At 43.5% G+C, this 144,179-nt stretch overlaps 4 protein-coding genes across 5 annotated transcripts; 1 reads left to right on the forward strand and 3 right to left on the reverse strand.

The window, feature by feature from the left end:
* The first annotated feature begins 1,061 nt into the window (after positions 1 to 1,061).
* On the forward strand, positions 1,062 to 22,655 carry LOC121552112 (basic proline-rich protein-like). Its single transcript, XM_041864844.2, has 12 exons — positions 1,062 to 1,150; positions 2,274 to 2,284; positions 2,592 to 3,227; positions 3,388 to 3,476; positions 3,782 to 3,953; positions 4,099 to 4,256; positions 5,052 to 5,068; positions 19,886 to 19,896; positions 20,129 to 20,809; positions 20,935 to 21,023; positions 21,464 to 21,635; positions 22,015 to 22,655. The coding sequence occupies exons 2-12, from the start codon at positions 2,279 to 2,281 to the stop codon at positions 22,171 to 22,173; spliced, it is 2,190 nt and encodes a 729-aa protein (XP_041720778.2). The 5' UTR covers positions 1,062 to 1,150; positions 2,274 to 2,278; the 3' UTR covers positions 22,174 to 22,655.
* Positions 22,656 to 22,784: 129 nt separating this feature from the next.
* Positions 22,785 to 57,167, reverse strand: LOC121552769 (mitogen-activated protein kinase-binding protein 1). Of its 2 annotated transcripts, none has more exons than XM_041865801.2 (31): positions 56,891 to 57,167; positions 50,385 to 50,476; positions 48,735 to 48,797; positions 48,530 to 48,587; positions 47,404 to 47,574; positions 47,013 to 47,150; positions 46,619 to 46,801; positions 44,303 to 44,463; positions 43,870 to 44,059; positions 43,580 to 43,708; positions 43,132 to 43,316; positions 42,820 to 43,037; positions 42,561 to 42,631; positions 41,671 to 41,868; positions 41,013 to 41,124; positions 40,842 to 40,905; positions 40,666 to 40,767; positions 39,235 to 39,389; positions 39,103 to 39,140; positions 36,620 to 36,832; positions 34,513 to 34,679; positions 34,117 to 34,256; positions 33,815 to 34,021; positions 33,632 to 33,695; positions 29,769 to 29,915; positions 29,427 to 29,602; positions 28,118 to 28,288; positions 27,812 to 27,935; positions 27,522 to 27,607; positions 27,016 to 27,101; positions 22,785 to 23,816 (listed from the first exon to the last, which is right to left on the reverse strand). In XM_041865801.2, exons 1-31 carry the CDS (start codon positions 56,972 to 56,974, stop codon positions 23,577 to 23,579), a joined length of 4,233 nt encoding a protein of 1,410 aa, XP_041721735.2. In that variant the 5' UTR covers positions 56,975 to 57,167; the 3' UTR covers positions 22,785 to 23,576. The 2 variants fall into 2 exon arrangements, with proteins under 2 accessions (XP_041721735.2, XP_041721734.2); XM_041865800.2 differs by having other exon boundaries at positions 33,632 to 33,698.
* A 912-nt stretch (positions 57,168 to 58,079) lies between these two features.
* Positions 58,080 to 105,389, reverse strand: LOC121552707 (MAX gene-associated protein-like). Its single transcript, XM_045211179.1, has 18 exons — positions 104,689 to 105,389; positions 104,241 to 104,466; positions 103,919 to 104,147; positions 103,554 to 103,744; positions 103,126 to 103,287; positions 79,102 to 79,141; positions 70,600 to 70,841; positions 70,139 to 70,366; positions 69,652 to 69,919; positions 69,151 to 69,471; positions 68,128 to 69,044; positions 67,902 to 67,996; positions 67,697 to 67,736; positions 67,318 to 67,500; positions 66,976 to 67,087; positions 66,593 to 66,745; positions 61,561 to 61,683; positions 58,080 to 61,141 (listed from the first exon to the last, which is right to left on the reverse strand). Exons 1-18 carry the CDS (start codon positions 105,387 to 105,389, stop codon positions 60,534 to 60,536), a joined length of 4,839 nt encoding a protein of 1,612 aa, XP_045067114.1. The 3' UTR covers positions 58,080 to 60,533.
* Positions 105,390 to 106,236: 847 nt separating this feature from the next.
* Positions 106,237 to 116,104, reverse strand: LOC121552848 (T-box transcription factor TBX6-like). Its single transcript, XM_041865918.2, has 5 exons — positions 116,020 to 116,104; positions 112,836 to 114,168; positions 107,103 to 107,520; positions 106,857 to 106,935; positions 106,237 to 106,358 (listed from the first exon to the last, which is right to left on the reverse strand). The coding sequence occupies exons 2-5, from the start codon at positions 114,083 to 114,085 to the stop codon at positions 106,237 to 106,239; spliced, it is 1,869 nt and encodes a 622-aa protein (XP_041721852.2). The 5' UTR covers positions 114,086 to 114,168; positions 116,020 to 116,104.
* Between the last annotated feature and the right edge of the window lie 28,075 nt (positions 116,105 to 144,179).

A 144,179-nucleotide genomic window follows, 5' to 3' on the forward strand; every position in this document is an offset into this window, starting at 1 on the left:
CTGTCTGTTGTAATGCCATTACTGTCCCTGGCACAGAGACCATGTCAGGGCATGTCAGGGAGTTAGTGTCTGTGAGACATAGTCTCATGACTGGCTGCTGAGCAATGAAGTCAACCATGTTAACCACAGCAGACTCAGAGCCCATCAGTGTGTGTTTGTGAGGTTAGGATTAGAGTTGGGTAGGAGACACCTTGGACTTGTCTTGGAAATGAGAGTTAGGTTCCCCCGATTACCACTTCTCACTTCTAACACCCACACACTCAGGCATGCACTTGCCAGCACACACTGACACACACACACACACACACATACATACATACATACGTATGTACACATTACAGAACGATACATGGGCAAAATGTATTGGTTTCTAAGGCAACATTTAAACCTTGTGTGGTGTTGTTTGCACTCTCCCTCTCTAAATGTGTTCTGGTGTCTCTGTTGATTGTTTCATTCCAGCCACCCCATAATTCGTTCAATTATGTCAATTTCCATTTCAATTTATTCATCAACCAACAGTTCAACAAAAGTACATCAGTCCGCTGCACTACAACATTATTTAGCAAAAGCACATTTCCAAAACGTAGTCACCGGTCTTGCCTTATATCCTACATTGATGGATTTTCATGAGACCCGAGCATTTTTGCTAATCTGTTTTTGCAGCACTTAGAAAAGTATCTCTAGCTCTGGCTCAGAATGTTTGTTTCTCAATAAATAAATAAATGGACATAATTATAACATCTTAGAAAAGACAGGACACACAACAACTGCCACGAAGAGATACGTCTGGGTCTATGGAAATTAACTATGTAGTGTTTGACATGAGTTTAGGACCTGTTGCATTTTTACAACCGGGGGTCTCACGGGGTTATGACAGCCTACTTGATAATAAAGAAATGTATCGATATACTCTTGATATTGAGTACCATAGTTTGATAAGGGGAATGTTGTCACAGGGAATATTTTCCCCTGGGCGTGGTTCTCCCAGAAGAGTTGGGAATGAAGGAGTGGCCAAATGAAAAAGGGAAGGTATAAAGGAGTTTCTAAATGTGTGTGTAGATTCCTGCTATAGCTGTCTAGCTGTCACCTCAACAACACAGCAACAACTTGGTTCTACAGTGTTACACCTGAGAAGCGCAGCGAATAACAGGTAACATAAGATTTGACTAATTTATGTATAAAAAAAAAAATCCAGGTTAGTCCCTTTGAGATTGAGATCCAGAAAATCTGTATTGCCCCATTGGTGAGTTAGACATCTGACCAGGGAGCTCTTACCTTATTTTATTGATTTAGTATTAAGTGTGACGCAATTTTAAATAACGTTTATTTGATTTGATTTACTTATTCAAACTCAAGCTGTGTGAAATCCTATTTGATAAGACATAGAATATTCAAATGAAGTGATGGCTGACATCTGTGAAGGGCTTGTCCCCCCCAAAAGTTGGTGATAACGTTTATATTTCATTTGACAAAGAAATCTACAGAGCCAAAGACTTAGCTACTGAGAAAAGGTAATCAACTTATTTGGGCATGACTGCAATTATGGTTTGGAGGCCTATTATAGAATGGTAGCCTATCTTATACTACTCATCCATATCATAATTGCAGTCATGTTATAGTCTATAAGACAAAGACAATGCACAGCAAATACAAGACTAGTCCGAGGGCAGGTAATCAGGTAATGATGTAACTGGTGAGTAGCTATGTGTGGAATCTGCTGTGCTAAGAGGGTAGGACAACACCAGGCTTGTGTGACTGTTGCAGAATGATTACAGACAACATTTCCACTGTTTCATACACATTCCTTACTGAGGACTTTTATGGTGCATCATGTGCCAAATGATGATTTGCTCCAAGTGTTATAAAGTACTTCATACTCAGTGTATGAGTAGTGTGGGACTTGGTGTTCAATATACCAGAGACATTGAGTTTATGAGAGTATTTGAATTTACTCAGGAATGTTTCCAAAACTCCTGCACATTTTTGCTGTCAGTTGGTACTTTAGAGACTGGTGACTGGGGCCATCTAGTGGTCATATATAGAATAGCTGTCCCTCTATCTAATGTCAATTATTGATCAGGTTTGAAACTGTGGGAAATGTGTAAGATCTCAGGTGTGAGTTTTGTCATGTCAATACCTTATTGGAACTTAATGACTGGTGATCCGACAGTGGTGAGTTCCTAATGATTATGTTCAATTATAGCCTTGACTGATGCTTCCATTACTGATGAAGATGAAAAATGGTAGTGATGTTGTTCTCTCTGTACTTACAGATACTATGGAAGTAAGTACCTCACCTCCTCCAACCTCTGCACTGACAACTAACGACTGAGAACACAGCTCTCACTGTCTCAGTATTCTTGAAGTATTTAACCGTTATTATTCAAGTATTCTGGAATATTTCTTGAATTCTTGAATGTCATGTCTGAATAGGCCACTATGTGTGCGCACTATATGTGTGCATGAGTGTGTGTGTGTGCCTGTGTGTGTGCATGCATGAGGATTTCAGCGTGCATGTGTGCATGTCTGCATGTCTGCATGTGTGTGTGTCTCTGACTGTGTATGTGTGTGTACCCTTCTTGTCCCCACAGCTCTCTGATGCTCTGTGTGGTTGTCCGTCCTCTGGTTCTACCCCCCAGGGAAGCAACAGCATCGGGCCCAGTCAGAACCAACCAGGGGGTCCTGCCTGGCCGACACAGCCCGGCCAACAGCCCACCCATCCCCCATCCTGCTGGCCAGGGCAACCCAACACCCCCTGCTGGCCTGGGCCACAACCATCCCAACCAGACCCAGCCTCAGCCCAAAACTGGCCTGGTCCCCAACCACAACCACCCCAACCAGCCCCATCCCATCCCTGCCAGTCATGCTGGCCTGGACCTCCCCAATTCCAGCCCCAGCCTTCCCAACCCCAGCCCCAGCCTCAACCTGCACTCCAGCCTTCTCAACCTCTAGCCCCAGCCCCTGCCCCCCAAGTCCCCAGCCAGCCTAGTGCCCCAAGGTGGCCGGTTACCCAAGGCCTTAACCCAGGCATTAACCCAGGGTCTGGATGGCCTTTCAGCCCTGGTAAGTCTGGTTGGCCTGGTCAGAACCCAGGCCTTAACCCAGGCGGATCTGGATGGCCATTCAGCCCTGGTCAGGATCCAGGTAGCCAGTCTGGTTGGCCTGGTCAGAACCCAGGTGGCTTCACACCTGCTCCACAGTGGACTCCAACACCAGCTGGACATCTGGTGAGAGACAAGGAGTAGGGTCTAGAGAAGCTGTAGTGTAGCTTTAGCGGAGGGACGGAGAGAGAGAGGGAGGGAGGGAGGGAGGGAATTGGCAAAAACATTGTGTTGGTGTGAAAACAGAACCATATCCTAAATGTCAGTGTGTTGTGTTGGTGTATAGAATGTGCCCCACAACCTGAACCTACAAAGAGGCATCTACGACAAGATGATGATGACCATCATGGGCCAGGTCAAACCAAATGCTAAGCAGTGAGTTCACACTTTACAATCATCTATAATGGTTCCTGTTGTTTACTGTGATTATTAATAAGATCCCTGACTTACCCCTTAGAGGTACACATTACCAGTATGTTATTTGAACACGACTGATGGAATAAGTCAATCTGTAAAGTTGACGGTTCCGAACATGTCAGCTGCCTTCAGTACATCACAGTCCTGGAAGAGTGGGCCTATCCACCTGATGACTGTGGCTTGTTTTCACTATCTAATGTCTTGGCTTGTGCTTTTATCAATCTGATCAATAAAACTGTTTTAATTTATCGTATCCCCTCCAGGTTCACTGTCAACTTCCTGCGAGGTAATGACATCGCCTTCCACCTCAACCCTCGATTCAGCGACGGGGGCAAGCAGGCAGTGGTGAGGAACACCAAGGTGGGAGAGTGCTGGGGCAAGGAGGAGAGGCACACACAGGGAGGCTTCCCCTTCATGGCTGGACAGTCCTTCGAGGTCAGTGGGAACTTCCATTGAGGCAGTGCTACTGTAGCCTGTACTGTACTGACTAACAAATCAACTGAGTTCCACTTTCGATAATGTTTGCGGCTAAATTATACTTGATTTAATTCCTCTCTCCCTTTCTCCACCTGTGTTTCAGATGAAGATTCTGATTACGTTTGAGGAGTTTAAGGTGGCTGTAAACGGAGCTCAGCTGTTTGAGTTTAAACACCGCGTCAGAGAACTCAACCAGATCGATCGCGTCAACATCCTCCATGATGTCATCCTCACCTACGTCAACGTAGACACGATACCATAGCACCCACACCCATGACATCACTATTCATTATACAACACTCAGCTAATGCTAAATACATACAATGAATTATTTGCACCTGTTTCATGAAGATGATGATGATGATGATGATAAGGATGATGATGATGAAGATGAAGATGATGATGAGGATGAGGATGAGGATGAGGATGATGATGATGATGATGATGATGATGATGATGATGATGATGATGATGATGATGAGCTGTACTCATTCTGTGGTGAACAAACAGTACTACGTTAATGCCCACTTACTCAGTCCATGTGCAAATATATTACTGCACAAAATTGTAAATGGCTCTATCAGTGCCAAATCATGCATAATATAAGGAAAGAGCTAAGCAATGGGGACTGTCTATTTTAAAATGTTTTTTTAACTCATCATCTCCAATATTGTGAGCATCCATTAGAGAGCTTTGCTTTGGTGTAGGTTGAGGCCTGTCCATTCATATTGGTTGTGTTCTTCCACTGAATTCCCCTTTCCTGATTTCTATTGGGGATTCTTTCTCTACTTGCCAATGCAAAGTCTACAAACCTACAGTGTAACATCAGACCGACCTACGTATTGAACTACATGGAATTGGATTGTGATTAACAATATTTGATTTGATGTGTATGAAAATGATTGGAGAAATATGCATAAAAGGTGAGTAATTGCCCATAATTTGTCACCTTTTGATAGTTGCTTTTCCAATTTTGATAGTTTAGTGACCGCAAAGACATTAATCGATTGATTAAATAGGATTTTTTTCAAGACAGACAAACTTTCTGTTTGTCAGCATGACTCAAGAGGAATGTATGTATGGTGGTGTTCATCTTTATGCAGCCAGTTATGTTCTTTTGATTTATTTGATGTTTTGAGAAGGCAACTACATTTTGAAAATGCATTACTGTTTTGAAAAAGGTCTTGTGTACACTGAATATTTTACCTATTAAATACAGCTGGCAATATATCGTTTTTCTCAATTTCTGGAACAATGTTGTCAATTTTCAAAACAATATAATGTAGATGAAAATATATGGCCATACATAAAAATGACATTTAATTGATAAGCAATTTCAGTCACTTATTTTGTACACATTTTGTACTTCAGTGACTTTTTCACTTTGAACGTCTCTTCTCTGTGTCATATTTGGAATTATTTTCAATATTACTGGATGTTGCTTTTGCAGAGAGGCCCAATCATACTTTAGGAGGGCTTTGACAGCCAAGTCTAGTATTGCAGACAGTATACAATAGGCCTTACAATCTATACTTGGTTTGTAATATCATAACTACCTGCTTGGTTCTGTGTACTTTTGATTGACTTGATTTGATTTAATTGATGCTGAATTATAAACATTTAAAAACAACATTACAATATACAGCATGGAGCATGTTAGCAATTCCAAACCGTATCAAATTTAGTTTTTTACACCTCCCTGCTTTAGCATTTGATCCTAATTACGAGAAAAAGAATAGCTCACTTCTATAAAATGTATGATTACCATCTCATACCATTTACTATTTTTCATAGAAAAGGATGGTCTATTTAAGCAATAAGGCCTGAGGTGGTGTGGTATATGGCCAATATACCACGGCTAAGGGCTGTTCTTAGCACAATGTAATGCGGAGTGCCTGGACACAGCCCTTAGCCGTAGTATATTGGCCATATACCACAAACCCCCAAGGTGCCTTATTGATATTATAAACTGGTTACCAACATAATTAGAGCAGTAAAAGCTGAGATATGGAATTGTTTTAAGATGATCATACTATGGATTATGTAGCTACAGTGGGGGGGAAAAGTATTTAGTCAGCCACCAATTGTGCAAGTTCTCCCACTTAAAAAGATGAGAGAGGCCTGTAATTTTCATCATAGGTACACGTCAACTATGACAGACAAATTGAGGAAAAAAAACGCAAGATCTCACCCCGTCGGGTCAAAATGATCACAAGAACGGTGAGCAAAAATCCCAGAACCACACGGGGGGACCTAGTGAATAACCTGCAGAGAGCTGGGACCAAAGTAACAAAGCCTACCATCAGTAACACACTACGCCGCCAGGGACTCAAATCCTGCAGTGCCAGACGTGTCCCCCTGCTTAAGCCAGTACATGTCCAGGCCCGTCTGAAGTTTGTTAGAGTGCATTTGGATGATCCAGAAGAGGATTGGGAGAATGTCATATGGTCAGATGAAACCAAAATATAACTTTTTGGTAAAAACTCAACTCGTCGTGTTTGGAGGACAAAGAATGCTGAGTTGCATCCAAAGAACACCATACCTACTGTGAAGCATGTGGGTGGAAACATCATGCTTTGGGGCTGTTTTTCTGCAAAGGGACCAGGACGACTGATCCGTGTAAAGGAAAGAATTAATGGGGCCATGTATTGTGAGATTTTGAGTGAAAACCTCCTTCCATCAGCAAGGGCATTGAAGATGAAACATGGCTGGGTCTTTCAGCATGACAATGATCCCAAACACACCGCCCGGGCAACGAAGGAGTGGCTTCGTAGAAGCATTTCAAGGTCCTGGAGTGGCCTAGCCAGTCTCCAGATCTCAACCCCATAGAACATCTTTGGAGGGAGTTGAAAGTCCGTGTTGCCCAGCGACAGCCCCAAAACATCACTGCTCTAGAGGAGATCTGCATGGAAGAATGGGCCAAAATACCAGCAACAGTGTGTGAAAACCTTGTGAAGACTTACAGAAAACGTTTGACCTGTGTCATTGCCAACAAAGGGTATATAACAAAGTATTGAGAAACTTTTGTTATTGACCAAATACTTATTTTCCACCATAATTTGCAAATAAATTCATAAAAAATCCTACAATGTGATTTTCTGGATTTTTTTCTTCTCATTTTGTGTGTCATAGTTGACGTGTACCTATGATGAAAATGACAGGCCTCTCTCATCTTTTTAAGTGGGAGAACTTGCACAATTGGTGGCTGACTAAATACTTTTTTTCCCCACTGTATTTGATTTGGAATTTTAGGACCCTTTTAGGTGTCAAATATTTGTATTTATTTTATATTTATTTAAAATGATTTGATAAAATATTGACTTTGGCCTTTACTACTAAAGCCCATAGAAACACTTTGAATAACACATTCATAAATGACAAAAGAGACAGTCAAATTAATCATAAGAAACAAGGTTTTGAAGTGTCTGTCCTAAATGCAGGAGATCTTTTTTTGTTACTCAGGAAATATTTTGTTTGTTTTTTTTACACACATTTAACTCCTTTTTTTGGGTAGGCACAAAACTACCTTCATACTTCCATTAGTTTTTTAAAACCAGTACAGGTTACCTTCAGATGAGTCCTGTGAAACTTGTGGGGGATGTAGAGCAAAATGGCGAACACCATCTGTTAGTGAGAATCTCCCCTTTCCACAGGGGGTCCCATTAGTTTGCAGCACAAATTATTCGGACGCTATCAAACAGAAGTTGGTACATCAACGGTACTGACTTCAGACAAGTCTCTTGACACTTATGGGGGTCATAGAGCAAAACGTAGAACACCATCGTGTTCGTGAGTGTCTCCCCTTTCCATAGAGTGGTCATAATAATTTGGATGCTACAGACGTTTTCATTTGAATACCTATTTTCGGGATGTCTCATGGTCTGACAAACACCGCTCTAGCTCTGCCACCTTTCACCGCAGATGTGGAAGTGCGACACTGGCGGATGCGATGGATTGAGATGCATCCAATGCAAAAAAAACGGATATCTCTAGCTTAAACTGATGGATTTTCACAGGGAATTTTTTGTTATGTAACTTAGATTGACGCACCGGTGCGTCAATCGACTCTAGGGCCCAATCCCAAGAACTGTCCACATTAAGTTTTTGTCAGCCAACAAGATGAGTAGGCCTAAGGAACAACAAAAGCACTAGCCTATGTCAATCTACTATCCCGCAGAGTACAAAAGTCAACCTATTCTATTCTGTGCAATAAATAAATATTCCAAACTATCGTTTTGGCAAGTCGGTTAGGACATCTAACTTTGTGCATGACACAAGTAATTTTTCCAACAATTGTTTACAGACAGATCATTTCACTTATATGTCACTGTATCACAATTCCAGTGGGTCAGAAGTTTACATGCACTAAGTTGACTGTGCCTTTAAACAGATTGGAAAATTCCAGAAAATGATGTCATGGCTTTAGAAGCTTCTGATAGGCTAACTGACATAATTTGAGTCAATTGGAGGTGTACCTGTGGATGTATTACAAGGCCTGCCTTCAAAATCAGTACCTCTTTGCTTGACATCATGGGAAAATCAAAAGAAATCAGCCAACACCTCAGAAAACAATTGTAGACCTCCACAAGTCTAGTTCATCCTTGGGAGCAATTTCCAAACGCCTGAAGGTACCACGTTCATCTGTACAAACAATAGTACGCAAGTATAAACACCATGGGACCACGCAGCCGTCATACCGCTCAGGAAGGAGACGCGTTCTTTCTCATAGAGATGAACGTACTTTGGTGCGAAAAGTGCAAATCAATCCCAAAACAACAGCAAAGGACCGTGTGAAGATGCTGGAGGAAACAGGTACAAAAGTATCTATATCCACAGTAAAACGAGTCCTATATCGACATAACCTGAAAGGCCGCTCAGCAAGGAAGAAGCCACTGCTCCAAAACCGGCATAAAAAAGCCAGACTACGGTTTGCAACTGCACATGGGGACAAATATCGTACTTTTTGGAGAAATGTGCTCTGGTCTGATGAAACAAAAATAGAACTGTTTGGCCCTAATGACCATCGTTATGTTTAGAGGAAAAAGGGGGTCGCTTGCAAGCCGAAGAACACCATCCCAACCGTGAAGCACGGGGTGGCAGCATCATGCTGTGGGGATGCTTTGCTGCAGGAGGGACTGGTGCACTTCACAAAATAGATGGCATCATGAGGAAGGAAATTATGTGGATATATTGAAGCAACATCTCAAGACATCAGTGAGGAAGTTAAAGCTTGGTCGCAAATGGGTCTTCCAAATGGACAATGACCCCAAGCATACTTCCAACGTTGTGGCAAAATGGCTTAAGGACAACAAAGTCAAGGTATTGGAGTGGCCATCACAAAGCCCTGACCTCAATCCTATAGAACATTTGTGGGCAGAACTGAAAAAAGCGTAGTGCGAGCAAGGAGGCCTACAAACCTGACTCAGTTACACCAGCTCTGTCAGGAGGAATGGGCCAAAATTCACCCAACTTATTGTGGGAAGGTTACCCGAAACGTTTGACCCAAGTTAAACAATTTAAAGGCAATGCTACCAAATACTAATTGAGTGTATGTAAACTTCTGACCCACTGGGAATGTGATGAAAGAAATAAAAACTGAAATAAATCATTCTCGCTACTATTATTCTGACATTTCACATTCTTAAAATAAAGTGGTGATCCTAACTGACCAAAGACAGGGAATTTTTACTAGGATTAAATGTCAGGACTTGTGAAAAACTGAGTTTAAATGTATTTGGCTAAGGTGTACGTAAACTTCCGACTTCAACTGTAATTCACAAGAGATGGGCTAATATTGTCACCCATCAGACTATTCTTGATTTAATCTTGTCTTTACATATACTAAATAATATATGTGTGAAATTTGTTTTGATTTAGAATGGACCATTATCATGCACCTGTCTCGAAACAGGTGTCATAGTTGACGTGTACCTATGATGAAAATGACAGGCCTCTCTCATCTTTTTAAGTGGGAGAACTTGCACAATTGGTGGCTGACTAAATACTTTTTTTCCCCACTGTATTTGATTTGGAATTTTAGGACCCTTTTAGGTGTCAAATATTTGTATTTATTTTATATTTATTTAAAATGATTTGATAAAATATTGACTTTGGCCTTTACTACTAAAGCCCATAGAAACACTTTGAATAACACATTCATAAATGACAAAAGAGACAGTCAAATTAATCATAAGAAACAAGGTTTTGAAGTGTCTGTCCTAAATGCAGGAGATCTTTTTTTGTTACTCAGGAAATATATATATATTTTTTTTTACACACATTTAACTCCTTTTTTTGGGTAGGCACAAAACTACCTTCATACTTCCATTAGTTTTTTAAAACCAGTACAGGTTACCTTCCGATGAGTCCTGTGAAACTTGTGGGGGATGTAGAGCAAAATGGCGAACACCATCTGTTAGTGAGAATCTCCCCTTTCCACAGGGGGTCCCATTAGTTTGCAGCACAAATTATTCGGACGCTATCAAACAGAAGTTGGTACATCAACGGTACTGACTTCAGACAAGTCTCTTGACACTTATGGGGGTCATAGAGCAAAACGTAGAACACCATCGTGTTCGTGAGTGTCTCCCCTTTCCATAGAGTGGTCATAATAATTCGGATGCTACAGACGTTTTCATTTGAATACCTATTTTCGGGATGTCTCATGGTCTGACAAACACCGCTCTAGCTCTGCCACCTTTCACCGCAGATGTGGAAGTGCGACACTGGCGGATGCGATGGATTGAGATGCATCCAATGCAAAAAAAACGGATATCTCTAGCTTAAACTGATGGATTTTCACAGGGAATTTTTTGTTATGTAACTTAGATTGACGCACCGGTGTGTCAATCGACTCTAGGGCCCAATCCCAAATCGACCCCTAGATCATATGCCCTATGTACTTGTGGAGGTCTGAGAGGATTTGACTGGTTTTACCATATTGGTAATACCAATCAAATAGTCACAGATGTCCCCAAGCGCATAGGGCATAGGGTCTAGTGGTAGGTTCGGGTTTGTGCCGTCATTGTATTTTACTGATGGTCTCCTTATGAGGGGATTCAGCGCCCTCCAAGGGTAGTCTTAAGAATATAACCAGGTTGGTTAACTTTCAACACTGTAAATAAGTATAACGTGTGCATGTAGGGATTTTTTGTTTTGTTGTTGTTACCGCGGACACCGTTAATTTAGCTGAGAGCTAGTTTGACCATGACTCTCCACCTCACCAGCACCATATGATCTACAGGAATTAGGGATAAAATTGGATTAGAGAAACAAATATTAGCATTACAGATTAGGGCTGTGGCGGTCACAAAATGTTGTCAGCCCGTGATTGTCAAGCAAATAACTGTCTGTCTCACTGTAATTTACCATTGATTAACATAAACACATTTAGCATCTCCTGGCTTCCACACATAGCCTACAAGCCACTGATGCAGACCTTTGGAAAATCTACATTTAAAAAAGTCTAATAAATCCATGTAATATAGCCTACACCTTCACAACAAATCCATTATTTATTTTAAACAGGTCTAAAGAAGTATGGTATGAAGAAAATGTAGTCTATTTCAGAAGAACAGAATAGCATACTCTGAGTTGTCCTTATGTTAGGTCCTGATCTGGCTATGCCAAATGGCTGTGGGCTACACTAGTTCATTTAGCAGACAAGATTTGCTTATAATTCCGTGGCATTATTTTATATTATTTTATAGTATGAAGAATACAATTGAACAAAGCTGAATAAAATATAAATATTTTCTCCAAACAATTTGAGGGAGTGCGCACATTAAGCTATTCTGTGTTGAGCAGTTAACAAAGAAATAGGTACTCCTATATGCTTAATTTAGAGTTATTAATGTAACTTTAGTTGTTCTACAAACATTGGGCTATATGTTTTGATTTTTAATACATTTTAAGGCTGCATGATGGGACTCTAATAATGATTTTAAAAAAAGTCGCTTGAAAGGCATGACCTGCTTAGTTTTTTTGCCTAGGCTGTACACACTTAATTAGCCTTTCATTCACAATTTGACAAGCACTTGATAATGCCTCAAATTTCACGGCAGCATCCCCTTTGAGGCCGTAATGCACCCTAAATAATCCATGGCCTTTGCGGCCAGTGGCCGTTGTGCCCTTGGCCCAGAGTGATGTGCGCTCCTAAGCACCTCTCACTCACATGGCTCTCCATCACGTGATCGGGTCTTTCTCACAGGCTACAAGTGAAGAAAGACACATCGGGGACGCAATTGCGCGCGTCCTTATCCAATTCCGAGGTGCATATTGAAGATATTGGAAGAACTGTCCACATAATTTTTTTGTCAGCCAACAAGATGAGTAGGCCTAAGGAACAACAAAAGCACTAGCCTATGTCAATCTACTATCCCGCAGAGCACAAAAGTCAACCTATTCTATTCTGTGCAAGAAATAAATATTCCAAACTATCGTTTTGGCAAGTCGGTTAGGACATCTAACTTTGTGCATGACACAAGTAATTTTTCCAACAATTGTTTACAGACAGATCATTTCACTTATATGTCACTGTATCACAATTCCAGTGGGTCAGAAGTTTACATACACTAAGTTGACTGTGCCTTTAAACAGATTGGAAAATTCCAGAAAATGATGTTATGGCTTTAGAAGCTTCTGATAGGCTAACTGACATAATTTGAGTCAATTGGAGGTGTACCTGTGGATGTATTACAAGGCCTGCCTTCAAAATCAGTACCTCTTTGCTTGACATCATGGGAAAATCAAAAGAAATCAGCCAACACCTCAGAAAACAATTGTAGACCTCCACAAGTCTAGTTCATCCTTGGGAGCAATTTCCAAACACCTGAAGGTACCACGTTCATCTGTACAAACAATAGTACGCAAGTATAAACACCATGGGACCACGCAGCCGTCATACCGCTCAGGAAGGAGACGCGTTCTTTCTCATAGAGATGAACGTACTTTGGTGCGAAAAGTGCAAATCAATCCCAGAAATGTGAAGATGCTGGAGGAAACAGGTACAAAAGTATCTATATCCACAGTAAAACGAGTCCTATATCGATATAACCTGAAAGGCCGCTCAGCAAGGAAGAAGCCACTGCTCCAAAACCGCCATAAAAAAGCCAGACTACGGTTTGCAACTGCACATGGGGACAAATATCGTACTTTTTGGAGAAATGTGCTCTGGTCTGATGAAACAAAAATAGAACTGTTTGGCCATAATGACCATCGTTATGTTTAGAGGAAAAAGGGGGTCGCTTGCAAGCCGAAGAACACCATCCCAACCGTGAAGCACGGGGGTGGCAGCATCATGCTGTGGGGATGCTTTGCTGCAGGAGGGACTGGTGCACTTCACAAAATAGATGGCATCATGAGGAAGGAAATTATGTGGATATATTGAAGCAACATTTCAAGACATCAGTGAGGAAGTTAAAGCTTGGTCGCAAATGGGTCTTCCAAATGGACAATGACCCCAAGCATACTTCCAACGTTGTGGCAAAATGGCTTAAGGACAACAAAGTCAAGGTATTGGAGTGGCCATCACAAAGCCCTGACCTCAATCCTATAGAACATTTGTGGGCAGAACTGAAAAAGCGTGTGCGAGCAAGGAGGCCTACAAACCTGACTCAGTTACACCAGCTCTGTCAGGAGGAATGGGCCAAAATTCACCCAACTTATTGTGGGAAGGTTACCCGAAACGTTTGACCCAAGTTAAACAATTTAAAGGCAATGCTACCAAATACTAATTGAGTGTATGTAAACTTCTGACCCACTGGGAATGTGATGAAAGAAATAAAAACTGAAATAAATCATTCTCGCTACTATTATTCTGACATTTCACATTCTTAAAATAAAGTGGTGATCCTAACTGACCAAAGACAGGGAATTTTTACTAGGATTAAATGTCAGGAATTGTGAAAAACTGAGTTTAAATGTATTTGGCTAAGGTGTACGTAAACTTCCGACTTCAACTGTAATTCACAAGAGATGGGCTAATATTGTCACCCATCAGACTATTCTTGATTTAATCTTGTCTTCACATATACTAAATAATATATGTGTGAAATTTGTTTTGATTTAGAATGGACCATTATCATGCACCTGTCTCGAAACAGGGGCAGCGGGAATAAATACATGTCATCTATGCACTTAAATTGCGAATGGACAACGCTTTTCCTGTGGTTCATTTTCGTGCCAGCCAGGTAGGCTATACTCCTGTTGTAAAGATAAACAATGTGCTTAATATTAGGAAAGTTGAGAAATAAATATAGTAGACCTAGCCTATAGAAAGCTGATGGGATCCTCCTCTTTTTAGTAGAGGCCATCACTCTGTTTTCTCGCGCAATTATATAGCCTATAGAAATAATGCGCAATATGAGCACATGGGCTCTCATGAAGTGTTTGATTAGATTTTCGAACACATTTGCATTGATGTCAGAGTGATTAGAGGGACAATAGAGTGCTGAGTACCAGGCAGTTAGCAAGTTTGGTAGGCTACTAATGACCATCAGCAGCATCAGAGTTGGGAAAAGCCTAATTACCAGTGACTAAATTGACTGCCTTCATGACTCGTGACTGCCGGTGTGGCGGTAATACGGTCACCACAACAGCCCTACTACAGATTCTGCGATAGAAATGTAAAGGTAATTTCTGATTGAGCCGACATGTGCAGCGTTTAAAGTGAATGCAGTCTCGCTAAAGCGGAAACATTGCCTTTAAATTTCAATCACGCTGTGAAGCTGAACTTCCGTGATGTGGATTGAATAGATGCTTAGTCGGCAGAAGTTAGGTGCAGGGGATTCCCATTAGCCTGATCCCAGATCTGTTTGCAATGTCTTGCCAACACTTATGGTCATTGTTTGGCGTGACAACATATAAGTGGCAAGACAGCACAAAAAGCTCTGTTACCAGGCTAGATTTCCATACCTACAGATAGAGGTTACAGCTAGGGGTCAGAGGTTATAGGTGCAAGGGGTTTCAATATCTACAGATAATCTGATCATGGATGGAGAGAAGGATTAGGATTGACAACTGGGACCAAACTCAATCTGAGAGATTATAAAAATCATTCAACATTGTTTATATTTTTTTGCTATCGATTTCATTCAGGTATTAAAATAAACATCTCCAGCTTTATTGTGGGAGGGTTAACCCTGTCATAACACTGTCATAACAATGACATAACGATAAGATAACTTTTACTTTGAGAGACGGATCTACAGAGTTGATTATGTTCATCACCGTTACCAGGAGAACTGTTAGACTGGCCCCTCTTATGGTGTGTTACAGACTCAATGTAATGATACAGACTTTTCACCCTAACTGCATAGGGAACCAACCCCAGCTCTGACACAGTGGAGGTATCTGTCTGTTGTAATGACATTACTGTCCCTGGCACAGTGACCATGTCAGGGCATGTCAGGGAGTTAGTTAGTGTCTGTGAGACACAGTCTCATGACTGGCTGCTGAGCAATGAAGTCAACCATGTTAACCACAGCAGACTCAGAGCCCATCCCTGTGTTCGTTGCGTTTGGAAACGGGGAATGCACTAAAACGGGCGCTGTCGTACTAATTAAATGAAAACCAGTGTCTTGAGAGACACTTTGGACTTGACAGTTAGGTTACCCCTGGTTACCACTTCTCACTGCTAACACCAACACACGCACGCGTGCGCACACATACACACACACACACACACACACACATACACACACACATACTCACACACACGTAGACGCACGCACGCACGTACGCACGCACACAAGCACACACATACACACACACACAACACATACAACAGAACCATACACAGACAAAATTCCCTGGTTTCTATGGCAACATTTAAATATTGTGTCAGTGTTGCACTCAGTCTCTCTCTCTCTCTCTCGAAAAAGGGTCGTTGCATTCCAGCTACACCCATGACAATTTGAGAGCATCAACACCAGGGAAGTGAAGTGCTTTTTGATATTATAGGGATATTTTTATATAACCTATTTTGTTGATGTAGTGGGGACAGTAACATTAGAACTTTCAAAAAAGTATACTTTAAGGAAATCGTTTTTACATATTATATATTTTTTCATTTGCATGTTTAGCTCACTTAATATAATTTAAAAGTATGCATTAGGTGTCTGTAATAGTGTAAACATGGCAAAAACAAAGGTAGACATTAATAAATGCATTTCTATAGCTTCCCAAATATTTTTTTTCATTGGTGGGGGACTGCCAAGATTGAGGCACGGTGGCTTCGATTTGTTGTGTTACAAAGTGGTATGAATAAAATAGATTTCATTGCCATTTTTTGTCAACGATCTACACAAAATACTCTGTCATGTCAAAGTGGAAGAAAAATTCGAACATTTGTAAAAGAGTTATGAAAAATAAAACACTAATATATCCTGATTAGATAAGTATTAAACCCCCTGAGTCAACACATGTTAGAATCATCTCTGGCAGCGATTACAGCTGTGAGTCTTTCTAGGTAAGTCTGTATGAGGGTTGCACACCTGGATTATCCAATATTTGCACATTCTTCTTTAAAAATTCTTCAAGCTCTGTCAAGTTGGTTGTTGATCATTGCTAGAAAGCCATTTTCAAGTCTTGCCAAAGATTTTCAAGCCGATTTAAGTCAAAACTGTAACTAGGCCACTCAGGAACATTCAATGTCGTCTTGGTAAGCAACTCCAGTGTATATTTGGCCTTGTGTTTTAGATTACTGTCCTGCTGAAAGGTGAATTTGTCACCCAGTGTCTGTTGGAAAGCAGAACCGGGTTTTCCTTTAGGATTTTGCCTGTGCTTAGCTCTATTCCATTTCTTTTTATAGTAAAAAACGTTAAAGTCCTTGCTGAAGACAAGTGTAGACATAACATGATGCAGCCACCACCATGCTTGAAAATATGAATAGTGATACTCAGTGATGTGTCGTGATGGATTTGCCCCAAACGCTTTGTATTCAGGACATAAAGTTAATTTAATTGCCAATTTTTTGAGCAGTTTTACTTTAGTGCCTTATTGCAAACAGGATGCATGTTTTGGAATATTTTTATTCTGTACAGGCTTCCTTCTTTTCACTCTGTCAATTAGGTTAGTATTGTGGAGTAACTACAATGTTGTTGATCCATCTTCAGTTTTCTCCTATCACAACCATTAGACTCTCTAACTGTTTTAAAGTCACCATTGGCCTCATGGTGAAATCACTGAATGGTTTCCTTCCTCTCCGGCAACTGAGTTAAGAAGGACGCCTGTATTTTTTGTAGTGACTGGGTGTATTGATACACCATCCAAAGTGTAATTAATAACTTCACCATGCTCAAAGGAATATTCAATGTCTGCTTTTTTTTTTTTTTTTTACCCATCTACCAAAAGGTGCCCTTCTTTGCAAGGCATTGGAAAACCTCCTTGGTCTTTGTGGTTGAATCTGTGTTTGAAATTCCCTGCTCGACTGAGGGATCTTACAGATAATTGTATGTGTAGGGTAAAGAGATGAGGTAGTTACACAAAAATCATGTTAAACACTATTATTGCACACAGAGTGAGTCCATACAACTTATTATGTGACTTATTAAGCACATTTTTACTACTGAAGCTATTTAGGCTTGCCATAACACACGGGTTGAATACTTATTGACTCAAGACATTTCAGATTTTCATTTTTAATTGTTTTGTACAAAATGTGGGATATTGTGTGTAGGTCAGTGACAAAACATCTCAGTTTAATCCATTTTAAATGCAGGCTTTAACACAACAAAATGTGGGAAAAGTCAAGGGGTGTGAATGCTTTCTGAAGGCACTAAATTATTAATTATATCCTACATCCAATTGATAGATTTTCATTTAAGACAGCCTACGTGATATTAAAGAAATATATTGGCCCACTGTTTTTTTATAATTAACATTTTTATATAGGTAAGATTGAAGATCATAGTTTGATAAGGGAAATGTTATGACAGGGAATCTTTCCCCCGGGGCGTGGTTCTTCCAGAAGAGTTGGGAATAAAGGACTGGCCAAATGAAAAAGGGAAGGAAGGTATAAAGGAGTTTATAAATGTGTGTGTAGATTCCTGCTATAGCTGTCTAGCTGTCACCTCAACAACACAGCAACAACTTGGTTCTACAGTGTTACACCTGAGAAGCGCAGCGAATAACAGGTAACATAAGATACATTTATGTATTGAGACTGAGTTTGAGATTGTTTTGTCCCATTGGTAAGATAGACATTTTTTTGACATGGGAGCTCTTATCGTATTTTATTGTACAGTGTGTTGCAATTTTAAACAAAGTTTTGCTCCAGCTGTGTAGAATCATATTTCATGATAGATTGAAGGGGAAACTTGGTCAGTTGCACAACTGAACGCATTAATCTATTTTCCACATTTATCACAACCCCTCTGAATCAGAGAAGCGCGGGGGAGCTGCCGTAATCGACATGCATGTCATCGTCGCCCAGGGAGCAGTTGATGTTGGGGGTTAACTACCTTACTCAAGGGTAGAAGGGCAGATTTTTCCAGTATGCCGGCTCGGGGATCCGACCCAGCGACCTTTGAGTTACTGGCCCAATGCGCTTAACCGCTAGGCTAGTGAGAGAATATTCCAAATAAATATTGGCTGATCTCTGACATAGGTTTCCCCCCCCCCAAAAAAAAAAAGTTGGTGCATGCTCTGCTCTGCAGCCGTCCCAATTTAGTCCTGGACTAATGTTGGTGTTATCCGACTTTAGCGTGTGCAAGTGTGAAATGGCGCTCAGCCCTATGCTGCAGTCCAAAAGTTCTCCTTTGGTAAACCAACTTTTCGCAGTATGAAAAGACCTTACTGAATAGAAAAATGAATTGGACAATGACGCACAGACATTTTCTACGAGACAGATTAGACTTGTTCAGCATACTGTTTGAAAACATTTAAAAATGATTGTAAAGAAACATTTGTGCTGATCTATGGAATGTTCAAAAGTAGCTACTGAGCGAAATAAGACTAAGAACTCTAGGACATTATGGCTTGAATGTCCCATTCTGAATGACAAAGAAATATACAAACCAAATATATTAGACTGAATTGTTGCTTCTTATAGTAGCTACTGAGAAAAGGTAATCAACTTATTTGGGCATGAGAATGGTAGCCTATCTTATACTATGCATCCATATCATAATTGCAGTCATGTTATAGTCTATAAGACAAAGACAATGCACAGCAAATACAAGACTAGTCCGAGGGCAGGTAATCAGGTAATGATGTAATTGGTGAGTAGATATCTGTGGAATCTGATGTGCCTGGAGGAGAGGACAGTCACTTGTGTGACTGTGGCATAATGATTACAGACAACAGATTCACAGTTCCATACACATTCCTTACTAAGGGCTTGATTATGCATTAGGTGCCATATTATGTCAATTTCCTCCAAGTGTTACAATGGTCTTTACTGAAGAGTTTAATGGTCTTTAATTAAGTGTTACAATGGTCTTTACTGAAGTGTTACAATGGTCTTTACTGAAGTGTTACAATGGTCTTTACTCAGGTGTTACAATGGTCTTTAGGGGAGCCTTCTACCATCATACGCTGTCTATGAGTAGTGTGGGACTTGGTCTACAATAATACAGGGATGTTGTGAGCCGATTTTAATTCACTGAGGAATGTTTCCAAACTCCTGCTTATTTTTGCTGAGCTGTCAGTTGGTACTTTAGAGCTTGGGGACTGGGACTGTCCCGCTCTAATGTCCCTTAGTATAAGCTGGTATAATCAGGGAAGAAACTGTGGAAAACAATTAACTTGAACTGAATGCCCGATGATCTGACAGTGGTGAGTTGCTAGAGTGATTCTTTTTTGATGTTAGGGGAACATGGCTGCAACACTGCTTCCGTTTCTGATGAAGATAAAAAATCGTAGTGATGCTGTTCTCTCTTTACTTACAGATACTATGGAAGTAAGTACCTCACCTCCTCCAACCTCTACACTGACAACTAACAACTGAGAACTATCCCTGAAAGGAACTGTCTCAGTATTCTTGAAGTATTTTGTGGAAGTAGTCTTTCTGTGTTTGTGTCTGTGTGTCTGTGTCTGTATGTATGGGAGTGTGTGCATGAGTGTCGGTGCCAGTGTGGATGTGTGTATCTTTGACTGTGTGTGTGTGTGTATTCATCTTGACCCCACCCCAGCTCTCTGACGCTCTGTGTGGCTGTCCATCCTCTGGTTCTACCCCCCAGGGAAGCAATGGTATCTGGCCCAGTCAGAAGCAACCAGGGGGTCCTGTCTGGCCGACACAGCCCGGCCAACAGCCCACCCAACCCCAGGCCATGCCCTGCTTTCCTGGGCAGCCCAGCACCCCCTGCTGGCCTGGTCCACAACCATCCCAACCAGCCCCAGCTCCGGCTCAACCTCAGCCAATGCCTTGTTTTCCTGGGCAGCCCAACACCCCCTGCTGGCCTGGGCAACAGCCATCCCAACCAGCCCCAGCTCAAAACTGGCCTGGGCCACAGCCATCACAACCAGTCCCAGCTCCAACCCAAAACTGGAACTGGCCTGGTCCGCAACCATCCCAACCAGCCCCAGCTCCATCCCAAAACTGGCCTGGTCCCCAACCACAACCACCCCAACCAGCCCATCCCTGCCAGCCATGCTGGCCTGGACCCCACCCCCAGCCTCAGACTGCACCCCAGCATTTTCAACCTCAAGGCCCAGCTCTGATTCAAGCCCAGGCCCAGGGCCCCAGCCAGCCTAGTGTCCCAGGGTGGCCAGTCCCAGGCCTTGACCCAGGGTCTGGATGGCCATTAGGCCCTGGTCAGGATCCAAGTGGCTTCACACCTGCTCCACAGTGGAATCCGACACCAGCTGTACTGGTGAGAGACAAGGAGGGAGGGAAGGATGTTTCTTCAGTGGATGGAAGGAGGAAATTTGCAATAAATTGTGTTGGTGTGAAGATAGTGCCATATCCTAAATGTCTGTGTGTTGTGTTGAGTTATAGAATGTGCCCTACAACCTGAACCTGCAAAGAGGCATCTACGACAAGATGATGATCACCATCATGGGCCAGGTCAAACCAAATGCTAAGCAGTGAGTTCATCAATTACCATAGTCTACTACGGCCTTTGTTGTTTACTGGGATTAATAAGATCCCTGAGAGACCCAGTGGAAGCATTGGACGCTCTACACATCACCAGTATGTTACATGAACAACTGTTAACATACGTGTCATTTTGTAAAGGTGATTGTTCTGAACATGTCAGCTGCCTTCATCTGATGACAGTGGCTTGTTTTCACTATAATAATAATAATATGCCATTTAGCAGACGCTTTTATCCAAAGCGACTTACAGTCATGCATGCATACATTTTTGTGTATGGGTGGTCCCGGGGCTCGAACCCACTACCTTGGCGTTTCAAGCGCCGTGCTCTACCAGTTGAGCTACAGAGGACCACACTACCTAATGTCTTGACCAATCTGATCAATTAAACATCCCTTTTGATTAGTTTTTTTGGTCGTATCCCCTCCAGGTTCACAGTCAACTTTCTACGAGGTAACGACATCGCCTTCCACCTCAACTCTCGGTTCAATGAGGGGGGCAAGCAGGCAGTGGTGAGGAACACCAAGGTGGGAGAGCACTGGGGGAAGGAGGAGAGGCACACACGAGGAAGCTTCCCCTTCATGGCAGGACAGTCCTTCGAGGTCAGTTGGAATATTCATTACAGCAGTGCAACTGTAGCCCATACTGTACTGCCTATTAAATTAGATGCACTGGTGGTCAGTGGCACCTTAATTGGGGAGAACGGCTCATAGTAATGAATGGAACAGAATAAATGGAACACATCAAACACTTGGTTTTCATGTGTTTGATACCATTCCATTAGCTCCATTCCAGCCATTATTATGAGCCGTGCTCCTCTCAGCAGCCTCCTGTGTTAAGATGGTACAATGAGTCTCTACACTATACTTGCTTGTTTTGTCACATAAACTGAAATGAGAACTATTAGAATTTTAGCAACCAGGAAATGGCAGAGTGATTTCTGCATAGTGCATCTTTAAGAGTGTTTGTCTTTCCTTTCAGATGAAGATTCTGGTTACATCTGGGGAGTTTAAGGTGGCTGTGAACGGAGCTCAGCTGTTTGAGTTTAAACACCGCGTCAAAGAACTCAACCAGATCGATCGCATCAACATCCTCTATGATGTCATCCTCACCTCCATCAACGTAGACACAATACCATGACATCACTATATAGTATATAACACCCAGCATAGGCTACATGCATAACATGGCATCAATCTGCATTTGCACCTGTTTTATGATGATGATGATGAGCTGTACACTTAATACCACATTAATTCCCACTAACTCTACAAACAACCACTCCATGTGCGAATGTGTGTAATGTTATGAAGGCCTAAGAATTCAACAATGCCATTTAATTGTAATTCTTATATTTGCTATAACTATTTTCTGTTGAATGTCTATGTAAGTAAACATACTTTATGCCTATGAACTGACTAAAGATATCAGTAGTTACAGTGCATTACACTAATTCAATGAACGTCTCTATATGAGAGGATTCAGCATCCTCCAGGGGTAGTTTTTAGAATCTAACCAGCTGGGTTAACTTTTGCCACTGTAAATAAGAAAATAAGTTGGTAGAGCATGGCGCTTGCAATGCCAGGGTTGTGGGTTCAATTCCCACTGGGGAACAGTATGGTAAGAAAGTATGAAAATGTATGCACTCACTACTGTAAGTCGCTCTGGATAAGAACGCCTGCTAAATGACTAAAATGTAAATGTAAAATTGTATGAAATAAAACCATTAAATTTAATGAAGTTCTGTTTTAAATACTTTATTGAATCCGACCTCTCACACAACTGCAATATCAAGACAGGCTTGACAGTCAACTCAATGCACACAAACAAATCACATCCACACATAACACTCTCAGTAAAATCAGGGGAAATAGAGACATTAAGCATAGATTCCAAAACATGCAGAGTAAGACAAACAGTACGATCATTGAGAAAAGTCACAGTACCATCGCACAATTACAGTGAATGTAAACATGTCTACCCTTGCTGTGCAAGCTAAAAAACATTTGGAGAATTCACAGTTAAAAGGATAAAACAGGCATAAAGGATTTATTGTCACTCCATTTTCTTCAACAGTGGATAGTACATCACATTTGCCCACAGTGCAGTCCCAGCATTCATTCATTTTTCCTACCTTCATTACTCCCTCCATCCATTCAAAATCAAATCAAAATCAAATCAGAGTTTATTTGTCAAGTGCACAGGATAAAGCAGGTGTAAAAAGTTCAGTGAAACGATTGCTTACAAGCTCTTCCTCAACATTGCAGTAATACTGAGTCATATAAAAGAAATACACAGGAGAAATTTAAAAAAGCACACGAGAATCTTAAATGTAATTAATTCTTAATTAATTTGTCCGTCTTCACTCTATTTATTAATTTTTTGCAATTGTATTAACTTTTCTATGAGGAAGTGTCTGGTTCTCATAGTTACGATTTGTTGATTATTGTGCGCTTCCTGTCTGTGTGTATTTTAATATGTGTAATATGCATTTCATTCATATGCATGTCTGGTTGTATGCGTCTTCTGTGTATGTATCCTTTTTAGATCTTGTTGTCCAGTCTCTTCTCCACTGACTTTAATATGAGCTCAGAATACTGCCGCAGGAGAGCCAATGTCCTGTCCCCCTCACCTTTGACCCCTACCTCCCCCCTGAGCCCTTCGCTTCTATGTACAGGGTGAGGTAGGGAGTCTAGTTCAGTCTTCAGTGTTCCCAGAGCATCAGCCAGAACCGTCTCCATCTCCTGCTGCTCTGCATTGAGCTCTGACCCACAGCTCAGCACCTGGAGAGAAACATGACATACTTTATCGTAAATACACAAGGTATAAACACACACACACACACACACACACACACACACACACAGAGATGCAGTAGCAGCAGTGTAAAAAGATGGGGTGGGGGTGCAAATAGTCTGGGTAGCCATGATTAGCTGTTCAGGAGTCTTATGGCTTGGGGGTAGAAGCTGTTAAAAAGCCTTTTGGACCTAGACTTGGCACTCCGGTACCGCTTGCCGTGCGGTAGCAGAGAGAACAGCCTATGACTAGGGTGGCTGGAGTCTTTGGCAATTTTTAGGGCCTAACTCTGACACCGCCTGGTATAGAGGTCCTGGATGGCAGGAAGCTTGGCACCAGTGATGTACTGAGCCGTACGCATTACCCTCTGTAGCGCCTTGCGGTCGGATGCCGAGCAGTTGCCATACCAGGCGGTGATACAACCAGTAAGGATGCTCTCAATGGTGCAGCTGTATAACTTTTTGAGGATCTGAGGACCCATGCCAAATCTTTTCAGTCTCCTGTGGGGGAATAGGCATTGTCGTGCCCTCTTCACGACTGTCTTGGTGTGTTTGGACCATGATAGCTTGTTGGTGATGTGGACACCAAGGAACTTGAAGCTCTCAACTTGCTCCACTACAGCCCTGTCGATGAGAATGGGGGCGTGCTCGGCCCTCCTTTTCCTGTAATCCACGATCATCTCCTTTGTCTTCATCACGTTGAGAAAGAGGTTGTTGTCCTGGCACCACACCTCCAGGTCTCTGACCTCCTCCCTTTAGGCTGTCTCATCATTGTCGGTGATCAGGCCTACCACCGTTGTGTCGTCTGAAAACTTAATGATGGTGTTGGGAGTCATGCTTGGCCACGCAGTCATGGGTGAACAGGGAGTACAGGAGTGGACTAAGCACGCACCCCATGAGGGGTCCCCGTGTTGAGGATCAGCGTGGCGGATGTGTTGTTGCCTACCTTTACCACCTGGGAACGGCCCATCAGGAAGTCCAGGATCCAGTTGCAGAGGGAGGCGTTTAGTCCCAGGGTCCTTAGCTTAGTATTGAGATTCGATGGCACTATGGTGTTGAACACTGAGCCGTAGTCAATGAACAACATTCTCACATAGGTGTTCCTTTTGTCCAGGTGGGAAAGGGCAGTGTTGAGTGCAATAGAGATTGCGTCATCTGTGGATCTGTTGGGGCGGTATGCAATGTTGATGTGAGCCATGACCAGCCTTTCAAAGCACTTCATGGCTACAGACGTGAGTGCTATGGGTCGGTAGTCATTTAGGCAGGTTACCTTGGTGTTCTTGGGCACAGGGACTATGGTGGTCTGCTTGAAACATGTAGGTATTACAGACTCGGCCAGGGACAGGTTGGAAATGTCAGTGAAGACACTTGCCAGTTGGTCAGAGAATGCTCGGAGTACACGTCCTGGTAATCCGTCTGGCCCTGCGGCCTTGTGAATGTTGACCTATTTAAAGGTCTTACTCACATCAGCTATGACGAGCGTGATCACACAGTCGTCCGGAACAGCTGGTGCTCTCATGCATAATTCACTGTTGCTTGCCTCGAAGCGCGCATAGAAGTCATTTAGCTCGTCTGGTAGGCTTGTGTCACAGGGCAGCTCGCAGCTGCCACAACTGACGAGCTTCATAGCCGGTGTAGTAGGATTCAATCTTAGTCCTGTATTGACGGTTCGTCTGAGGGCATAGCGGGATTTCTGATAAGTGTCCAGGTTAGAGTCCCGCTCCTTGAAAGCGGCAGCTCTACCCTTTAGCTCAGTGCGGATGTTGCCTGTAATCCATGGCTTCTGGTAGGTGTATGTACATAAGGTCACTGTGGGGACAACGTCATCGATGCACTTATTGATGAAGCCGGTGACTGATGTGTTATAGTCCTCAATGCCATCGGATGAGTCCCGGAATATATTCCAGTCTGTGCTAGCAAAACAGTCCTGTAACTTAGCATCTGCGTCATCTGACCACTTCTGTATTGAGCGAGTCACTGGTACTTCCTGCTTTACTTGTAAGCAGGAATCAGGAGGATAGAATTATGGTCAGATATGCCAAATGGAGGGTGAGCTTTGTACGCGTCTCTGTGTGTGGAGTAAATGTGGTCTAGAGTTTTTTTTCCCTCTTATTGCACATGTAACATGCTGGTTTCCCTACATTAACGTCCCCGGCCACTTGGAGTGCTGCCTCTGGATGAGCATTTTCTTGTTTGCTTATGGCCTTATACAGCTCATTGAGTGCGGTCTTAGCGCCAGCATCGGTTTGTGGTGGTAAATAGACAACTACGAAAAATATAGATAAAAACACTCTTGGTAAATAGTGTGGTCTACAGGTTCTCATGAGATACTCTACCTCAGGCGAGCAAAACCTAGAGACTTCCTTAATATTTGATTTCACGCTGTTATTGACAAATAGACACAGACCGCCACCCCTTGTCTTACCGGAGGCAGCTGTTCCGTCTTGCCGATGCACGGGAAAACCAGCCAACTGTATATTATCCATGTCGTCGTTCAGCCACGACTCGGTGAAACATAAGATATTACAGTTTTTAAATGTCCCGTTGGTAGGATAGTCTTGAACGGAGCTCATCCAGTTCATTCTACAATGATTGCACGTTGGCCAATAGGACGGATGGTAGAGTCGGGTTACCCACTCGCCGGCAAATTCTCACAAGGCACCCGGACCTACCCGGACCTACGTCTCCTGTATCGGTGTCTTCTCTTCATGTGAATGACAGGGATTTGGGCCTGGGCCTGGGCCTGGTCGGGAATATGGAGTAAATCCTTCGCGTCCGACTCGTTAAAGAAAAAATCTTTGTCCAGTTTGAGGTGAGTAATCCCTGTTCTGATATCCAGAAGCTCTTTTCGGTCATAACAGGCGGTGGCAGAAACATTATGTACAAAATAAGTTACAAACAATGCGAAAAAACACACAAAATAGCACAATTGGTTAGAAACCCGCAAAATGGCAGCCATCTCCTCCGGCGCCATATACTGTCCTTGTGCGGACCACACAATTGATTCCTATTCAAAATCCCATTTTCCCTAACCCCTAACCTAACCCTAAACTTAACCCTAACCGTAACCCCAAACCCTAACACTAAATCTAACTCTTCCTCCTAATTGTAACCCTAACCCTAAAATAGCATTTATCCTTGTCAGAATTTTGGTCCCCACAAACACACACACACACACCAGACTGACCGTAGTATAGAGCTGGGTGGCTCTCCTCACACTGTTGTGCAGCTCTGTTATAGCCTGTCTACAGGTTTCCACAGTGACAGGGGGCTCTGTGGGAGAAAACACACATTCTAGTGTCTCATAATCATTCAGGAGCTGAGAGTAGTAAACAAACAAAAACCTGCTACAGTACAACACACACATAATGGATAGATACAGAGCTAATACAACACACACGTTATGGATGCATTGGTATACGCTTTAAGCAGGCGAACAATGCGAGTTAGTAAATAAGAGAAAAGCACATTCAAATAGGCAAAGGGAAGGTTTGAAAGCAGAAAGGAATGAAGCTGACTCACCTTTCAGGCAGCAGTGGTGACAGTAGGGAGGGACAGAAACAGATGGACAGACCTGCCAGAAAGCACACGGACACTTATGATGAAGAGAAGGATGAAGCGGTAGAGAGATGGAGTGATGGAGAGGAAGAGTGGCGGTGAGGATGATAGAGGAGCGTCTGCGTTGATTCAGACCTGGCTGGGGGTCGGAGGTCAAGGTGTTGGCCTGGACAGACACTAGAAGGGGCTCTCTACACACCGCCTCCTCCAAATCTGGAGCACTGAGAACGGAAAGGAAAGGAAAGGTTTCATGGGGAAACTTTGAGTGTTTGGAATGTATTGTTGTATTAGGGGGCTCTGTCTCAAACGACACCATAGTCACCAAATATTTTACTACTTTGTTTTCTAGCCAAACATACTGCACTATGGAGAATTTATAAGGGTGCCATTTGAGATGTATCCTAAGTAAACAGACTACAGTTTACCTCTCTGAGTTCACGGTTCCTTCCTGCTTTACAGGAAGTGAGGTAGGTGAGATGGACAGCAGCTGGACGTTACCCAGAAGCCCTTGCATCTGGGCCGTAGTCAGGGAGAGGCGTTTGCTGAAGGCTGCAGAGACAGACAGACCCAGGTTGATTTGCCTTTACATTAAGTTTACTAAATATTCCTTTAATCAACACTTTTCTGTATCTATAACATCCACAACACGTAAAAAACATCACATTTCATACTTGCTTTGCGATGATGTCCTCTAATAAACTTTAAACTTTACAAAAATAATTCTGGCTTACTTTGGTGTTGTTTCCTGAGGGCAAGGTCTCCTGTAGAGGAAACAGACCAATCAGGTTGAGGTTTGGTCTCCGGGCAGAGGCTGCACCGAGGGCTGAGTGGCTGTTTGATGGGCAGGGGAATGCGGGAGGGCTGGACGCTCAGGGGCAACGCCAAGCTGGGATTGGGCGAGACTGTCGCACGTGGTGGAAAAGGGGAGGGACCAGGGAGAGGACAGGGAGGAGAAGGGGGAGAGAGAGAAGAGGAGCGGGAACAGAGAGAGGAGGAAGTGAGGAGGGGTGGTTCAGCCTCCAGTAGCCCCCCAAAAGGCTTCCTGCTCTTGGGGCTGTTAGGTGTGTTTCCACTCCCTCCACTACCATCCTCCAGGCCTTGTGGTGTTACGGAATCATGGCAGGACAGTAAGCCCAGATGGAAGCCCTCTGCCAGGGATGCAGAGCGGCTGGTCTTGGCCACGGAGCTGGTGGTGGGACTCATGTAGGTGCGGGGGGATCTGAGCTTGGGGCTTTCCGAGGGCACAGGGGAGACAAGGGAGGAGAGAGGAGAGGTAGAAGGGAGGCAGGAGTTGGCTTTGGAAGGGTGTATATCGAAGGGGAGGTGCTGGGGGCGAGGGCACATCTCTCCTCTACCACTGGAGGGGTTGGGGGAGCGGGGAACTATGGGGTGGGGGGGGAGCAGGGGGAGAGTCATGGGAAGGGTCATGAGACAGTAGAGAGACAGTGACTGGATATACTTTATTTTTTTATGCTGCTTACTGTCAATTAGACAACCAATGTAATGTAAACTACACTGCTCAAAAAAACAAAGGGAACACCTCATCAGGAGCATGCCCAGGCGTTGTAGGGAGGTCATACAGGCACGTGGAGGCCACACACACTACTGAGCCTCATTTTGACTTGTTTTAAGGACATTACATCAAAGTTAGATCAGCCTGTAGTGTGGTTTTCCACTTTAATTTTGAGGGTGACTCCAAATCCAGACCTCCATGGGTTGATAAATTTGATTTCCATTGATCATTTTTGTGTGATTTTGTTGTCAGCACATTCAACTATGTAAAGAAAAAAGTATTTAATAAGATTATTTCATTCATTCAGATCTAGGATGTGTTGTTTAAGTGTTCCCTTTATTTTTTTGATCAGTGTATTTTTAAATGTCACATGTATATATTTAGACAGTTGTTTACTGATAAACCCTCAATCTTGTTTTGAGATCATGTGGCTTGTGCTGTACTCCCCCTCTGAGGTTAGGTTATTAATATGTACAGTGTTATAATGTATGTGCTGTACTGAACATCAGTGGTCCTGCGCAGCTCACCCTCTGTCGCCAGGTTCTGTACAGACTGGGACTTCTGTAGTCCAGCTGCTCTGTCCAGCAGGGCTGGAGCTCTGGCCAGGGGGCTTGACATCCTCCACAGATGAGCCCCAAGAGGCCTCTTCTTCTGGGGGTGGGAACGCAGCACGGTGCCCCTCTCTGGAGCACACACCTCCAGCCTGACACAAGGAGGGAAGCTTCATCAATCAATCAATCAACCAATCAATCGAATTTCCTTTGTATCATTATTTTTACAAATATCTGATACCATTTTTACTTACAAATAATTATCACACAAAAAACGACCTGTTTAAAGAGTCTTACATCCTCTCTAAAGCTACTCACTTTGTCCCCTCCTGCCCTCTCCCAGGGGTCATGGGCCTCTCCCTGTCTTCGTGGCCCTTTCCCTGGCTCTCCTCCATCAGGGGCCTCACCTTGGACACCAAGGGCCCCTGCTCCCTCTCATGAGCTTTGGAAAACAGAGGGATTCTCCTGTAGAGAGGACATCTCCTGGTTACAGTGAAGTTTTGAGAATGACACAAGTATTGGTCTTCACAAAGTTTGCTGCTTCAGTGTTCTTAGATATTTTTTTCAGATGTTACTATGGTATACTGAAGTATAATTACAAGCATTCCATAAGTGTCAAAGGCTTTTATTGACAATTACATTTAGTTTATGCAAAGAGTCGATATTTGCAGTGTTGACCCTTCTTTTTCAAGACCTCTGCAATCCACCCTGGCATGCTGTCAATTAACTTCTGGGCCACATCCTGACTGATGGCAGCCCATTCTTGCATAATCAATGCTTGGAGTTTGTCAGAATTTGTGGGGTTTTGTTTGTCCACCCGCCTCTTGAGGATTGACCACAAGTTCTCAATGGGATTAATGTCTGGGGAGTTTCCTGGCCATGGACCCAGAATTTCGATGTTTTGTTCTCCGAGCCACTTAGTTATCACTTTTGCCTTATGGCAAGGTGCTCCATCATGCTGGAAAAGGCATTGTTCGTCACCAAACTGTTCTTGGATGGTTGGGAGAAGTTGCTCTCGGAGGATGTGTTGGTACCATTCTTTATTCATGGCTGTGTTCTTAGGCAAAATTGTGAGTGAGCTCACTCCCTTGGCTGAGAAGCAACCCCACACATGAATGGTCTCAGGATACTTTAATGTTGGCACAGGACTGATGGCAGCGCTCACTTTGTCTTCTCCGGACAAGCTTTTTTCCGGATGCCCCAAACAATCGGAAAGGGGATTCATCAGAGAAAATGACTTTACCCCAGTCCTCAGCAGTCCAATCCCTGTACCTTTTGCAGAATATCAGTCTGTCCCTGATGTTTTTCCTGGAGAGAATTGGCTTCCTCGCTGCCCTTCTTGACACCAGGCCATCCTCCAATAGTCTTCGCCTCACTGTGCGTGCAAATGCACTCACACCTGCCTGCTGCCATTCCTGAGCAAGCTCTGCACTGGTGGTGCCCCGATCCCGCAGCTTAATCAACTTTAGGAGACGGTCCTGGCCCTTGCTGGACTTTCTTGGGCGCCCTGAAGCCTTCTTCACAACAATTGAACCTCTCTCCTTGAAGTTCTTGATGATCCAATAAATTGTTGATTTATGTGCAATCTTACTAGCAGCAATATCCTTGCCTGTGAAGCCCTTTTTGTGCAAAGCAATGATGACGGCATGTGTTTCCTTGCAGGTAACCATGGTTGACAGAGGAAGAACAATGAGGAAGAGACTTTGAACAGAGGAAGAACCACCCTCCTTTTAAAGCTTCCAGTCTGTTATTCTAACTCAATCAGCATGACAGAGTCATCTCCAGCCTTGTCCTCGTCAACAATCTCACCTGTGTTAACGAGAGAATCACTGACATGATGTCAGCTGGTCCTTTTGTGGCAGGGCTGAAATGCAGTGGAAATGTTTTTTTTGGATTAAGTTCATTTTCATGGCAAAGAGGGACTTTGCAATTAATTGCAATTCATCTGATCACTCTTCATAACGTTCTGGAGTATATGCAAATTGCCATCATAAAAACTGAGGCAGCAGACTTTGTGAAAATTTATATTTGTGTCATTCTCAAAACTTTTGACCACGACTGTCCTGTACTAGGCAGGGTGAAAGCAAATGTAGACAATGAAAAAAAGCTTTGTTGGTGTTGCGTACATGTGAAAGTATAAATGGGCTTCCGTATGTACAGTGGGGGAAAAAAGTATTTAGTCAGCCACCAATTGTGCAAGTTCTCCCACTTAAAAAGATGAGAGAGGCCTGTAATTTTCATCATAGGTACACGTCAACTATGACAGACAAAATGAGAAGAAAAAAATCCAGAAAATCACAAGTTTCTCAATACTTTGTTATATACCCTTTGTTGGCAAGGACACAGGTCAAATGTTTTCTGTAAGTCTTCACAAGGTTTTCACACACTGTTGCTGGTATTTTGGCCCATTCCTCCATGCAGATCTCCTCTAGAGCAGTGATGTTTTGGGGCTGTCGCTAGGGAAACACGGACTTTCAACTCCTTCCAAAGATTTTCTATGGGGTTGAGATCTGGAGACTGGCTAGGCCACTCCAGGACCTTGAAATGCTTCTTACGAAGCCACTCCTTCGTTGCCTGGGCGGTGTGTTTGGGATCATTGTCATGCTGAAAGACCCAGCCACGTTTCATCTTCAATGCCCTTGCTGATGGAAGGAGGTTTTCACTCAAAATCTCACGATACATGGCCCCATTCATTCTTTCCTTTACACGGATCAGTCGTCCTGGTCCCTTTGCAGAAGAACAGCCCCAACGCATGATGTTTCCACCCCCATGCTTCACAGTAGGTATGGTGTTCTTTGGATGCAACTCAGCATTATTTGTCCTCCAAATACAACGAGTTGAGTTTTTACCAAAAAGTTATATTTTGGTTTCATCTGACCATATGACATTCTCCCAATCCTCTTCTGGATCATCCAAATGCACTCTAGCAAACTTCAGACGGGCCTGGACATGTACTGGCTTAAGCAGGGGGACACGTCTGGCACTGCAGGATTTGAGTCCCTGGCGGCGTAGTGTGTTACTGATGGTAGGCTTTGTTACTTTGGTCCCAGCTCTCTGCAGGTCATTCACTAGGTTCCCCCGTGTGGTTCTGGGATTTTTGCTCACCGTTCTTGTGATCATTTTGACCCCACGGGGTGAGATCTTGCGTGGAGCCCCAGATCGAGGGAGATTATCAGTGGTCTTGTATGTCTTCCATTTCCTAATAATTGCTCCCACAGTTGATTTGTTCAAACCAAGCTGCTTACCTATTGCAGATTCAGTCTTCCCAGCCTGGTGCAGGTCTACAATTTTGTTTCTGGTGTCCTTTGACAGCTCTTTGGTCTTGGCCATAGTGGAGTTTGGAGTGTGACTGTTTGAGGTTGCGGACAGGTGTCTTTTATACTGATAACAAGTTCAAACAGGTGCCATTAATACAGGTGACGAGTGGAGGACAGAGGAGCCTCTTAAAGAAGAAGTTACAGGTCTGTGAGAGCCAGAAATCTTGCTTGTTTGTAGGTGACCAAATACTTATTTTCCACCATAATTTGCAAATAAATTCATTAAAAATCCTACAATGTGATTTTCTGGAGAAAGAAAATCTCAATTTGTCTGTCATAGTTGACGTGTACCTATGATGAAAATTACAGGCCTCATCTTTTTAAGTGGGAGAACTTGCACAATTGGTGGCTGACTAAATACTTGTTTTCCCCACTGTATGTGTGTTAAAGTCTTTAGGATCCCTTGGTTATCCCATAGAGAGCAATAGTGATGGTGTCTTTTTGTAAACACTAACAGAGGCTAACTCCACCATGGCTTGTTGGCCAAAGCCTCTGAATGGGTTTTTTGGAGTTTTTTGGGATAAATGCTGTGGTAAACACAGGCTTAGGAGATCTTATACGTTTTGTTCTATGTGATAATCTAAATCAGCTAATATCCCTTTTTGAGCATTTTGAAGCATTTCTGTAATCAAAACAAGCACATAAAGGTTTCATAATTCATAAAGGTCATGTTGACTGACTGATATTATCTCATAGAGAAAAAAAGTCTAAAATCTCCTAAGCCTGTGTTAACCTCAGACCTTATTTTCAGCATTTATCCCAAAACCCCATTAATTTACCCCATAGGAATGGCCAACGAACCAGAGGTAGAAAATGCTAACTCATTTCCGTTTTTTATGACTACAAGCTGGTGAGCTCTATTACCTGTTGTTGGAGCCTCTGGCCAGGAATCGTGCTGACATACTGATGCTGGGAGCTCTACTGCGCTCTTCTGGGGAGGAGGGTAATTACAGTCAAATAATTGTAATATGTACCTGTACAACAGTTTATGGGTAGAATGTCACCTCCATGTGCAAAGTTGGAGTGTGTGCATGTGTCCTCTCTTACCCATATTGCTGGGCTCAGCCAGTGTTTCAAAGTGCTGTCTGAGGAAGGCCTCATGGTGACTGTCCTCTAGTGGGTCAGAGACCTTCCTCATCGCCTCATCCATACTAGAACTTTCCATCTTCCTCTCCTCCTCCTCCTCATCCTCTTCGTCCTCCAGGTCAGAACTGTCCTCGTCTGAGCTTAGAGGCTCTGCTGTGCCCTCAGAGTCTGGGAGGAGAGGTCAAAGTTCAAAGGTGAAAGGAGTGTGTATGTATGTGTATGTGTATGTGTATGTGTATGTGTGTGTGTGTGTATGCTCTTACCTCCATGATCCGGGTCAGGAGTAAGCTCTCTACTCCCGTAGCCCACAGAACAGGCACTGTCTGGGCTCTGGCTGTCCTGGCTCTCCGGCTCACGGTTCCCCCTACCCAGGCCGCGGGGCGACTCCTTCATCAGGTAATCACTGAGTGAGAGAGAGTGAGAGAGAGAGCGAGAGGGGGGATAGGGGAGAGAGAGAGAAAGAGAGAGGGGGGAAGATAGGGGAGAAAGAAGGAATGAACAGTGAGAAGACAAAAAGAAGAGATAGTCAAAAGATAAGAGAGAGACACAGAGAGCAAGTTGATAGATAAAGAGGAACATGAAAGGAGAAATTGAAAGTTGAAGTGGTGTGTGTATCTATGCATAGTATGTGTCCTTATGTGTGTGTGTGTGAGGTGTACCTGCCCCGTCGGCTGGCAGCGTAATCGCTCCCCTCGGGGTACAGCACACGTCCATCAGACCCCTGGGAGCCCAGGTCAGACTCAGGGTTAGGGTTGGCGTTAGGGGTCAGCCAGGCAGCATAGTGGGGTTGAGGTTGACGTCTCTTAACCCGCTCCTCCAAGTCCAGCTTATACCACAGAACAGAGGAGCATTAGGGTTAGAGAGAACCAAATTCAAGTCCATCTACCTGTCTATAATATTTTACTAATCTATTAGCTATCGATCAGGGATGGGCAACATTGATGCCTGCCTACTTACGTCCATACCCCCCCACCCCCCCGAAAACAACTTTCTCATTATTTCTCTTAGAATGATCTTCTTGACCCTAACCAGTCAGGCTTCAAGATGGGTCACTCAACCGAGACTGCTCTTCTCTGTGTCACGGAGGATCTCTGCACTGCCAAAGCTGACTCTCTCTCCTCTGTTCTCATCCTCCTAGATCTATCAGCTGCCTTCGACACCATGAACCATCAGATCCTCCTCTCCACCCTCTCAGGGCTAGGCGTCTCAGGCTACGCACACACTTTTACTGCATCCTACCTGGCAGGCCGTTCCTACCAGGTGACGTGGAGAGGATCTGTGTCTGCATCATGTACTCTCACTACTGGTGTCCCCCTGGGCTCGGTTCTGGCCCTCTCCCCTTCTCTCTATATACCAAGTCACTCGGCTCCGTCATATCCTCACATGGTCTCTCCTATCATTGCTATGTGGATGACACTCAACTACTTTTCTCCTTCCCCCCTTCTGACACCCAGGTGGCGACACGCATCTCTGCGTGCCTGGTAGATATCTCAACTTGGATGTCGGCCCACCACCTCAAGCTCAACCTCGACAAGACGGAACTGCTCTTCCTGCCGGGGAAGGCCTGCCCGCTCAAAGACCTCTCCATCACTCCACAGTGTCACCCTCCCAGAGTCCAAAGAACCTTGGCGTGACCCTGGACAACACCCTGTTGTTCTCTGCAAACATCAAAGCAGTGACCCGCTCCTGCAGGTTCATGCTCTACAACATCCCTAGAGTACGACCCTACCTCACACAGGAAGCAGCACAGGTCCTAATCCAGGCACTCGTCCTCTCCAGTCTGGACTACTGCAACTCGCTGTTGGCTGGGCTCCCTGCTTGTGCCATCAAACCCCTGCAACTTATCCAGAACGCTGCAGCCCGTCTGGTGTTCAACCATCCCAAGTTCTCTCATGTCACCCCGCTCCTCCACACACTCCACTGGCTTCCAGTCGAAACTCGCATCCACTACAAGACCATGGTGCTTACTTACGGAACAGCAAGAGGAACTGCCCCTCCCTACCTTCAGGCTATGCTCAAACCCTACACCCCAACCCGAGCACTCCGTTCTGGCACCTCGGGTCTCTTGGCCCTCCCACCCCTACGGGAGGGCAGCTCCCGCTCAGCTCAGTCCAAGCTCTCCTATATCCTGGCACCCCAATGGTGGAACCAGCTTCCCCCTGAAGCTAGGACAGCAGAGTACCTGCCCATCTTCCGAAAACATCTGAAACCCTACCTCTTCAAACACTATCTTAAAATAATCATCCTCCTCACCTCGACCACCTGTGATATGTGGTTGTCCCACCTAGCTATCTTAAGATGAATGCACTAACTGTAAGTCGCTAAATTACTAAAATGTAAATGTAAATCTGAGTGACACTGCCTAACAAAATCAGACCATGATAAAAATAGCTAGCCGCGAAACTAACTTGGCAAACAAAAATACATTTGCAGACATGGGCTAATTGACTGACTATCAGTGACTAACATAACAAGAGAAAACTGCTGATGCACAACCAAATTTCAAAATCGCACCTTGTGTATTCTACATTTACATTTGACATTTTAGTCATTTAGCAGACGCTCTTATCCAGAGCGACTTACAGTTAGTGAGTGCATACATTTTCATACTGGCCCCCCGTGGGAAACGAACCCACAACCCTGCCATTCTAACTCGCAACAGTAAGTTCAGACCCCGACTGAGTCCATCAGAGGGCCTTCAAAAGGGGGGAATGCGGCCCCCTCTCTCTCTTCCCTCTCTCCCAGTCTCTCTGCCTCTCTACTTACCGAGGTCCCCTGCAGGCTGGAGGTGCTCCCTGCGTCTCTCGCTTTGAGCCGGGAGGCAGGGCCTTTCTTGTGAGAGGAGCCGGTGATGGAGAAGGCCTCTAGCTGTCTCAGGTCCAGCATAGACTTGACCATGAGTTCCAGAGAGCCCATACGACAGGACCAGCGACGCCGGGGCCGACTGGAGGGCTCAGGGGCCAGAGGGCTGTCTAGGGCCTGGAGCGGAGAGTGGAGTGGAGGGAGGTGGAAGACACACACACACACAGGGACAGAGACAGAGACAGAGAAGGAAAGAAAGAAAGTACACTTCCCCTAAGTATTTATTTGGACAGTGAAGCTAAAATGTTGAATTTGGCTCTGTACCCCAGCATTTTGGATTCGAGATCACATTTATTTGAGGGTATTTTTATACATATCTGTTTTACCGTTTAGAAATGAATGCACTTTATGTATCTAGTCCCATTTGCAGTTTGTTTTGGTTGTGTTTCGATTATGTTGTGCCCAACAGAAATGAATGGTAAATAATGTATTGTGTCATTTTGAAATTAATTGTATTGTAAATAACAATATAATGTTTCTGAACACTTCTACATTCATGTGGATGCTACCATGATTACGGATAATCATGAATGAATCGTGAATAATGATGAGTGAGAAAGTTACAGATGCACAAAGATCATGCCCCCAAAAACATGCTAACCTCTCACCATTACCAATAATAGTCATCATTCTTTGGGGGGGGTATGATATTTATGCCTCAGTAACTTTCTCACTCATCATTATTCACGATTCATTAATGATTATCCGTAATCATGGTAGCATCCACATGAATGTAGAAGTGTTCAGAAACATATTCTATTCTTATTTACAATATAAGTAACTCCAAAATGACACAATACATTATTTACCATTCATTTCTATTGGGCACAACATAATCCAACAAATGCATCCAACAAGTTTGTAGAGTCACAAGCTTGATGTAGTCATTGCGTGCTAGGCATATGGGACCAAATACTCAATTTGGACTAAATGTAATACACTATAAGTGAATTTTTCCAAATACTTATGACACCTTCAAATGGGGGGAGTACCCAGCTAGCACATTTGGTTCCTTAGAATTTGTGGGAATGTATGTTTTTGGTTTCCCATTGTTTCTGGGAATGAAGTTTCCTGATCAGTGAAACTGAACATTTCTTTTTTAAATTCTGAGAACGGAAGTTAAAATTTCACCTGTTCTAGGAAGATAAATTTTTAGGTTGCAGGAAGGTTCTGAGAACATTTTACTATGGTTCCTTAGAAGTTTTCCTGGGAGGTTTTATTAACGCTCTGAGAACTAAAATTATAGGTTATTTGGAGGTTTATGAATAACTTCCTTAAGCTTTCACTGAATGTTTCAATAAGACTTTTAATAACAATGCTAGCTTATTTTGGGTTAACTTTTTTGAACTCCAAACACATGGAAATTATATTCCTTAGGCATTAATCATGCAAACACATGTATTTTTTATTGTGAAACAGCATCAGTCAGATTCAAACCTATAATCTTCTGTTCTCTATCCATGGAATTAGTCCACTGCACCACCAAGATGGAGCTAGCATGCCATGTTTTTTTAACTCATACAAAGCTGTTCATCTATTCAAGCAGATCCCTATTCAAAGGAAACAAGCACTCATTAAGATCAGGAGTGGCCAATTAGTGGGCGCGGCCAAAACACCTGCACACACATAACAAGATAGAGGAGAGTTTTGTTGATGCTGAGAACGGAATGTATATGTTTTCAAATAACATTCTTAGAACGTTCTCTGAACGTTGGAACAATTTGAGAACATGACTAAATAAAACCATGAGGAAACCTGTAGGAAACATTATGCTGAAGTACTGAAATTCCCACAGAAGAAAGTTGTTTCTTAACGTTCTCTGAACTATTTGAGAGCATACCCAATGTCAAACCAGTTGGAGAATGTTCCTAGAACATTATCAAAATTGAAATTAAATGTAACTATGTTTGAACGTTTAGGAAACGTTCTGTTAAAGTAATGATATACCAAAAAAAAAATGTTTTTTTGTCAAGTTCCTTGAATGTGCCAAAGCCAAGGACCTATCCTGCACCATCCCCAGAAAGTTGTGGGAAGGTTTTATGCAAAATAACCATAGGACAACCACGCATTCAACAAGCTCTAAGAAACATATGGTTCTCAGAACATTATGTGCTAGCTGGGTAGGTACATGAAGCGCTTTCATTTCTAAACTATAAAACACATATGTATGAAAGTACCCTCTAATAAAAGATGACATTCTGTACTGCCACCTCATATAAAACATTTGATCTCAAATACTGGAGTATAGAGCCAAATTAAGGAAATTAGTGTCACTGTCCAAATAAATATGTAGGGGATTGTAAGAAAGAGAGTAGCATGAATGGAGCAACCACTGTGTGTGTGTGTGTGTGTGTGTGTGTGTGTGTGTGTGTGTGTGTCCAACAAACCTTCTTAGATTCCCAGTCCTGTCCTTCATCTGAGGCACCTATAATAGACAAGAATGCAGTATTTAAGGTAGAGACACTAGAGGTAGAAGTTGCCGAAATGTTACATCCAGATATGATGACTCTGTTCTGTACCTGCGTCATCGTCATGGCTACTCCCTGAGGAGGTGTTACTGTTTCCTGTGATCTGTTCCAGGTCACAGGGATCGTCCCTCTCCTCTGGCTCCTCCACCTCACGGTCACTCTCTGATGACATCAGACCAAGATCCGGTGCACTGTACACCTCACGCCTACATCACACACAACAACAATATCATATCATGATATTTTTATATTTTTGGATGGTGTGATGGTATTTGATGTTTTTGAATAATAAAAGTACAACATTTGCTTTATGAGTAGTGCATGACCCTAGGGTGGCAACACATACATTCTAAGAGATTTCAAGAAATGTTAATGGGGCATTCTCCATTCTGATTGTTTTATACTGTTCAGTCAAACTTCAACCCAAAAAATGTTTCAGCATTTTCATCAATTTCTGCATTTCCTGCACTCATTTGAGATCATTTCCACACTGCCACGTAGATATGGACAAAAAATCTAGGCCTTATTTTTAGGCCAAATATTGCAATTGCGATTTGACTTGCGATATAGATCAAAACACTTGGGGGAACTGTTGGAATCATAGAAATAGAATGACTATTCTAATTCTATAGATAGAATATCATAGTGGGCACTTTGAATACAGTGTTGTTTGACATGACAACGAATGAGAAAGCCAGGGCGGAGTTATTGTGACAGGGTCGGAACCAAAGTGTTGGTCAGTGTTTCCTAGGGGAACCTATAATCTTTGGCTACATTAAATGTTTTCTCTTAGCGGTTTCATGTAGCTAACATATTCATGTGGAGGTGACATGGCGGCAAATTCAAGATACAAGAACCATTTGAACAGTTTGCTACTACACCGGATGAAGAAGCGGAAAGAGCGTGGAGATGTAGAAATGGACAGCGAGGAACAAGGAAAGGAGCTGAGTGTAGAGGGAAACGGTGTGGTGAGGAAGAGTGGCATCAAGTACAAAAATGTAAAAAAACGTACTCCAGTAGCTCAGAAATGTAACCTGACGAGAGGAGAGTGAGGATGAATTACGTGCGGTGGCTCTTTGAGTGACAGGGGGCGGGGCTTAGTCTGTGAGGAAAGCGGAATGGAGAGAGAGACGACTCAAGTAGCGGAGTAAACTATAAAAACCGACGCCGCACACGGCGGAGTAGAATATCACATTTAACAAACCAAACATTGAAATACATTTACATTAAAAAATAGTTATTTAGCAGACGCTCTTATCCAGAGCGACTTACAGTTAGGGAGTGCATCAATTTTTTCATACTGGCCCCCCGTGGAAATCAAACCCACAACCCTGGCGTTGCAAGCGCCATGCTCTACCAACTGAGTTACATGGGTAAAATGTGGTATACCGCCCAGCCCTAGGAGACTGTGAAATGTCTGTTCAGTCCTTGGTTACCTGTGGAAACTGTTACCCTACTGCTTATACCCATCCAATCCTTTACCTGAGTGTGGAGGTGTTGCAAGGTGGTGTTAGGGGGGTTCGTCTGAGACGTTCTCTCATACTCATGGTCAGCTCTGGAGCCAGACGCCATACAAAGATACAGCTGGAATAGACAACAGGCCATCAGACAGACACAAACAGACAGACTCACACACATACACCAGGGCGGGGTCCTACCTGTCCCCAGACACAGAGATGAGATGTTTACAGTCGTTGGTGAACTTCATCCCAGTCACTATCTCTGAGAACAGGAAAAGAAAGAATCAGCTGGCTTGTAGGTTGTTTTGAGTGAGTGAGCGAGCGAGCGAGCATGTGTGTGTGTGTGTACAGTATGTCATGGTCTGTTACCAGAGTGTCCGAACATGGTGGCCACACACACTCCAGAGCGGAAGTCAAATATGCTGATGTTCTTATCAGAGCAGCTGGTGGCAACGTACTGACCAGACGGATCAGTCTGCACCTGCATGGGGAAAAACAGAACATAAAGGTTGAAACTAGTGGTGGGCACCAATATCGACAATTCAAATGATATTGTTTCATATCAATATGAGCCAGGCATATCGTGATATCGGTTTATCCTTGCTGTAAACCTACACTATTATGTAAAAGTCATACGTGACTGTTCCTGCAGGCACAGAATCATCTCACCGGCTCTCAATTTAGCATATTTAACTGCCTGCTGATGGGCCATCAACAGGCTTCACATTGTACTCAAACTGGATGGTTAGGTTAAGCCCCCAGAACATTCACACCTGTGACCTGCCCAATGGGCATGCAGTTGTCTGAACGTCACAAATCCGTGGACGTGAAGTCCACACAGTTGCAATGTTATTTAGTCAAACCAAAATGATATCGATATAGATATGATACCATATCAGTGCCCATCACTAGTTGAAACGTCGTAACTATCACTAGCTTCATAAATAACTTATTTGGGGAGCAGCCACAGTGAGCTGACATTTTCTATCTTTCTTTGACAGAGTTGTCGAGTAGAATGATCCTAAACCTTAAGCAGGCTGCCATCCTCAGTCTGTGAACCCTTGTAGAGTTTCTTCTGTTTCCCACTGCTGATGTTGAAGATCCTGATGCATCGGTCCTGGCAGCCCACAGCAGCATACTTACAGCTGGGCTCTACATCCATGTCATACAGAGTGGTCTTTCTCACCACATGGTGAGTACGCCTGAACTCTGTACCTCCGTCTGTCTGAGGGGGGAGAGAACAAAACCTTGGTTGATTTATCTAGCTTACTCTTGAAAAATAATGTTAACATCATCTTAAGGTATTCTATACTCTACGCTCAGTGTCTGCAGTTCATATACAAGCAGAGCTACGTTACCTTATAGACGGTAACAGATGTTTTTAAAACTCAGAAAATCAAGACAGTGGCCGTGTGCAATTTCTCTAAGATAAATACTGACATGCAGCCACTTGGTAAAAACAAAGAGCATGTTAATAGATGGAACAGAGAGCACTGCCAGAGAAGAGCAGATTGAGAGAGAGAGAGAAGAGAGATGTCAGTGTTTGTTTCCTAAACTGCCACTCAAATAATGTATATTTACACTGGGAAAGCAGTGCTAGCAGGAAGCTAACAATACATTTTTGGGTCTGGAAGTGGAACTCTGTCCCTGCGATGGACTCATGTTCCACAACTTAACAGTAGTCCCATTCCTCTATCCATTATCCTAATAGAGACATTTAAAAAGGGAAGGAGGAACGTATGAAGAGTGGATGATGATGACTGTTGTCTCTTTTGCAAATGTTGAGATACTGAGATCCCAGTTAGTTACATAACGTTGCATTTAGAACAACTCAAGTTTTGGACTTCTGTAATTGCAACGTGACACACTAACGTGTTCCTTACCCTGTGTACCCTGACTGAATGTTGAGTGTCTTACCCTGTGAGCCGTACGGAAGTAGATGCTCTTGTCTGCTCCACAGCTGATCATCCTCACCGTGTTGTCATTGGCTGAGGGAGGAGAGGCAACGTAACCATAGCCATGAAAACAATCACAGAGCTTTGAAATTACCAAGATCTTACATACAGTACCTATCTCCTACTGTCCAACCTTACTACATAGACTGTATCTGTTCTACAGATGTTTACGTTATGATGACGCCTTTCTCTCTGATGTCGGGAAGTTACAGGTCACTCACCAGCGAATCGGACGGCGGTGATGGATGAAGAGTGTTCGTCCAGGGTCTGGACTAGGCCGTAGTCTTTCTCAGCATCCAGGACGTGGATCAGACGGTCGCGGCTAGCGGTGGCTAACAGCTTCAGACCTGTCTCTGGTTTAGAGTATTCCAGACACAGGATCTCTGAGTCATGGGCTTCCACCTTCTGAATCTCTGCCATACTGCTGAGGTCATGAACCCTGCAGAACACACACACACATCAAAAACACACACTCTGCACAGACATAACCAGACTCCATTCCTATCCCATCCCATTCTCATCCCGTTCCATACCTCAGCATCCCGTTGCGGTCTCCAGACGCCAGGTGTTTCCCATCGGGGCTGACACAGATGGTCCTAATGCCTGTCCTGGTCTCTGCTGTCTGTCCGTCTGTCTTCTCTGTGCTAACTGACACACTTCCCTCTGTTTCCACCAGGGTGGCGGTGTTTCCATCCATATAGATCACCTTCAACAGGTCCTGAGGGGTAGAAAGGTGGATGAACGAAGGAAGGATGGAAGAAGGAAGAATGGCCGGAGATAGTGGATGAAAGAAGGATGGCTGGAGTGCAGCGGGGGTGAGGGAGAAAGATGACTCCCAGGAGCCACAGCAAGAGGTTTAACAGTTTCTCTCAACACAACACAGCAAGAGGTTTAACAGTTTCTCTCAACAGAATACAGCTTTTCACATGCAGAGGTGGGTCGGTATCTACCAGAGTACACTGTTAGATATTGGACACATACCTTACTGAGAACATTCTGTGTATGAGTGTGTCCCTGCCTCTCTGTAGTCCACAGTCTGACAGTGTTGTCTGCTGAACAGCTGAGGAACTCTCCAGAAGACAGACCAGACTCTGGGGCCTCTGGGACCATCTTGAGAACAGAGAGAGGAGGAAGAACACATGGAGTAATGGTATAGTAAAGGAACATTCTCTCTGTATCATACTGAATTACTTCCATATAGCCTCAACTACAGAGTCACTTAATCATCTCTACAGCCCTCAAATATTACTCTTGATATCTTGACATTTTACCTGTAGGTCCCAGACACAGGCGGCGTGGTAGAGGGCAGAGTGCACCTTGCCTACCCTGTGGAGGTCCCTGACGTCCCACACATACAGGCTGTGGTCGTTATACACACAGCTCAACCAATGACTGACCGGGTCATAGGTCACCGCCACAGAGTCAGGGTAGTGGGCGGCCATCTTGTTTGTGAACAGGTGGCTGATGGGAGAAAGGAAGTAATGTGTGACTTATGTTAATGCATGGTGTACCAGGAGTAACCTGCTTCAGCTCAGAATGTAGTTGTAAAACAGGGTTGCAAAGATGTCCCTAGAAACTGATCTAAGGTTAGTTTCGTATTCCCCAGCCTAATAGTTAAGGTTAGCATTGGGAAGGGTAAGCTGATCCTAGCTCTGTACCTAAGGGTAACTTCTACCCAGAGGTTTGTGTGTGTATGTGTCACACCTGGCCTGTGTGAAGCTGGACACGTCAGTGCCAAGGTGGTGTGGTCTTGGCAGGGTACAGATGAACCCCAGGTCAGCAGGGCTGAAGGCTCGCACCATCCCATTAGCACAGCCACAGAAGATCAGCTCCTCTGATACACACAGAGACCTGGCCACACTGGTCTACGGGGACAGGAGGAGATCAATCAACCAATCAGTCTACCAATGAATCAATCGATATCATTAAAGAGTAACTTGAAGGTCCTTCTCAGACACAGAGATTGACATTGCTACGCATGGTCTACAGAGGACAGGAAATGATGCAACAGAGAAAATCTAGTCTCAAGGACCCAAGGATCCAGTCAGTAATGATCTAGGTTACATACAGTGGGGAGAACAAGTATTTGATACACTGCCAATTTTGCAGGTTTTCCTACTTACAAAGCATGTAGAGGTCTGTAACTTTTATCATAGGTACACTTCAACTGTGAGAGACGGAATCTAAAACAAAAATCCAGAAAATCACATTGTATGATTTTTAAGTAATGAATTTGCATTTTATTGCATGACATAAGTATTTGATCACCTACCAACCAGTAAGAATTCCAGCTCTCACAGACCTGTTCGTTTTTCTTTAAGAAGCCCTCCTGTTCTCCACTCATTACCTGTATTAACTGCACCTGTTTGAACTCGTTACCTGTATAAAAGACACCTGTGCACACACTCAATCAAACAGACTCCAACCTCTCCACAATGGCCAAGACCAGTGAGCTGTGTAAGGACATCAGGGATAAAATTGTAGACCTGCACAAGGCTGGGATGGGCTACAGGACAATAGGCAAGCAGCTTGGTGAGTTGGCAACAACTGTTGGCGCAATTATTAGAAAATGGAAGAAGTTCAAGATGACGGTCAATCACCCTCGGTCTGGGGCTCCATGCAAGATCTCACCTTGTGGGGCATCAATGATCATGACGAAGGTGAGGGATCAGCCCATAACTACACGGCAGGACCTGGTCAATGACCTGAAGAGAGCTGGGACCACATTCTCAAAGAAAACCATTAGTAACACACTACGCCGTCATGGATTAAAATCCTGCAGCGCACGCAAGGTCCCCCTGCTCAAGCCAGCGCATGTCCAGGCCCGTCTGAAGTTTGCCAATGACCATCTGGATGATCCAGAGGAGGAATGGGAGAAAGTCATGTGGTCTGATGAGACAAAAATATAGCTTTTTGGTCTAAACTCCACTCGCCGTGTTTGGAGGAAGAAGAAGGATGAGTACAACCCCAAGAACACCATCCCAACCGTGAAGCATGGAGGTGGAAACATCATTCTTTGGGGATGCTTTTCTGCAAAGGGGACAGGACGACTGCACCGTATTGAGGGGAGAATGGATGGGGTCATGTATCGCGAGATCTTGGCCAACAACCTCCTTCCCTCAGTAAGAGCATTGAAGATGGGTCGTGGCTGGGTCTTCCAGCATGACAACTACCCGAAACACACAGCCAGGACAACTAAGGAGTGGCTCCGTAAGAAGCATCAAGGTCCTGGAGTGGCCTAGCCAGTCTCCAGACCTGAACCCAATAGAACATCTTTGGAGGGAGCAGAAAGTCCGTATTGCCCAGCGACAGCCCCGAAACCTGAAGGATCTGGAGAAGGTCTGTATGGAGGAGTGGGCCAAAATCCCTGCTGCAGTGTGTGCAAACATGGTCAAGACCTACAGGAAACGTATGATCTCTGTAATTGCAAACAAAGGTTTCTGTACCAAATATTAAGTTCTGCTTTTCTGATGTATCAAATACTTATGTCATGCAATAAAATGCAAATTAATTACTTTAAAATCATACAATGTGATTTTCTGGATTGTTGTTTTAGATTCTGTCTCTCACAGTTGAAGTGTACCTATGATAAAAATTACAGACCTCTACATGCTTTGTAAGTAGGAAAACCTGCAAAATCGGCAGTGTATCAAATACTTGTTCTCCCCACTGTATCTAAGATCAGTGTCCTGGCCTCACTCCTGGATGGACTTGGATGGACAAAGGTGTTCTCATTGGAAGTGTCTCAAACACATCCTGTCCTCGTCCCTGTCCCTAACCCTAATCTATCTGTGATCGCCTTACTGCTGGCAGGACACAAGGGACACACAGACCTCTATAGAGCCTACAGTTGGACAGAGTCCATACCAAAGACAGACATGAACACATTAACTCCTTTCACACCACAGACACATGCCAGCCATTTCCTTGCATTAGGCCATCTGTTAACAGTCCAAAGGCACCTTCACACTCCTATGTCAGTGACTCACCTATAGGCTCTCCCATCTGTCAGTGACTCACCCGTAGGTCCACCCACTTGTCCAGCATCCTCTTGGTGTTGAATTCACAGAGCAGGCCGGAGGAGGTGATACAGAAGGTGCTTTCGGCCTTAGAGCCACGCCCACAAGCCACGTCACAAAATAAGTTGTTCCTCAGCTCCCCCAAGAGCCCAGAGCGCCCCAGCAGAGGGACAGGAGTACTGGCCTGCACAGACACAACAGAAACACTAGTGTTATTAGTATTAGACTTAGTATCAGGAGCCGAGACTGGGACTGGAGCACTGGCCTGTAGAGAGAAATGCAGTTAGTTGGTTATGTAAAATGCAATGAGTAACAAGAGTTAGCCGTTCTGTTAGTCTGCTCACAATCAGTAGCATTAGCCTGCACAGAAACCCAAGAAACAGAGATGAAAGTACCTTGATAGATTTGGAGTGGTCCAGGTACCAGAACTTGACGTGTCTGTTCCCTGCTGTCACAAAGTAGGAGCTGTCCTCAGAGAAGGACACTGCTGTCACCTTACTGGACACCTTGTTAGCAGCAATTACTGTGTTCTTCTGCAACCACAACAAAAATACAAAATGTATGAGGGCAGTAACTATAGAAGTATTGCCCCTGTGGCAGTTACACAAGCAGAAGGGCAGATTCTATTGATGTTGCGGTCTCTGGGGCAGTGGCTATTGCAGAAGGGCTGATAATATTGGCTCATAGAAAGGTCACTCAGGGCAGATGAGAATTTCATTGGTTGACAGAAAGGTGACATTGGACAACTTAAGTAAGATGCCTATTGGCCAGAGGCTGCTGGCATACCTTCCATGCCCAGACGTGGACCATCATGTCGTGCTGGTAGCCCACGCTGACGATATATTTACTGTTGGGAGAGAAGGCCACACAGGACACGCCATACTTATGTTCCTGCAGCTCTGCCAGCTGCCGACGCTCACAGACCTCCCAAACACGCACCGCCGGCAGGTGACCCGACTGGGAGGGGGAGGGAGAGCGAGACCGAGAGAAGGGGAGATAGATGGAGAGAAGGGGAGAGAGAGATAAAGTCACAGTGCGAATACACATGCTGTGTCAGCCACAATCCACTCAGTCTGAACCATTTCACACACTATCAGAGGTCAAAAAGTTGTTACTTTAATCTGACTGTGCCCAGGTCCACTAAGGATACTGGGACACTGTGTGTGGATCAGCTCCTATGTGTGTGTGTGTGTGTTTGTGTGTGCATGTGTTATCAGATCGTCCTCTCAGAGATACAGGGATATCCACATGTTTACCTCTAGTTTTTAGCCTACTGATTGTTCTGCTTCTGTAACAGATTCATCATTGCTTCCATAGTAAGGGACTCAAATCAATAAAATGACAGAGTCTATCAGTGATATTCTAGTCTTTAACCATGACCCAAAAGAAAAGGAAATGTAGGAAGCATTCAATTGAGATACACTCCTCATAATAACATATTCCCTCACCCTAATGGTTAAGGTTAGAATTGGGAAGGGTAAACTGATCCTAGTACCTAAGGGTAACTTCTACCCAGAGGGTTGTTTGTGTGTGTGTGTGTAACCAACAGCAGTCCTATGAGCATGGTACTTGGTACTTTGACCCCTGCTGCTATGGCAACTCTGAAGTGCTCACCCACTTACAGCGAGAGGGATTTATTTAGGCTCTGATTGGCTAGCTGGGATTAGGCTAAAGCGCCACATCAACACAGCAGCGTCAAGCCACATGAGCTAATCTGGAGCTAAAACATTACCACACCTACGGTACAACACAGGGAGATATTCAATCAAACCCACTAACCAGATTTTGAGGATTAAAATCGAAAGAAAGAAAGAAAGAAAGAGAGAGAAAGAGCGAGAGAAAGAGAGAGAGAGAGAGAGAGAGAGAGAGAGAGAGAGAGAGAGAGAGAGAGAGAGAGAGAGAGAGAACTCACCTCTCCTGTGACCAAGCATTTGCCATCTGGAGAGAAGGACAGAGCTGTGATAGTTTTCCTGTTAAAAGAGAGAAGAGTATTCTGTGGTTACAGTCATACATGTATCCGTGGATGTTTAGGGTCTGGGTAGAGGATGATTAGGGTATGATTAGGGAATGAGTAGGGGGTGATTACGGGATGGTAGTGCGAGTGAGTAATGTCTCACCTGGATGTATTGAGGATGTGGTGCTGTCTGTTCTTCTTGGGGTTCAGCAGAACCACCACACAGCTACAGAGCAGGAGAAACACACACCAGGGTTACACAGCAGGAATTACTACTGTAACTACAGTGTAATTACACTGTATCCTTTCATTGCAATTCGACCACCATCTTATGCACTTGATCTGCAGCTGAGTAATATGAGGCTGCAGAATAATAGTTACATGACATAAGGGCAATTTGCATTTCCAAAAAGGCAGTGAGGAATATGGTATTGACTGTGAATACTTATGTAAATGAGATATTTCTGTATTTAATTTTCAATACATTTGCAACCATTTCTAAAAACATGTTTTCACTTTGTCATTATGGGGTATTGTGTGTAGATAGATGTGGAAAAATATATATTTCATACATTTTTTATTCAGACTGTAACACAACAAAATGTGGAATAAGTTAAGGGGTATGAATACTTTCTGAAGGCCCTGTATGTAACAGTAGCAACCCAACAGGGGTGTTAGTTACCTAACAGACTTCTGAAGGGCTGTTTGTTCTGTGTTCTGCAACAACGCTTCTCTTAATTCTGAATATATAATATGTAAAGCAGTGTTAATATTGTAAAGCTTCCACTGATCCTAAACAGAATCTCTAAGCCTGCCGGATAATCGTGTGAACCTCTGAGCTTCTACCTGCCTGCCATTCAAATCGGATACCTGAGTCCCCGTCATAATGGTCCCCGTCATAATGCGTGCCTATCACTTCCTGCTATCATCACTTCCTGTTCACAGAGAGTGTGGGGGTGTAAGTTAAACAGGACAGTACACCCTGGCAGCTATGTGACACAGCTCTGTGTGAACCACGTCTCTGGCCTATTAAGTGTGCCAGGAGTTTAAAATAGAGGAGCTGAGGAGGATTGGCAAAGGTATGAACAATGGCAAACACACACACGCATACGTGCACATTCACAGTCCTTGGCGCAGAGCTAGTCCAAGGACCTAATTCTCTTGTTGTTCCAGACATTGGCCTGATTAATTAGGTTATGACAGAGGCTTTTAGGAAGCATGGCCTACTTACTGCATTTCTGCATGCCAATTGCACACTCCCTCAAAATTTGAGACATCTGTGGCATTGTGTTGTGTGACAAAACTGCACATTTTAGAGTGGCCTTTTATTGTCCCCAGCACAAGGTGCACCTGTGAAATGATCATGCTGTTTAATCAGCTTCTTGATATGCCACACCTGTCAGATGGATGGATTATCTTGGCAAAGGAGAAATGCTCACTAACAGGGATGTAAACAAATTTGTGCACAACATTTGAGAGAAATATGCTTTTTGTGAGTATGGAACATTTCTGGGATATTTTATTTCAGCTCATGAAACATGGGACCAAAACTTTACATGTTGCGTTTATATTTGTGTTCAGTAAAATACCTGGGTTAAATGAATGGGAGTGTATTTGAGTATTTTCAAACACTTTCCAAGTGTATTTCCAAATACATTACTACTTGTCTTTTCAAATAAAATATATCTGAATACTTAATTCGAATGCATGTGAAATTAATTGAGACATTTGAAATAGTATTTGAACCCAGGTCTGGCATGCACGCACGCACGCACTCACACCTCTCTCTCTCTTCCTCTCCCCCTAGACTCACCCAGCAGGATAGGCCACAAGACCAGAGTGGGGGTCACAGGCCAGACCACTGTTGCTAGAGGCTTTGATTCCCAGGACCCTCTCCAAAGTCACCTACAGAGGGAGACAGAGAATTCTAGAGTTTTTAACAAGGCAATCCCAAATCCACCCCTAGCCCCTGTCCCTAGCCCACAATCCCTATACACTAGTGGAGATCTGAGAGGATTTTATAAAAGGGATAATCAACTCGGGGCTCTATGTGTTCTCTGGAAAATAATGCAACATTGTTCATTATGTTCCATAGAACGCATAGCCCCTCGTTGATTATCCAATGTATTGCATGTCTGTTTATGCCCCGTGGGAGATTAGCCCTGATGGACTACCCAGCAAGCAAATAAAGTTCTGAGAACCATATGTTTCTTAGAGCTTGGTGAGAGCGTGGTTGTCCTATGGTTATTTTGCATACAACCTTCCCACAACTTTCTGGGGATGGTGCAGTATAGTTGCTTGGTTTTGGAACATTCTCAGCACATTTAAGGATCTTGACAAAGAAAACGTTATTTTCTTGGTATTTCATTACTTTAACAGAACATTTCCTAAAAGTTCATGTTTACATTTAATTTCAATTTTGGTAATGTTCTAGAAATGTTCTCCAACTGGGTTTGACATTGGGGATGTTCTGAAATAGTTTAGAGAACATTAAGAAACAATGTTCTTCTGTATGAATTTCAGTACTTCAGCATAACGTTTCCTACAGGTTTCCTCGTTGTTCTATTTAAAGTCATGTTCTCAAATTGTTCCATGACCATTAAGAAAACTTTTAATAAAAACCACAAGAAAACATGAATGTTCAGAGAACGTTCTAAAATAAAGCAATTGTACACAAGAGGGCGTGCTAAACAACATTTTTAGCACGATCTACGGTACTCGGAGGACCGCAGCACAGCCGTACTAAAAAAAGTTTTGCACAACCTAGCGTGTACAATTGCTTTTCTACAACATGTTACTAATTAAATAAAAAACGTTATTTTGATAAATGCATCCATAGGCTACTATTTCATCCCTCAACGAAAATACATGCCTAGTCCTGACACATTTATGGTTGCTAGCCAAGCCGGCTGGCCGTTCATTCTATCGGTAAGTTTGCCAGTCGTTAAGTCATTTTGTTCTGTATCTATAGACGACCCAGTCGTTTGTTCTAAATGTTCCATTGCCATGCTGGCTGGCAATGCTCTTATTTCTTGCTTGCTAGCTAGCCAACTATGGTAACAAAGTCAGGTCAAACAGCACAGCTAGAATAACAGCAAAGTAGCTGCATTTGCGCTTGTTTAAGATCTTTTGGATACATCCATAACAATGACCTAATGAAGCGCGATTTCGCCTAGCATAGAAAATGTGCTCTCTCGTCAGGACACTGTTCAGAGGAGCTAATACAATCACTTCAAAATGAAGCTGGTAAGGTAGCAAACTAGCTGCATTTTATGTCGTTTGACCTGTTTTTCTATTGACATTTCTTTGTACTGCATATATCCATAAAAATTATGCTGATTCATGATTTCGACTGGCTGAGAAAAGATGTCCGTTCATTCTATCGGTTAGGTTGCCAGAGACGCGACCCAGTAGTGAAGTCTTTTTGTTCTATATCTATGGACGCGACCCACTCGTTCGTTGTAAATGTTCTGTTGCCATGCTGGCTGGCAACGCTCTTATCCCTTGCTTGCTAGCTAACCAACTACTGCTAACACAGTCACATCAAACCGTGCAGCTAGAATAACAGCAAAAGTAGCTGCATTTCATTTTGTTTGACCTGTTTCCCTATTGACATTTCTTTATACCCATAAAAATGATGCTGATTCATGATTTTGACTGGCTGAGAAAAGATGCCCATCTCGTCCTGACATGTTACTTATCAATAGGACAGTGGAGATCGAATTAACCAATAAGAAATGCTTGTTTTGACCAACCCGTTGTAGAATAAAAAATAAAAAAACATACATTCAGTTCTTTGAATGTTAAGAAAACTTTCCATAAAAACCACAAGAAAACTGTAGTAATGTTCAGAGAACGTTCTAAGAATGTTATTGAAAAACATACATTCCGCTCTCAGCATCAACACAACTCTCTCTATCAAATCAAGTTTTATTGGTCGCATACACATATTTAGCAGATGATATTGCGGGTGTCGCGAAATGCTTGTGTTCCTAGCTCCAACAGAGCAGTAATACACAACAATACATACCAATCTAAAAAGTAAAGGACGAGCAATGTAGTAATGTTGGAGTCCGGAGTGTGTATGTGTGTGTATACACAGTGCATACCGGAAAGTATTCAGACCCCTTCACTTTTTCCACACAGAATACCCCATAATGACAAAGCGAAAACAGGTTTTTAAATTTTTTTGCTAATTTATTATTAAATACAGAAATACCTTATTTACATAAGTATTCAGACCCTTTGCTATTAGACTCGAAATTGAGCTCAGGTGAATCCTGTTTCCATTTATCATCCTTGAGATGTTTCTGTAACTTGATTGGAGTCCACCTGCGGTAAATTCAATTGATTGGAAATGATTTGGAAAGGAACACACCTGTCTATATAAGGTCCCACAGCTGACAGTGCATATCAGAGCAAAAACAGGATTGTGTCGAGGCACAGATCTGGGGAAGGGTACCAAAACATTTATGGAGCATTGAAGGTCCCCAAAAACACAGTGGCCTCCATCATTCCTAAACAGAAGAAGTTTGGAACCACCAAGACTCTTCCTAGAGCTGGCCGCCCAGCCAAACTGAGCAATCGGGGTAGAAGGGCCTTGGTCAGGGCCTGACAGAGTGATCCTTGATGAAAACCTGCTCCAGAATGCCCAGGACCACAGACTGGGGCGAAGGTTCACCTTCCAACAGGACAACAACCCTAAGCACACAGCCAAGACAACGCAGGAGTGGCTTCGGGACAAGTCTCTGAATGTCCTTGAGTGGCCCAGCTAGAGGCCGGACTTGAACCCGATCAAACATTTCTGGAGAGACCGGAAAATAGCTGTGTAGCGATGCTCCCCATCCAACCTGACAGACCTTGAGAGGATCTGCAGAGAAGAATGGGAGAAACTCCCCAAATACAGGTGTGCCAAGCTTGTAGCGTCATACACAAGAAGACTCGAGGCTGTAATCGCTGCCAAAGGTGCTTCAACAAAGTACTGAGTAAAGGGTCTGAATACTTATGTAAATGTGATATTTCTGTTTTTAATTTTTAATACATTTGCAAAAATTTATAAAAACCTGTTTTTGCTTTGTCATTATGGGGTATTGTGTGTAGATTGATGAGGGGGGAAAAAACTATTTAATGTAACGTAACAAAATGTGGAAAAAGTGAAGAGGTCTAAATACTTTACGAATGCACTGTGTGTGTGTGTATATATATATATACACACAGCTGTGGAAAAAATTAAGAGACCACTGCTAACTAAATCAGCATCTCTACATGTATGACGGCCATTCCATTCCAGTGTCTGTTGAATTCCAACACAGGCACACCTCATTCTACTGAATTAGGTACTGATTAGGTGATCACCTGAACCAAATCTTATTTAATGAGGAAAAGTATAAAAACCACTGCTGTGGTCATCACTATCCTCTTGCAATAGGACCAGCTGGATGGCAAAAACAGAGCTAATAGCACCTCAAAAGTAATATTAATCAAAATATAACTATTGACCATGCCAAAAGAGTTGAAAAGGAACGTTTTGAGTGAGGAAAAGAAGGGTTCAATTCTGGCTTTACTGGCAGAGGGATACAGTGAGCGTCAGGTTGCTTCCATCCTTAAAATGTAAAAGACGGCGGTTCATAAGAACAAGGTCAAGCAGCAGACATTGGGGACAACAAAGCTACAGACCGGCAGAGGGCGAAAACGACTCTCTACTGACCGGGATGACCACCAACTAATTCGAATGTCACTCAACAACCGTAGGATGACATCAAGTGACCTACAAAAAGAATGGCAAACGGCAGCTGGGGTGAAGTGCACGGCGAGGACGGCTCCTAGGGGCAGGGCTGAAGTCGTGCAAAGCTAGAAAAAAGCCCTTCATCAATGAGAAGCAAAGAAGATCCAGGCTGAGGTTTGCAAAAGACCATAAGGATTGGACCGTAGAGGACTGGAGTAAGGTCATCTTCTCTGATGAGTCCAATTTTCAGCTTTGCCCAACACCTGGTCGTCTAATGGTTAGACGGAGACCTGGAGAGGCCTACAAGCCACAGTGTCTCGCACGCACTGTGAAATTTTGTGGAGGATCGGTGATGATGTGGGGGTGCTTCAGCAACGCTGGAATCGGGCAGATTTGTCTTTGTGAAGGACGCATGAATCAAGCCACGTACAAGGTTGTCCTGGAAGAAAACCTGCTTCCTTTTGCTCTGACATTGTTCCCCAACTCTGAGGATTGGTTTTTCCAGCAGGACAATGCGCCATGCCACACAGCCAGGTCAATCAAGGTGTGGATGGAGGACCACCAGATCAAGACCCTGTCATGGCCAGCCCAATCTCCAGACCTGAACCCCACTGAAAACTTCTGGAATGTGATCAAGAGGAAGATGGATGGTCACAAGCCATCAAACAAAGCCGAGCTGCTTGAATTTTTGCGCCAAGAGTGGCATAAAGTCACCCAACATCAATGTGAAAGACAGGTGGAGAGCATGCCAAGACGCATGAAAGCTGTGATTGAAAATCAGGGTTATTCCACCAAATATTGATTTCTGAACTCTTCCTAAGTTAAAACATTAGTATTGTGTTGTTTAAAAATGAACATGAACTTATTTTCTTTGCATTATTCGAGGTCTGACAACACTGCATCTTTTTTGTTATTTTGACCAATTGTCATTTTCTGCAAATAAATGCTCTAAATGACAATATTTTTATTTGGAATTTGGGAGAAATGTTGTCAGTAGTTTATAGAATAAAACAAAAATGTTATTTTTACCCAAAAACATACCTATAAATAGTAAAACCAGAGAAACTGATAATTTTGCAGTCGTCTCTACATTTTTCCACAGCTGTATATATACATATACACACTTCCGTTCAAAAGTTTGGGGTCACTTAGAAATGTCCTTGTTTTCGAAAGAAAAGCAATTTTTTTGTCCATTAAAATAACATCAAATTGATCAGAAATACAGTGTAGACATTGTTAATGTTGTAAATGGCTTTTGTAGCTGGAAACAGCTGATTTTTTATGGAATATCTACATAGGCGTACAAAGGCCCATTATCAGCAGCCATCAGTCCTGTGTTCCAATGGCACGCTGTTTGCTAATCCAAGTTTATTATTTTAAAAGGCTAATTGATTATTAGAAAACCCTTTTGCAATTATATTAGCACAGCTGAAAACTGTTGTGCTGATTAAAGAGGCAATAAAACTGGCCTTCTTGAGACTAGTTGAGTATCTGGAGCATCAGCAATTGTGGGTTCGATTACAGGCTCAAAATGGCCAGAAACAAACAACTTTCTTCTGAAACTCGTCAGTCTATTCTTGTTCTGAGAAATGAAGGCTATTCCATGCGAGAAATTGCCAAGAAAGTGAAGATCTCGTACAACGCTGTGTACTACTCCCTTCACAGAACAGCGCAAACTGGCTCTAACCAGAATAGAAAGAGGAGTGGGAGGCACCGGTGCACAACTGAGCAAGAGGACAAATACATTAGAGTGTCTAGTTTGAGAAACAGACGCCTCACAGGTCCTCAACTGGTAGCTTCATTAAATAGTACCTGCAAAACACCAGTCTCAACTCAACAGTGAAGAGGCAACTAAGGGATGCTGACCTTCTAGGCAGAGTTGCAAAGAAAAAGCAATATCTCAGACTGGCCAATAAAAATAAAAGATTAAGATGGGGTTGTGGGTTCGTTTCCCACGGGGGGCCAGTATGAAAAATGTATGCACTCACTAACTGTAAGTCGCTCTGGATAAGAGCATCTGCTAAATGACTGTAAACTGAAAGAAGCTGAATTATCGGTCTGGACAGAGAGCTAAACAAACACCTCCCTGTCATTTTCTGACACTGAAATGCGTCTATTATCAATACAACGTGAGAGAAGGCTGATTGATTAGTTAGCACGCTGTTAGTGTGCTGTTTTGTTCTTGAATTTCTCAACAATAGCTCACATGATTAGATGGATCCACTGACTCAACCTCATGCATTGGAAAAGTGTCAAAATAGGCTATCATATAATAATAATATAATATGCCATTTAGCAGACGCTTTTATCCATAGCGATTTACAGTCATAATCATATTTTTTTCTTTTGGTTCTCAGGTGTTTAGAGACATATTACTATTTTATTGGGAATATGAAGTCTCACATTTGAACATTTTAATCTAAGGCATTTCTTGAGAGAGTGATATACCCACAATAAAGCAAAATGTTGTTTCGTTATGTTCCCTAAATGACAGCAATAGAAATATAATTTGCATGCAATGACACTAGTCGTTACTCTAGTTAAGCTATCATTCGGGCATAAATCTATTGAAAAGCAAACCGGCAGTCACTCACCTTGTCCGCAAGGTTTTCTTTCCGATTCTTCCGCAGCATGTTCTTTATCCGACTTTTTATTGTTGACCCGTGCCCGTCTGTCATCTTGATATCCCGATAAATGTCTTACGTTAAAAGTTGTTTGAACGGTGAAATCCTTCTTTAGGATACATACGCGCTTGCATCACCAAGTAATATTTTTTGCAGCTGAGTAAACTTTAGTGACATAGGCTTGTGTACAACTTTAATCTCTTGAGTAGGTTAGAGAAGTGTTAAACTACCGTGACGGGTGTACTGTAGTCGGTTTAGCTAATGTTTGGCGACTAAACTAGTTATATCTCCTCTAGTGCAGGGGCTCCCAAACTGTGGGACACGCCCCATTGGGCGCGAGGGGTCGGCGAAAAAACTTTTTTTTTTTTTTGAAGGAACAGTCTGGCTTTAAACTTACTCTTGAAAGTTGTAATAATAGAATGCCCAAGGTGCAATTTCGCTCATTATCAGTTCCTCTTGTCATGTTATTCATTGCATACCTTAGAGAGCTATTTATAACATGTCAGAAATGTCCAGATCAACTCCATGTCAGCTAAAGTTTCTTTATTTAGGTTTTTTAGCCCATATAGTAATTTTTTTGTCACTCAAACATCACATGAATACACATTAGAAAATATGCTTTAAAACTGCAAAATGTTCTTTGCACCCCATGACAAAATGTGTAGAATTAGGAAATAAGCTTTAAACCTGCAAAATTATCTCCACAAGAGGGGTGTGAACAGTGCTTGTGCCCATAGAAATAGATGTGGCCTGTGCATGTTCCCCAATGCTGGAAGGGGGGCCCCCCAGAGGGAAAACGTTTGGGAACCCTACTCTAGTGCAGTAGGAGATCAATATGATTGAATTCAGTAGCTCAGATAAAGTTAGCCTACATCTGCACTCTACTAGGCTTATAATGCAATCATTACCCTGTATCCGCCAGTGTAATAGAGACGTGTGTAAAACCCAGATAAAATATAAATTTAAGCTTTCTGTCATGAATAGACCTAAGAACCATTAGAACACTGCAATAATTAATGTCTATAATTACTAGTCAAATTATGATTATTCTATATTTATGAATTGTTTCATTATTGTGTTCTATTTTATTATTCCACATGCTATACTATTCTACCACCTCGTGGCGTTTCATGCAGGTTACAACAACTGCCACACCAAATAAATGTATACAGTTTAATCCATTTAAGGCCACAGTATCTTGCCAGCACATCTCAGTGACTGACATAGCAGTCATTTCTTTACAAAAAAATGCATTGAGGAGCATTATTCAACACTCAAGTCAGACATGAACATTTACAAACATTATTATTTGGAAATATATACACACACACCACAGTAGGCTTAGATAATGATTGTTTGTGACACACAAGATTGAAACAAATGTCTTTTGACTACAAATGAAATAAATGTTTAAATGTTATGCATAAGTTCCTCAAAAATCAGACATAAGAATCATTGAACAAGGAGTACCATTGGAAAACAGACGGGGAAGCAACTCATAAGGCAAATGAAAATATTCAACATTGTTGTAACTGTGTAGAAATAGTAGAAAGAATTGTATGAATTGTATTTGCCAAAGACTTAAAGAAAAAAAAATCCAAAAGCCTGGTAATGAAATGAAGAGTATTTAAAAAGGACTGGACGCACCAATCGCATATAGCTAGTCTTTACAGTGGCATAGAAATAACATTGACAGTGTTTTTGACATGAACAAACACATGAATGTTATCTGAAATCAATGATTTTCAGCTGCAAAGATTAGGGCCTATTGGTAACTTCAAAATGGACCAGAAAGTAATTGATCTGTTTTGTGGTCATGCATGTCCATTATTTTTGTAGATTTAATCGAAGACAACACACACCCATACATTAACAAAACATGGGGAGTGAAGTCATGAACCCATCATGTTACTTAAGCGAAAAAAATACAGACCTTCCCTTTATCTTAAAAAAATCACAGGGGTTTGATTATTAAATAACATAAGTAAATCAACTTTTTAGAACATAATAACAATATTGACTTCATCAAAAAAGTATGACATGCCACATTCACCCCAATATGGGGCTAACGTTCTATGTACAACTACTCAAAACAGCAGCTAAACCTTCACTACATTCATACAGTTAATTCATTTAATGTTTCGCTCAATGACTACAGATGTTCTGAAAACTGACTGTCCTGTAGGTGTAAATTATTGTCTGCTTTGTGTGTTCACGAGTACGCAGGCAGGCAGGCAGGCAGGCGAGTACTAAAGCTGAGATAGGGTTACCTCACACAGACATAACTGTCCAGGGTCCTTTGGATTTGTGAACAGGCACATGTGGCAGGCTCAATGGGATTTCTGGACCTCTAACATCTAAGGAAGAGTGCAGCCTTTAATGACATCTGTTGACGTGAGGAGCATGACTCTCTAGTTCCTCTGGTTGGAGCTAGGCTGAAATGCATCATTGGAGCGAAGGGAGAGGAAACGAGGTAGACAACTACTGTACATTTGTACATTTACATTTGAGTCATTTAGCAGACACTCTTATCCAGAGCGACTTACAGTAGTGAATGCATACATTTTCATACTGGTCCCTACCAACTGAGCTACACTGTATCGAGATGCACCAATGGAGACATTGTGGAAATGCAGCCTTAGTCTCAGCTCCACTAGGCCTTGTCAGACCTCATTGTCCTCTTCCCACTGACAGAGCCCTTCACTGCTACAGCGCGGGTCACAGGCCGTGTTCCAGTCCGACCCACAGCCTGTGGTGTTTTACCCGGGCTTCCTTTAGTCGTTGCAACAGAGCTATTAACCCCAGCTCGGGTTGCCCTGGCCGGGCGATCTCCTCGTGGTGATTTGGCTGCGCTGCCCTCAGTCTTCACCACAGGGCTTAACCCAGCCCGAGTTACAGGGGCCGGGCTAGGGCCATCTCCAGCTTTCTGTACTTTAGGAGGCCTACCCCGAGTTGCAGGGCTACTGGCAGCTCTCTTCACAGGGCTACCCCCAGCTGGAGTCACTTCAGCCGAGCTACCTCCAGGCCCAGTCGTCACCACAGGGCTAGTATTATCCCCAACCCGTCGTACTTTAGCAGTCCTACCCCGCCTCGTAGGGCTAAGTACCCTTGGGGTCAGTTGATTTTCACCATCCCTAGTGTTAGTCACAAGAATACCCCCAGGTGGAGACACTGGGGTAAGGGTACTACCCGTGGCTTGTGTAACGTTGGCCGAGCTCCCCCCAGGCGTTGCCACAGGGGTAGTAGTGATATGTTCAGTTGGTGGTGATTTAATGTCCAAGCGCGGCCGTCCTCGTTTTCTCTTCACAGGTGGAGCCTCCAAGCCGTCTGCCGAGCCTCCCTCTCCCTTCTGTGTCACCCAGCAATCATTTTCCTTTGATGTCACCAAGCCGTCCTCTGCTTTCTTAGTGATCGAGCTATAATTTTCCTTTGGTGGGACCAAGCTATTAGTTTCTTTCTGAGACACTGTGCTATCCTGTTCTTTTTGTAGTTCTGAGCTATCCTTTCTTTTCTGTGTGACTGAGCTACTCTTGCCCTTCGGTGTCACAGAGTTCTTCTTTCCATTGTGTTGGACCATGTTATCCTTGTGCTTCGGTGTGACCACACTATCCTTTCACTTCCGCCCCGATACTATGCCCTCGTGTTCAGAGAGAGCCGTCACCAGTACGGCTGCCTCTCCCTTGGTCAGAGACAGGCCCCAGCCTCCTGGATCACTCTCTCCCACCACCTGCGGTTTCTCCAACGGCCCCCAGATGGCACTGTTTAGGGGAGCGCTCTCCACAAGGGGACACTTCATAACAGAAAGCCTATTGATCAAGTTTTTATTGATTAGGGACTTCTTCTCTTTAGGAGTTGATATGTTGTCCTTCTCTGTGGAAGGTTCTTCTTCCATGGATCCATTACAGACAGGGGCCTGTGGTTCCTCCTTACCTACCTCTGGCCTCTCCTCTGCTGGGCTGTCTGAGGGCTGGTCAGCCTCCCCAGATAATCTACCCTGGTCCTTCTTCTCAGGGTCAGTGGCAGACACAGAGCACTGTGGGCTAGGGGTCTGCGAGAGGGGCTGAGAGGGGTGGATAGTCTGGGGTGTAGACTCCTTTTCCACAGCTCTCTCCTTCTCCACAACCTCCTTGGCTGCTGAGCAGGTGGTGGTGGTGGGGGTGGAGAGGGAGGTGACTGTTGATGGTCTCTTCATAACCGTCACTGTGTAGAGCGCTCCTCCTGCTGTGGATAAAGGAAATACATGACAGTTAGAATGACAGACTTACAACAACATATTCTATAATAATAATAATAATATGCCATTTAGCAGACGCTTTTATCCAAAGCGACTTACAGTCATGTGTGCATACATTTTTACGTATGGGTGGTCCCGGGGATTGAACCCACTATCCTGGCATTACAAGCGCCATGCTCTACCAGCTGAGCTACAGAGGACCACATTCTAGTCAGAATGGCAGTCTGACAATCATAACCCTTGCCACATTTTACCCATATAGTGTGCCAATGGACTTTAAAACCCAGTTATCACACTCTTCCAATTCAGCATTGTTTATATTTCATTTCTAGATATAGAACATACATAACCTTCTAGCCAAGAGTGAGAGACCAAATGTGGGTGTCCTGTTCCTGTATGAGCTCACCTGGTTTGGAAGCAGGAAGTATGATCTTGCCACTTTTGGTGCGTAGAACAGCAGCCACTGGTTTCACAGAGCCCCTAGCTGCCCTTGCCTGACCCAGAGAGCTAGCCCGAGACAACTGGGACACTGGGATACACACAGAGAGAAATACATTAATAAATAAGAGCTATATCTAAATGGTTTATCAAAGTTATCTGGCTAACTAGTTGATCCTGCTTAGTGCCCATACTCTCTTGGGACATTGGGAGAAGGAAAGAGAGAAACAGGTGATTAGCGACCCTTTGACTTGGCTGCGCGAGTTAAATGTTTCATTGGTCGTATTAGTGCGAGCAGCACATTCTACATGGTTACCTCACTCAAAACGTCCTATTTTTTAGGAGGCTAAACCATGATTTGGTCAAACAGTAAAGTACATTATAACCTCATGATTCCTGTAATGAAAGTGTCTGCCCACCCCTGTACCTGTTTCACTGGGGCCTTCTGCGGTGTTGAGCGAGCCACTCGCTCTCTCCTTTCCCCGGGAAAATAATGCTCCAGGAGAAAGAAAGTGTTCTGATTGTATAACATTTTTACATTATATTGTGGGTAAAACACAACTTTCCTGTTATCACAGTCGAAGAAAGGAGGTTATCAGCTTTCTGTAGGTATAATTTGTATTTCTCAGCTCTCAATTTTGAGCTCTATAGCAACTATTTTACAACCAAGATATCTGATATGGCTTTGAGATACGACGGAGCACGCGAAATGTGCATTGGCCATTGCGATTGCATAGACCTCATGGAAACTGTAAACACTCACTACTGTAAGTCACTCTGGATAAGAGCGTCTGCTAAATGACTAAAATGTCAATGTAAAATTGGGCGGTAGGCTAGAACTGTAACTTTTTTTGGACCTAAACAATTTACTGTTAGATTAATACATGGCTACTAACAGTGGGTATTATATTTAGAGATGGAAGATCTAGCTATTGTGTTTTGAGATTTCCACTTACTCAGGTGGTGAATTAGCATAAAATAAATTAGCCTATGATATTAGTGCACATTATAATGCAGGCAAATCTCTATTAAACAAACAACAAAAAAACATTCTGGAGCCATATTTTTACAGTAAAATATAACAATAGCTTAATTGTCAAACCAAAATGCAAGACAATCACTGGATTAGGTTGCACAAAAATATTTTGAATCACAACATGAAAAGATGACGAAACAAGATATTTCTTCAATACAATCTCAGTAGTCCATTACACTTTTTAATAAAGCACTGTGAATGACTATAACATACCTTTTTTTTCTATTGCGTGACTGCACATCTTTTTTTGGGTGCGACCAAATCATGGGCTGGTGCCCCCATGGGAAAATGTTAGTCTGGAGCCCTGGTCCTACTACAGTGGTGTGTATTCATGGGTGCCAAAGGATACCATGCTTCCCCAAAAATTTCACCAAAAAGTAACTTTCATGAAAACAAGATGTTTTAGGCTTAGTTAAAGTGAAACACGTCAATTCTGGTCTTCATTTTGACAGTTGCAAAAGTGATATATTTTGGTCTTTTAGTAGTAAATTTAGCAATTTTTGCCCCTAATGGTTCAACTCTACCATTTAAATTGTGATGTAGAGGCACCTTGAGAATGTCACGCCCTGGCTCGGGGGATTCTCGTATGTTGAGCCAGGGTGTTAGTTTCTATGTTTTGTGTTGTGGGTCTAGTTTGCTTATTTCTATGTTGGCCTGAGTGACTCCCAATCAGAGGCAACGAGTGTCAGCTGTCAGCTGGTTGTCTCTGATTGGGAGCCATATTTAAACAGTCGGTTTTTCATTCGTGTTTGTGGGATTTTGTTTCTAGTCTGTTTATGGTAAACCGTGAACTGTCACGTATCGTTTGTTGTTTTGATCGTGTCTCATAATAAATAGTATGTTTGCCTGCAACGCTGCACCTTGGTCCTCCTCTATTCCCTACGACGAGCGTGACAGAAAATCCCACCACAACTGGACCAAGCAGCGAGTCGAGGAGCCATCGCCAGGGAAATCCCTAGCAGATATCCGTGGCAGCCTCGACTGGGTCAAGCCGAGTGAAGAGCGGAGAGAGTGGACTTGGGAACAATGGAGGAAGAGCTTTGACTGGGTCAAGCCAATTGAGGAGCTGAATAGCGGGAGTTGGAGGCAGAAGAGCGAGAGTTGGGCGAGAACTATAGAGGCCTGGCCCACGGGGAGGAGAGACCCCCAGAACATTTTTAGGGGGGGGCTCACGACGTCGGGGCAGCAGGAGGCCGCGATAGAGCGGTCCAGCGGGTTGGCAGAGGAGGCCGCCAGGTTACGGGGGCCACCGGCCGAAGAGGGGGTGGAAGGTGTAGAGGCACGGCGAGAGGTACTGGGGTGTGTTACCAGTCCGGTCCGGCCCATTCCAGATCCCGGCGTAGGACCAGTGGTGTGTGTCCCCAGTACGATCCGGCCTGTTCCTGCTCCCCGCACCAAGTCAGTGGTGCGTTTCGTCAGCCCGGCTCGGCCCGTTCCTGCTCCCCGCACCAAGTCAGTGGTGCGTTTCGCCAGCCCAGTTCGGCCTATTCCTGCTCCCCGCACTAAGTCTGTGGTGCGTCTCGTCAGCCCGGCTCGGCCCGTTCCTGCTCCCCGCACCAAGTCAGTGGTGCGCTTCGTCAGCCCGGCTCGGCCCATTCCTGCTCCCCGCACCAAGTCTGTGGTGCGTTTCGTCAGCCCGGCTCGGCCCATTCCTGCTCTCCGCACCAAGTCTGTGGTGCGTTTCGTCAGCCCTGTCCGGCCCGTTCCTGCTCTCCGCACCAAGTCTGTGGTGCGCGTCGCCAGCCCAGTCCGGCCCATTCCTGCTCCCCGCACCAAGTCTGTGGTGCGTTTCGTCAGCCCTGTCCGGCCCGCTCCTGCTCCCCACACCAAGCCAGTGGTGTGCGTTGTCAGTCCAGCACGGCCCGTGCCTGTTCCCCACACCAAGCCAGTGGTGTGCGTCGTCGGTCCGGCACGGCCCGTGCCTGTTCCACTGGTGCCTGGTCCGGCACCGGTCAGATGCGTTACGCCGGAGCTAGAGCAATCCGCTCCACCAGTGTGCAGTCCAGCTCCGGTCAGCAGGGCCAGACCGGACCAGGGGTACTTTGGGGGGTTAGAGAGCGAGTGGGGATCATGCCCGGAGCCGGATCCGCCGCCTAGGCGGAGTGCCTACCCGGTCCCTCCCCTGTTGTGTTTGGTTGGCGCGGTCGGAGTCCGCGCCTTTAGGGGGGGGTACTGTCGCGCCCTGGCTCGGGGGACTCTCGTATGTTGAGCCAGGGTGTTAGTTTCTATGTTTTGTGTTGTGGGTCTAGTTTGCTTATTTCTATGTTGGCCTGAGTGACTCCCAATCAGAGGCAACGAGTGTCAGCTGTCAGCTGGTTGTCTCTGATTGGGAGCCATATTTAAACAGTCGGTTTTTCATTCGTGTTTGTGGGATTTTGTTTCTAGTCTGTTTATGGTAAACCGTGAACTGTCACGTATCGTTTGTTGTTTTGATCGTGTCTCATAATAAATAGTATGTTTGCCTGCAACGCTGCGCCTTGGTCCTCCTCTATTCCCTACGACGAGCGTGACAGAGAAGGTGCCTCTACGTCATGTCAAGGGAGGGTTTCGGTTTGAAATACATTCCTTTCTAGATGTGCTGGGTGGTACCACCTCAAGGCATACTATAAAAGCAGGTGACAGCGCGCCCTATTTGGCAATGGTCTTGGTAAGTGGAGTGTGCCAATGTATTTTGCATGACGCATCCTTGACTAAACTACAGATGTTACACAAAATTCAAAACGGCAGTATGGCACATTTCCGCTCAACGTTTTTACTTACCGTTTCATACACATCTGTGCTTTTAAGACAAAATAAAAAAGTAGGCTATGAGGATTATACATTTATATTCGTAGCTACATCCATCGTAACAAGAAATAGATGACAATGGTGGTCGTGTCAACATGTCATCTTTTTCCCTAACTGTTATGACTGATTAGTGGTGCAGTCTGCTAAAACAGTTAGCTCATAGTTCAATAGCAGCGAGTTGTAATCCACATGGGGCAGACGTTTTTTATATTCAATATTCATCCCATGCCCACACACTTCTAATTCTGAAAAGTGAAAGAATACCATGAGAGGGGTCGCCCTGGTAGTAGTTGTAGGTTTTTATACAGTACCCAAGACCAATCTGTGAGTTAATTTGACCATTGGAAAACGGAGCCCCTAATCTTAATTTTCAAGGTGATGATTGCACTTTCCTTCCCAACACAATACCGATATAAAATGTCAGTCCACATAAAAAAAAATAATAATTGCGCCCCATGGGGGATTCAAACTTACACCGCAAGTGGCAATAGATGTCAGGAACTCGGCGCCTTACCACTGAGCTAACTGTCCAGAGACTTATTCGTTCGCGATGCACATCATTTTATTATCAGAGCGAGCCAGTGGACTTCTGGTAAGTATGTGTTAGTGAGAAAGTGTTGGGATCAGGTACAACTACGTTTACCCACCCCCAAAATGAATATTTATGAGCAATTTCCCCCACCCACAACTTTTTTTTTACATTTCAAGAGGTTGGGCAAAGGCTAAAATTGGGGTTGAGAGTTACCCTTTAATCATTTTCCTTCAATTGACTGTCTGGTCAATAAGAGTGTGACATGTCATAATCTTCTTGGCCAGACAGCATCAGATGCATGGGCTACACATACTGAGACAGAGGGGCGCTGTTTCCCTCGCTCAGATGCTTTCTCCGGTGAGACTGATGTGTCTTGCTGTCGGAGCGTCTCGGTCAAATTATCAATATTTAGAGACCCCCCCCAAAGTTGAACTTTTGTTGCCTTTAGAGGAGCTCATGTCTCATTAAGGGGAGTTGAGCTCCCCCTGGCTCCCCTGTAATTCGCAATCTGGGCACACCTGTTAAAATATGTAAAAAATAAATAGCTTTATCTGAATGTTTATTTAAGTTAGTTGGCTAATTCATTGATCCAACTTAGTGCCATACCTCCTGTTGTCAGACATATAGGAAACAGGTTATTATTACCTGTCAGGGTGTTGGGACTATGAGTGGAGGTGGTGGAGGAGAGCTGGGAGGTAGAGGAGGAGGAGAGCACATCTGCTCTTCTCTGGGCAGCCAGAGCTCTCTTCTTCTCCCAGATCTCCTTCAGCTTGGCCTTGATCAGCTCCTCTGGCTTCCCTACAATGGAAGGAGATATGGGTTTATAACAACATGTCTTAGTTCTTAGGACGGGGTTAGGACGGGATGCCGCTAGTATCTTAGTTTTGTTCTGTTTTCGGGCTTTCTTAAGTTCACACACACCACTGTATTTGCCTTCAAAACCACCTTTGAAAATAAGTAGTCTGAAACAACATAATACTCAAGTAGCTCATGTAAGTGAGTGAGTGGGTAGTTTCAGTCAGACGTACCAGACATGTATGCAATCTCATTGACATAGACAGACTGGATCTCAGTCAGCATCCTCTTCTTCTCCTCCAGAGACTTAGAGTCCACTGACAGGGTATGAATCTCCTTCAGAGCCTGATGGAAGAAAGAGTTTAAATCTCTTTTGTATTCGATAATCATCAATCTATAGCCAAGCTGCAAACCAATGGGAAGCTCAGAGGTCACAATGCGAAAAAGGTTTTGAGGTTAGTTTTTTCAATAAAAGGATATGTGTACAGTACATGTGTCTACCACAGTACAGAACAGGATAAAATGAACCAAAACAAATTGCCAGTTACACAGCCACATAACAGACTGTCCCTTACTTGTGAAAGGAGGTCAAGGTTCGAGACCTTGGGGTCCAGTTTTTCCATGAACAGCACCTGTTTGAGTCTGGTGAAGAGTTTCTGGTGCTCGCCGCGACGCAACCTCTCCGTCAGGTTACGGTTCTTACGACCCCCTCCCTCGCCAGACCCAGACCCCTCCTCCTCTCTCTTTTCCCTCTGATGCTGCATGGCACAGGGGGTCAAAGGTTAAGGGTCATGGAGCATTCTATTGGGTATTCCGAGACCTCTAAAGCAATTTTTTTTGCCATACATGACAGCTATGAATGAGTAGACAAGACATCTCCGAAAAAGAGGACCTAAGAATACTACAAAACAAGATGGCTCTGCAGTTACAATGGACAGATGGGAGATGTCTTACCTTTCCCTTTGGCGCCGTTTCACCATCCTGACTGTTTTGTCTGTGAGGGGAAAAAATATTTATTTTATACAAACATGTAAAAACCTTAACTTGAAACCCAGCTTCCTTGAGACAGTCTCACGCAAATCATACTGCTAAATGTAAATAGCCAAACACACACGCACCCATGCACGCACACAAACACACACACACACTCCAGTCTTACTGTGTGTGTTTGACAGCGGCCCTCATCTGAGTGATGGTGATTCCCTGTCTCCTCTCCTCCACCGTCTCGATGTCAACAGCTTCCTCCTCGTCTTCCTGGGGTGAGAGACAGCACAACACACTCTGGCTTTACAAAACACTACACCAGAAGTCATTCAAGTGCAACTGCAGCAAATAAACTTTCAAAATAAACATATAATAAAAAAAATACTTAAATCAAACCATACCTCGGCATATTCATCACTGTCGGAATCCGAGTTATCCGACGAGTCGTCCGATTCACAGTCCTCGACATTCAAATCAGGATGCCCGTTCTCATGCATTCTCAGAGTCGTAAACTTACTGAACTTTGAGTCTTTCTGACATGATTCTGGGCTCCACAGTCGCGAGCCCTCCCCCACCTCCCCCCTCTCACAGGTCAGCTCATTGGGCTCCGTGGGACTAGAGTAGTTGACTTTGGCTGATCTAAGGTCAGATTTTAGAGTCAGACTCTGTTTCTTCTGGGCTAGAGATAATCTGGAGTCAGGTGTATTGGTATTTAACTCTGGGGTGTAGGAGTGCTTTTCAGATTGCACAGTCTCTGTTTTAACTGGTATCAAGGTTAGAGGTGAGGGAGAAGAAGAAGAGGTTCCTTTCTGGTTCTTCTGGGCCTTTCCCCTTGCAGGTCCAGAGGAAGATTTGGTCTCCAGATGAGGCCCTCCTTGCTGTGAAGTTCTGGCTGCTACCGCTTCACCAACGGCTGTGGTTCTGATTAGTTTGGGTAGCCGGGGAGCACCACCAGTACCTCCAGGTTTAGGGAGCTGGATGAGGGTGAAGCCCCCAGGCAGGGCCACTCCGGCTGGGCCTTCCATGGTGCCCTGGCCTGGGCCCCTTGAGCCCTGGTCCCCTGCAGGAGGTGGACAGATCCTGAAGGAGTAGGTCTCAATCTGGCCCAGGAAGCTGGGGGTCTTCAGGGAGGAGGAGATGGTGAGTGAGACGGGGGAAGAAGAAGATGAGGTCTGGGATGGGGTGATGGCACATGACTGGCCTGTGATGAATTTGATGAGGGGGGCGTGGGGAGGGGGGCTGCGAGGGGGGTGGATGGAGGTGAGAGGAGGGGGAGGAGGTGGGAGTGTTTTGGGGGTAGACAGCTTGATAGCAGAATCTGTGGGGACAACACAAGATAGAGACCGTTGAGGCTGTGTGTATGTGTATATATATGTGTGTGTGTGTGTGTGTGTGTATACACATGCATCAGTACATGAACTCACCAGGAGTCTTTTCTTGATTCTTGGCCTTTATGTGACGCATCTGATTCAGAGGTACCGGTTTGATCAGCTGTCCGTTGGTCTGATGATACGTTTTACAGCCCTGGGAGGAAGCGACTGTCTGTTGTAGCATCTTCCTCCCTGCAGGGGGCACCACACCAGGATGAGAGCCAGGGGAGGTGCCTGGGGCAGGAAGAGGTGCCATGGGGATCAGAAGCAGGTGAGCGACGGCTGGGTCTTTAGGGTCTGTGGTGGTGGTGGTTTGACTAGTGGAGGTGACACCTAGGGACCATGGTGGTCTGTAGGGAGGAAGCTTGTTCTTCCCTGGAAAAGGACAACAGTGACAGTGTGAGAAAGATACCTTTTATGAGAAAACTATAGCCATCCTTGATCAGGCTTCGGTTACTCAACTGTCTAATTACATCATATTTAACACAATAAAACATTTACAAGTGTTGAAGGTTAAGGTTAAAATGTCTACCTCAAGCCTCTATTCCCTCTTACCTGCTGGTGTCTGGAATACTTTCTGGGCCATAGCCATAGATTTAACACTACTACTGCCTAAAGGAGTAACAGCAGTGCCTGCTGTCTTTAAGCACCCAGCACCCACAGGTGTTTTCTTCAACCTGGGTAAGCAGGAGAGGGGCTTTTGAGGGGCCTTCGCTACAGAGCGCAACCTGCCGGTGACGAACGCAGCCAGTCGATTGGTCGGGTGCAGAGCTCCCATCTGCCCCAGCAGCAGCCGGGCCTGGGAGTAGGGTTTACCGTTCACCTGGGGAGGAAGAAAGAAAGATCAACATTAAGAACAGGTTCTCTGCAAATGTGGAGGATTGAGCTTTTCACAAAACGTAGCCAAAATGTTTATATTACAACTTGGAGGTCCTCAATGACAATAAAACCACTGCAAACTTTATGCTAGGTCATTATTTGTATTTGTTTTATGTCTAGCTACAAGACTAAAATCAATGTCAAGTGAACATAATAAGCCCACCTGGATGAGTCCTACAGCAGGGCAGGCTGGTTGTTTCTTCTTGGCTCTCAGTCTGCCTGCTGGCACCACTCCAGTCAGGAAAGGTGTCACGCCGACTTGCATCTCCGGCTCCTCAGGCTCTGGCTTAGGGATGCCCCCTTCCTCCTCCTCATCCCTGTCATCTGTGACTTCACTATCGGATTCGTCAATATCATCGGTATAGTCGTCTTCAGCCTTACTGATGCACACCTTGAAGTAAGGAAGTGCATGATGATAAATCAAATACTCATGAGCATTGATTCGTCACTGATTGAGAGTCTATGCAGTGATGGAGTTATGCATTTTTTTATCTGAAACATGGAGGAATTCTGAACATTATCTGTATGGCAGCATGAGTTGGTCCAAGTAACTGCATCTTTAAGACAGAAAAGGAAATTACATGTTTATAAAAAACTTTATTCTAATGGATATTATCCCCCTACCTTGAATATGATGATGGTGCCCTCGGCCTTGCATGTGTGTGTGTTGGAGAGGAGGCGGACGTGGTAGCGGCCGATGTTGAAGGGTTCGGACAGACTGTTCTGGGTCATGCGTTGACACAGAACCCCCAGGACCCGTTTTCGATGCTGGTCCCAGTTACACTCTGACTGGATCTCCAGCTGCCTGGTGGGCTCAGAACCTTTAGGCTTCTTGGCCTGGGTGGGAGGACTCTTTCCTGGTACAACTACAGGGGAAAGGTCAGAGGTCACAGGTTAAGGGTTAGGACTCAACCAGAATGTAACATTGTATGCTGGCACGCCTGGCAGAAAGGGTTTCGGGCAGAGTGTGAATTATATTGTGCCTTTCGGGGAGCCTCTATTGGGTGCACGTGCTCAAAAACTAGGCTACCTGCGGCTGCACACGTTCGTCCAATCAAAAATAATTCCAGCATCCAAACAGTGCACTGTGCATGCGCCATTTGATGAATGTAAAGATCTCAAGCGTAATGATAGTCGCCGATTGTCATTAGGCCCAGGGCTCCAGACTGCAACCATTCACATTTTGCGACCCTTTGACTTGGCTGCGCAAGTTAAATGTTTAATTTGTCGCATCAGTGAAAGCAGCACATTCGACATGGTCACCTCACTCAAAACATCCTATTTTTTAAGGAGACTAAAACCATGATTTGGTCAAACAGTACATTATCCTCATGTACCTGTTTCACTGGGGCCTTCTGCTTTCTCAGCTCTCAATTTTGAGCTCAATAGCAACTAATTTACAACCAAGATATTTGATATGGCTTTGAGATACGGAGCATGTGAAATGTGCATTGGCCATTGCGATTGTATACTGTATGCCTCATTGAAACTGTAAACACTCACTACTGTAAGTTGCTCTGGATAAGAGCATCTGCTAAATGACTAAAATGTAAATGTTGAAATTGGGCGGAAGGCTAGAACTGCAAATTTTTTGGGGCATAAATTTTTTTACTGTTAGATTAATACATGGCTACTAGCAGTGGGTATTATATTTTGAGATAGTGATCTAACTAATGTGTTTTGAGATTTCCACTTACTCAGGTGGTGAATTAGCCCCAAATAAATTAGCCTATGATATTACTGCACATAAAGATGCAGGAAAATTCATCTCCATTTAACAAAAAAAAGAATACATTCTGGAGCCATATTTTAACAGTAAAATATAACAATAGCCTAATTGTCAACCCAAAATGCATGACAATCACTGGATTAGGTTGTACATGAAAATATTTTAAATCACAACTTGAAAAGATGATGAAACAACGTATTTTGTCAATACCATCTTAGTAGTCCATTACAACGTTTAATAAAGCACTGTGAATGACTGTAAAGATTAAACAAATGTTTTATATTGCGTGACGGCATAATTGTTTTTGGGTGCGACCAAATCATGGGCTGGTGCCCCCAACTGAAAAACTTAGTGGCACCAGTGCCACAAGGGGAAAATGTTAGTCTGGAGTCATGGGCCTACTACTATGTATTCATGGATGCCAAGGGAAGCCATGCTTCCCAGTGTTGTAGTACTCGAGACGGACAGTGAGGTCTCATAATTTCTACCTGAGACCAGCGGAGTAAAAAACTCCTAATTATCAGCTTCCATTCAGTCAGCTCATACAACTGCTTCGCCAGGCCAAATATATACAATCCTTTCTTGAAACATTAATACAGTATCTTAACAGCCTTTATATATATTATAGACATGTTTGCGCAGTGGCGAACCTATAGGCCTTCAGTGTGTGACAGGTTCATGATTCTGAAAGGACAGCTACCGTAATACCAGCGCACTCATGTAGGAGAGTGCACTTTCTGTAAAACAAAGGGCCAGTGGTGTAGTGGAGGCTATATGCAGCTATAAACCGTACACCCACTTTCTTTTCAGTGGGCATTGCGTATACTCACTTCTTAATCCCTACTGATAAGTATCAAAATAGTGTAGTGGAGGCATACGACTTATCAATTATGTAGTACAATTGAGAAATCATGCACAAAGTAGCCTACACAATCACAAAGCACGTGAAATATATTCGCACAGCCTAGTTTCAGCGGAATATCATCTGCAGGCAGCAAGTGTGCAGCTCTCAACTGGTTTTGGCATGGAGCAGCTCACAGAAGAATGACATCGGTAGGAAAGACGTTTCAACTTATGATATCTACTAGTAAATGCTAACTAAGGCAACAAAGGGTATGCAAACCTGGTATTGAAAAAGTGAAGTCCGAAGTGTTGGTTAGTAGGCTATTTGTGATGCGCAATTGTCATCATGCGCTGTTTGCATCAGGGGCGTAGACATGGATGGGCCTGGGTGGACAGAGGCCCACCCACTGGGGAGCCAGGCCCTGACAGGCCCACCCAATCAGATTGATGTGGTTTAAGCATTGTTGTGGACTTAGACCATCACATTTTAAAAATGTTTTCTATATAAAACAAGAAGCGATTTTTTTTCCCTTCGCTGGGCTGGCCGTTTGGGAACTTTTTGGCAAAATGTTGGTATACCCACTTCTCCAGGCACCACTAAACCACTGCATAGGGCTGACAGCAGTCACACACAGCATGATGTTGAAGGATAAGCAGTCCATAAACAATCATAAGAATACAAAAACACAACAATTAAGCATTTCTTAATCGAAATGTACAACTATTACTTCCCATTGCAAAAATCATTTCACGTTTAGCACACAAAGTAACCAGTGACCTAAAGTTTAAAGTGGATCTGACAGCGTTTTAACTACTTTGCAGATATGAAACAAACAGACAATCATAATATCAGTCAAAAATAGGTTGTATTTGACTCAACGTTCGATGAAGTACACTAAGGCATTGTTGTGGGGGGGAAAAGTATTTAGTCAGCCACCAATTGTGCAAGTTCTCCCACTTAAAAAGATGAGAGAGGCCTGTAATTTTCATCATAGGTACACGTCAACTATGACAGACAAATTTAGAAGAAAAAAAATCCAGAAAATCACATTGTAGGATTTTTTATGAATTTATTTGCAAATTATGGTGGAAAATAAGTATTTGGTCACCTACAAACAAGCAAGATTTCTGGCTCTCACAGACCTGTAACTTCTTCTTTAAGAGGCTCCTCTGTCCTCCACTCGTTACCTGTATTAATGGCACCTGTTTGAACTTGTTATCAGTATAAAAAGACACCTGTCCACAACCTCATACAGTCACACTCCAAACTCCACTATGGCCAAGACCAAAGAGCTGTCAAAGGACACCAGAAACAAAATTGTAGACCTGCACCAGGCTGGGAAGACTGAATCTGCAATAGGTAAGCAGCTTGGTTTGAAGAAATCAACTGTGGGAGCAATTATTAGGAAATGGAAGACATACAAGACCACTGATAATCTCCCTCGATCTGGGGCTCCACGCAAGATCTCACCCCGTGGGGTCAAAATGATCACAAGAATGGTGAGCAAAAATCCCAGAACCACATGGGGGGACCTAGTGAATGACCTGCAGAGAGCTGGGACCAAAGTAACAAAGCCTACCATCAGTAACACACTACGCCGCCAGGGACTCAAATCCTGCAGTGCCAGACGTGTCCCCCTGCTTAAGCCAGTACATGTCCAGGCCCGTCTGAAGTTTGCTAGAGTGCATTTGGATGATCCAGACAAGGATTGGGAGAATGTCATATGGTCAGATGAAACCAAAATAGAAGTTTTTGGTAAAAACTCAACTCGTCGTGTTTGGAGGACAAAGAATGCTGAGTTGCATCCAAAGAACACCATACCTACTGTGAAGCATGGGGGTGGAAACATCATGCTTTGGGGCTGTTTTTCTGCAAAGGGACCAGGACGACTGATCCGTGTAAAGGAAAGAATGAATGGGGCCATGTATCGTGAGATTTTGAGTGAAAACCTCCTTCCATCAGCAAGGGCATTGAAGATGAAACGTGGCTGGGTCTTTCAGCATGACAATGATCCCAAACACACCGCCCGGGCAACGAAGGAGTGGCTTTGTAAGAAGCATTTCAAGGTCCTGGAGTGGCCTAGCCAGTCTCCAGATCTCAACCCCATAGAAAATCTTTGGAGGGAGTTGAAAGTCCGTGTTGCCCAGCGACAGCCCCAAAACATCACTGCTCTAGAGGAGATCTGCATGGAGGAATGGGACAAAATACCAGCAACAGTGTGTGAAAACCTTGTGAAGACTTACAGAAAACGTTTGACCTGTGTCATTGCCAACAAAGGGTATATAACAAAGTATTGAGAAACTTTTGTTATTGACCAAATACCTATTTTCCACCATAATTTGCAAATAAATTCATTAAAAATCCTACAATGTGATTTTCTAGATTTTCTGTCATAGTTGACGTGTACCTATGATGAAAATTACAGGCTTTTTAAGTGGGAGAACTTGCACAATTGGTGGCTGACTAAATACTTTTTTCCCCTACTGTAGATGGTAATGCACGATTAATATCATTCACCAATATATTTCTTGGTAGTCCAAAAAATATTGTTATCAGGTTTCAAGTCACAGCTGGCAAGGTACATTGTTTGCTGCCTCCGCTCGGGACGCACTGTTTCAGTTTCAATGACTCAATATTCTGGACAAATACGGATGAATGTAACTAAGGCTGGTAATGTCAATACAATCAAACTAGCATGGGCAATGATCACAAGTTAGTGATAACGTGGCTAATAGGCATGCGTATCTATTTATGTAGCAAGCTAAAAACACGGAGCCAAACATCAGCTAGCTAGCTAGCTAGCTAGCTGGTAGGAGGACATCATGCCATGCCATTGGAGTGGGTGAGTGACTGACTTTTTCCCCTCATATCGTTTTTCGGTGGCTATACACAGCTCGAGATGCTGGTGTCATTTGGTTAGCTAGCAAGAACTTGAACACCTATTATCTAGTTAGCATATCTCTTGCGTTCGCAAATTCCCTCTGGCTATCTACTTCGATTTCAGAGCACTCTCACCTGAGTGTGCCAGAGCGCAGAACAACTGGTTAAAATTAAGAATGCTCAACAACCGCTGAATATGACCGGTGTCAGTAAACGTAGACCAAAATAGTAATAGTTAGTCAAGAACGCTCTAGATAACATAAAAACAGCCTAACCAGCTCTGCTACGGCGAGGATAAAAAAATTGTCAGTGAGGTGTTTTCTAATTTGTGTCTGGAAGTAGCTAGCAAGCTAGCCAACATTAGCCAGTTAGCTTGGGTGCTTGGTTGAGACAAGCATGCATTGGCAGGCAAGCTGCAGAAGGACGAGGAGGCTACAATTCCCCATCATTTATCAGTGCGATTTTGACGGCCAACTAGCTGAAGTAGTTAGAGGGTTTATCTAATGTTCATTCGTTACATTTTAGCTTATCTTGCTCTGGCTAGCATTAGTTGTCGATCTTGTTGTCGTTTATGTGCATAACTGAGGGAGAGAGTGCCTACCTTTTCATGGTTCTTTGATCAATATGACTATAAAGTTCCCAAATGTAAGAGGACTCCCGTGGTGTTTACATATTTGCAGAAATCCATTCTGGTGTATTTTGTGGCTTTTGGCGAATGCGTTCTAATGATCTAAAGTCGCGCTGTTGCAACTTCCTGTAAACACACAGTCCAGTTCAAATTGAATGATGGCAGGCCCGTGTGGCAAATGGCTGGTTTGTATAAAGGCCTACTGTAGCTCTGATTGGCTATAGCGCACCGGTCTGCGTAGACTCCGGTCCTGGACAAGATCGATTTTTATTCGATTTTATTTGCTGCAGTGTCTATTAATTGTCCAAACGTACAGCCACTTTCCCACTCAATATTGCTATATAATTTTCACAAATGCTTTAGTATAAATAATTCCCAAACATTCTAAGAATTTATGAACACGTGAAAATGACCGTATCTAAGCGGTCGCTTCAGATTTTTTAAAAGTGTCATATTCTTCTTGGGGGTGTATATGAAAATGTTTTAATAAGTTTGTTGCTAAAATGCTGTCAGTTCCACTTTCAATGCAACAATGTTTCACAATCATAAGTTATTTTCAAAGAGATGGCTAACAACAGCAAGCGCACTGCAATAAAAAAAACAGTTCCTCTCACCAGATGATGATCATTTCAAACTTAACTTCTTGTTGAAAGTTATTCTTAAAAATGGAGAAGTTAACAAATTAGCAACAACATCCTCTTTGATAACACTTGCTGCAGCCGCTGCAAACTACCCAACAACAAAAGCCAGCTAGCTAGACCGTGGGAAAACTACTGCTCGCTATTGCGCAGTGACCTGTTGGCCTTCAAGAAGGCAGACGTTTCCATACGTTTTTGTAAAAACGGTCCCACCCATTAAGTCAAAATGTGATTGGTTGATTCCACTGTCACTCCAAAATTGTGCCCTAATACAGTTGAATGGCAGATGCCTTTATCTAGATTCTGATGGCCTAGCCAATGGCTGACATAGCTAGCTAGATTTATTTCCCCAGAGACCAGCAAAGAAAAATCCTGATTGGATCAGTGTTAACCCTTTCCTTTCCAACAAAAACATAACATGTTGAAAATAATGATATAAACATTATTTTATAAATCCTTAGCCCTTCTTTGAAGGCGTAGAAGGCCCATTGTTTCCCACTTTGTTTGGGTTAGTAATAATTTGTAGAGTGGCTCTATTTTCTCTCAGCATGCATCTTTTCACTATTTTGAATGTCTAAAGAATCCATATGTTGTTCTGAAATATGAACACAGAAATGCTGGATATTTTGAACTCTTATTATGGTGGTGATTTGAAAAAATTGCAATCATGGTCTTGAATTGGACTTGCATTTTTCTGGTCTCGGTCTTGACTCTGTATCGGACCCTTTGTCTCCCTCCCGGTCTCGGTCTTGACTCGGACTCGATTTGCTCCAGTCTTGGTCTTGAATCGGTCTCGCTTTAGGTGGTCTAACAAAACACTGATGCTTCCCCAAAAATGTGAACAATAAAAAAAGAAATAAAAAAATGTATGAAATAATGTTTAAAGAGTAACTTTAATGGAAAAACTTTTTTTTCATCGAAAACAATATGTTTTATGCTTAGTTATAGTGAAGCACATACATTCTGGTCTTACTTTTGACGGTTCGTTGCAAAAGTGATATATTTTGGTCTTTTAGTAACAAATCTAGCTCTTTTTGCCCCTAGCCGTTCAACTCTACCATTGAAATCATGATGTAGAGGCACCTTGAGAAGGTGCCTCTACATCATCTCAAGGGAGGGTTTCGGTATGAAATACACTCCCTTCTAGATGTGCTGGGTGCTAACACCTCAAAGCTTACTATAAAAGCAAGTAACAGCGGGCCTTATTTGGCAATGGTCTTGGTAAGTGGAGTGTGCCAATATATTTTGCATGACGCTTCCTTGACTAGACTACTGACTAGACGTTACACAAAATTCAAAAGGCATTGAGGCACATATCCACATGACCAAATTCAACGTTTTTATTGGTTATTTCATACCCATCTGTGCTTTTACGAAGACAAAAAAAACATATAGGCTATGAGGATTATAGTTTATATTCATAGCTACATCCATCACAACAAGAAATTGATGACTATGGTAGTCATGTCAACATCTTGTATTTTTTACCAACCGCTAAAACAGTTGGCTCATAGTTCAATTGGTGCCAGTTCTAATCCCACATGGGGCAGATATCTTTCTTTATAATATTCATCCCATGCCCACACACTTCTTATTCTGAAAAGTGAAAGCATACATGTGAGAGGGGTCATCCTGGTAGTAGTTGACGGTTTTTATACAGTACCCAAGACCAATCTGTGAGTTAATTTGACCATTGGAAAAAAAGCTACTGAGTAAATACTGCAATGTGGGTTGGATTTAATTAAGCTCCTAATCTTCAGTTTCAAGGTGATGATTGCACTTTCCTTCCCAACACAATACCGATATAAAATGTCAGTCCACATTTTAAATATTGTTTTTGCGCCCCATGGGGGATTCAAACTTACACCGCAAGTGGCAATAGATGTCAGGAACTCGCCGCCTTACCACTGAGCTAACTGTCCAGAGACGTATTCGTTCGCGATGCACATCATTTTATTATCAGAGCGAGCCAGTGGACTTCTGGTAAGTATGTGTTAGTGAGAAAGTGTTGGGATCAGGTACAACTACGTTTACCCACCCCCAAAATGAATATTTATGAGCAATTCCCCCCACCCACAACCTTTCACCTGAATGTTTTTTTATTTGAAGGGGTTGGGCAAAGGCTGAAATTGGGGTTGAGAGTTCACCTTTAACCATGTCATATTATTTTTGGCCAGACAGCATCAGATCCATGGGCTACACATACTGAAGGGCTCGGTTTTGCTCGCTCGGATGCTTTCTCCGGTGAGATTGATGTGTCTTGCTGTCGGTGTGCGTCTCGGTCAAATTATTGATATTTAGAGACCCCCCCAGAGTTTTACTTTTGTTGCCTTTAGAGGAGCTCATGTCTTATTCAGGGGAGCTGTTTCCCCCGTAATTCGCACTCTGGTTTCGGGTACCCACTTACCTGGTTTAGTTGGAGGTGAGAGGATGGCAGTGATCTTTTTCTGCAAAGACAAGAAAATCAATAAATTATACTCTTAAATGACCAGAATAGTTATCTTCCAAATACTTGTTTCGATATCTCATGGTGGGATTCGCTCTGAATCACTAAGTCTCGGAATAACCAATGACACACGTCTGTTGGAGACAAACGGGTTGAGTGGTGAATGAGGTGAGCCCCTCACCTCTGGTCATTCTCGTCTCTCTTCCTTGCAAAGAGAACTACTCTCTGGAAGCTCTCCTCAGGACGACTTGATCCCGTCTTCCTGCTTAAGTGTTCTCAGGTGTGCCGTGAGGTTACACCACCGAACGCAGGATTTTCAGCTCGTCCTTTGTATTGACCAACTGACCAAAATGAAAGTTTCAGCTTCGAGTAGAATACATTTCTACTCGTGGTAGCTAGCGTCACGGCTAGATATCGCGACTGGGTTAGCCCACGCCGCAAGGCATAAGTTATTGTAGTGTATTAAGATTATGATTTGGTGAATGTATTCTAGGGGAACCTGAGGGGATGTTTATTTTAGTTCAAAAAGAGCCGTTTTTAGGGTGACGCCCCAGGGGAGACAGGTGATTGGACAGCAGAGGGAGCAACCCATATTTTTGCATACCTTATAAGTATAGGCTAGACAAAGGAGAGGTTAGAACAGGCATATTATCTTTGGACACTGTTCTCCAGCCCGGCAGGGTCTGTAAACTTATGCTGACATCTTGTGATATAAATAAAACTTATAATCAAAGTACAGCCTAAGCGGACTCTTTGTTTGACAGCAATAATGACTAGCATTGACGCGATACTACAAATGGGGGCTCGTCCGGGATCGGTCTGCATCTTCCTTTTGTTCCATTCGTGAGCCGCGAGGTGACTCCCGCTCAAGCCGGCTATAAGGTGAGATTCCTCACAAATTTTGGGCGCTAGTTGGTTCGCTGGCTTATGGATGTGCATTGGAAAGGTGTACCGTGTAAATTACTTGTGTGTGTGCTGATGTGGTCTTGTTGCTGTCGACTAAGGGTCTGTCATAATTATTCTAAATTTTGTTTGCATTAGTAAACGGCGCAAATAGGGGGAAGTGTCTATAAAATAGGCTTGAATAGGAATTTTAGAGCAATCGATGGTAGTGAATAAGGCAGATATACAAGGCAGATATACGTATACAAGTTAGGGCATTGCAATCTTGTAAAGACCCCAGGGGGGCGATCCAGGATGGGCCGAAAATCCTTTTGCGCGTTAGATGTGTATTAGGTGAGTTCGGGGAACTCGAGGCGGTGGAATATATTTGATTGTGGTTACTGCTCATCTTCTATCCGACGGGGTATCTGTTTGGGGGAACCTCTCAGTAGATATCCATTGAACTCACGGCATCATAAAAGGTAGAGAATAAGACAAAGAAAAAGGGCAATGCAGGTTACATTGTTACATTGTTACATGCCACATGGTACATACATGCTAAGGCTAAGTGCTAAGGCTAAATGCTAAGGCTAAATGCTAATTGTGTTACATGCTGCATGCTAACATGTGACCTTAGAGGGCCATTGCGATGGAATAAAGCCTCTTAAATTATGTTTGTGTGTGTAGAATTTAGGTTCTATGCTTTGTGAGCTCTGTTAAATGTTGTTTGACTATGAGGAGAAAACTGAGTTACAGCAGGACTGTTAACTGTCTGTTTGGGTTGGGGAGAGAGCTGAGAATCTCCCTTCCACTGTGAAATCGTATTGTTAAATGTATTGCGCATGCGTTTGATTTTACTACACTAGATTACGACACGTGTGATTTTACGGCACTAGATTATGACACGTTTGATTTTACGGCACTACACTACAACACGTGGGATTTTACTACACTACGACACGTGGAATTTTACTACACTAGAGTGACGTAGGGATAATAGGTTCTCTGCTAAACGGTGCAAGGGGGGAGACAGAGACACAGACGAAGGAACAAAGAGAAGAGATTTGAACACGAATGGAATGTTCTGGTTGTTACATCGGCTGTTGTTTGAAGATGAAACTGGTTTCTTGACACATATTGAATTGATGATGAGAGAGAGATGTTGACGGATTAAAAAAATAAATAATTAAGTAAATAAATAAAATAAAAATGTTATTGAGCTATTTATTCCTGAGTTAATTCTTAGAGCGAATGTGAGTGGAGGAATATTGAATGCTGGAAATAACTCAGTGAGTGTATAAACTTTAAATGCTTGTCTGTCCTTTTTGTTCCCTTGTCATATGAGAGGCGATAGGACGAGAGGAGAGAGAGAGAGAAAGAGAGGAGGTGCTGACGTGTACATCACGTGACAAGGTGTGACGCGACAGAGGATCGAGTCAGATATCAGGCTAGTGCTGTTCTGTTTACAAAATCTTCCCCTACAGGATATTTCATGTTATGACAATTTCGCAGAGACTTGGCAACAGACTGATCAATTGATTTAATTGCATATGGGAGTTTTTGTGCATCAGTTGGGTTGATTAGAGTTCTGTTGGGAATCGGGTACTGACATTATTCTGTTGAATTAAGATAATTGGGTGCTTATTAAACAATGGAATTTATGAGTATTGTAGTGTTGTAGGATTGGAAGTCTTTGTTTTTTGGGATTGCTGTGAAGTTGACTACTTGCATTTACTTTCCTGATGGGATGTGGTAAGATAGACACTAATTGATAAATTGGTAAATAGGATATAGAAATAAATAATTGTTTTTGATTATTCATAATTTTTTAATGGATTTTTTAATGGATTTTTTATTTTAATTAAAAATATTTTTTTGAAGAAATTTTTTTAATTGAATTTTTTTAATATTCATATTTTTGTTGATTGATTTAAAAAAAAAAAAAAAATTGTTTTTGTTGTTTAGTTTATATTAATAATTAAAGGGGGGAAGCCATAGGCTATATAGTTTAAAATAAAATAATTCACAATAAAGGAATATAAAAGAGTTGTTACAATGGGGAGAAAGGACAGCAAGGCTATGAAAGTCATTACACCGGTTGATATAGTTGAAAATAGTAATCCTTTAGTTAAGGGTATTGCGAGGTTATCCGGCAAATGGAACAAACGTTGGCCTGACATTGAACAACCATGGCCAGTGGGAGGGACTCTTAACCCTGACGTCATCAACATCATGAAAGTGCTTCTGTCAATTTACAAGGCAGATCAAAACAAGGGGAAAAAAAGGGAACAACGTAAAGAAAAGAGACAAAGAGAGCTGGGTGTTCTTAAGCTGTTTGAAGATGAAGGACAAAAACTGATGAAAGATACCAACGATAAGAGAAACAAAGGTATAGAGAAAATGCTAAAGGAAGAGAAGGCGACAGAAAAACTAAGGGCAGAAGTCAGTATACCTTTCTCACACACGGATTCAGCAAAAAGACCCCCACCTTATGAGAAGGAAGTAGAGCTTAGGGATGTTTATCCTCAGCTTCCAGTGATCATCCAGGAGGGTGATTATTGCATCAGAGATGAAGATGAACGAATAATAGAGAGAGGACAAGCAGAAACGACCATAAAAATGATTCCAAACTCCAAAAGTAAAAAGAAAACGAGATGTCTGGAAACTAAGGGTGGAATGAGGTTAAGTAGGATGGAACTGGATGAGGACGATGATGATGATCAGAGTGATGCAGAGGGGATCATGGGTGGATATGATCCTGTGATCAAACGGAGGTTGGCCAGAACGGAAAGAAGGGGTGAGGAAGGTTTGAAGAAGAAGGATACAAGATACTCTAGTTCTGATGAAAGCAAAGATGAAGACAGCGATAAAGATTTGGAGACTAAAGGTGCTGTGTATTCAAGAGGAGTTTATCCTACAAGGACTGGCACAGAAGAAATAGAAAGAGATATAGACCGATGCGTATCATGCCTGGATAAAGCGAGGAGTTTCGAAGAAGTAAGAGAACTAGAGGAACAACTCAAGACGCTGAAGATACAGAGGGAGAAACTGCGGAGAAAAGAATCCAAAGAAGTTGAGGGAAAGTATACATTGAGGCCAAGGAAAAAGGCCACGAGTAAAATGATGCCAGTTATCATTCGAGGTCAAAACTTAGAATATAAGCCTTTGCAAAATACCGATATGTCAAATATACTTGAGAAGCTGCCTACTCTTCAAGATGGGGCCTATCCTTGGATTTCGAAATTGGAAGAAATTACGGTGGGAACACAGTCAGCCATAGGAGACGTTAAGAGACTTTTGGCTAATCTCCTTGGGATTCCAGATATGGAAGAAGTCTTTCAGAGAGCTGGACTTAATAGATATGTAGGGACTGCAGTGAACGATCCTGAATTGTTGGCTGCAAGTAGGAATCGTCTGTGGAGAGCATTGAAAGATACATTTCCAACAAATGTGCATCCTGATAATATTCTGATTGACCCACTAGGACAACAAGAAAATCCGAGAGCCTATGTGTCAAGAGTTCATCAAGTGTGGAGAAATATTACTGGAAATGATCCAGATGTGAGTCAAATTGAGCAGTCAATTTTGAGAGCTAAACTGCAAATGGGACTGCCCTCACCAGTAAGGAGCAAACTGGCAGAAGTGGTTGGACTTGGAAGCATGACAAAAGGTGTCTATACCGATCATATAGCCCATCAAGTGGATCTGTACAGGAAAAAGGAACACAACCAGAAAGAACAGGACGAAGAAACTCTCAGAAAACTCAATCAAATATAACTGATGGAGAATAAGAAGTAGAAGAAACAAGCTTTGGTTATGCAGAATCAGTGTGCACCAAATCAACAATCACTGCCACAGCTTCAACCAGACCAGTTCCAACCGCAATTGTACCAGCCACCAATGGCAGTACCAGTTGTTTCATATCCACAGCCAGTTTCTGGACAGACACAGAATTGGAGAGGAAGAGGACGAGAGGACTTAGAAAGAGGAAGATTTAAGTCATCCTTCCAGCAACTTTCAGAAGCATGTTATAATTGTGGACAGGTTGGTCACTTTGCCCGTGAGTGCAATGGGCCTGGAGGAAACAACAGAGGGAATTTCTGAGGAAGATAAAGGAGCAAGTGAAGATCACCTGTCCTCCAGGTGAACCCTTAAAGATGTCTGGAAAGTCATTACACTGGTTGATATAAAAAATAAAAAATTAAATTAAAGGAGCAAGGATTCTAGGGGTGCCTAGAAGATCCGAAAGGGGGGTGTCAGCTGATAGCACCGATTAGGGAGAAGAAGAAAAATATCTAACAATTGAAGTGAAAACAAAGGACTATGAGAAGTGATGGTGAATAGAGGAAAAGCTTTTATCTGTGTTGAGCCTAAAGAGGTTAAACATCTCACTATGTAAAATTAACTAATTAGGATAGGATTTGAGGGAGTAAAAACAGCTGATTACTCTTAAGGAACCAATTGAGCTCTGCTATAAAAAATCAAAGAGAAATTAAAATACACATACTGGTATCAGAACATATACCTATTGCATTGTTGGGAAGAGATGCATTGTGTAAATTGAACTGTACAATAAGATGTACACTAGACGGCTGTCTGGTAGAAGATTTTAAAAAAGTAGGGTTTTTGGGAATCATATTTGCTTGAAAAGATAATATCATAGGAAGGATGATAATCTATTAGACTGCATATTAGACAATCTGTCTGAAAAATAAAGTTAAAAAGGGGTGACTGTTATTCTTGGTTACATTCCTACACCAAGAGGGGAAAGAGATTTCAAAACTAGGCTAAAAGATGTTTGATCGTTTGCCAAGTCTGTGTGTAAAGAAGTCAGAAGCAGGTGGGGACTTCCCAATCACATATTCTAAAAATTTGGTGGTAAAGGATTTTGTGAATAAATCAGTGGAATAAGTTTTTTTAAAGGTTAGGAGAAAATATTAGATTAAAAAGTTAAGAAAACTAAGATTGAAGGAACTCTAGGGCAGTAAGCTAAGTTTCAATGTTAGTAGTAAGAGAGAGAGAACAGTGGTGAAGGACAATTTAGAGTTTAGTGGGAAGATAGATATGGTAGGAGTTTAGATCTGTTAGGAGCAGATGCATTGAGAAAGTATGCGTTGCTGAATGATAAGAGAAGATTGAGGGTGATTGAGTATCTATATTTACAATTCCCAGCAGGAAGATCAATGTAATTGTAAGTGTATTTTTTATAATCAAAAGTTTGAAAGTGAGGGTTTAGAGTAGGAAGAGAGAGTGAATGTAGTGACACTAGTGGTGATAGATGGAAATACAAGTAAGGAGTTCAAAGTCTTAGGGAAAATGGATGAAGTAACAACAAGGACATTAACACTTCAGTCTATTATAACAACAGTGAGAAGCAATTTAACTCTTTCAACATTGATAGTTATTAAAGCCATAAATATATCGCATTTGATTACAAGGGAACCAATAGCTCCAGCACCAATTTTAGAAGAAAATACTGTTATTAGGGTTAGGATGGGTGATACAGCTCATCTTCCTTGTAGCTGTGAGAGATGGAGTGGGGGAGGGGACGTTCCTCCCACATGGAGAGATAATTATGGAGAAGTAGTATTGTTATCAGGACCAGATGTAGAAGCTGTGCCCCCTAGTCAAAGGAAGTATATTTTGTACAACAATATGAAGGGGAAGAGGATTATGAGTGATTGTTCACTTATTTTGCGTAATGTTACAGAGAAAGATCAGGGAGAATATATGTGTACTTATCTAGTGCAAGCATTAAAATTTGTTCCGGTTAAGAATTATTGGTTAAAAGGCTATGTAATTCGTAAAGTGACGCTTATAATGGAAGAGTTGAAGTCTGTTGAAGCTTCTACAGTCACCAAAGGAGTTCAGGAGAAGTATATTACAGTAGCCACTCCAACAGTAAATAATACACAGAGGATATCGGTAGCTTTCCCACTAGAAGTAGTTAAGGGTGTTAATACATCAACTAAATCAACTAAATCAACTACTTTAATGGTAACTTTGGAAGGGATTAATGGTACGACAGCAATAACAAATGTAGGAAGTATGACACCGACACCAACAACAACTTTTCTGAAATTAAAGGATGTAGCAAGAGTGACTCAGGAGTTTATGGTACGGATGGAGAGTGCTGTCAATGGTAGTAAGGATAGGGTTGAAATAGGAGAGCAGATGGTGGTAGAGAAGAATATAGACTCATCTGAAATAGTGCAAGATACTATCATGGAGGTACAGGATGAATTCTTTGATTTCAACATAACATCAGAAGATACATCTGATCAATACCGCTCGTTAGGGAAAAGAGAAACTAAATGGAAGGCATATGGATTTGATTCTTCTGTTTTGAAGATTAAAGATGAATGGGCAGGTAGAAATCTTTGGTTCCAACAGTTAACTCATTCTGTAAGATCAGTGAGGAATCTTGAGGGTCCATGTCTGTTGAAAATTCCAGCACCAGGCACGTGGGGTTCCATTTTAGAAACGGTCGCTCAACCGCTATCGAGTATGTGTCAATCTTATGCTTTGTCATGGCTGTTGAATCAGCAACAATCATTAACAGATAAAATAATGTCATTGTCAAAACATTTGTTTAAGCCTAGGTTTAGGTGTTCTTGGTTAAATGAATTACCCTATGTGAATTTGTTAGATGGGAAGGAAAATCAGGTAACAGCGAACCCTGAAGCATTGGAGGTGAAAGCAGTGAGGGCTAAAAGTTGTTTTTGTTCTAATAAAACATATGATGGGAAGGGTATGTTCATGGGAATATCAGATTGTGATGATTATATGATGACTTTGGGTAAGCATGAACATAAGGTTAGAGATGAGAAATATAATGTTACTTTTTATGTTCCCGGTAGTAAGAACAGCAAGACTTTGATGGTGGAAGATCAGATTTTGCCTGGCAATGTGACTATTGGGAATTTTAGAGATATTTGGTGGGTTTGTGGTGATAAAGTATATATATTCTTACCCTATGGATGGACAGGATGTTGTTACATGTCAACGTTGAAGCTTCCATATGAGGCTTTTACCATTAAAAGAGGGGTAGCACCGGACACAGATAAATCTGAAGCTAGGGTTGGAAATAGGGTGAAAAGAGACATGGCGACATTTCATAGTCTTGAAGCCTACCATTGGAGGATAAGTCTAGGAGAGAAGTGGGGCTGGGACTTTTTCCATGGTATGGTGTAACATTTTTGGCAGATCATATTGATAATATTACCTATACTTTGCAGGGGTTTGCGAATGAAACAATAAGAGGGTTTAACCTTCTGTCAAATACTCAAAGAAGTCACAGACTGACGCTGTTGAAACATGACATGGCTCTTGACTATATTTTAACAAAACAAGGTGGCTTATGTTTGGCTATGAATCTGACGGGGGATGATTGTTATACTTTGATCCCAGATAGTTCCGATAATATCACGAGTGTTATAGATGCGTTGAAGAATATAAGGGATGTGTTTGGTAGATCTGAAGGAGCTGGATGGTCAGCGAAGACTTGGTTGCAAGATCAGTTAGGCCCAGTAGGAGCAGTGATGGTTCAGATTTTAGTTGCAGCTCTGATAGCGCTTTGTGTGATGTTTTGCTTTTGTACTTTGTTACTGACCTTTGCGAAAGCTATGATATTAAGATGGGTTGGAGTTGTGATGCCTGGAGACAACACTCAGATGCCGTTCTTGACTGTTCCTGATCTGGATGAAGATGGACAAGTGGGACTGGATGGAGTATTGATGGATAAATATCCTTTTTGATTATTTGATATTTTTCAATATTAGTGTGATTTTAGTATGATGTTATGAATCAAAGGGGGGAAATAGGATAATGTGATTCATACATCATTTATATATAATTTTTTATATTCTTAGTTGATATTGATGTTTTAATTTGAAAGTGTTGTTTTGCAAAAGATACTGTTTGGTCTTTTCTTTTCTTCCAGAAGCATATGGGGGAATATGTAGAGATTGAAATACGCAAACAAGGACAATATGAAAGGACAATGACTGGAGGAGATGGAACAAGGAAGGTGTGGAAAGGTTCCGATTCCATCATCAACGATGCATTGGATCGACACTGCTGAGGAGATGAAGTGTAGTGGACTACATTCCAGTGTCTGCAATGAAATATAGACATATTTGCATGTGTAATACATAATGTGTGTCATATTCTTAGGTATTAATTTTTGTAGAATGATATTTGATGTTATTGGATACATGTGGGGATCTTAGATGTTTTTGTTTATTTCGGGAATGCTTAGGGACATGGAGTTTAGGCAGGGATAGAGATCCACTGTAGGGTCCGATGGGTCGACCAGCCTGAGAGTGGACATTTTGGATAGTATTTTGTTTGCTGGGGCTTTCATGTGTATTTAATTGCATCATAGTTTCAAATGCATTGATAAAGATTTATGAATGGATCTGGAGTACCTAGGTGGTTGCCTGGGGCAGAGGGACCGTGAGAGAATTGTACTGTCTTGATTGATGGATGGATATTTGGAACGAAGGCTGCCAGACAGTTTTTCGCTCTCACACTCCATAAAGATTTGTTCATATTTCATAATAATGTATTCACACTCCATAAAGATTTGTTCATATTTCATAGTAATGTATTCACACTCCATAAACATTTGTTCATATTTCATAGAAAGGTATTTACACTCTAGAGAAAAATGTTTTTGCTTTAATGTTAAAGATACTCAATAAGATAAATTGTTACTTGTCATAATCCTGTTCTTTTGTTTTCGAGACTTTTAGTTCGTCTCGAAGGGGGGAATATGTAGTGTATTAAGATTATGATTTGGTGAATGTATTCTAGGGGAACCTGAGGGGATGTTTATTTTAGTTCAAAAAGAGCCGTTTTTAGGGTGACGCCCCAGGGGAGACAGGTGATTGGACAGCAAAGGGAGCAACCCATATTTTTGCATACCTTATAAGTATAGGCTAGACAAAGGAGAGGTTAGAACAGGCATATTATCTTTGGACACTGTTCTCCAGCCCGGCAGGGTCTGTAAACTTATGCTGACATCTTGTGATATAAATAAAACGTATAATCAAAGTACAGCCTAAGCGGACTCTTTGTTTGACAGCAATAATTACCAGCATTGACGCGATACTACATTATCTTGGCTAGCTCGCTGAAAAGCAAGCTAACCACACTAGCATTTCTACCTGCACATACGGTAGCATAAGGATTGCTAGCTAACTCGGAACGAGTTCCCTACCTGCCCAGACGGTAGCATAAGCAGTCTCACCTTAGAGCTTTTGGCTTTCTGCCCGGCGCCTTCACTTCTACGGAGGAAGAGCGTCTCCACCGTATATCCAGTAACTACTTAGATAGAGCTTTAGGCAAGAGCGACCAGCTCTCCCACCTGCAAGGTTAGGCCCCTCTCTCGTCAACGGCTATCTTGTTAGTAGAGGCTATTCTATTGATTTACACTGAGTGTACAAAACATTAAGGACACCTGCTCTTTCCATGACATAAACTGACCAGGTAAATCCACTTAAATCAGTGTAGATGAAGGGGAGGAGACAGGTTAAAGAAGGATGTTTAAGCCTTGAGACAATTGAGACACGGATTGTACGTGTGCCATTCAGAGGGTGAATGGACTAGACAAAAGATTTAAGTGCCTTTGAACGGGGTATGGTATTAGGTGCCAGGCGCACCAGTTTGTGTCAAGAACGGCAGCGCTCCTGGGTTTTTCACTCTCAACAGTTTCCTGTGTGTATCAAGAATGGTCCACCACCCAAAGGACATCCAGCCAATTTAACACAACTGTGGGAAGCATTGGAGTCATCATGGGCCAGCATCCCTGTGGAACGCTTTCGACACCTTGTAGAGTCCATGCCCAGACAAATAGAGGCTATTCTGAGGGCAAAAGTGTGTGTGTGGGGGGGGGTGGGTGCAACTCAATATTAGGAAGGTGTCCTTAATGTTTTGTACACTCAGTGTATAATAGAACAGCGAAGGTGGCAGCCTTCGGAGGGGCCTGAGGTCCCACTCCACCAGAGGAATCGCTACCTTTTGGGCACTGTTTTAGAGATTTGAGACACCATGTATTGGGCCTCCCCTCACTCTTTTGAGGTTATTCCCAAATTATTATTATTGTTTTTTTGTTGTTGTTTTTTTTGTCATTTAGCAGACGCTCTTATCCAGAGCGACTTACAGGAGCAATTAGGGTTAAGTGCCTTGCTCAAGGGCACAGACAGATTTTTCACCTAGTCGGCTCGGGGATTAGAACCAGCGACCTTTCGGTTACTGGCACTATGCTCTTAACCACTAAGCTACCTGCCGCCCTGCCGCCCTGGTTGTCTCTGCACCTTCATTGACACATATTTCCTCAGTGTCGGAGCCTTTGAGGGTTGCTTATGTTGGGACTTCCCTGGCTTCAGAGAGCATGTCTACGATATGGGAGTTGGCCATATCCCACTGTTAGATATTGGAAATGGGTATTCGAAAAAGAGAACTCAAGGTTACTTTCGAAACCCTGGTTCTCTGATAATATGAGTGAGAGATCGCACCGCATTTCCCTGCTCGCAAGAGCGCAAGGAAGAGGCAAGCTCGAAAATGACCATAGGGCGGGCAAGTGGCTCCTTATATGGAGATGAGGGGCTCACCTCATTCACCACTTGACCTGTGTCTCCAACAGACGCTTGTCATTGGTTCTTACGAGATTTGGATTTGATTTATTATGATCCCCATTAGCTGACACTAATGGTGACAGCTAGTATTATTGGGGTCTGACACAACGGAAAATTCATTACAGACAAAAGACCTTACAATTTACATTCATTTAAAACCATTAACATTTAGTGTGTGTGTGTGTGTGTGTGTGTGTGTGTGTGTGTGTGTGTGTGTGTGTGTGCGCATCTATCAGTTACACATACATGTCAGTACTTACACACAACAAGTAGGTCAAATGGGGGAGAGGCGTTGTGCCGTGAGGTGTTGCTTTATTTGGTTTTTGAAACCAGGTTTGCTGTTCACTTGCGCTATATAAGATGGAAGGGAGTTCCATGCACTCATGGCTCTGTATAATACTGTACGTTTCCTTGAATTTGTTCTGGACCTGTGGACTGTGAAAATACCCCTGGTGGCATGTTATGGTGGGGCAAGTGTGTGTGTCAGTGCTGTGTGTAAGTTGACTACGCAAACAATTTGGAATTTCCAACACAATGTTTCTTATAAAAACAAGAAATGACGCAGTCAGTCTTTCCTCAACTCTTAGCCAAGAGAGACAGGATAGTATTAATATTAGCCCTCTGATTACAATAAAGAGCAAGACGTGCCGCTCTGTTCTGGGCCAGCTGCAGTTTAACTAGGTCGTTCTTTGCAGCACTTGACCATATGACTGGACAATAATCCAAATAAGATAAAACTAGAGCCTGCAGGGCTTGCTTTGTGGAGTGTGGTATCAAAAAAGCAGAGCATCTCTTTATTACGGACAGACCTTTCCCCATCTTTACAACCATTGAATCTATATGTTTTGACCATGACGGTTTAAAATCTAAGGTAACACCAAGTAATTTAGTCTCCTCAACTTGTTCAACAGTCACACCATTCATTATCAGATGAACTTAGGGAATGATTTGTACCAAATACAATGCTCTTAGTTTTAGAGATGTTCAGGACCAGTTTATTACTGCCCCCATTCCAAAATAGACTGCAACTCTTTATTAAGGGTTTCAGTGACCATTAGCTGTGGTTGCTGATGCGTATATGGTTGAATCATGAGCATACATGGACACACATGATTTGTTTAATGCCAGTGGCAGGTCATTGGTAAAAATAGAAAAGAGTAGAGGGCCTAGAGAGCTCCCCTGGGGTACACCACACTTTACATGTTTGACATTTGAGAAGCTTCCACTAAAGAAAACCCTCTGAGTTCTATTAGATAGATGGCTCTGAATCCCCGATATGGCAGAGGTTGAAAAGCCATAACACATACATACAGTGGGGAGAACAAATATTTGATACACCGCCGATTTTGCAGGTTTTCCTACTTACAAAGCATGTAGAGGTCTGTAATTTTTATCATAGGTACACTTCAACTGTGAGAGACAGAATCTAAAACAGAAATCCAGAAAATCACATTGTATGATTTTTAAGTAATTAATTTGCATTTTATTGCATGACATAAGTATTTGATCACCTACCAACCAGTAAGAATTCCGGCTCTCACAGACCTGTTAGTTTTTCTTTAAGAAGCCCTCCTGTTCTCCACTCATTACCTGTATTAACTGCACCTGTTTGAACTTGTTACCTGTATAAAAGACACCTGTCCACACACTCAAACAGACTCCAACCTCTCCACAATGGCCAAGACCAGAGAGCTGTGTAAGGACATCAGGGATAAAATTGTAGACCTGCACAAGGCTGGGATGGGCTACAGGACAATAGGCAAGCAGCTTGGTGAGAAGGCAACAACTGTTGCCGCAATTATTAGAAAATGGAAGACGTTCAAGATGACGGTCAATCACCCTCGGTCTGGGGCTCCATGCAAGATTACATTTACATTTACGTCATTTAGCAGACGCTCTTATCCAGAGCGACTTACAAATTTTTTGGGGGGGTGGGGTGGGGTAAGAAGGATTACTTTATCCTATCCCAGGTGTTCCTTAAAGAGGTGGGGTTTCAAATGTCTCCGGAAGGTGGTGAGTGACTCCGCTGTCCTGGCGTCGTGAGGGAGCTTGTTCCACCATTGGGGTGCCAGAGCAGCGAACAGTTTTGACTGGGCTGAGCGGGAACTGTGCTTCAGCAGAGGTAGGGGAGGCAGCAGGCCAGAGGTGGATGAACGCAATGCCCTCGTTTGGGTGTAGGGACTGATCAGAGCCTGAAGGTACGGAGGTGCCGTTCCCCTCACAGCTCCGTAGGCAAGCACCATGGTCTTGTAGCAGATGCGAGCTTCAACAGGAAGCCAGTGGAGTGTGCGGAGGAGCGGGGTGACGTGAGAGAACTTGGGAAGGTTGAACACCAGACGGGCTGCGGCATTCTGGATGAGTTGTAGGGGTTTAATAGCACAGGCAGGGAGCCCAGCCATCAGCGAGTTGCAGTAATCCAGACGGGAGATGACAAGTGCCTGGATTAGGACCTGTGCCGCTTCCTGTGTAAGGCAGGGTCGTACTCTCTGAATGTTGTAGAGCATGAACCTACAGGATCGGGTCACCGCCTTGATGTTAGCGGAGAACAACAGGGTTTTGTCCAGGGTCACGCCAAGGCTCTTCGCACTCTGGGAGGATCACACAACAAGGTGGTGATCCGTCATCCATACTGATATGTCTGCCAGACATGCAGAGATGCGATTCGCCACCTGGTTATCAGAAGGGGGAAAGGAGAAGATTAGTTGTGTGTTGTCTGCGTAGCAATGATAGGAGAGGCCATGTGAGGATATGACAGAGCCAAGTGACTTGGTGTATAGCGAGAATAGGAGAGGGCCTAGAACTGAGCCCTGGGCGACACCAGTGGTGAGAGCACGTGGTGCGGAGACAGCTTCTCGCCACGCCACTTGGTAGGAGCGACCGGTCAGGTAGGACGCAATCCAAGAGTGAGCCGCGCCGGAGATGCCCAGCTCGGAGAGGGTGGAGAGGAGGATCTGATGGTTCACAGTATTAAAAGGCAGCAGACAGGTCTAGAAGGACAAGAGCAGAGGAGAGAGAGTTAGCTTTAGCAGTGCGGAGAGCCTCCGTGACACAGAGAAGAGCAGTCTCAGTTGAATGACCAGTCTTGAAACCTGACTGGTTTGGATCAAGAAGGTCATTCTGAGAGAGATAGCAAGAGAGTTGGCTAAAGACGGCACGCTCAATAGTTTTGGAGAAAAAAGAAAGAAGGGATACTGGTCTGTAGTTGTTGACATCAGAGGGATCGAGTTGGTTTTTTGAGAAGGGGTGCAACTCTCGCTCTCTTGAAGACGGAAGGGACATAGCCAGCGGTCAAGGATGAGTTGATCAGCGAGGTGAGGTAAGGGAGAAGGTCACCGGAGATGGTCTGGAGAAGAGAGGAGGGGATAGGGTCAAGCGGACAGGTTGTTGGGCGGCCGGCCGTCACAAGTCGCAAGATTTTATCTGGAGAGAGAGGGGAGAAAGAAGTCAAAGCATAGGGTAGGGCAGTGTGAGCAGGACCAGCAGTGTCATTTGACTTAACAAACGAGGATCGGATGTCGTCCACAGAGAGGGAGGAGGGGGGGAGGATTCAGCAGGGAGGAGAAGGTGGCAAAGAGCTTCCTAGGGTTAGAGGCAGATGCTTGGAATTTAGAGTGGTAGAAAGTGGCCTTAGCAGCAGAAACAGATGAAGAAAATGTATAGAGGAGGGAGTGAAAAGATGCCAGGTCCGCAGGGAGTCTAGTTTTCCTCCATTTCCGCTCGGCTGCCCGGAGCCCCGTTCTGTGAGCTCGCAATGAGTCATCAAGCCACGGAGCTGGAGGGGAGGACCGAGCCGGCCGGGAGGATAGGGGACATAGAGCGTCAAAGGATGCAGAAAGGGAGGAGAGGAGGGTTGAGGAGGCAGAATCAGGAGATTGGAGGGAGAAGGATTGAGCAGAGGGAAGAGATGATAGGATGGAAGAGGAGAGAGTAGCGGGAGAGAAGAGAGAGCGAAGGTTGCGACGGCGCATTACCATCTGAGTAGGGGCAGAGTGAGTAGTGTTGGAGGAGAGCGAGAGAGAAAAGGATACAAAGTAGTGGTCGGAGACATGGAGGGGAGTTGCAGTGAGATTAGTAGAAGAACAGCATCTAGTAAAGATGAGGTCAAGCGTATTGCCTGCCTTGTGAGTAGGGCGGGATGGTGAGAGGGTGAGGTCAAAAGAGGAGAGAAGTGGAAAGAAGGAGGCAGAGAGAAATGAGTCAAAGGTAGACGTAGGGAGGTTGAAGTCCCCCAGAACAGTGAGGGGTGAGCCATCCTCAGGAAAGGAACTTATCAAGGCGTCAAGCTCATTGATGAACTCTCCAAGGGAACCTGGAGGGCGATAGATGACAAGGATATTAAGCTTAAATGGGCTAGTGACTGTGACAGCATGGAATTCAAATGAGGAGATAGACAGATGGGTCAGGGGAAAAATAGAGAATGTCCATTTGGGAGAGATGAGGATTCCTGTGCCACCACCCCGCTGACCAGATGCTCTCGGGGTATGCGAGAACACATGGTCAGACGAGGAGAGAGCAGTAGGAGTAGCAGTGTTTTCAGTGGTAATCCATGTTTCCGTCAGCGCCAAGAAGTCGAGGGACTGGAGGGTAGCATAGGCTGAGATGAACTCTGCCTTGTTGGCAGCAGAACGGCAGTTCCAGAGGCTGCCTGAGACCTGGAACTCCACGTGGGTGGTGCGTGCAGGGACCACCAGGTTAGAGAGGCAGCAGTCACGCGGTGTGAGGCGTTTGTATAGCCTGTGCGGAGAGGAGAGAACAGGGATAGACAGAGGCATAGTTGACAGGCTGCAGAAAATGGCTACAATAATGCAAAGGAGATCGGAATGAAATGAACTAAACATCTGGGAAAGGAGAGAGCGGGGCCTCCCTCACCACAACACCCAAATATAACTCTCCCAACTTCCACCTCAGAAACTATAATTGTTGTAAACTACAGCGGTTCAATGTTTTCTAGGAATAGACTAACTTAGTTTATTCAGCTAGCTAACTAGGTACAGTATTCTTCCGTAAAATCGTCCAGGGCACCTAGTTATAAGACGCCACAGCCAGCTAGCATGCCGGACTCCAACAACACGGTTTAGCACCAATACTCGGCCACAACAAACCACCAGTGTGTCAACATGCCAAGCAGATCGTTCGTGTCCGTGTCTAACGTTGTGGGTTAGTCCCGACAGCTTGAGCGAGTCCGTCGTCACCTCGTGGGGCATCAACGATCATGAGGAAGGTGAGTGATCAGCCCAGAACTACACGGCAGGACCTGGTCAATGACCTGAAGAGAGCTGGGACCACAGTCTCAAAGAAAACCATTAGTAACACACTACGCCGTCATGGATAAAAATCTTGCAGCGCACGCAAGGTCCCCCTGCTCAAGCCAGCGCATGTCCAGGCCCGTCTGAAGTTTGCCAATGACCATCTGGATGATCCAGAGGAGGAATGGGAGAAGGTCATGTGGTCTGATGAGACAAAAATAGAGCTTTTTGGTATAAACTCCACTCGCCGTGTTTGGAGGAAGAAGAAGGATGAGTACAACCCCAAGAACACCATCCCAACCGTGAAGCATGGAGGTGGAAACATCATTCTTTGGGGATGCTTTTCTGCAAAGGGGACAGGACGACTGCACCGTATTGAGGGGAGGATGGATGGGGCCATGTATTGCGAGATCTTGGCCAACAACCTCCTTCCCTCAGTAAGAGGATTGAAGCTGGGTCTTCCAGCATGACAACGACCCGAAACACACAGCCAGGGCAACTAAGGAGTGGCTCCGTAAGAAGCATCTCAAGGTCCTGGAGTGGCCTAGCCAGTCTCCAGACCTGAACCCAATAGAAAATCTTTGGAGGGAGCTGAAAGTCCGTATTGCCCAGCGACGGCCCCGAAACCTGAAGGTCTGTATGGAGGAGTGGGCCAAAATCCCTGCTGCAGTGTGTGCAAACCTGGTCAAGACCTACAGGAAACGTATGATCTCTGTAATTGCAAACAAAGGTTTCTGTACCGAATATTAAGTTCTGCTTTTCTGAAATATCAAATACTTATGTCATGCAATAAAATGCAAATTAATTACTTAAAAATCATACAATGTGATTTTCTGGATTTTTGTTTTAGATTCTGTCTCACAGTTGAAGTGTACCTATGATAAAAATTACAGACCTCTACATGCTTTGTAAGTAGGAAAACCTGCAAAATCGGCAGTGTATCAAATACTTGTTCTCCCCACTGTAAGTTCTCAACAACAGGTTATGGTCAATAATATCAAAGGCTGCACTGAAATCTAACAGTACAGCTCCCACAATCTTCTTATTATCAATTTATTTCAACCAGTCAGTCATTTGTGTCAGTGCAGAACATGTTGAGTGCCCTTCTCTATAAGCATGCTGAAAGTCTGTTATTAATTTGTTTACAGAGAAATAGCATTGTATTTCGTCAAACACCATTTTTCCGAACAGTTTGCTAAGAGCTGGCAGCAAGCTGATAGGTCTGCTGTTAGAACCAGTAAAGGCTGCTTTACCACTCTTGGGTAGTGGAATGACTTTGGCTTCCCTCCAGGCCTGAGGACAAAGACCTTCCTCTAGGCTCAGATTAAAGATATGACAGATAGGAGTGGCTACAGAGTCAGCTACCATCCTCAGTCGCTTTCCATCTAAGATGTCAATGCCAGGAAGTTTGTCATTACTGATCGATAACAATAATTCTTCCACCTCTCCCACTCTAACTTTACCAAAATTCTAACTTGTAATGCTTTTCTTTCATTATTTGTTTTTTTATGCATGAGTACGATGGCTCACTGTTCGTTGTTGGCATTTCCTGCTGAAGTTTGCCCACTTTGCAAATGAAGTTATCATTAAAATAATTGGCAACATCAAATGGTTTTGTGATAAATAAGCCATCTGATTCGATGAAAGATGGAGTTGAATTTGTCTTTCTGCCCACAATTTCATTTAAATTACTCCAAAGTTTTTTTTTATTTTCCTTCATTCTTTATATTGTTGATCTTGGCTTCATAATACAGTTTCTTATTTTTGTTGAGTTGAATCACATAATTTCTCAATTTGCAGTAAATCAGCCAGTCAGATGTGCAGCCAGATTTAATAGCCACTCCTTTTACCCCATCTCTTTCAACCATTTTTCAATTCCTCATCAATCCATGGAGCCTTAACATTTCTAACAGTCAGTTTCTTAACAGGTGCATGTTCATCAATAATTGGAAGAAGCAATTTCATAAATTCATGAAGTGCAGCGTCTGGATGCTGTTAATCACATCAGACCAACAAATATTTTTAACATCATCCACATAAGAATCACAGCAAAATCTTACACTATTTTAGGCCCAGCTTTTAGAACTTTGGCTTTCCTGGATATAGCCACTATATTGTGATCACTGCATCCAATGGGTACAGATACAGCTTTAGGACAAAGTTCTACAGTATTAGTAAAAATGTGATCAATACATGTGGATGATCTTGTTTCTGTAGTGTTTGCAAACACCCTGATAGGTTGATTAGTAACCTGAACCAAATTACAGGCACTGGTTACAGTGAGAAGCTTCCTCTCGAGTGGACAGCTTGATGAAACTAGTCAATATTCAGGTCCCCATCATACACCATCAAGCATTTCACACATATTATTTAGATACTGACTGTTAGCACTTGGTGGCCTACAGCAACACCCCAAAATAAAAACTTTAGATGTGCCAGGTGAACCTGAAACCACTACACTTCAATAACACTTGACATAAGATCTTCTCTAAGTATTACAGGGATACGAGACTTAGTGATTCCGAGCGAATCCCACCATGAAATATCGCACTCATTATCAGAGAACCGTGGTTATGAAAGTAACCTTGAGATTTCCTCTTTAACCTCTTAAGGATCAGACCCTTCTTTTCAATTCCCGCCTAAAATGACATACCCAAATCTAACTGCCCCTCAGGACCTGAAGCAAGAATATGCATATTCTTGGTACTATTTGAAAGGAACCACTTTGAAGTTTGTGGAAATGTGAAATTAATGTAGGAGAACATAACACAATAGATCTGGTAAAAGATAAACAAAAAAACTAAGTTTCCTATTTTTGTTGCATCATCTTCAACATGAAAAAGAAAAGCCATACATTCAGATAGGAAGCTGGAGGTAATTTAGATGTCTACAAGAGGGCAACAGTGTATGTGCAAAGTTTCACACTGATCCCTTCAAGAATGAGGGAGCTACATAACATTTAGTATCAAGTCACCCAGGTGTCCCTCACGAGTTTGCCCAAATGTATCCAAGTGGCCTCCAAGTGGCAGAATTGGTAAATTTATATATTTAAGTACATAACTATAGAGAACATACAGAAATGCTATGGTAATACAAAATACAAGTTTACACACACCCAGGAATGTCATACATGATGGATCATTAGCTTCCCTACATAAAAAGGTACTAACAGGAGACGTGACGAGAATACTGTTCCAATGCCTCCCAACACAGAAGTGAACTATTTAAGATAAGGGCCAAATTAGCAGCCAACACGGATATAATGTCATAAGTGAACACAAAGTGAATATATAAACTCAGCAAAAACAGAAACATCCCTTTTTCAGCACCCTGTCTTTCAAAGATAATTCGTAAAAATCCAAATAACTTCACAGATCTTCATTGTAAAAGGGTTTAAACACTGTTTCCCATTCTTGTTTAATGAACCATAAACAATTAATGAACATGCACCAGTGGAACGGTCATTAAGACACTAACAGCTTACAGACGGTAGGTAATTAAGGTTACAGTTATGAAAATGTAGGACACTAAAGAGGCCTTTCTACTGACTCTGAAAAACACCAAAAGAAAGATACCCAGGGTCCCTGCTCATCTGCGTGAAAGTGCCTTAGGCACGCTGCAAGGAGGCATGAGGACTGCAGATGTGGCCAGGGCAATAAATTGCAATGTCCATACTGTGAGACGCCTAAGACAGCGCTACAGGGAGACAGGATGGACAGCTGATCGTCCTCGCAGTGGCAGACCACATGTAACAACACCTGCACAGGATCAGTACATCCGAACATCACACCTGCGGTACAGGTACAGGATGGCAACAACAACTGCCCGAGTTACACCAGGAACGCACAATCCCTCCATCAGTGCTCAAACTGTCCGCAATAGGCTGAAAGAGGCTGGACTGCGGGCTTGTAGGCCTGTTGTAAGGCAGGTCCTCACCAGACATCACAGGCAACAACGTTGCCTATGGGCACAAACCCACCGTCGCTGGACCAGACAGGACTTGCAAAAAGTGCTCTTCACTGACGAGTCGCGGTTTTGTCTCACTAGGGGTGATGGTCGGATTCGTGTTTATCGTCGAAGGAATGAGCGTTACACCGAGGCCTGTACTCTGGAGCTGGATCGATTTGGAGGTGGAGGGTCCGTCATGGTCTGGGGCGTTGTGTCACAGCATTATCGGACTGAGCTTGTTGTCATTGCAGGCAATCTCAATGCTGTGCGTTACAGGGAAGACATCCTCTTCCCTCATGTGGTACCCTTCCTGCAGGCTCATCCTGACATGACCCTCCAGCATGACAATGCCACTAGCCATACTGCTTGTTCTGTTCGTGATTTCCTGCAAGACAGGAATGTCAGTGTTCTGCCATGGCCAGCGAAGAGCCCGGATCTCAATCCCATTGAGCACGTCTGGGACCTGTTGGATCGGAGGGTGAGGGCTAGGGCCATTCCCCCCAGAAATGTCCGGGAACTTGCAGGTGCCTTGGTGGAAGAGTGGGGTAACACCTCACAGCAAGAACTGGCAAATCTGGTGCAGTCCATGAGGAGGAGATGCACTGAAGTACTTAATGCAGCTGTTACTTTTGATTTTGACCCCCCCCCCCCTTTGTTCAGGGACACATTATTCAATTTCTGTTAGTCACATGTCTGTGGAACTTGTTCAGTTTATGTCTCAGTTGTTGAATCCTGTTATGTTCATAGACATATTTACACATGTTAAGTTTGCTGAAAATAAACGCAGTTGACAGTGAGAGGACGTTTCTTTTTATGCAGAGTTTATATATAGATGGCCGGGCGGGGGTAGGTGTGGATCCAGCAGCAGAGGTCGGACTGAATACATTTTTAAAATCAGTCAGAATACTTTTACGGATGAGCCCTGCATCAATACATCAAATAAACAACACATATCTATAAACAGATATATTATATGCATTTCAATTAACAGGTGTGCCTTCTTAAAAGTTAATTTGTGGAATTTCTTTCCTTCTTAATGCGTTTGAGCCAATCATATTATGGCAAGAACAGCTCAAATAAGCAAATAGAAACGACAGTCCGTCATTACTTTAAGACATGAAGGTCAGTCAATACGGAACATTTCTAGAACTTTGAAGTTTCTTCAAGTGCAGTCACAAAAACCATCAAGTGCTATGATGAAACTGGCTCTCATGAGGACCGCCACAGGAATGGAAGACCCAGAGATACCTCTGCTTTATATATATAGCAATCAAAGAAAAAACATCAAAAATATCTCAAATTAATAATATGCAACCGTTCAAACAACTGCATTAGCATGAGTAGAAAAAACGTATTTCACTTACCAGTCTAAAGTGGCGTCCTCTCCTTCCAAAAACATATAATCTTCAACTGTTGAGTCTAAACTATATTCACTAAGTCCTCATCTACTGGTTCTGTGACACTTTCCCGGTCGATTTCTGCTATAATCTCGTCCAAATCTGTAAACCTGGACTTTGATTTAGCTTTTCCAGTATTAGTAGCCATATTGTACTTTCAAAATTTGCAGAACATTTTTGTTTATTCAATCGAGATGTGCGTAACGCGATGCGCCACATCCTTGTTTAGATTTCCAATAGACACTAAACCACATTGCGCGTGTGCTGAATACACAGGCTTTTCCTCAGACAAAGGACCATCTCATGCTCCTGTAAAGCCCAGCTCATTGGCTATCTAGCTAGATATGTTTCAAAACGATAGGTGGTCATTGGACCAAGATACAGTCAATCAAGTGAACAATGCCCACCTCATTGGTGCGTAATCATGTCAGTTCTTGGTGGGCTCAAATAGCTTTTGTGTAGCCTATACATCATGCAGAATGATGGAAAAAGAGGTTGCCTTCTTGAGTATCGCAGAAAAAACTAACTTGGCTGGGTGAAACAAGGTGTAGCGTTTATATTGTCTAAATGTTTTGTTGCAAGTTGAACGAGTCTGAATTCAGGCTAAACGCTGTATACAACATGGATCATGTTAGGATATAAAAATTGATTTTATCAAACAAAACAACTCATTTTATCTCTGGGACCCTCAGGATGACAAATCAGAGCAAGATTACTGAATGTAAGTACATTATTTACCTTCAGAGGTGAATGTATCAAACCAGTTGCCTTGAGAAAAGTGTTTTGTTGTTGTGCACTATCTTCAAACAATAGCAATGGTATTTTTTCCGCTGTAATACCCACTGTAAATTGGACACTGCAGTTAGATATAAGACATGTATATGTCCGTGAAAATGTGCTTTTGTTTACAACGTCATTGTAGTCACATTATCCGTATTGCGCAACAACTGTCCCGATTTCGGGACACCCATCCAGTAGAGGTTAAAAGCCATTGTAAAATGTTTGTCTGCCCCTAGTGGCTAGATGAACACCTTAACCCATAAGCGTCTAATGAAAAACTGTATTTGGCCTTAACTGCTAATAGCCCATACAAACGCATTAAATAACAGATTCACTACATAGAACAGAGTCACAAAACAAATCAAAAGGAAGTTTGTTCTGAAGTGTCTGTCCTATATCTGAGAGATACTGTATAGGAAGATCAGGAAACATTTATTTAACCCCTTATTTCTGGCACTAAACAGTCTCCATATATACTTCCATTCATTTTTTAAACTGGTACCGTGAGACCTCCAGACGAGTTGTGAGGCCTGTGTGCAAAACAACCTACATGTACATGTTCGTGAGAGTCGCACCTTTCCACAGAGCGGTCATATTAGAATGTCGGCCAAACTGTTTGGACGGTACAGACAGAAGTTGGCAGATCGGCTGTACCGACTTCAGACGAGTCCCAAGGCGCTTGTGGAGCAAAACGGAAAACACCATAGTGTTCGTGAGAGACTCATCTTTCCATAGAGGGGTCATAATAGTTTGTAGGCCAAACCGTTCGGACGCTACAGACGATTTTGTGATAAGACCGATTTCCCGGATATCTCACGGTCTGATAAACACCACTCTAGCTCTGTCACCTTTCACTGCAGATGTGGAAGTGTGACATAGGCGGATGTGGTAGATTAAGATGCATCCAATGCAAAAAAAACATATCTTTAGTTTAAACTGATCGCTTTTTATGGGGATTGTTTTATTATGATAATCAGATTTCCGTGGGGCCGAAGACAATCGACCTTAGGGGGTTAAACGGTCTATACAAAGTCCTTGACGCATCTACTCCGACAATAACTATTTAGTGTGTGTATGCGTGTTCCGCCTTACCTTTCCGCTGCTGGGGATGATGAAACTGTTACTGTCGTTGAATAGGTGCACCTGTGGTGGCAGCACCTGGGGACAGGGTTTGCTGTTGAACTCTCTGATGCCGGCGCACGTCATCATACTCTCATAGTACTTGTATACTGGGTCCTTGTCCTCCTCTCGTAGCTGCAGACACACACACACACATAATCCATCATATCTTTTTTATATACAGCTTTTCTGAAATCAACGTTTTCACCATTTGCTCCAGTCCTGTAACTTACCCAATTCAGGGTGGTAGTTTGACACTATGGGCTGTGTCCCAAATGGTACCATGTTCCCTATATAGTGCACTACTTTTGTTCAGGACCCATATGGCTTTGGTCAAAAGTAGTGCACTATAAAGGGAAAAGGGTGCCATTTGTGACGCATACTATGACTGTGTAATTTACCTCAGGGGTGAGATGAGGGATGTAACGCTTGGGAACAAGGTGGTAGATCCTGGTTAGAAGCTTGATGGGTATGTTGGGGGCAGTTATGGGGATGAAGAGGGGTTCGGGGTCCACCCCCGAGGTGAGGTCCCACAGGGTAGAGACGCGGATGCCTCGATTGGGCTGGATCTCATGGTCCACGTTAGACATAGCTGGACAGGGAGAGGAGGAGACACTTTCATTTGCTTGTTTAAGTTGATGTGCAATGTTTCATTCATTTGGTCAATAGAGAATAGAATGCAACTTTGTTGTACATTCTGAGACAAATGTGCCTTTGGCGCCCACTCACAAGTCCCCAAATACAGTCACCCTGGATAGGAACTTACTGTAAACGGGAAGCATCTGGTTCTGGTCATTCTCTGCTGCTGTGGTCTGTTTGGTGATCTTGCGTTTGAAGCAGGAGCAGCCCAACATACAGTCTGGCCTGTAGCAGTGGAGTGGACCCCTGGACACCCGGGCCAGGCTGGAACACACACACCCCAGCCTGCAGAACTCAGAACCACACTCTGGACCGTCCACTTGGCTGGACTTGGGGGCACTGCTCTTAGGAAGACCCTGTAGGGTACAGACAGAGAGACCATCAGACAGTGTGTGTGTGTGTGTGTATATGTGTGTGTGTGTGTGTGTGTGTGTGTGTGTCAGACCTACCTGTGCAGTGAGCAGGGCCCTCAGGGCCGTCTCCACCCTCTCAGTAGTGATGTGTGTTCTGTCGTGTCCCTGGTAGAAGGTGGCATCCTCCATCTCCATCATTTTCAGCTGGATCTTAGAGAGGCCAACCAGTCTGAGCTGGTTCTTAGAGAGGCCACTCAACCCGCTGGAGAGGCTTCCTCCTGGGCTGGTGTCCCTCCTCACTGCCCCCTTATCTGGAGGAGACCTATAGGTACGAGGATAATGTTTATTCAAAAGCTTTATTGTCCATTGTAGGGTAAAAAACTGAGACTTGCTCAATCTCAAACAAACATATCTACAGAACATCACAACTATGAAAAATGTCAGACTCATTTCATATTGCTTTGAGTCAACATCAAATATAGAGAGATGTCTATACTCTATGACTTGGCATGGGTATTACGTGTCTTTAATTGCATGCCCTTACCTTTGTGCAGTAGGGCTGGTGACTTTAACCTCAGCTATAGCTTTAGCAGCAGTAGTTTTGTTACTGTTGGAGACCTGAATGGGCCGTAGTAGAGAGGCAGATCTGCCTTTGCCCTGTGCTGGTGTTATATGGTGCTGTTTGCCTTGTGCTGGTGTTATATGGTGCTGTTTGCCTTGTGCTGGTGTTATATGGTGCTGTTTGCCTTGTGCTGGTGTTATATGGTGCTGTTTGCCTTGTGGTGGGGCATGTTTTGGTTTGGGCTTGGCTGCTTTAGGAGGGGTCATGTGGTCGTTGATAGGTGGAGGGGGCTCCTTTAGAGCAGCGTACAGGAGAGGTTTCCGGGAGAGGGGGCAGGGTCTACAGAAGGCCGGTGGCTGAGGCGGAAGGGCCCGCGTCTTCAGAACGCTGTCGAGGGTCCGCACGTAGCTGGTGCTGGTCACAGGTAGCTGATAAGCCACGGAGCCCAGGGGGTTGTGGGAGAAAGCGGCGGCGTAGGCCCTGATTCGCTGGGCCTGGCTCTCCAGGTATTGGTTGAGCATGTCGCTGCAGAAGGCAGAGCGGTTGGGGTTGTGGTTCTGAGAGGACTCTCTGGTCCTTATGAACTTTTCCCTCCAGCCCTTGATTTTGGTCAGGTCACTGGTCTTCCCCGTCCTGGAGACAAAGGACCTGCTTCCATCTGCACAGAGAGGCGACAAGGTCATTAGAGAGAGACACAGGCCCAATTTCAAATCAACCACTAGACCCTTAACCTAGCCTCTACCCCCTTAGTGTTTGGAGTATACAAGGTAATTAGAGAGAGACAAAAGGCTCAATTCCAAATCAACCTCTAGTCTAGACCCTTCACCTAGCCACTACCTCTTCGGGGTATGGAGACTAAGTATATTGCACCTATCCAGTCCCTTCAGATCTGCAAACACTGACGAGGATGGGGCTTGGGGGTTATTATCGGACCAAACAATAACCTCAACCATTAACACTCCCTCATTCTACCACAGTATAGCTGTGGAGGGAGTCACATCACTAGGGCTAATTCTGAGTGTTTAGGTTGGTGTAAATCCCGTAATTGCCTTGCCTTATTATCTGTGGATGAAGACAGTAAACTGCTTATTAAGGACTCAGTGACTCTAATGCATTAAACTAGCTGAGCCATGTAATTGAAAAACCGCTATCATCTTTCAAGTGTAATTCATTTACTACTAGGCTAGGCATTAACATTTCTCAATTAGGGAATAATAATAATAATAATAATAATAATAATAATAATAATAATAATAATAATAATATGTCAATTAATACGTTCCCTTGTTGGCAACTATGACAAAATCCCCGGGCCTGCTACTAATGGCTTTACTCAAATTAGAATAATAACCCAGTGAAAGCAAGTAAGTCTTGTGTTGACATCCCAGATCATGATCGCTGGAGATTTTGGAGAGTGCACGTGAAAGTCAAAACAACCACCAATCTCACTGTTGTGTTTTGTGGCTATTATTGCTACCGTAGCCTACATTGCTAGTAAATTAACCATTGTTTTCATATCATTACCATCACTCAGTGTGACTCACCAGTGGGGGTAGCGTTGCCCAGCCCTGTGAACACAGGCGAGCAACCCACCCCCAGATACTGTAGATCAATGGCCAGGCCTGAGTCCAGGGAGCTCAACTTCAGACCAACTATAGGGGGAATAACACACAAGAGGTTGTTATGGTTATGAATGGTGGACATGAGCAGAGAAAGGTATAAGCCTAGGTGTGTGTGGTGAGACATGGAAAGAGAGCTAGAGGGGCGAGAGGAAAAGAGAAAGCTTGAGAGTGCATGCATGAGTGTGTGGTGTCCACTCAGCCTCCTGTAGGACAGGATGGATGACTTGTCTGTGTTTAGGTGTGTTCAGGTCCTGTAGTAGGATAGTCTGCAGACAAGCTTTCTCCTCCTCATCACTCTCCACTACTGCTCACACACAGTTAGGTTAGAATAGAATAGAGTGTCATCAGTACTGGAGACACTTTCAGAGACGCATACTGTATTGTGACTGCCAATCAGTGAAAACAACAGTTGGTGTTGATGTTCCATTTTGTGTGTCTCCAGCCGTCTTGTTGCCAAGTACGCCGCTAGATAATGACAAGCCCCTTTCAGAGTATATACAGTAGAATAGAACTTCTTTGCAGCCTTACCAGTTTTCTCTGGGTGTTCCTGCATGACTGGTGACGTGTTACTGGGTGGCATGTCCTCCACATGGACACCAAGAGCTTCCTGTGACACAGAGGAAGAGATTACTTTTTCAATACCGTCTGCACCGTCAGCAAATATACACAAAGTTCCCCACTTGTATTTCCGACTCAGGAGTTCTAAATGAACAGTTCTGGATGTCTGAAACTCCTATTTCCCATAACTCTCAGAGCACGAGTGTCGTGTTTTACCTTGGAAGTAAAGGACACAAAAAGTAGACCCTCCACGTCGTCCAGTTGAGGCTGCATAGCGACAGTTACCGGGCTGCTTGTTGCTGCAACAGCCGCTATCGCCACCTTAGTCCCCTTAGTGACTTTTCCTACATTGCCCCAACGATTGCCCCCTGATTTCCGCCCCTTCTTCCATGGCTTTGGGACGGCAAAGGGTGAGGCGGTGGGGGTTGAAGGTGAGGGGGTAGGGGGGAAAGGTTTGGGTGAGATCTTCTGTAGTTCCGATGTTTTAGGGGTTAAGCTGGCAGCCTTGCCCTCTTGAGGTTCTGGAACCAAAATGGGTGAGGTCATGGTGGGTTCTACAAGCGGAACCTTCTTTGAGGACGGAACCTCAGACTCCATTGGTTCTACAGTGGAAGGTTCCGAAGGCTTTGAACAGCTGTTGGTGTGTAACAAAATTAATTACATTCAGTGAACACACATTAAGGAAAACATACAGTTATTCCTATAACTATTGTTCCCTGAAGGAGAGAAACGAGGAACAACACAGCTGTGGGGAGTTCGGGTGCTAGCTCCCTCTACTGAAGAACATTAGAATCACATCTGACAAGGCCAATGAACACTGTGCCTCACCGGAAGCCCCACCTCCCACAGGTGATAAACCCCATGCACAGATTCATTTATTTAATTCAGTCCATCTTTTCACCGAGCCCAGAACTTGGCAGCACTGGACGAACAGGTGTTGTACCTCATTTCCCTCCTTCAGGGAACAGTAGTTATAGTCATAGCTTTGTTCCCTTTCAGTTAGTCAACTCGGTACAACACAGCTATGAGGACATGAAATCACACCCCACGCTGACCCCAGCAGACACCAAATGACAGGAAAACCTGCGGACCCGGGTACTGCGCAATCTGCACGCTGCCTAATGACCTTCTCCTACCCTAGCCGTAAGCACACTGTGGGCTATACTGAGGGCAGTGACATCCAAGCGATACAACCTTGAGTGATGCCCAACTCGACGCAGCACAAATATCTCTTACAGGCAACCCCTTAAAACAACGCCCAAGACACCGCCAGACCCCTGGTGGAGTGGGCACATACATCATTAGGTAATTCCTGCCTTTTGCTGTCATATGCCAGAGAAATAGCCTCCACAATCCAGTGGGAAAGACGCAGCTTAGAATGCGCCCTACAACGAGCCGGATTAGCAAAACAGACAAAAAATTGGTCACACAGACAGACACCCCTGGTCCGCTCAAAGACACAGGGAATGTAAGCTAGAGACTTCTAGCATAGTCATGACCTTAGGGGCGAAGGCCGCAGCGTCACCTTAGAGTCGCCAAGAGCGAAATTCATGCAGGAGGGGTGAATGGATAACCCTTGGAGATCTCCAATGCGTTTAGCCGAGGCCAAAGCCACGAGCAGGGCGGTCTTGTAGGAGAGGACCTTCAGATCCACAGACTCCATCGGTTCCAAAGGGGGCCTCACACAGCACATCCAAACAAAATCCCAAGTGGGCGCAATAGGTTAAGAAACCGGGCTGAGACGGCGCACACCTTTTTAAAAACCCACAGCTTGGGATGAGCCCCTGGAGTGGCACCATTAATCCCCACATGACACGCTGAAATAGCTGCCATATACACCTTCAGGGTGGGGAATGAACAGCCCTGCAAGAACATTAAAATGTCCACCAGAGAGCTCTGAAAAGGAACAATCCCTTGATTTTGGCAACAACGCTCGAATGCCCGCCACTTATACCCATACAACCCTCTTTTGGAGGGTGCCCTTGCACCCTCCAAACGAGTAGAAATAACGTTAAGAGGTAAACAAACCCCTTGCCATCAGATTGGACCTAAATGAACGATCTCCGCGAACCAAGGTCGTTTGGGCCAATGACAAGCCACAAGGCAAGCCTTCCCATTGCACCCTCTCCAGTGTAGGCTGAATCAGGTCCACAGGGGGAAATGCATAAAGGAGGGTCCCCACTGGTGCGCGAGAGCATCCGTTCACAACGGAGCACTCAGGTCCTTTATTGAGAACAACAGCCAACAATGTGCGTTCTCACAATGCGTAAAAGATCTACATCGGCCCTGTCCAACATTTCCCATGTCTGGGAGACCCAGGGGTGTAGACTCCACTCCCGAGACCGGGGGACCCCTGGATAGCAGAGCCGCACCTGTGTTGAGGTGCCTGGGGAGATATGTTGTCCCGTGCGAGGGAAAGTGCGCAGTGCTCCACAGCAGTAGGAAGCGAGCGAAGGATAAGACGGGGCGAGATCGCACCCATCCCTGTCTGTTGATGTACACCACCACTGTCCCAATGTAGGTCCTCACCAGCACATGCTGGCCTGCCAACAAAGGGAGAAAATGTCTGAGCACTATGTACACCACCAACAGCTCCAGGTAATTGATGTACAGCGTGCTCTGCGACACTGTCCACAACGCCGAATTGAGATGCCCTCGCACAGTGCACCTCACCCTTGGGGGGGATCCGTCTGTCGTGATCACCTTTCGGGATATAACTTGACCCATGGGGTCCCCAGCAACAACAACTGTGGGTCCTTCCACCGAGTCAGAGCCTGTAAGCATGACTGGGACATCCGGAGTGCCCGGATGGAAAGGTCGCATCAGCAACAGCCCAAGGGGAACAACGGCTATCATAGAAGCCATTATCCCCAAAAGGCGCAGGCACTTGCGAAAACACACTGTGTGACCCAACTGAAATTGAGCCAAGCAAAGACAGACACCAGCCTCCCTCTGCGGGGACAAGAATGCACGATTCTCGACTGAGTAACTCAAGACCCAGAAACAGAATGCGCGGAGATGGAGTGAAACAGCTCTTCTCTTGACTCACTATGAAACCCAAAGACTGAACATGGGAAACCAGCATGGGTGTGTAACACCACCTGCTCCCTCGACTCCGCTACCACCAGCCATTTGTCCAGGTAGTCCAATATCCTGAGCCCCAGAAACCACATAGGTGCCAAACCCACCTCCACAACTTTGGTGAAAGTGCGAGGCGAGAGGGAAAGTCCGAAACTCTTAGGCTACAGCCTCGAAATGGAACCTCAGGAACTTTCTGTGAAGGGGATATATGGCCACATTAAAGTACGCATCCTTCAGGTTGATGGAGGTGAACCAATTGCCCTGGCGCACTGACTAACAACCAGCGGTTTGTGAGCATTCTGTATTTGTAGACCCTGAGGTGCTTGTTCAGGGCACGCAGGTCAAAAAATGGGACACAAATCCCTCCCCTTTTTGGAACCAGGAAATACTGGCTGTACCAGCAATCCTGGGCCTCTGACATAGGTAGGAACCACTCGCCTCCTTCTGGAGAAGGGAAGAAATCTCCTCTCTCAAAATGGGCGTTGAGGCCTCCGGAACAGTCGATGTAATGACGTTGTAAAAAAACGTGGGGGAAGCACAATGAATTGTAGCCTGTACCCCAACGTCACTGTTTGCATAATCGAGGGCTACGCTGCGCATGAGCGTCATTGGTCGACAGAGACAGCGAGTCTCCCGTAAAGTGCCATCTGAAGGGGCAGAACGCCACCTTGTGGACTGGAAGAATTTGGTTATTTTTTCACCCCTTTTTTTATTTCCACCCCTTTTGACAACCGAGTGTTTGACTGTAAGCTCACGTGAAGGACATAACTCTTGACACCTGTGAAGACCGTGGAACTTGGTGTAGAAACAATGTGTTTAAGTGCTGACATTTGCCTGAAGCCCGGTCCACCCTGGGTTGGCCATGCCACTTGGGGGTACTGTTGTCACAGCAAATATCTGGGGAGGGGACCATGTCACCTCCCTCTCATCCCGCTAGGTGTGCGTGGGCTACTGTTCTCCGGGCTCGCCGGGAAGGCAGAGTTTGTACCTTCTGACACATTAAATGGTTCAAAACGGGAACAATTCGCCTACCCTGAGCACAGGACAGCTGAAATCGGGTGCTCCTACCGCCAACAGTGCAAGATAAAAAAAAAAGATTAAAAAAATAGGACCACAAGGCTTTATCGTTTAGTTTTAAAAAATAAATGTTTGCCGATCAACTAGGAATGCCTTGGAGATCGACCAGTCAATCGTGCTTGACCGAATGGTGACCGCTGCCGTAGGAGAAATTGTATCATCAAAGTACAACTGCCTGTTTCTCTCCTGCAACTGCGACAAAGTCAACCAAAAGGTGCCACTGCGCCACCACGGTTGCCCCCATGCTTCTCCCGAGAGCAGAGACGGTGCAATGGGACATGCACAAGATGAAATGGGCCGTAGCACAAATCTCATCCAGGAGCTCTGCGTGCAGCTCTCCAGCAGCCAGAACCGTGGCCAGGTCAGCCAACAGCTCAGTCTGGTAAATCTGCAGCATTGAGACCGTGTTCAGGGAATTGGCAGCCACCCCTTGGGCCCGGTACACCTTGTCAAGCTGCGGCCCCACTCCACTGTGTGCAGCTGCTCGACGGCATAGATCAATGAGCGGTGCGCTAGAAGTCAGGGATTCCCCTGTTACATTCGTAGCAAGGACATGTGGCTGCCCCGAAGCCAAGCCCTCCATCTCTGTCTCAGAAAAAAACCAGGAACTGGCCAGAGACACCACGTCGTCATCCAAATGTGAGTCCTGTGTAACACCGAAGGAGACAGATATCAGCTCGCTCTGAGTATACAAAACATTAAGAACAACTGCTCTTTCCATTACATAGACTGACCAGGTGAATCCAGGTGAAAGCTATGATCCCTTATTGATGTCACTTGTTAAATCCACTTAAAAATCAGTGTAGATGAAGGGGAGGAGACAGGTTAAAGGATTTTTAAGCCTTGAAAACAATTGAGACATGGATTGTGTAGGTGTGCCATTCAGAGGGTGAATGGGCAAGACAAAAGATTTAAGTGCCTTTGAACGGGGTATGGTAGTAGGTGCCAGTAGCATCAGTTTGTGTCAAGAATTGCAACACTGACAGGTTTTTGAAGCTCAACAGTTTCCTGTGTGTATCAAGAACAGTCCACCACCCAAAGGACATCCATCCAACTTGACACAACTGTGGGAAGCATTGGGGTCAACATGGGCAAGCATCCCTGTGGAACGTTTGAAGCCTTGTAGAGTCCATATCCCAGCAAATTGAGGCTGTTCTGAGGGCAAAAATATTAGGAAGGTGTTCCTAATGTTAGGTATACTCAGTGTATATCGCCATGCTGGGAGGATAGCTCCATGTGATCTGACCACGAGCCTAGAGCCACATTTGTATCCTGCAACTCAGTCTCCGCCGAGATACAGGCACCCAAGGGAGGAAAGTCAACTTCAGTCCCACTAAGCCTTCTAAGGAAGGATATACACCTCTTGAGAGAACTTGTACACAGCCGGCGACAGTGGTCACACGAGCTGGTTCGATCCAGGGCACTCTGAGCATGCACCCAGCTGAGACATACACAACAACACTTATAAATATCATTCAAAGACATGGTGAAACCTCATGACTGTGGGCAAGGTTGTGAACTCGAACCTGGCTTAACAGCTTTAGTCGACTCGTTTGTGCTAGTCATCTTAGTTACAACCAGTTACCGAGGCTAAACAGCCATAAGAATAACCTGTGGATGGCAGGGCTTCCGGTGAGGCACGGTTTTCACTGGCCTTGTCAGATGTGATTCTAATGTTCTTCAGTAGAGGGCGTTAGCGCGAACTCCCCATAGCTGTGTTGTACAGAGTTGACTGACTGAAAGGGAACAACTGAATTACAGTACAACGTGATAACAAAAATCTTCACTAACCTGAGATCAGCCACGCCATTCACAGTCACAATCTGCTCAGTCCCATCACCACCATCGGGCCTAGCGGAGCTCAGACCAGGGGAGCGGGTATCTCCCTTCCCCGCCTGAGACTGCTCTGGCCTGGGCTTGGCGAGGCGCGGGCTGCCGCTGTCTTCCCGGAAGCCCTTAGCAAAGGGATTATAGTCTATCTTCAGCTGGGTGATCCTGGTGTTCTGGTATGACGTCACAGCATAGAATTCTGTCTGCGGGAATGTGAAGGTCATGACATCCGGACTGAGGAGCTGGAGGTAGAGCAGCTTAGGGTCAAAGCCAAGGTCATCTCCCTCTGCGATGGGGATCACATGTAAACTGGGCCTGTAGCGGTGCATGGAGTGCAACAACACATGCCCCTCCTGGTCCAGGCAGTGGTTAGTCAGTTTGAGTTTATAGAAGGAGACCAGGCTGGCCATCCAGACCTTCCCCAGGGCTGATGAGTCCTGGTGGGGGAAGACTCTGCGTGAGGCCTGGGTGAGTGGTTCGCCAAGACCACTGGGTTCCCACTCCAGGTTCCAGCGATGGCGGAATGTGTCGACGGGGGTGATTGACAGGACCAGAGCATAACGGCGTGTTGGTTCCAGACCTGTCAGGCGGTAGCGGCAGTAGGGGAACATGCGCCGGCCCTGTTTGGTGAGGATCATCTCGGTTCCACAGCGATGGAACTCCTTCCAGACACTGCTGTTCTCCAGAGTGACCCCCACACTACCGCATGACCTCACTGCTGAGAGGCCTCCCTCCTCGGGCTGCAGGCCTCCGGGGGCTGGGCCACTGGCAGCAGGTGATGAAAATGGTGAGGGGAGGGCTAGTTTGGCATCACTGTTTGTCATGGTGGCAGCTGGTGATGAAGATGCTGATGCTATGGGTGGGATGGCTGGCTTAGCATCAGTGTTTGCCTTGCTATACATGGGTAAGGCTATGGTTCCACTCGCTTCTTTGTTTGCAATGGCGTCAGTAGATAAAGCTATGCCTAAGTTAGCTTCACTGTGTGTGGATGATGCCATAGCTAGGTTGACTTCAGTGTTTGTTATGGCATCGGTGGATGAAGCCATGGCTACACTGGTTAAGCTCGCATCCTTGCCTGTCATGGTTACAGATTGGTCCTCCACCCCATCCTTGTTGGCCAGGCTTGGCTCACTGGTGACGCTGTCAGATGAAATTGATGCGGTAATGGCCAAGTCCTCTACCCACTCCTCCATCACTGTAGGGTCCTCCATAGATGAGACAGAGTAAATGTTGTATACTATTATTTTTGTTTAAAGCACCTCAAGTTGAACTATGGTTATTTTCAGTTGACATCCTGGAAGAATCCAAATATAATGTTATGTTAGAATAATGGCTCATATCAATGGCCAGATAATAGTGAACTAACTAACAACATGTCAGGATGTCTACATTAATTATTATGGCATCAAGAAATGAACAATTAGCTGTCCAAATTGTACGTAATAAAAAATGTGTTGTAACATGAGATTGAATTTTAAAAATGCATTGTTTTCAGAATTGTGACTGACATGTCATATCCACTTTGTCTGCTATAGAGTGAAGAAGTGTAGCGTCATCCAACAACTGTAGGCCTATCCCAAAGGCTTGGACTAATTTTGCTGACACCACACTTTACATCAATTTTCTGTTGTTTATCAGCTTCTAGTGGTTTGGGAATTTGCTTGAACAATGGCATTGTATTCATGCAATGTGTCATTCAAGTGTAGCGGAAGAAATTACTCACTATGCTCTCTTCATTGGTAACTTGCGCCAAGGCTTAAACTCGGGCAGATAACAGTCTTTCGTCGGATCCTAAACCAGAGACTAACCACTCACCTGCACAATTAATGCAAGACCCTCTGGTGAGGATCTAAACTGATTAGTTAGTCTACAGGCTAGGTCTACATTAGCCTACAAAACGTTACAAAATAGTTACAAAACAATATCAAAAATTATTAGGCTAAATGTTTAATCATTTTACGCACTAGTAACCAGGGTTGGGGAGTAACGGAGTAACCTGTAACATGTAATCTGATTACAAAAAAAAGGAACCAGCTACATTACCAACCAAAATATTGTAATCAGATTACAGATATTTTTGAAAAACAAGATTACTTCTTGGATTATTTTTATATTTAGAAAGGATATTTGCGGAAGTAAAAAAAATTGACACCTTTCAGTTCTCAGTGACACTCAATTCAGCATTGAAAAAAGGCACAAGTTTAAAGAGTCTGAATACAAGTCAGAGACCACTACGATGACACACCAAATGCATTTGATGGATCCTTTTTGTCTTCTTCTAATGTGGAAGTAATCAGATTAAGTTACAGAGATTGGGTAATCCAAAAGTTACAGATGACAGTTTTGGATAGGCAACTAGTTACTAAGGGATTGCGTTTAGAAAGTCAAATAGCCTAAAGGTCAAATCAAATTCAGATTTTGATTAATCAACAATTTCCTGTAAACTACAGGCTAAAATGCTATTAATTACATTTCCTACTGTAGTGTCCTTGTCAATTTCAGTTCAGAAACAATGCAAATGGTCCTATCATGTATAGACATGCGTAGGATATTGGAGGTTTTATCATTATTATTTGTTAAATATGGTTATTCCAAATCATATTTCTTCTCACCTATCAAACCATTGTTTTCCATGAGCTTTATATGAACCATTGCTTCAAAAACACAAGCCAGTCGAGTAGCCGGTAAAAGTCGCTTGACACCACCCTTCGTCCTGTCCTCACAAAGCCTTGTTATAGGCCTCCAGGTACTTAGCCAGCAAGTTAAAAAGTTGGACATTCACTAACGCCTACCTTTCACAACCGTAGTGTGTGTTGCGCTGTTTGGAGAGCAATTATTACAGCGCAAACTCCAACTGTTGCTTGCCGTCGTAGAAACAAAACACCTCGAAATAATCTTCGAGTATGCACATTAATTCACAAATGGAGGCCGCCAAAGCCACGCAATGTAGCATCGACCATGCACACAGGCGACCAAGGCGCATGCACAACATCAACCCTCAATGGCGCGTGATTTACCACGCCAGCGCGAGGGAAAGCGGGAGTCCATCCCGAGGATCTCTGCCACCTCGAGCCCAATTCGTGGCCTCGGACAACTCCGTCGACAAGTCTGTGCAATAACCAACAAATACACAAATTGACTCTACCTTTGTGAATCGTGCAGGAATCGGATAGTGTTGTGACTCTCTTCGAATCTTGTGCATGTCCTTCCACTTCTAGGCTACCTCTCACTCCTTTCGAACATCTATTCTATTTACATTCTCACTCCACGGAGACACACACACACACATCCGTGCTCGGGGTGTGACGTAAGAGTCACCATGGCGGCGCACACACACACACACTCGGGTTCGGTCAGTATGTGTTTCGCAGGCTCCCTCCAGAGGTTTAGCGGGCTGTTTCTTCCGTGCAACCGCCACACAAAGACATGAAAGGCTACGGACTCAATCTTTAGTCCAACCGATAATGTGAGAAAAAAAACGTGCAGCAGCTCTGTTTTGAACACCTCCATTGGGGAAAATGAAATATTTAGCCTATATTATGTCTGTCTTAGGGCTACCTGTCTGTCTGTATAATATGTCTGTCTGTTTGTATGTATGTATGTATGTACAGTGGCGGCTCCTGAAAAAATTCTCAGGGGGGGCAATTTTTCTGATGATTTAGGTGACCTACACACATTTTTAAAAAGATATGTCCAGCAACAACATGAAGACAGGGGCAGCATATAAGTCAATACCAGAAGCATTTATTGACTGATCTCAAAAGTGTTGGCTTACCAGGGTTGGTGGAGCCCTCAGTTTCATCTTTGCCTCGCAAAGCTAACTCAAACACTCCGCAAAACTTCACACACTGGATTAGCCGGCTGAGGATGTGGCGGTTCTTGCTAATGTCGTAGTAAATATATTTGTTATAGTGAATATGGAATATGATATGTTGAGTAAAATGTTGTGCTAAGATCTATTTAGGTCAGGAGCTGGTTATAAGTTCTGTTCCTATCCAATAACAATGGACAAAAGGGTCCTATCTTGTCAGCCTTGTCAGTTTCAGTTCTCCAGTAAACTTGTGATTATCAACACTAACCTCATCGTTGTGGCGGCGGACAGCTAGCCTGTATCCCTCATCCAGTTGAGTGGGAATGTTCACTCTCCCCAAAGCAGACAATCTCAAACAGCTATCCATGTGGGTCTTTGACAGCTCATGTTTCTTAATCTTTCCTGAAAGATGGTGCATGTCCGTTACACACCAGTCGCTGTCCAAGTGGTGCTGTCTGCCGTGCCGCCTTCAGGGTGAAAGAGTAAGCAGGGGGTAGCAGAAGACTGCATTAGCTACATCGCAGCCTGCTAGCCAGGTTTTTCGTTCGTACCAATTTTTGGAAAATCCTCGGGTGTAGGACTTCACCCCTTTAGTAGAAACCTGTTGAATTATTAAATTTGGTCTGGGAGGTCCTAATTGTTTCGTTGCCAATTTATCTTCATTTGTTCGCCGACAAAAAGGAACTTCTTTCAAAGACACAATCGAGTTGCACTGAAGCCTAGCCATTTTGATAGAAGTAGTGAATTGATTGACGCTGCTACCCGCTCTTTTCTTAGTTACGTTCATGGTTATATGTTACGTATGACGAAAGCGCGTAAGTGCAAGCCCTCAGAAACCCATAGAGATTGTATTGAAAGCTCTGATATTTGAAAAAAATAGATTTTACATGGGAGTCTATGACAGACTTCTGGGCGATTTTCAACCTGACTGAAATCGCCCCAAAAGGGGGGGGGGGCCATTTGAAGCACGACTTTAGCCTGATTGGACATTTAGTGGCACTGTGGCAGATCAGACGTCTAGATTACAACACTGATAACTACTGTTGCCGTGATATAATTGATTAGAAAAAAAATCCCTTCCTTTTCCCGTTTGGCAGTGCGTCGCCCATATCGCCCTATTGAACACACCGCCCCTGTGTATGTATGTATGTATGTCTTCACTGTCTGATGATTGTCTGTCTGTCAACAGCTGAGTGAAAAGTTAGATACACTGAATAATATGAGCTTGTTTACCATCTGGGACAGGAGTTTATAGGCCTACGATATAATTTTCCTATGTCAAAGTGTGCAAGTTGTTACATTGTAGCCAGACTGCAATGTCAGAAAGTAAAAAAATGTAGCTTAATACAATGTTACAGTAGGCTAGGTGCTAGGCTATGTGTGAAAGAAATTATACGCAATGTTACATTGTAAACCAGCCAAACTGTTAGCAACAATTGTATCCTAAAATGTAACTTTTGCTGAGTTCATAACCAAGTGGGAAGGGGGAATTTACCGCCATAGAATAAGTTAGAGGGCTCTAGATGGATAAAACCCATTTTGGCATGGACATTGAGCGCTTCACCATTTTAAAGTAGTCAACTGAGTGGGACTTCTTAAGGGGGAAGGATCACATGATTCCATCCGGGTCATCAGGAGGGATCAGCCAATGAATTATACCCATGAGCAAACATTCCATAACTCTAGGTGTCAGTAAATCGCCATCCTTGGCTTTATACCTGTTCAAACTACACACTCTAGATGGCAGTATGCACCCTTTCAGTTTGTTTGCCAACTCATAGAAGTAGTAGAATAAAAAAATGGACTACTTCAAAATGGAGATGGCCTCAATGGCGCTGCCCGTGCGCTAACAAACACCATAATGGAACATATATAAAGATATCTCTATCATTCTCTATGTTTACCACATACGACTTTGGAAAAGTCTATTTGAACGGCCCTCCGACTGGTAATTACTGGTGGGAAACTGGTCTCTCATCCTTGAGCTCCAAATGGGAGGTGGGAATTTACCAGTTGGATGCTTTCATGTGCTTTGAACTCGTTGGCAAATTGCCAACAAGTTGCGTCAACATACTAACAGTATAGCTATCAGGCTTGTAAACAAATGATAGTGTTCAAAAACCATATGAATAGATTGGTATAAAAAAAAATGTTTTGTAGTTGCAATTAACTGCCGAAAATGCTGTTATGGAGGTAATTTCGTTAGTAGGTGAAGTCAGAGGTCACCATGTGGGAGAGGTCCTACCTGGGATAGGATAAAGTAATCCTTCTACCCCCCCTTACCCCCCCTTACCCCCCCAACCCAAAAAACCCAAAAAAAAAAAAAAAAAACATATTGTAAAGTGGTTATCCCACTGGCTATAAGGTGAATGCACCAATTTGTATGTCGCTCTGGATAAGAGCGTCTGCTAAATGACATAAATGTAAATGTAAATGTCAGAGCTCAAGGATGATAGACGAATTTCCCACTAGTAAATACAAGTTGGAGGGCCGTTCAATTATATTTTTCCCAGTCATATATGGTAAACATATACAGTGGGGAGAACAAGTATTTGATACACTGCCGATTTTGCAGGTTTTCCTACTTACAAAGCATGTAGAGGTATGTAATCTTTATCATAGGTACACTTCAACTGTGAGAGACGGAATCTAAAACAAAAATCCAGAAAATCACATTGTATGATTTTTAAGTAATTAATTTGCATTTTATTGCATGACATAAGTATTTGATCACCTACCAACCAGTAAGAATTCCGGCTCTCACAGACCTGTTAGTTTTTCTTTAAGAAGCCCTCCTGTTCTCCACTCATTACCTGTATTAACTGCACCTGTTTGAACTCGTTACCTGTATAAAAGACACCTGTCCACACACTCAATCAAACAGACTCCAACCTCTCCACAATGGCCAAGACCAGAGAGCTGTGTAAGGACATCAGGGATACAATTGTAGATCTGCACAAGGCTAGGATGGGCTACAGGACAATAGGCAAGCAGCTTGGTGAGAAGGCAACAACTGTTGGCGCAATTATTAGAAAATGGAAGAAGTTCAAGATGACGGTCAATCACCCTCGGTCTGGGGCTCCATGCAAGATCTCACCTCGTGGGGCATCAATGATCATGAGGAAGGTGAGGGATCAGCCCAGAACTACACGGCAGGACCTGGTCAATGACCTGAAGAGAGCTGGGACCACAGTCTCAAAGAAAACCATTAGTAACACACTACGCCGTCATGGATTAAAATCCTGCAGCGCACGCAAGGTCCCCCTGCTCAAGCCAGCGCATGTCCAGGCCCGTCTGAAGTTTGCCCATGACCATCTGGATGATCCAGAGGAGGAATGGGAGAAGATCATGTGGTCTGATGAGACAAAAATAGAGCTTTTTGGTCTAAACTCCACTCGCTGTGTTTGGAGGAAGAAGAAGGATGAGTACAACCCCAAGAACACCATCCCAACCGTGAAGCATGGAGGTGGAAACATCATTCTTTGGGGATGCTTTTCTGCAAAGGGGACAGGACGACTGCACCGTATTGAGGGGAGGATGGATGGGGCCATATATCGCGAGATCTTGGCCAACAACCTCCTTCCCTCAGTAAGAGCATTGAAGATGGGTCCTGGCTGGGTCTTCCAGCATGACATCGACCCGAAACACACAGCCAGGGCAACTAAGGAGTAGCTCCGTAAGAAGCATCTCAAGGTCCTGGAGTGGCCTAGCCAGTCTCCAGACCTGAACCCAATAGAACATCTTTGGAGGGAGCTGAAAGTCCGTATTGCCCAGCGACAGCCCCGAAACCTGAAGGATCTGGAGAAGGTCTGGATGGAGGAGTGGGCCAAAATCCCTGCTGCAGTGTGTGCAAACCTGGTCAAGACCTACAGGAAACGTATGATCTCTGTAATTGCAAACAAAGGTTTCTGTACCAAATATTAAGTTCTGCTTTTCTGATGTATCAAATACTTATGTCATGCAATAAAATGCAAATTAATTACTTAAAAATCATACAATGTGATTTTCTGGATTTTTGTTTTAGATTCCGTCTCTCACAGTTGAAGTGTACCTATGATAATAATTACAGACCTCTACATGCTTTGTAAGTAGGAAAACCTGCAAAATCGGCAGTGTATCAAATACTTGTTCTCCCCACTGTATAAAGATGATATCTCTATCATTCTCTGTCCCATTATGGCGTCTGGTTATGAACTGAGCAATAGCACCTGGGTCTGTTTTGTTTATGCCCAGTATTTTTATATCAGTAGGCCGTGTTCAATTTGTCACAACAATGGCGCATACCATAAATGGACAAATGTAAATTGCCTACTATTATATGCGCCATTGTTGTAATTTTTCGCACTTGAATAACATCAACAACATGATTCCTGACTCAGCCCACCTCAGTGGGAGGGAGGAGTGAAGGACAAGGAGCCCAGATACAGGACTCCAGGGCCAGCCGAGGATTGCAGCCTATTGCCGTCTTCGGCAGGCTGTGTGTGAGGGCCGCAACCACGGTTTTATTTTGGCTAGAACACACCACATGGAATTAGAGACAAAATGCTGCTGCAAAGAATTTACATCCCGTTATCCTACTAAAACAAATAGTCAGCAAACACTTTTAGGATTATTGTGGGATATTTTGCGAATGTTCAGAATACAAATAGTTACTCGTTATATCATTTTGAGTGTCGTTAGGCTATCCATTCTTGGACATTTCATTAAAAGCCAATTTACGCTTGATCCGAAAATGTGGTAAGAGACTCCGTATGGAGGGCCACAGAGGCCAAATTGAGCTAATATCAAATCAAATCAACTTTTATTTGCCACATGCGCCGAATACAACAGGTGTAGACATTACCGTGAAATGCTTACTTACACAAAAAGTGTTGAGAAAAAAAGAGCAGAAGTAAAATATAATAACAGTAGGGAGGCTATATACAGGGGGGTACCGGTGCAGAGTCAATGTGCGGGGGCACCGGCTAGTTGAGGTAATATGTACATGTGGGTAGAGTTAAAGTGACTATGCATTAATAATTAACAGAGTAGCAGCAGCGTAAAAAGATGGGGTGGGGGTGCAAATAGTCCGGGTAGCCATGATTAGCTGTTCAGGAGTCTTATGGCTTGGGGGTAGAAGCTGTTCAGAAGCCTTTTGGACCTAGACTTGGCGCTCCGGTACAGCTTGCCGTGCGGTAGCAGAGAGAACAGTCTATGACTAGGGTGGCTGGAGTCTTTGACAATTTTGAGGGCCTTCCTCTGACACCGCCTGGTATAGAGGTCCTGGATGGCAGGAAGCTTGGCCCCAGTGATGTACTGGGCCGTACGCACTACCCTCTGTAGTGCCTTGCGGTCGGAGGCCGAGCAGTTGCCATACCAGGCGGTGATGCAACCAGTCAGGATGCTCTCGATGGTGCAGCTGTATAACTTTTTGAGGATCTGAGGACCCATGCCAAATCTTTTCAGTCTCCTGAGGGGGAATAGGCTTTGTCGTGCCCTCTTCACGGCTGTCTTGGTGTGTTTGGACCATGATAGTTCGTTGGTGATGTGGACACCAAGGAACTTAAAGCTCTCAATCTGTTCCACTACAGCCCCGTCGATGAGATTGGGGGCGTGCTCAGTCCTCTTTTTTTTGTACCACATCGCTGTGCCCCTCCCAAATTTTGTAATAATGTGGAGGGCTCCGGATAGCTCCGTATTGACATGATTGGTTGATGGTAGGTGGGGGCGGGAGGTCCTGTCTAAACACAAACTCACTTCCTTGACAACTTTCTTCACAACAGCTCTGCTCTGCAAAGCGCAAGAAGTATGAATGCCCTGACTTCTGCAAGAGGCCGTATCACCATAAATGCTGCAAGGCCAATGCAGATGTCGGATTGATGTGCTATTGTCTCGCAGTTTCTACCCAGCAGTCAGGAGATGCTTCTACATCTGCATTGCTTGCTGTTTGGGGTTTTAGGCTGGGCTTCTGTATAGCACTTTGTGACATCTGCTGATGTAAAAATGGCTTTATAAATAAAATGTGATTGATTTAAAATTTGACTCACATACAGGTGTGATGAGTGTTTTAAAAGAGAAAAATGACATTTCCGATCAATGAAATAACTCAATAATAGACCTTTATCAGGAATATGGAATCATGAGGCAAAAACGAATCTCTGATCCTATAAAAGGGCCGACTTGTGTGCCTATGCCATAAATCTCACAACAACAATAATAGCAACAACAACAGCAAGACACATTTGGAAATAAAAAATAGGCCCAGGCAAGTCTATTCAATTGTAATAAGGAACTTAACTAATTTACTATTGAGATCAATCGTTAATGATTATCAATCAATAATCATCATTATTACTGATGATTAATCACTGGTTATTTTAACAGGGTTTGAGCAGTTATTTTGAGTTAAAACTCCATGTAGTCTCAAATCAAATGTATTTGTCACATGCAACGAATACAACAGGTGTAGACTTTACCGTGAAATGCTATACAGCCCTTTTCCAACAATGCAGAGTTAAAAAGTAAAAAGAAATTGCTAAATAAAAACAGGAAATAGTAACACAATAAAATAACAATAACGAGGTTATATACAAGGAGTAACGGTACCAGGTCAATGTGCAGGGGTACGAGGTAGTTGAGGTAATTTAGGTAATATTTACATGTAGGTATGGGTAAAAGTGACTAGGGAATCAGGATAGATAATAAACAGAGTAAAAGCAGCGTATGTGAAGAGTGTGAAAGTGTGTCTATGGTCATGTCTACACTTGACACTTACATGCGACTACTGCTATCAGAATACGAAGATCGCATTGAAAAGACGGGTCTAGACACACAAAGTTTAGCTGGCAGGTTAGCTGCAGTAGTTAGCTACTGCCATCAGTTGTTGTTGTGTCCAGCTACAGGGGGTGGCTTGGGTCTAAAAGGATTTTGTGAGCCTTCTGATTCCAATGCAGGGTGAAAGGGGGCCACAAAATTGTGAACCGCTATAAAAAATGGTATAGAAAAGTATTTTGTATTTTGAAAATACAAATTACAGCTCTCAAAAATATCTTGTTACAATATACATTGGAGTGTAGTTCAGCCCAGTGTAATACAAATCACAAAATACGAAGAAGTAATTGTAATACATATTTCAAATACATGTAACAGAAATACTGCCCATCTCTGGGCACAGGGACTATGGTGGTCTACTTGAAACATAAACCAAAAGTATGTGAACACCTGCTCGTCGAACATCTCATTCCAAAATTATGGCCATTAATATGGAGTCCATTAATATGGAGTTGGTCCCCTCTTTACTGCTATAACAGCCTCCACTCTTCTAGGAAGCCTTTCCACAAGATGTTGGAACATTGCTGCGGGGACTTGCTTCCATTCAGCCACAAAAGCATTAGTGAGGTTGGGCACTGATGTTGGGCGATTATGCCTGGTTCGCAGTCGGCGTTCCAATTCATCCCAAAGCTGTTCGATGGGGTTGAGGTCAGGGCTATGTGCAGGCCAGTCAAGTTTTTCAACATCAATCTCGACAAACCATTTCTGTATGGACCTCGCTTTGTGCACAAGGGCATTGTCATGCTGAAACAGCAAAGGGCCTTCACCAAACTGTTGCCGCAAAGTTGTAAGCCCAGAATCGTCTAGAATGTCATTGTATGCTGTAGCGTTAAGATCTCTCTTCACTGGAACTACAGGGCTTAGGCCGAACCATGAAAAACAGCCCCAGAACATTATTCCTCCTCCACCAAACTTTACAGTTGGCACTATGCATTGGGGCAGGTAGCGTTCTCCTGGCTTCCGCCAAACCCAGATTTGTACGTCGGACTGCCAGATGGTGAAGCGTGAATCATCACTCCAGAGAACGCGTTTCTACTGCTCTAGAGTCCAATGGCGGCGAGCTTTACACCACTCCAGCCGACACTTGGCATTGCGCATGGTGATCTTAGGCTTGTGTGCGGCTGCTCGGCTATGGAAACCCATTTAATGAAGCTCCCAATGAACAGTTATTGTGCTGACGTTGCTTCCAGATGCAGTTTGGAACTCGGTAGTGAGTGTTGCAACCGAGGACAGAGCATTTTTACGTGCTACGCGCTTCAGCACTCGGCGGTCCTGTTCTGTGAGCTTCTGTGGCCTACCACTTCGCGGCTGAGCCGTTGTTGCTCCTAGACATTTCCACTTCCCAATAACAGTGCTTACAGTTGACCGGGGCAGCTCTAGCAGGGAAGACGTTTTACGAACTGACTTGTTGGAAAGGTGGCATCCTATGACGGTGCCACGTTGAAAGTCACTGAGCTCTTCAGTAAGGCCATTCTACTGTCAATGTTTGTCTATGGAGATTGTATGGCTGTGTTCTCGATTTGATTAATCTGTCAGCAATGGTGTGGCTGAAATAGCCGAATCCACTCATTTGAAGGGGTGTCCACATACTTCTGTATTTATAGTGTAGGTATTACAGACTGGGTCACGGAGAGGTTGAAAATGTCAGTGAAGACAAATGCCAGCTGGTCAGCGCATGCTCTGAGTACGCATCCTGGTAATTAGTCTGGCCCTGCGGCCTTGTGATTGTTAACCTGTTTAAAGGTCTTACTCGTATCGGCTACGGAGAGCGGGATCACATAGTCTTCCGGAACAGCTGGTGCTCTCATGCATAGTTCAGTGTTGCTTGCCTCGAAGCGAGCATAGAAGGCATTTAGCTCGTCTGGTAGGTTCACGTCACTGGGCAGCTCGCGGCTGGGTTTCCCTTTGTAATCAATGATTTGTAAGCCCTGCCACATCCAACGAGCGTCAGCGCTGGTGTAGTAGGATTTGATCTTAGTCCTGTAGTGGCGCTTTGCCTGTTTGATGGTTCATCGGAGGGCATAGCAGCATTTCTTATAAGCGTCCTGATTAGTGTCTCTGAAGCAGACATACCATTTTGTTTTGAAAGCTAGCACATCTTCCCTGTCTGACAAGAGATCTTAAAATTTGGTAATGTAGCTTAGATTATTATGTTGAGTTTGAATCTCAAGGTTACTTTTGTAACCACGGTTCTCTGATAATATGAGTGAGATGTATCACATACAGTGCATTCGGAAAGTATTCAGACCACTTGACTTTTTCCACATTTTGTTACGTTACAGTCTTATTCTAAAATTGATTAAATAAAAATTTTTCCTCATCAATCTACACACAATGACAAAGCGAAAACAGGTTTTTAGAATTTTTTGCAAATGTATTAACAATAAAAAAACAGAAATACCTTATTTACATAAGTACAGACCCTTTGCTATGAGACTCAGGTGCATGCTGTTTCCATTGATCATCCTTGACATTTTTCTACAACTTGATTTGAGTCCACCTGTGGTAAATTCAATTGATTGGACATGATTTGGAAAGGCAGACACCTGTCTATATAGGGTCCCTGTGATGGGTGATTTGAAGGAGTTAGGCGCAGGAGGGTAAATCACAGAATAACATAGTTTATTGCGGAATACAGAGTTCCGCAGTAATGCGTCAAAACAGTCCAGTGCGCAAAACAGGCGCACTGGAACCAACAAGGCACACGGGGAAATACCCCGGCAATACAAAATACAAGGAGCTCAACCGAGCTTCACTCTCCTCACAATAAACAATCACACACAAAGACAAGGGGGCAGAGGGAACACTTATACAGGTACTGATGAGGGGATATGAACCAGGTGTGTGTAATAAACAAGACAAAACAAATGGAATGATGAGATGAGGAGCGGCAGGGCTAGAAGGCCGGTGACGACGAACGCCGAAGCCTGCCCGAACCAGGAGAGGAGGCAGCTTCGGAGGAAGTCGTGACAGTCCCACAGTTGACAGTGCAAGCCATGAGGTCGAAGGAATTGTCCGTAGAGCTCCGAGACAGGATTGTGTCAAGGCATAGATCTGGGGAAGTGTACCAAAAAATGTCAGCAGCATTGAAGGTCCCCAAAAACACAGTGGCCTCCATCATTCTTAAATGGAAGATGTTCGGAACCACCAAAACTCTTCCTAGAGCTGTCCGCCTGGCCAAATTGAGCAATCGGAGGAGATGGGCCTTGGTCAGGGAGGTGACCAAGAACCCGATGGTCACTCTGACAGAGCTCCAGAGTTCCTCTGTGGAGCTGGGAGAACCTTCCAGATGGACAACCATCTCTGCAGCACTCCACCAGTCAGGCATTTATGGTAGAATGGCCAGACGGAAGCTACTCCTCAGTAAAAGGCACTTGACAGCCCGCTTGGAGTTTGCCAAAAGGCACCTAAAGACTCTCAGACCATGAGAAACAAGATTCTCTGGTGTGATGAAACCAAGATTGAACACTTTGGCCTGAATTCCAAGCATCACATCTAGAGGAAACCTGGCATCATTCCTACGGTGAAGCATGGTAATGGCAGCATCATGCTGTGGATATGTTTTTCAGTGGCAGGGACTGGGAGACTAGTCAGGATTGAGGGAAAGATGAACAGAGCAAAGTACAGAGAGATTCTTGATGAAAACCTACTCCAAGCGCTCAGGACCTCAGACTGGGTTGAAGGTTCACCTTCCAACAGGACAATGACCCTAGACACACAGCCAAGACAACGCAGGAGTGGCTTCGGGACAAGTCTCTCAATGTCCTTGAGTGGCCCAGGCAAAGCCCGGACTTGAACCCGATTGAACATCTCCGGAGAGACCTGAAAATAGCTTTGCAGCGACGCTCCCAATCCAACCTGACAGAGCTTGAGAGGATCTGCAGAGAAGAATGGGAGACCCTCCCCAAATACAGGTGTGCCAAGCTTGTAGTGTCATACCCAAGAAGTCTCGAGGCTGTAATTGCTGCCAAAAGTGCTTCAACAAAGTACTGAGTAAAGGGTCTGAATATGTCATATCAGTTTTGTTTAAAAAAATTCAAAAACCTGTTTTTGCTTTGTCATTATGGGGTATTGTGTGTAGATTGATGAGGGGAAAAAACAATTTAATCAATTTTAGAATAAGGTTGTTATGTAACAAAATGTGGAAAAAGTCAAGGGGTCTGAATAGTTTTTGAATGCACTGTATGGGGATTCACTGGTAGGCGGATCTCTACGAAGAGACCAATCACACAATGTCTGGTGGAGACAGACAGGACGAGTGGTGAATGAGGTTAGCCCCTCCCTCTTTATAAGGCGCCACTCGCCTGTCCTCTGGTCAATCTCAAGCATGCTTCTACTCCTTGCTCTCTTGCGAGCAGGGAAATGCAGTGATACAGTACATCTCTGATATTATCAGAGAACCCAGGTTACGAAAGTAACCTTGAGTTCTCTTTCAAATACTTGTTTCGATGTATCATATATGGGGATATGGCCAACTCCTGTATCGCAGACACGCTTTCCGAAGCCAGGGTAGTCCCAACAGCATCACCCCTCAGAGGCTCAGACTCTGAGGACAGTATGCCCCAACGAAGGTGCAGTGAAGTCTAGTCGGTAAAACTTCAAACGTATAAGGGGTGGCCCAACATACCGAATCGGAAATCTATTGTAAAGTGAACATTGCCCAAGAGGTAGCCATACCTCTGGTGGAATGAGCCCTTGATATTATAAACCAATGGGATAGCTGTTGGGATAGCTGTTGAAGAGAAAGGGGCTTCCCCCTTGCAGGGAGTTGCCCAAGAAACAAAGATTTGGTTGCTCTTGAAAAAAGCTCTCATTCTATCCAAGTAAATGTGCAAATCGCATACTGGACATAAATGCCGGAAATGCTCTTCTTCTGTAGAAGACAGGGAATATTTCTAATAAGTTTGGTTTTTAATCAAATGTAATTAAAATAAATATCAATATGTTTTTTAAACCAACAACATTTCTAAATAGGATTCAGTCAGAAGTATGATAACACAAATCACTTCTCTCATTCCATGGCACTGTCTGCCACCTAGTCGGCTCGGGGATTAGAACCTGCAATCTTTCGGTTACTGGCACAACGCTCTTAACCACTAAACTACTGGCCGCCCCTAGTAGGAGTGGGAACAATGGACGGGATTATTCAGTGAAGTGTTTGTTGTCATTCAACGAGAGACAACTAGTTTCTATGCAAAACATTCTACTTAGATGTAAAATAATGTGACTAAGACCTTGGCAAAAACATCAGAATTAATTACAGATTTCTTGATTTATCTTAGATGAATTTGGACTATTTTGAGGCTGTTGTTGTTGCTATGGTGTCGCAAGAGGGACAAACAGTAATATTACCACTTTTTTCAAGTTTTTCAAGCAAAGGTATTTTAAGGGAGTATGCGAGGCAAAGACGTTCGCTTGACCTAGCCACGTTCTGCTAGGAGCAAACCTAACCTAGTAGGCGGGCGCCTTTAGTGCCAGCCGAAAATAGAGCTCCTAGTGGTACAACTGAGATGGTGAACACCATCAACCCCAGCACTCAGAAACACTGTGGAACAGGGAGAGGCACTGTTGGAACGACATAATGCGGTGTAGCCTGATAAGAGAGAGAATCCAGCTTGACGCCTAGGTATTCTATTCTCTGTGTGGGCACTAAACAGCTATTTTTCTGGTTGATATTGAACCCTAACTCAGTGAGGTTGGTTACAAGGGAAGCCGAGTCTCACACTGCTAGCTCCTGTGACGGGGAGAAAAGCAGGTAATTGTCTATGTAGGTGGATACACTTAGTCCCCTGATTATCAGGGGTGCCAGAGCTGCCTCCACACACTTGCTGAACATCCGGGGAGCTAACCCGAAGGGGACAGCGAGGTATTCGTAAACTGTGCCCTGAAACCAAACCTGAGAAATCTCCTGTGTGCTGGCAGAATACTTATGTGAAAATAAATGTCCTGCAGGTCGACGGAAGTGAACCAGTCGCCTCGACGAATAGAGCGAGACAGCACATTGAACATTCATTTTCTCAGATAGCTGTTGAGGACCCATAGGTCCAGAGTGGGTGCCCCCTATTTTGCAACCTGTATGGCGCAACTGTCAACATTTTGGTCCTCAAATGAAACTGGTATATTTTTCAATTTATGAAGAAAAAAAAAATCATGCAATTTTGGTCTTTAATATAACATACTTTCTCCTCTTTTGACTTGCCTTCTCCATTTCTGTGGTAATGCTGCAATCAGTTGGTTATACAGTAGCTTTGGATAGAGCAAACATTCCCATTTATTTTTGATAGCTGCATGTGTGACATAACGTCACCATTCATATTTATAATATCATTAGTAAAGAATGTTTTTTTAGCAATCAGTATATTTGAGTTTAACCATAATATTTGTTGTAATTTTTGATCTGGCTTTCCAGAGGGATGAAATTGAAATTGTAACCAGCTTTGCATTTCTTGTTTTAGAAAAGGAGATACTTTGAACAAGGTTTCATTTTCAATTTACCAAAAATGAGAGGTTGTAATCTGGATAAAGGCAAAAGGGCCATTTCTGAACAGCTGGTGAGCAATTCTTATTAATCTGCTGGAGAACCAGTTTGGGTTTAAGTATAACTTTTGTATGACTGAAGCTGAAAGGGTTTAGTGAAAGGGTGTAATGCTTTCATATTTAATAATTTTAGCCCCCAAACTCGTATCCATTATATAAATAAGCACATTTAATTTTGTCTGGTTTACTGTTCCAAATAGTTTTTGCTCATATAATTTGAAAAACAAGTCGTCTGGAGTAGGCAGCGACATAAGTAAATAAGTCAACTGTGCTATGACTAAAGAGTTATCATTGTAATTTTACCATAAATAGACAGGTATTTACCTCTCCATGGTTGCAAGTTCTTGTCTATTTTTGCTAACTTTCTTTTGAAATTTGTTGTAAGGAGTTCATTTATTTATTTAGGGATATGAATAGCAAGTATGTCGACTTCACCATCAGACAATTTTATTGGTAAACTGTAGGGTAATGTAAAAGTTGTGTATTTTAACGATCCAATATGTTAGTTAGGTTTTAGTCAAGAGAGGCTAGAGAAATTATCTAGATCTCCAATGAGATTGTGAAGGGATCCAGATTGCGGACTTAAGAGAACTAGAGTCATCGGCATACATTGACACTTTTATTTTTAAGCCCTGGATTACTAACCCCTTGATATTATTGTTGGATCTGATTTTAATAGCTAACATTTCGATGGCCATAAAAAATAGATATGGAGACAGTGGACAACCTTGTTTAACTCCTCTTGACAGTCAATAATTACCATTACTTTATATTTTAAATCTGGTGTTGCTATACATAACTTTAAGCCATTGTATAAGAGATTCACCAAAATAAAAATTGTCCAGGCATTTATATATAAATTCTAGTTATACTTTATCAAAGGCCTTTTCAAAATCTGCTATGAAGACCACGCCTGGTTTCTTCAATGTTTCATAGTGTTCTGTTGTTTCAAGTAATTGTCTTATATTATCTCCAATGTAGCATCCATGTAAAAAACCTGTCTTATCAGGATGAATAATATCTGGTAAAACCTTTTTAACTCTATGTGATATGCATTTTGACAGGATCTTTGCATCACTACATTGAAGTATAAGGGGACTCCAGTTTTTTAAGTGGACTGGATCTTTATACTTAACACCAGGTTCCTGTTTCAGTAATAGTGAAATCAGACCTTCTTGCTGAGTATCTGATAGTCTACCATTTGTATAGGAGTAGTTAAAACATCCTAATAGTGGATTGTTTAGTACAATGGTATGCAATCAAGCCCTGGTGTTTTTCCAGACTGAAAACATTGAATAGCATCAATAAGTTCCTCCTCTATAATTTGGCCTTCACTCAAATCTTTCTGTTCAGTTTTACACTATCATTAGGAAAACAAAGTCTTTACAGTTAATATCATTCAGTGAAGATGGAGGAAACTGAAAAGAGAACATACAGTGGGGAAAAAAAGTATTTAGTCAGCCACCAATTGTGCAAGTTCTCCCACTTAAAAAGATGAGAGAGGCCTGTAATTTTCATCATAGGTGCACTTCAACTATGACAGACAAAATGAGAAAAAGAAATCCAGAAAATCACATTGTAGGATTTTTAATGAATTTATTTGCAAGTTATGGTGGAAAATAAGTATTTGGTTAATAACCAAAGTTTCTCAATACTTTGTTATATACCCTTTGTTGGCAATGACACAGGTCAAACGTTTTCTGTAAGGCTTCACAAGGTTTTCACACACTGTTGCTGGTATTTTGGCCCATTCCTCCATGCAGATCTCCTCTAGAGCAGTGATGTTTTGGGGCTGTCGCTGGGCAACACGGACTTTCAACTCCCTCCAAAGATTTTCTATGGGGTTGAGATCTGGAGACTGGCTAGGCCACTCCAGGACCTTGAAATGCTTCTTACGAAGCCACTCCTTCGTTGCCCGGGCGGTGTGTTTGGGATCATTGTCATGCTGAAAGACCCAGCCACGTTTCATCTTCAATGCCCTTGCTGATGGAAGGAGGTTTTCACTCAAAATCTCACGATACATGGCCCCATTCATTCTTTCCTTTACACGGATCAGTCGTCCTGGTCCCTTTGCAGAAAAACAGCCCCAAAGCATGATGTTTCCACCCCCATGCTTCACAGTAGGTATGGTGTTCTTTGGATGCAACTCAGCATTCTTTGTCCTCGAAACACGACGAGTTGAGTTTTTACCAAAAAGTTATATTTTGGTTTCATCTGACCATATGACATTCTCCCAATCCTCTTCTGGATCATCCAAATGCACTCTAGCAAACTTCAGACGGGCCTGGACATGTACTGGCTTAAGCAGGGGGACATGTCTGGCACTGCAGGATTTGAGTCTCTGGCGGTGTAGTGTGTTACTGATGGTAGGCTTTGTTACATTGGTCCCAGCTCTCTGCAGGTCATTCACTAGGTCCCCCCGTGTGGTTCTGGGATTTTTGCTCACCGTTCTTGTGATCATTTTGACCCCACAGGGTGAGATCTTGCGTGGAGCCCCAGATCGAGGGAGATTATCAGTGGTCTTGTATGTCTTCCATTTCCTAATAATTGCTCCCACAGTTGATTTCTTCAAACCAAGCTGCTTACCTATTGCAGATTCAGTCTTCCCAGCCTGGTGCAGGTCTACAATTTTGTTTCTTGTGTCCTTTGACAGCTCTTTGGTCTTGGCCATAGTGGAGTTTGGAGTGTGACTGTTTGAGGTTGTGGACAGGTGTCTTTTATACTGATAACAAGTTCAAACAGGTGCCATTAATACAGGTAACGAGTGGAGGACAGAGGAGCCTCTTAAAGAAGAAGTTACAGGTCTGTGAGAGCCAGAAATCTTGCTTGTTTGTAGGTGACCAAATACTTATTTTCCACCATAATTTGCAAATTAATTAATTAAAAATCCTACAATGTGATTTTCTGGATTTTCTTTTATCAATTTGTCTGTCATAGATGACGTGTACCTATGATGAAAATTTCAGGCCTCTCTCATCTTTTTAAGTGGGAGAACTTGCACAATTGGTGGCTGACTAAATACTTTTTTCCCCCACTGTATGCTTAAAATATTTTGCTTCTTATTTCAAGATATCAATCGGTTTATCATGGTTGACTCCATCATTTGTAACGAATTTCTGTAAATTCTTTTTGGTAGCATTTTTATGTTGAAAATTCCAAACAACTTTGGCACATATTTCTACATTTTCCATCCAGTTCGCTTTATTTTTGTAATATATTACACTTGATCTTTCTTGAATAAGATTCTCCAGTTCTTTTTGTTTTAACTCTAACTTATTCTGTGCCTCTATGGTACAGTTTTTATTGCCATCCACTTGTGATGTTAGTTCCTCTATTTCCTTTGTTAGTCTAATCTCTTTTGACCTAAATTGTTTATGTTTTAAAGATGAGTAGTGAATTGCATGGCCTCTGAAGGCACATTTGAAAGTGTCCCATACAATAAGGGGATCTGCAGTGTTATGCAGGAAAAAGTCAGTTATAAATGATTTTGTCTTGATAGTCCCCTGTAGCTCAGTTGGTAGAGCATGGTGCTTGCAACGCCAGGGTTGTGGGTTCATTTCGCCACGGGGGGCCAGTATGAAAATGTATGCACTCACTAACTGTAAGTCGCTCTGGATAAGAGCGTCTGCAAAATGTACATGTAAATTAAGAACAGATTGCTATCCAGTAGGCTTTGATTACATTTCCAATATCCCCGCCCACGTGGGAATTCTGTAAGAGTTATGTGGATGCCAATTAGATGTTGGTCCGATCGCATTCTCTCCCCTATCAACACTTTTTAAACTTTTGGTGCCAGCAAAAAGGACACAAGAAAGTAGTCAAGATGACTATATCTCACTAGGTCAGGGTTTTTAAGCCTCCAAATATCCACTAGTTCTAATGTGACCATGATAGTCGTGGTCTCCTTAAGTGCATGAGGGTGATAGTTTGTAGTTTGATATCCTTTTCGGTCCATTGAAGCGCTCAAACCGTGTTATAATCTCCCACTATATTAATAGGATAATTTGTGGCTTGCAAGCTACAGTGGGGAAAAAAAGTATTTAGTCAGCCACCAATTGTGCAAGTTCTCCCACTTAAAAATATGAGAGAGGCCTGTAATTTTCATCATAGGTACACGTCAACTATGACAGACAAATTGAGAAAAGAAAATCCAGAAAATCACATTGTAGGATTTTTTATGAATTTATTTGCAAATTATGGTGGAAAATAAGTATTTGGTCACTTACAAACAAGCAAGATTTCTGGCTCTCACAGACCTGTAACTTCTTCTTTAAGAGGCTCCTCTGTCCTCCACTCGTTCCATGTATTAATGGCACCTGTTTGAACTTGTTATCAGTATAAAAGACACCTGTCCACAACCTCAAACAGTCACACTCCAAACTCCACTATGGCCAAGACCAAAGAGCTGTCAAAGGACACCAGAAACAAAATTGTAGACCTGCACCAGGCTGGGAAGACTGAATCTGCAATAGGTAAGCAGCTTGGTTTGAAGAAATCAACTGTGGGAGCAATTATTAGGAAATGGAAGACATACAAGACCACTGATAATCTCCCCTCGATCTGGGGCTCCACGCAAGATCTCACCCCGTGGGGTCAAAATGATCACAAGAACGGTGAGCAAAAATCCCAGAACCACACGGGGGACCTAGTGAATGACCTGCAGAGAGCTGGGACCAAAGTAACAAAGCATACCATCAGTAACACACTACGCCGCCAGGGACTCAAATCCTGCAGTGCGAGACGTGTCCCCCTGCTTAAGCCAGTACATGTCCAGGCCCGTCTGAAGTTTGCTAGAGTGCATTTGGATGATCCAGAAGAGGATTGGGAGAATGTCATATGGTCAGATGAAACCAAAATAGAACTTTTTGGTAAAAACTCAACTCGTCGTGTTTGGAGGACAAAGAATGCTGAGTTGCATCCAAAGAACACCATACCTACTGTGAAGCATGGGGGTGGAAACATCATGCTTTGGGGCTGTTTTTCTGCAAAGGGACCAGGATGACTGATCCGTGTAAAGGAAAGAATGAATGGGGCCATGTATCGTGAGATTTTGAGTGAAAACCTCCTTCCATCAGCAAGGGCATTGAAGATGAAACATGGCTGGGTCTTTCAGCATGACAATGATCCCAAACACACCGCCCGGGCAACGAAGGAGTGGCTTCGTAAGAAGCATTTCAAGGTCCTGGAGTGGCCTAGCCAGTCTCCAGATCTCAACCCCATGGAAATCTTTGGAGGGAGTTGAAAGTCTGTGTTGCCCAGCGACAGCCCCAAAACATCACTGCTCTAGAGGAGATCTGCATGGAGGAATGGGCCAAAATACCAGCAACAGTGTATGAAAACCTTGTGAAGACTTACAGAAAACGTTTGACCTGTGTCATTGCCAACAAAGGGTATATAACAAAGTATTGAGAAACTTTTGTTATTGACCAAATACTTATTTTCCACCATACTTTGCAAATAAATTCATAAAAAATCCTACAATGTGATTTTCTGGAATTTTCTTTCTCATTTTGTCTGTCATAGTTGACGTGTACCTATGATGAAAATTACAGGCCTCTCTCATCTTTTTAAGTGGGAGAACTTGCACAATTGGTGGCTGACTAAATACTTTTTTCCCCACTGTAGGTAGATTGTTATCTATGTATATTTTCAAAGAAGTGTGGATCATCATTATTAAGACCGTATAGATTAATGAGAAAACATTTTATATTGTCCACTAGCATTTTTTAAAGATCCACCTTCCTTGCGGGTCTGTTTGGAAAATTTGCACATTAGGATCGAAATGATTGTTCATTAATATCATCACCCCTTTTGAACTTCTTTGCCCATGACAGAAATAAATTTCTCCCTCCCAGACCTTTTTCTTAACAGCTTCTATCACCAAGATATAAGACTGCTGAACAGCTGATCAAATGGCTACCCGGACTATTTACGCTGCTGCCGTTTATTATCTATGCATAGTCACGTTACCCCTACCTACAGGTACAGTACCAGTCAAAAGTTTGGACACACCTACTCATTCAAGGGTTTTTCTTTATTTTTACTATTTTCTACATTGTACAATAGTAGTGAAGACATCAAAACTATGCTGTAAAGAAACCACTACTAAAGGACACCAATAAGAAGAAGAGACTTGCTTGGGACAAGAAACACAAGCAATTGACATTAGACCGGTGGAAATATGTCCTTTGGAGTCCAAATTTGAGATTTTTGGTTCCAACTGCTGTATCTTTGTGATACGCAGTGTGGGTGATTGGATGATCTCCACATGTGTAGTTCCCACCGTGAAGCATGGAGGAGGAGGTGTGATGGTGTAGGGGTGCTTTGCTGGTGACACTGTCTGTGATTTATTTAGAATTCAAGGCACACTTAACCAGCATGGCTACCACAGCATTCTGCAGTGATACGCCATCCCATCTGGTTTGGGCTTAGTAGGACTATCATTTATTTTTCAACAGGACAATGACCCAACACACGTCCAGGCTGTGTAAGGGCTATTTTACCAAGAAGGAGAGTGATTGAGTGCTGCCGAGTGGTGCAGTGGTCTAAGGCACTGCATCGAAGTGCTAGCTGTGCCACTAGAGATCCTGGTTCGAATCCAGACTCTGTCGTAGCCGGCCGCGACCGGGAGACCCATGGGGTGTCCAGGGTAGGGGAGGGAATGGCTGGCAGGGATGTAGCTCAGTTGGTAGAGCATGGTGTTTGCAACGCCAGGGTCGTGGGTTCGATTCCCACGGGGGGCCAGCATGAAAAAAATATATATAATAATAATAATGTATGCACTCACTAACTGTAAGTCGCTCTGGATAAGAGCGTCTGCTAAATGAGTTAAATGTAAATGTGCTGCATCAGATGACCTGGCCTCCACAATCACCCAACCTCAACCCAATTGAGATGGTTTGGGATGAGTTGGACTGCAGAGTGAAGGAAAAGCAGCCAACAAGTGCTCAGCATATGTGGGAACTCCTTCAAGACTGTTGGAAAAGCATTCCTCATGAAGCTGGTTGATAGAATGCCAAGAGTGTGCAAAGCTGTCATCAAGGCAATGGGTGGCTACTTTGAAGAATCTCAAATATAAAATGTATTTTGATTTGTTTAACACTTTTTTTGGTTACTACATTATTCCATATCTGCTATTTCATAGTTTCGATGTCTTCACTATTATTCTACAATGTAATAGTAAAAAATAGTAAAAAATAAAGAAAACCCCTTGAATGGGTTGGTGTGTCCAAAGTTTTGACTGGTACTGTACATATTACCTCAACTACCTCGACTAACGTGTACCCCCGCACATTGACTTGGTACCGCTACCCCCTGTATATAGCCTCATTATTGTTTTTTACTTTAGTTTATTTAGTCAATATTTTTCTTAAGTCTTATTTTTCTTAAAAACTGCATTGTTGGTTAAGGGCTTGTAAGTAAGCATTTCACGGTAAGGTCTACTACACCTGTTGTATTCGACGCATGTGACAAATACAATTTGATTTGATTTGATTTTCCGCACAACCTCATCTATAGTTGTAGAGTGAGTTTCCTGTAAACAATATATATTATATTCCTTCTCTTTTAGCCAGGTAAAGACTGATTGTCTTTTTTTATAATCTCCATCTTAACTCCTCCTTCACATTTACTGGATTGGTTGAATAGTGCAGAAGAGAACCTCCCCTGACATTTTTTTTTCTTGTTGTGAAGTCCAGTATGTAGATGATCTAATTTCAGGCATTTCTTTTACGCCTGCTACATTAGGTTACTGTTACATGCTGACCATACCGCCCGCGTCGCGTGTGCGAGCATTGCAAAATAAATGTACACATATTATATCATCATTGCATCCACACTGCTCGCGCACGTCAACGAGCGTCTGCGTAGCCTGGCGCTAAAATAGAACTTGATTCTATTTGTGACGCCTGATGAGCTGCAAATCCCGCCTCTCCCATCTCCTCATTGTTTTTTTGTAGCATATACCCACGTGGGTGATTGAAAGATGAATTGAGGTCCACACTCCAGTCCAGGATTAATTGTCGGAGTAGAGGACCTTGTGCATTTCAGGTAAAATAATAACCCAATGTTTATATCCCAGGACAAATTAGGTAGTAACAGCAAGCTTGCTAGCTAAATTGCCATAAATGTTTAATGCTTTCTGACCTGTCCCCAAATTAATATAGTTGGTTCAGAGTTCGTTTTGATATTTCAACCTGCGTGTCCTGATCGCGTCTGGTGTGGGTGGACAAAATCAACATGCGCACTATGTACGCCTGTATTGAACACCACACATAGGCTACATCATATAAATCAAAAGCTATTTCCATGTGAAAATGTTATGGGATTTGCTCCATTTGAAGTTCAAGTTTCCGATCACAAGACCAAAAATTTAGAGGGAACATTGGACACAAGTGTAGCCGGCTGCATACAGTCTAGTTGGACGCAGATGACAAACAACATAAATGGAATAATAGCGCAATCTGTCGGGCTGGTTGGGCTAGACCTACGGCTGCTTGACAATATGAAAATCCGACCCATTTGTGTTCATAACTACATAATTTCTTGTAATGACAGCTTTATATTACAGCATTACTACCTTGCTAGCTAATTACTTTCATTGATCTGTAGCATGTTATATTGAATGGGCCAGTCAGCTACGACACTCACCAGTGGAAATTTGAGCTAATGCGTTTTCATATTGGGCATCTTCCTGGCTGACTTGTCGAAAAACCTTATAAATGAATTATTTACCTCCTGTAATCATAACATATTTTCACATTACAATAAAGTACATGGTTTAAAGTATCCAAAACAACCAAAATCTCAATTTCTTCAAAAACAAATGTTCATAGCACACCATGGCTGATAGTTCCCACTATGATTTCATTTGACCATTTAAAATGTTACACCAGGCAACAGATACCAACGTTTTTGAGGATACATAAACAAAAAAGTAAAGAGACTTGTTTCCATTGTGGTCCTCTATTGGTAGGCAAGGGCTGTAGGGCAAAGTCAAGTGTTATGGGCACTCTGTGCCATACGTTCAACCAAAGGTCAAATATTTACATACACAGTATTAAAAAAAGCAAATATACACGCCTAACAAATAACTCTACTAGCGCAGAGTTGTTTTTGTTTTTTAGGGGGTTGTTAACACTAGAACATTATCTCATCATTAACCAAGCCTTGCAGGAGTGTTTGAACCTATGACTGGCAGAAACGGTTTTAATTGCAGCCAGTAGTTTTTTCCACTCTACCACTGCCGTATATAAAAAAGTGTTCTGACCAGTACAACTCTTAAATCGACATGGCACAAAGTCTATGGCACTGCCTCTCGTGGCGTTCGAATAAGAGTCCCTAACTGAAGTAAAATATTTTTCCAGATACTAGGGGACTGTGCCATATAAGATGTTGTGGGTCAATCCCAACTTCAATTGAATGACCCTTTTATCAACCGTTAGCCACTGGAGGTCTCAGATTCAGTATCACCCATGCCATTTTATTGTGTGCTGTTTTATAGTTTGTACCAAGTAGTGCAAGCATATTCATATTGAGGCTGCACTATTGCTATTGCAAGTGTTTTCAAGGTACCCTTATCCAGAAATGTGGCTTTTACTTCCTAGAATTGGGCTTTTACTTCTTAAAATTAATTCCAAGAAAATAGACAATCACCTACACCTAACAACACCTAGGGTTGATAAATTAGCCTCAACTTCTTTAAATGTTTAAGAGAAAACAAGTTATTCCCTATCCCATACTAATACTGCACTCCTAACATACCAGAGCCTCCAAGAAAATAGATTGCTCCTAACACCTAAGCCTACTTTTTTGTTTTCTTCCATTACCTCTTAAAGTGTTTCAGAGAAAACAGGTTACTCCCTATCCCATACACATAAGGGCTGATGGTGGTACAAGACGTGGTGATGAAGAACTCCACCTCGGACCAGGAGGGGAAGTCGTAGGGGCTGAAGGCCAGGTAGAGGACCAAATAGAGGGTCCAACTATCTGGAAGAACCCCATGGCTGCCAGGATGCCCACCGTGCTCCTCTCAACCCCTTCTTTCTCGGAGGCTGCCCCCCTGCTGCACTTAGCGCTGGCACCACCACCCTCCTCTACCCCAGCAGCACCTGGTGCACCAACATTTAGCTGACTTTTATATAATGAGTTATAATACTGTAGGTGCATTCAACTAAAGGAGGTGAGACAGACACATACCAAGACACTGTGTCAGCTGGACACCCCTGAGAAAAGTGTGGTCAAAGACCACAGATCTGGAATCAGATTACTCTACCCCCAAAACTGACCTTATAAACCATTAGACTAGAGGGATAAAGAAATATCTGACCCTGGATCAGGGGTTAGGGGTAACTTCTCCGACTCGATGGGGGTTACAGACCTTTACAATGAGACAGCTGGTGGCTGTGACGATGAATAGAAGCAGCAGGTTGCAGAGCAGGATGAAAAGGTACTTGTGGACTTGGTTAATGGTCGGGCAGTTCTCCTTGGGACACTGGAAGAAGTCTGGAGGGCAGCCGCCGTCATGTGTATAGTTATCCATATGACCGTCCAGGTTCATGAGATGGGTAGGAGCTCCTAGGAGTATGGCTAGCATCACACACAACCCACTCACAGCCCAGGCTGACTGGATGTTGTCCAGAAAGATGGGTAAGTTGCCCCTCGTCTCAGGATCTCTGAGCTTCTGGTAACGGAAGATGCTGATGAGGACAGTGAAGAGGATGCTGGCAATTTTGCCGAACACTAACATTCCAAACCAATAGATCCAAACATGATCACATTATAACATTATCTCCGCCTGACCAGGGCGCAAACTCATATAACCCTCTGCACTGTAAGAAACAAGAAGCACTAGCAATAGCCTAGAAATAGCCCACCACTGACCAAGAAAAGCTAAGCCATCCAGGGTGACAGTACTTCTAGGTCTCAGGAAGGCAGTAGCAATGCACTTTAACCATCAGCTGCTGTACTACTTTACTCTCACCGTGAAGAACTCTTACACTTGTGTGTTAGCCAGCCAGAAGAGAATGGCCTCCCTCTCTTAAGCCTAGTGCTGTTTGGAGGTTGTTCCTTGCCACTGCTGCCTCTGCTTGCTTGTTGGGAATCTAGGCCCAGATTATTTGCACAAAGAACTATACACATCAAATTTGATTGATTGAGGAACAGTTGATCTGTCGATCTCCACACACCAACACACTGCTTGTGTGTGTGTGTGTGTGTGTTTGTGAGAGCTTGTAGTTTATATGTTCTCCACTTCTTTGTACCTTTCTGCCTCAGTAACCTCAAGCTCTGTTGCCATGCCTTCCAAGGCATCTGAACCCAGATTGCTGATTGGTTAAGCTCATTAGGTGACAAGGAAGCAGAGGATGCTGGAAAAGCAGAGGCCTGGGACTGGGAGTCCCTTAAATTGCAACTTGAAGCTTTGTTTGGAGAGCCTCAACTCTGAGATGAAAGTCTAACTTTCAAGGTGTGTCACCACATGCCACCCACAAATTAGCTGGCATAATTCAATTGGTTTGTTTCGTAACGAGGTAGAGGTTGATTTCCACCCATTCAACTCCTTGGCAAACATTTGTCACCTTAAAGCATATGGAAGCAGAAAGCAGTACCTACAAGAATAGACATCGTCTTTGAGGTCTATTTAACCCTTCATTAAATTCTGATGATCATTATATGGGTTGAATTCAGACCTAGGATGTAAAAGCCCATGAATAAAACCTCTCCACCCACTTAGAATGAAGTCAGACAAGTTCCATATGAGGCCCTTCTTGTGAGGACAACATAACCTATAAACTGTATTTATTTTCTATCAGCAGTAACACAGTGAGGATTAATAGAAAGACTTAGCAACGGGAAAAGGAGCAAGAGCATAAAATGTAGGCAACATTATCATCAGTATATCATGCAGGTATTTGCATTTAGTGCACCTAAAACACACCTAGCTCAACATCACTGAACGTTCACTCATCCTTTCACCTTCTCCCTAGTTTCTCTCGTCAGTCCCTCACTCTCACCCATTCTCTCACTCTTCTGTTCTTTAATACCTCATCCTCACTCCCTCATGTCTTTTTCCTCAACCTCTCATCCCTTCATTCCATCTCTCTGTCCTAATTCTCATGACCTCACTCTCACACTGCAACGCTCTCTCCATCTTTCACTCCTCTACCCTCTCACCCTCACTATTTTAATCGCTTCATCCTCCTCTCTCATTTAGTTTTCTCTTGATTGGATGGAAGACACAATAGGACAGCAAGTAAAAATATGTGGTTTGATTCTGAGTGGATAGCAACACAGTGCAGAAATCTGTAATAACACAATATCACCACACTGGTGAATTGTGAGGGAGGAGTGGAGATCGTGATGAAAAGCTTTTGCCAATTTCAGCAGGCAGTTTATGGTTCACAGGTAGACAGTGTTATGCCATCTTAGAAGGGCACATCTCAATAGTCTACAGTGGCACCCTCTCCTAATCTCCTTTTCTCCATCAGCACTGACAGGTCTATTTTGAAAAACATACCTGGTCTAATTTACGATCTGCAAAGGGGAGTGAATGAGAGCAGAAGGGAAGGGATAACTTTTTAGAATGAGATTGAGATGTAGTCAGAGAGAGAGGGAGAGAGAGAGAGAGTGTGTCCAGTGGTAGAGTGCAGATAAATGACAAGGAGAGGAAACAATTTTAGTAGATTCAGATACATACAGAGTGAGTGCTGGGTAGTGTGTGTGTGAGTGAGGACAGGAGACAATGGTAGGAATCCATTTTAGATGATTGAGATACAGCCACAGCCAGAGTGAGTAAGTGCCCTCTGGTGCGTGAGCAGTCGTGTAAGATGCACCCCATCAGTGGCTCCCAAGCTTTATTTTATTTTAAGCCATGGCAAAATGTTTAGAATTACAGGAAATATTCTTTAAAACTGCAACATTTTCTCTCAGCCTCATGGCAAAATGTGTAGAATAGCATATGATTATCTATAAAACTGCCAATGTTTTTTCTCTGCCCCATGGTAAAATGTGTAGAATTGCAAGAAGTTAGCTGTTTCCCTAAAAATAAACAAATATATATATATTTTTAATTGGGCGGGGGGCACTACGCCACTGTGCGGGAGGATAGGAGACAAGGGGTGGAAGCAGAGGATGAAATGCATGAATTTATTTCTAATGTGCCTAGTGGTTAAGAGCATTGGGCCAGTAACCGAGAAGTCGCTGGTTCGAATCCTCGGGCTAAGTGGGTGAAAAATCAGCTGAAGTGCCCTTGAGCAAGGCACTTAAGCCTTGTCGCTCTGGATAAGAGACTCTGCTAAATGCCGTAAATGTAAAATGCATTCCCATCAAGAAGAGTGAGTGAATGTCCCTTGGTGCATGAGTGAGGACAGGAGACAAGGAAAACATTTGAGGAAGCTTCTGTAGTGGATTGAGATATGTACATACAGTGATTAAATGCATGAGTGAGGAAAACGAGACAAGGAAAGGAATCTACTTTAGACTATTGAGATGCAACCCAGAAAGAATGAGTGTCCACTGGTGAGTGAGGAGATGGAACATCCTCAGCCCAGCTGTTCTAACCCTATTGCCCATTAGATCTTGTCTGTTTGTTCCGCCAGTCTCAACAAGGTCTCCAGCCAGCACAGCTTTGTTAACAGCGCTCTCTTCTCATCTCCTCTCTTACAAATAGACCTGCTTTCCTCCTGCATCAGCTTAATCACCAAATATTATGTGTTTGATGTGTTGTTATGTACTGTATATACACTGTGTCTGCTGTTGAAACCATGTGGAAACTGAATATTAATCTTTCTGTTTTTACCCTGAAATGGACAATAAAGCTTTAGAATAGGTGAAAAATCTGATGATGTGCCCTTGAGCAAGGCACTTAACCCTAATTGCTCCTGTAAGTCGCTCTGGATAAGAGCGTCTGCTAAATGACTAAAATGTAAAATGTAGAACTTTCAGTCCTCCAAGTGTGTGCTTTTCTTTTATCTTAATAAAGTTTAGTGCTTCCAAAGGGCTTGTAATGCCTTCGAATACCTCAAACAAAAATCTTAAAGACAAGTGATTCGTTGCGTAATAGGGAACAGGCTATGCTCCTTGTGCCCTTGCTGTTGGCCCTTTGCCATTCTCTCTTTTAACATAAAGAGGACAAAATGGCCACTTGACTG

Source organism: Coregonus clupeaformis, chromosome 36 (genome assembly GCF_020615455.1).
Source record: "Coregonus clupeaformis isolate EN_2021a chromosome 36, ASM2061545v1, whole genome shotgun sequence".
In the NCBI taxonomy this organism is placed as follows: Eukaryota; Metazoa; Chordata; class Actinopteri; order Salmoniformes; family Salmonidae; genus Coregonus; species Coregonus clupeaformis.

Coding starts and splice junctions, on each gene's coding strand:
- LOC121552769 (XM_041865800.2), bottom strand. CDS start 56,974: ATGACAGACGGGCACGGGTCAACAATAAAAAGTCGGATAAAGAACATG. Junction 44,060..44,302: donor TCCAGCTTCACACAGGCCAG/GTGTGACACATA, acceptor TTCTCCCATCAG/CCACCTGTTCACAAACAAGA. Junction 29,916..33,631: donor GCCAGAGGCTCCAACAACAG/GTAATAGAGCTC, acceptor TCCTCTCTACAG/GAGAATCCCTCTGTTTTCCA.
- LOC121552707 (XM_045211179.1), bottom strand. CDS start 105,389: ATGACCTTGTCGCCTCTCTGTGCAGATGGAAGCAGGTCCTTTGTCTCC. Junction 103,745..103,918: donor CCAGATGCTTCCCGTTTACA/GTAAGTTCCTAT, acceptor CTCCCTGTCCAG/CTATGTCTAACGTGGACCAT. Junction 69,920..70,138: donor CTGCTGTAGGACTCATCCAG/GTGGGCTTATTA, acceptor CTTCCTCCCCAG/GTGAACGGTAAACCCTACTC.
- LOC121552848 (XM_041865918.2), bottom strand. CDS start 114,085: ATGGAGGACCCTACAGTGATGGAGGAGTGGGTAGAGGACTTGGCCATT. Junction 106,936..107,102: donor TTGTGTCCTTTACTTCCAAG/GTAAAACACGAC, acceptor TCTGTGTCACAG/GAAGCTCTTGGTGTCCATGT. Junction 106,359..106,856: donor GGAACACCCAGAGAAAACTG/GTAAGGCTGCAA, acceptor TTCCCCCTATAG/TTGGTCTGAAGTTGAGCTCC.
- LOC121552112 (XM_041864844.2), top strand. Junction 3,228..3,387: donor CAACACCAGCTGGACATCTG/GTGAGAGACAAG, acceptor GTTGGTGTATAG/AATGTGCCCCACAACCTGAA. Junction 21,636..22,014: donor TGGCAGGACAGTCCTTCGAG/GTCAGTTGGAAT, acceptor CTTTCCTTTCAG/ATGAAGATTCTGGTTACATC.